The 143,357-nt window shown below is 45.2% G+C and overlaps 3 protein-coding genes, 1 non-coding gene and 1 pseudogene across 4 annotated transcripts in view; 2 read left to right on the top strand and 3 right to left on the bottom strand.

Moving 5' to 3' along the window:
* Positions 1-11,915: 11,915 nt before the first annotated feature.
* On the bottom strand, positions 11,916-27,871 carry CNIH4 (cornichon family AMPA receptor auxiliary protein 4). The gene is made up of 5 exons (XM_004578609.4): positions 27,730-27,871; positions 23,078-23,146; positions 19,362-19,474; positions 14,514-14,654; positions 11,916-12,556 (listed from the first exon to the last, which is right to left on the bottom strand). Exons 1-5 carry the CDS (start codon positions 27,796-27,798, stop codon positions 12,529-12,531), a joined length of 420 nt encoding a protein of 139 aa, XP_004578666.1. The 5' UTR covers positions 27,799-27,871; the 3' UTR covers positions 11,916-12,528.
* On the top strand, positions 24,235-24,975 carry LOC101531555 (proteasome subunit alpha type-2-like; annotated as a pseudogene).
* Positions 27,872-35,874: 8,003 nt separating the features above from the next.
* NVL (nuclear VCP like) lies at positions 35,875-106,303 on the top strand. The gene is made up of 23 exons (XM_058669225.1): positions 35,875-36,096; positions 39,539-39,612; positions 44,700-44,752; positions 44,840-44,939; positions 53,997-54,054; positions 56,215-56,487; positions 59,825-59,957; positions 60,167-60,243; positions 61,073-61,207; positions 63,258-63,359; positions 66,700-66,817; positions 68,368-68,512; positions 70,316-70,562; positions 71,470-71,688; positions 72,901-73,005; positions 74,428-74,490; positions 77,364-77,483; positions 80,348-80,447; positions 97,624-97,730; positions 100,467-100,543; positions 102,828-102,916; positions 104,670-104,740; positions 105,867-106,303. The coding sequence occupies exons 1-23, from the start codon at positions 36,040-36,042 to the stop codon at positions 105,909-105,911; spliced, it is 2,568 nt and encodes an 855-aa protein (XP_058525208.1). The 5' UTR covers positions 35,875-36,039; the 3' UTR covers positions 105,912-106,303.
* LOC118759183 (small nucleolar RNA U13) lies at positions 71,988-72,091 on the bottom strand. The gene has a single exon (XR_004996028.2). It is a non-coding gene; the product is annotated as a small nucleolar RNA U13 (small nucleolar RNA).
* A 27,102-nt stretch (positions 106,304-133,405) lies between the features above and the next one.
* Positions 133,406-143,357, bottom strand: part of DEGS1 (delta 4-desaturase, sphingolipid 1) — a 14,881-nt gene continuing 4,929 nt past the window's right edge. The window contains exon 3 of the mRNA XM_004578611.3: positions 133,406-133,641. Coding sequence (XP_004578668.1) covers positions 133,495-133,641 — 147 coding nt within the window. The 3' untranslated portion in view covers positions 133,406-133,494. The remainder of the gene's footprint in view (positions 133,642-143,357) is intronic.

Raw genomic sequence — 143,357 nt, 5'->3', positions numbered from 1 at the left:
TAGCACCAAACAAAACCAAAGGCAAATGGGAAGAACATCCCAGTAAAATGACAACAGAAGAATAAACCAATGAACAACCCATTACTAAAATGACAGGACCAAAGTAACACCCATGTATATTAAACTCTGAATGTAAATGGCTTAAGCTCAATCAAACATCATAGATTAGTACACTGGATTAAAAAACAAAACCCTACAGCCTCTATGGAAATCAGTATGGAGAATATTCAAACAACTGAAAATCAACATACCGTATGATCCAGCAATAGCACTCCTAGGAATATATCCAGAACACTTGTTTTACGAGAAACCAACATGCACTCCTATGTTCATAGCAGCACAATCAGTAATTGCAAAAACATGGAAGCAGCCAAAATGCCCATCAACAGAGGATTGGATAAGAAAGCTATGGTTCAACTACTCCATGGAATACTACTCAGCTATTAAAAAAAACAAAATGCAGTTCTTTGTGGCCAAATGGGCCAAACTGGAAACCATAATGCTAAGGGAAATGAGCCAATCCCAAAAGGTTAAATACCACATTTGCCTTAATTTAAGATGATATGATGTTATGTTTAACATGTTATGTTATGAATGTTATATGTTGTGTATAAACTAAAATTGAAATGTCAATGAGGTGGTCACAGAAGGTGGCTAGGAACTCGCATTTACTTTTAACATATTGGTTACTCATTACTATGTCAATTAATTCCATAATGATGTAAATTTTTGCTGATGGTATGTTGGAGCTTTTAATTGACTGGGATGATACTCTGCTGGCTCTGTCTTCAGACCAGAAAGGGTATACCTAAGAAGCCGTTGAACTTGACTGGACAATAAGATGCTGGACTCTATGTTTGGTATACGCTTGCAATGGGGGAATCTCAAGTGAACTTGAGCTGTGGTTATGCAACAAGGCGGAGGAATCCACCATGGTGGGAGGGTTTGGGGAGGGGTGGGGAGAACCCAAGTACCTATGAAACTGTGTCACATAATACAATGTAATTAATGAATTAAAAATAATAAATAATTAAAAAAAAACATCTGCTTAATGTCTGGAGGAGACACACTTCAACAAAGATCAGCGGAAACTATGTCACATGGGTTTTGTTGTTTTCTGTTGGTTTCATCTCTTCAAAACACTTCCTTCTGATTAAATCACTCAATGACTCGTAGATCATGCAGTGGCATCATTTTCTTCAAGAAGGTTCTTGATTTTCATTTCTTCAGCTACACATTAGTCATTTAGTAGCATGTTATTTAACTTCTTGATGTTCTTAATTGCTTTTTTTGTCCCAGATGTTGATTTTGTTTTGTGGCTCTTCATTTAAGGGGATGTATAGTAGCTGTGTAATGGAGACTGTCATATCTAGTAACATGTCATTTAACTTCAGGCATTGTAAATTTCTATTTTTCTTCCTAAGGTTGATTTTGTATCATGACTTTTCATTTGAGGGGATGTACAGTAGCTGTGAAATGGAGACTAACATCCAGATGTGAGGATGCAGTGTGGTATGCATTTCTACTTCCAGACAAAGATGGACTTACAATGAAACTGTTTACTATATCTTGACAATAGGATTCTGGACTCTCTGCTAGTGTCCATGCCCGCAATGATGGACATAAGACTGAGTATGAAGAACTATATGTTAGTAATGATATAGAGGAACTAGGTGGGGGGGAGGGAACTGGGGAGGGGATAAGGGAATATGAAACTATGATAAAATAACAACAATAATAAAATGTATTAAAAAAATAAAAAAAAAGAAAAAAGAAAATGTCTGTCTCAGAGCTGGTGTGGCAGCCCAGCTAGATCCTTGCCCTGCATGTGCTGGGCTCCCGGCTTCAGACTGACTCACTTGGAGAGTGAATCAGCAGACAGAAGATTTTTCTGTCTCTTCTTCCCTCTGTAAATCTACCTTTCCAATAAAATACATCTTAAAGTTTACATTCTTAGGACAACTAATTGCATTTAGTATATGATATGTTTCAACCACAATTACTTCTAAAATAATGCTTCCACTGACTTCACAGTGTAAAATCGACCAAACATAGTTACCTCTCCTAGCTGGTATGCTTTTAGAATCTCAAAGTGTCTGCCTCAGTAACAAGGATGCTGAATTTGATTATGTTGCTCCACTGCTTCTTACTCCTCTGACTTAAAGGATATCAGACTTCTGGCTGAAAGAGCAATAGAACAACACAATCAGATTTAGTTGATTAACAATCATTTATTATTTCTGTGTACAAGGCACTGTGTTAGATGCCAGGAGAAGGAAAACACAAATACAGACATGTGGTACTCTAACCCCCAGGGACGTACAATCTAGGAGATGAACTAGACAAATAACTACAATATCAGTTAGAAAGTGGTAAGTACCACAGAAAATAAAGTACTACAGGAAGCTTTTCTTAGCTCTCAACTTCAAGGTTAGACTAGACCCGATGAGGCAGACTGGGCACCCTGTGTATGCACCCTGGTAAGGCAAGTGAGGGGGACCTGTTAGGAACTGATAAGCAATTGACCAAGTGAGCGGCCTCTCCCTGCCTCGGCTCTCACCTGATGTTCCACTGATCAGCTAAGGGCAACTCCTAGCACTGAGCGGAAGGAACACAACAAGGGAAAAGGACTTGACTCAGATTTAAAACAATGCACCCAGTTGCCATCATGGTGGTCTGTACTGGCTGGGCCCTGGGTACTGCCTTCAGAGAAGGTCAGGAGAAAAGTGGCAAGGGACAGGACACTGAACTCAACATCAGGGTTCCAGAAAAGCTCACAGTTCTAAAACCTCAGGCAATCGCTCTAGACCTCAGCTATCTCTAAGATTTAGAGTGGGTGAGGGTTGTTAGGGCTTAGCCACAGCAACAGATGGCAGAAGCTGGCACTGGGGGCTAATTCTGTCAAGTCAAACCACAGAACCACCCGAAGAGTGCATCAACCAGGATTGAGAAAGACCTGGGAGAGAAATAGTGGTTTCCCCCCTCTTGGGTTACTACTCCCACGGGAGGGCATGAAAACTAGGATGGGGGCTCGGATGGCTAGACAGAGAGGCACTCAACAACATCCGTGAGGGCTGGATGGTTGAGTTGGTTAGATGGAACTAAGCTTTAACACCCATTGACAAGTACAAGAGCCAAATGGGATGGGGGACAGACTGGTCTATTGCTACACATACTGGCAAGCCAGGGTAGGGGGCGGGCCTGGTGGGGGTTATTGTTGGTCGCCCTGACTAGGCTGCAGCTCCCACTGGTTGAAGGGCCGAGTATGTGCTGGGCAGAACCAGACTGGACTGCAACACCCATTGGTTCCAGTGGAACTCAGGACTGACAACAGAAATAACCCAGCAATTGAAGCCACCAGCTGATCGGGGTGATAGACTGTGCCGGGCCCTGTGCAAGCTAGAACATACAAGAATCTAGTCTGGGAATACCTCAAAGTTTCTTTGGAGATCTCCCCAATCGAACTGCTGGACTCAGAACTCTAACCAAGAAAAGACAGAAGACAGAACAGGTCAATCATTCATATCAGCTATATGTTGGCAGCAAAATATGGGGGAAACAGAGATTTTATGCTGGACCATATCAATCAGTAGACGACCTCATCGAGCGAAACTGGCAGCGATTCGTAACTGGAGAACTATTAAAACCACTTGAGCAAATATCTCAGAGCATGCCCCACATCCGGGACTTGGGGTGGGTGGGAAACCGGGTGGGGCCTCTCCCTCAATATTCCCCTTTACCTCAGATACACGATGGAAACAATATGGACATAATAGTATTACCCACTTCCCTATACCCCCTGAACCTTTTTTTTGTTAACCATAATTAACTATGTAAAGATTGTCAACAACTATACAATAAAATAAAATTAATTAAAAATAAAATAAAATAAAATAAAATTAGCCTTGGGCGGGCCCAGCAGCGTGGCCTAGAAGCTAAAGTCCTCACCTTGAATGCCCCAGGATCCCATAAGAACGCCGGTTCTAATCCCAGCTGCTCCACTTCCCATCCAGCTCCCTGCTTGTGGCCTGGAAAAGCAGGAGAGGACGGCCCAATGCTTTGGGACCCTGCACCCATGTGGGAGACCCAGAGGAGGTTCCAGGTTCCCGGCTTCGGATTGGCACAGCACTGGCCGTCGCGGCTCACTTGGGGAGTGAATCATCGGATGGAAGATCTTCCTCTCTGTCTCTCCTCCTCTCTGTATATCTAACTTTGTAATAAAAATAAATAAACCTTTAAAAAAAATTAGCCTTGGGCACCACAGCTTTTTTAAACATCAGTGCTTTCTCCTCCTTCTATACAAGAGCCCCTAAAATTAAAACAACAACAATAACAACAAAACACCCAAGTGAACCCCCTGCCCTGTCCTGGCTTTGATAGACAGTAGGACAAGGGAGGCTTTTCATTTTTACCCACAGTTGGTGCTTCCGAAGTACAGAGGTCCTGTCCTTTTTGATAAACAAAGTACCATTCTGATTTGCTCAGCCTCAGCAACATAAGCCTGACACAATATAAAATGACACAGACTCTTGCAATTACATGGGCTTCTATTAAGAAAACTTGAACAAAAAGTCATAACATTTTGGTCAAGATGTCTTCCACTTCTTTCAAGGACCTGTCTTAATTTGAAGGTCTGAAGTTCTCCCAGAGCTCCACTGCCTTTCAGGCCTGAGCAGAACACTCAGAGAGACCTGGCACGCAGAGTGAGCAGGCTGCGTCTCCAACAGGACCTCAGAAAAGTTAAGAAGATACTCAAGTAAAACAGCGTCTGTGCTACAGCTTCTTAGCCCCTGGCATGCAAATACAAGACTGCCACAAGGGGCAGTTTTAATGACCCCCAAGAAAGCCAACAAAACCAAACTGACTCTGCCTGCGCCTTCACTCTTCCTTCCGTGTGTCACCCCTGTCCTTTGTCCCTTCTCGAAATGTAGTCTGTCTGTGAGTCCCCTTGCTTCTGCCAGGACCAGACCTAATCCATGGCCCAAAGGACATGCAAAACCTTCAAATCACACACCTTGCTTACCCAGCCAATTCTGTCACACTTAAAATGAATAATCCACATTGGTCTCTGCCATAAAACACAGTCATGTTGGGCCCAGCGGCGTGGCCTAGAGGCTAAAGTCCTCACCTTGAAAGCCCTGGGATCCCATATGGGCGCCGGTTCTAATCCCGGCAGCTCCACTTCCCATCCAGCTCCCTGCTTGTGGCCTGGGAAAGCAGTCTAGGACGGCCCAAAGCTTTGGGACCCTGCACCCGCGTGGGAGACCAGGAAGCGGTTCCTGGATCCCGGCTTCGGATCGGCGGGCACCGGCCCTTTGCGACTCACTTGGGGAGTGAAAACATCGGATGGAAGATCTTCCTCTCTGTCTCTTCTCCTCTCTGTATATCCGGCTTTCCAATAATAATAATAAAAAATCTTTAACAAAAAAAAAAAAGAAAAAGAATCTCAGAATTGGAAAATATTTCCTGTCATCAGGGGGAAGCCAACAAAAAGCTGCAAGCAGAGCTGGATCAGGTCAAAAAAAGATTCAAAAATTGAAAGACGCTAATAAGAGGCCCAATATAAGAGTTACGGGAGTCCCAGAAGGTGCAGAAAGAAAAGCTGAGTTTGCAAATATATTTAATGAAATAGTAAAGGAAAATTTCCCTAATCTGGAGAAAGAATTGGGAAACAAGTTCCAGGAGGGGCACAGAACTCCCAACAGGTCTGATCAAAAGCAATCTTCACCACGACATATGATCTTCAAGCTCTCTTCAATTGAACATAAGGAAAAGATCCTTAAATGTGCACGTGAAAAAAAATCAATTGACATATAAAGGAATGCCAATTAAACTCACAGGAGATCTCTCACAGGAAACTCTACAGGCAAGAAGAGAATGGAGTGACATATTCCAGATTCTAAAAGAAAAAAATTGTTGGTCTAGGATAACATACCCAGCAAAACTTTCTTTTGTCTTTGAAAATCAAATAAAATTCTTCCATAGTAAAGAAAAGCTAAAAGAATTTGCATCTTCCAAACCTGCCCTACAAATGATACTTCAAGATATTCTCTTGACAGAGAAGAGGAATAGCACCAAACAAAACCAAAGGCAAATGGGAAGAACATCCCAGTAAAATGACAACAGAAGAATAAACCAATGAACAACCCATTACTAAAATGACAGGACCAAAGTAACACCCATGTATATTAAACTCTGAATGTAAATGGCTTAAGCTCAATCAAACATCATAGATTAGTACACTGGATTAAAAAACAAAACCCTACAGCCTCTATGGAAATCAGTATGGAGAATATTCAAACAACTGAAAATCAACATACCGTATGATCCAGCAATAGCACTCCTAGGAATATATCCAGAACACTTGTTTTACGAGAAACCAACATGCACTCCTATGTTCATAGCAGCACAATCAGTAATTGCAAAAACATGGAAGCAGCCAAAATGCCCATCAACAGAGGATTGGATAAGAAAGCTATGGTTCAACTACTCCATGGAATACTACTCAGCTATTAAAAAAAACAAAATGCAGTTCTTTGTGGCCAAATGGGCCAAACTGGAAACCATAATGCTAAGGGAAGTGAGCCAATCCCAAAAGGTTAAATACCACATTTGCCTTAATTTAAGATGATATGATGTTATGTTTAACATGTTATGTTATGAATGTTATATGTTGTGTATAAACTAAAATTGAAATGTCAATGAGGTGGTCACAGAAGGTGGCTAGGAACTCGCATTTACTTTTAACATATTGGTTACTCATTACTATGTCAATTAATTCCATAATGATGTAAATTTTTGCTGATGGTATGTTGGAGCTTTTAATTGACTGGGATGATACTCTGCTGGCTCTGTCTTCAGACCAGAAAGGGTATACCTAAGAAGCCGTTGAACTTGACTGGACAATAAGATGCTGGACTCTATGTTTGGTATACGCTTGCAATGGGGGAATCTCAAGTGAACTTGAGCTGTGGTTATGCAACAAGGCGGAGGAATCCACCATGGTGGGAGGGTTTGGGGAGGGGTGGGGAGAACCCAAGTACCTATGAAACTGTGTCACATAATACAATGTAATTAATGAATTAAAAATAATAAATAATTAAAAAAAAACATCTGCTTAATGTCTGGAGGAGACACACTTCAACAAAGATCAGCGGAAACTATGTCACATGGGTTTTGTTGTTTTCTGTTGGTTTCATCTCTTCAAAACACTTCCTTCTGATTAAATCACTCAATGACTCGTAGATCATGCAGTGGCATCATTTTCTTCAAGAAGGTTCTTGATTTTCATTTCTTCAGCTACACATTAGTCATTTAGTAGCATGTTATTTAACTTCTTGATGTTCTTAATTGCTTTTTTTGTCCCAGATGTTGATTTTGTTTTGTGGCTCTTCATTTAAGGGGATGTATAGTAGCTGTGTAATGGAGACTGTCATATCTAGTAACATGTCATTTAACTTCAGGCATTGTAAATTTCTATTTTTCTTCCTAAGGTTGATTTTGTATCATGACTTTTCATTTGAGGGGATGTACAGTAGCTGTGAAATGGAGACTAACATCCAGATGTGAGGATGCAGTGTGGTATGCATTTCTACTTCCAGACAAAGATGGACTTACAATGAAACTGTTTACTATATCTTGACAATAGGATTCTGGACTCTCTGCTAGTGTCCATGCCCGCAATGATGGACATAAGACTGAGTATGAAGAACTATATGTTAGTAATGATATAGAGGAACTAGGTGGGGGGGAGGGAACTGGGGAGGGGATAAGGGAATATGAAACTATGATAAAATAACAACAATAATAAAATGTATTAAAAAAATAAAAAAAAAGAAAAAAGAAAATGTCTGTCTCAGAGCTGGTGTGGCAGCCCAGCTAGATCCTTGCCCTGCATGTGCTGGGCTCCCGGCTTCAGACTGACTCACTTGGAGAGTGAATCAGCAGACAGAAGATTTTTCTGTCTCTTCTTCCCTCTGTAAATCTACCTTTCCAATAAAATACATCTTAAAGTTTACATTCTTAGGACAACTAATTGCATTTAGTATATGATATGTTTCAACCACAATTACTTCTAAAATAATGCTTCCACTGACTTCACAGTGTAAAATCGACCAAACATAGTTACCTCTCCTAGCTGGTATGCTTTTAGAATCTCAAAGTGTCTGCCTCAGTAACAAGGATGCTGAATTTGATTATGTTGCTCCACTGCTTCTTACTCCTCTGACTTAAAGGATATCAGACTTCTGGCTGAAAGAGCAATAGAACAACACAATCAGATTTAGTTGATTAACAATCATTTATTATTTCTGTGTACAAGGCACTGTGTTAGATGCCAGGAGAAGGAAAACACAAATACAGACATGTGGTACTCTAACCCCCAGGGACGTACAATCTAGGAGATGAACTAGACAAATAACTACAATATCAGTTAGAAAGTGGTAAGTACCACAGAAAATAAAGTACTACAGGAAGCTTTTCTTAGCTCTCAACTTCAAGGTTAGACTAGACCCGATGAGGCAGACTGGGCACCCTGTGTATGCACCCTGGTAAGGCAAGTGAGGGGGACCTGTTAGGAACTGATAAGCAATTGACCAAGTGAGCGGCCTCTCCCTGCCTCGGCTCTCACCTGATGTTCCACTGATCAGCTAAGGGCAACTCCTAGCACTGAGCGGAAGGAACACAACAAGGGAAAAGGACTTGACTCAGATTTAAAACAATGCACCCAGTTGCCATCATGGTGGTCTGTACTGGCTGGGCCCTGGGTACTGCCTTCAGAGAAGGTCAGGAGAAAAGTGGCAAGGGACAGGACACTGAACTCAACATCAGGGTTCCAGAAAAGCTCACAGTTCTAAAACCTCAGGCAATCGCTCTAGACCTCAGCTATCTCTAAGATTTAGAGTGGGTGAGGGTTGTTAGGGCTTAGCCACAGCAACAGATGGCAGAAGCTGGCACTGGGGGCTAATTCTGTCAAGTCAAACCACAGAACCACCCGAAGAGTGCATCAACCAGGATTGAGAAAGACCTGGGAGAGAAATAGTGGTTTCCCCCCTCTTGGGTTACTACTCCCACGGGAGGGCATGAAAACTAGGATGGGGGCTCGGATGGCTAGACAGAGAGGCACTCAACAACATCCGTGAGGGCTGGATGGTTGAGTTGGTTAGATGGAACTAAGCTTTAACACCCATTGACAAGTACAAGAGCCAAATGGGATGGGGGACAGACTGGTCTATTGCTACACATACTGGCAAGCCAGGGTAGGGGGCGGGCCTGGTGGGGGTTATTGTTGGTCGCCCTGACTAGGCTGCAGCTCCCACTGGTTGAAGGGCCGAGTATGTGCTGGGCAGAACCAGACTGGACTGCAACACCCATTGGTTCCAGTGGAACTCAGGACTGACAACAGAAATAACCCAGCAATTGAAGCCACCAGCTGATCGGGGTGATAGACTGTGCCGGGCCCTGTGCAAGCTAGAACATACAAGAATCTAGTCTGGGAATACCTCAAAGTTTCTTTGGAGATCTCCCCAATCGAACTGCTGGACTCAGAACTCTAACCAAGAAAAGACAGAAGACAGAACAGGTCAATCATTCATATCAGCTATATGTTGGCAGCAAAATATGGGGGAAACAGAGATTTTATGCTGGACCATATCAATCAGTAGACGACCTCATCGAGCGAAACTGGCAGCGATTCGTAACTGGAGAACTATTAAAACCACTTGAGCAAATATCTCAGAGCATGCCCCACATCCGGGACTTGGGGTGGGTGGGAAACCGGGTGGGGCCTCTCCCTCAATATTCCCCTTTACCTCAGATACACGATGGAAACAATATGGACATAATAGTATTACCCACTTCCCTATACCCCCTGAACCTTTTTTTTGTTAACCATAATTAACTATGTAAAGATTGTCAACAACTATACAATAAAATAAAATTAATTAAAAATAAAATAAAATAAAATAAAATTAGCCTTGGGCGGGCCCAGCAGCGTGGCCTAGAAGCTAAAGTCCTCACCTTGAATGCCCCAGGATCCCATAAGAACGCCGGTTCTAATCCCAGCTGCTCCACTTCCCATCCAGCTCCCTGCTTGTGGCCTGGAAAAGCAGGAGAGGACGGCCCAATGCTTTGGGACCCTGCACCCATGTGGGAGACCCAGAGGAGGTTCCAGGTTCCCGGCTTCGGATTGGCACAGCACTGGCCGTCGCGGCTCACTTGGGGAGTGAATCATCGGATGGAAGATCTTCCTCTCTGTCTCTCCTCCTCTCTGTATATCTAACTTTGTAATAAAAATAAATAAACCTTTAAAAAAAATTAGCCTTGGGCACCACAGCTTTTTTAAACATCAGTGCTTTCTCCTCCTTCTATACAAGAGCCCCTAAAATTAAAACAACAACAATAACAACAAAACACCCAAGTGAACCCCCTGCCCTGTCCTGGCTTTGATAGACAGTAGGACAAGGGAGGCTTTTCATTTTTACCCACAGTTGGTGCTTCCGAAGTACAGAGGTCCTGTCCTTTTTGATAAACAAAGTACCATTCTGATTTGCTCAGCCTCAGCAACATAAGCCTGACACAATATAAAATGACACAGACTCTTGCAATTACATGGGCTTCTATTAAGAAAACTTGAACAAAAAGTCATAACATTTTGGTCAAGATGTCTTCCACTTCTTTCAAGGACCTGTCTTAATTTGAAGGTCTGAAGTTCTCCCAGAGCTCCACTGCCTTTCAGGCCTGAGCAGAACACTCAGAGAGACCTGGCACGCAGAGTGAGCAGGCTGCGTCTCCAACAGGACCTCAGAAAAGTTAAGAAGATACTCAAGTAAAACAGCGTCTGTGCTACAGCTTCTTAGCCCCTGGCATGCAAATACAAGACTGCCACAAGGGGCAGTTTTAATGACCCCCAAGAAAGCCAACAAAACCAAACTGACTCTGCCTGCGCCTTCACTCTTCCTTCCGTGTGTCACCCCTGTCCTTTGTCCCTTCTCGAAATGTAGTCTGTCTGTGAGTCCCCTTGCTTCTGCCAGGACCAGACCTAATCCATGGCCCAAAGGACATGCAAAACCTTCAAATCACACACCTTGCTTACCCAGCCAATTCTGTCACACTTAAAATGAATAATCCACATTGGTCTCTGCCATAAAACACAGTCATGTTGGGCCCAGCGGCGTGGCCTAGAGGCTAAAGTCCTCACCTTGAAAGCCCTGGGATCCCATATGGGCGCCGGTTCTAATCCCGGCAGCTCCACTTCCCATCCAGCTCCCTGCTTGTGGCCTGGGAAAGCAGTTGAGGACGGCCCAATGCATTGGGACACTGCACCCGCATGGGAGACCCGGAAGAGGTTCCAGGTTCCCGGCTTCAGATCGGCGCGCACCGGCCCATTGCGGCTCACTTGGGGAGTGAATCATCGGACGGAAGAGCTTCCTCTCTGCCTCTCCTCCTCTGTGTATATCTGACTTTGTAATAAAATGAATAAATCTTTAAAAAAATTAAAAAACACAGTCATGTTTTGCCTAAATGCCGGTGCTCAAGATAGTAACGTCAAAGTAGCCACTAGGACTGCGGATAAACTGCCAGGTTCACTTTATATTGCAAGGTTTGGCGAGCAGAACTCAAGTGCACCCAATTAGAAATACTCCAAGGAATTGAGTTCTGTTGCATATTGATATTTCCAATAAAGCGCTTATACCAAGACCCCAGATTCCACCCAGGATAAAGTAACATGCCCAATTTCACTGACAATAAGTGGCTGATATTACTGCTTCTAATCTCAGCATCTGTCAAATCAACTCTCCAAGCCTACTGCAATATACATCAGAGAGGTCCAACACAGTTGCAGCAATCAAATACAAAGCCGAATGGGTCTGGGTGATTATGGACACAGTGGTTCAAATAAAGCTCTTGACAAAATCTTGCTTTTTAAATTTATTTTTCCTGTCTATAGACAGGAATTACACTGTACCTGGGCAAATGGCTTATAAGGTTTCACAAATTCTGCAAAAATATATATTTTGAAACGTCACATTGTTTTAACATTCTTGTGACAACACTTAGCTAACAGTACCAAAGATCTTGAAGCAATATGAAGCTGCCACAATATAGGAAAAATGTGTAATTAACTTGATTCCATTGTCCAGATTAACTGTGCTGTTTTGCACCCCCACTTTTCAGTAGCCTTGAAAGGCAGCTTTGCTCACCAGTAGGTTTTCCCTGGAGGGTGTGTCCTTTATTTCTTTGGCATGCAAGGCTGGGATTGCAGTCCTGGTAACACACATTTGACCATCTTCAACAAACAAATAATGAAAGTCACCTTTCTGTTAGGGTTCAGGCTGAAGCTGAGAACCAGAAATTTACAAAAACTCAATTCATATTTTTTAAATACTTTATATGGTAAAAATACAGCAAAAATAGTTTTTGTTCAAAGACGAAAATATATACTGCTATGGTCACGGTCCTCGGGATGATGTGAGCAGTCTCTGGCTCCTTGACTGTGCATTGCTGACTTCAACCACAGCCTCTCCAGCTTCAGTCATTTATCAAAGCTAAAATCATACTGCGGATAGAAGAAATGAATGTTACTAATAGTTTCTTGGCAATGATCCTACAGAATATGTCTGTCCAAATGTGCATCCCCAAGGGTCATCAAAAAACAGTCATTGGCAAAAAAAGACAGTATTCTACATTTAAAAAATAAAAAAAGGAGTATCTCAAGGCCCAATTTCTTTTCTCTTTCCTGAAATAAAAAAAGGGAGAGGGAAATAACTAGGGTCAAAGTGAAGAATAACCTAAAGCTAATGCTGGACTATAGTTTAAAAATTAGCTATACCCAGAAAAGCAAACAGAAAGCAACCTTTAATTATCCGGTTAGAACTCGGCACTTGCTGCTGCTATGACGGAATTCCCTTTTCCTGGATCAAATTCCTTCAACCCCTCCCACTGAGGTGTCAGACTGGGCTCCTAGGGTAGCTTAGTTGGAAAGTGGGCCTCTCACCTCAGGACGGTTGCTCAGGCTCCACCCTGCCTGCTCTAGCTTATCTGTGGGTCTCTACCACTGGACTGGGAGCTCTGGTGAGACCCCCAGCAGGTCTAGGCTGCCCTGCTCTCAAGTTCAAGGTGAACACTGTTGTAGTGCAATACACAAGCTACACACTTACACCGTGAGGAATATGGGCTGCCCCCCTGTATCACTGCCAGTGCCTTATCCAGTACCTGACACACAACAGTCACCTGATAAAAACATAAAAACTGCCACAGACAACACACAACAGCAACAAAACTATCCTTTCAACTGCTGTGAGCAGACTCGCTCTGCTATCAAATGATTGATAGATATACAGAGAAATGCCATTATATTATCAATGCTACAAATGCTTAGTTGTCCAAATGTAGAGATGTTAAATGTGTTTGTGCACAACACAGATTAATGGCAGAAGCTAATATCTGGGGACTTTATATAAACCTAAATTCGTTACAAGCATTAAGATAGGCAATATTACAATTCTACAAGGGATGTTTTATTAATATCCAATTTTCCTTTTTCCTTTTCTTTTTTTTAATTTTATTTTTATTACGAATTCAGATATACAGAGAGGAGAGACAGAGAGGAAGATCTTCCATCCAATGATTCACTTCCAAAGTGGTCACAACGGCCTGAGCTGAGCCAATCCAAAACCAGGAGCCTCTTCTGGGTCTCCCACGCGGGTGCAGGGACCCAAGGCTTTGGGCCATCCTTGACTGCTTCCCCAGGCCCCAGGTAGGGAGCTGAATGGGAAGTGGAGCTGCCAGGATCAGAACCAGCACCCATATTGGATCCAGGTGAGTGCAAGGTAAGGACTTTAGCCACTAGGCCACTGTACTGCCCACTCCCTCCCCCTTTTAGGCTTTATTTATTTATTCATTTTGGCCATTTGGGGAGTGAACCAGCAGATGGAAGCTCTTTCTTTCTTTCTTTCTTTCTTTTTTTAAGATTTATTTTATTTTTATTACAAAGTCAGATATATACTGAGAGGAGGAGAGATAGAGAGGAAGTGGAGCTGCCGGGACTAGAACCAGCGGCCATATGGGATCAAGGCGAGGATCTTAGCCACCAGGCCACGCTGCCGAGCCCAGATGGAAGCTCTTTCTCTGTATCTTCCTCTTTCTGTAAATCTAATCTGCCTTCCTAATAAAAATAAATAAATTTAAAAAATAAATAAAACTTTGATACAAGTTAAGCTTGATTTCTACCCTCTTGAAGTCTTTGTCAAATAAGACACACATGAATTTTCTGCTTTAGTCTCTCCTTGCTCTAGTCTATGAGTCTGTGATAGACATGCTCACACTACAGCCAAAGGAATTTTCTAAAGCCACCAAAAATTCATGCAATCCCCCATAGTTCTAAAAGATCAATGTAAAATCCCATAATACAATAATGCCTCACTCATCAAAAGCAGACACGATATCCAGAAGTCCAGAAATTCATCCATTTTCATTCTTTCTCTCAAATTAAAAAAAAAAAAGTTGATACTCACCTGTAAAGATACATAAAGAAACAGAGCAAGTGGAAGCCAAGCTTGATCATGGCTTCTTTCATGTGTGACTTCAGCTGCCCTCGATTATGTATTTCTGTCGGATCAAACACTCCCATGTTACCACTTGGAACCATAATGAAACTGAGGAATTCAAGAAAACACGCATCAGAAGGAAGAAAAGCAACAGAAATGTTCAAAATCTACTAACCGATAAAAATCGACCGCTAACAATGACCCAATCATAGCAGCCTTAAATTCAGACCAACTATGGACAGAATAATACAATAATGCCATTGACTATCATTTTCCTAAAGAAATACCACTATCTTTAATTTTCAGTGTAATTTTCTGCCCTCTGAAACGAATATAGTAACATTCTAGAAAATAGTACTTTCTACATTGAGTTCGTCCGATGATTCACTCCCCAAGTGACCACAACGGCTGGAGCTGAGCCGATCCAAAGCCACGAGTCAGGAAATCTTCCTCCAGGTCTCCCATGCGGGTGCAGGATCCCAAGGCTTTGGGCCGTCCTCGACTGCTTTCCCAGGCCACAAGCAGGGAGCTGGATGGAAAGTGGAGCTGCCGGATTAGAACCGGCGCCCATATGGGATCCTGGCGCATTCAAGGCGAGGACTTTAGCCACTAGGCCACGCCGCCAGGCCCAAAATTTCTAAAAATTAAAAAAAAAAATCGTAAATTTTTATGGCATAACACTTTAAGCATCCACCCAAGATGCCTGCCTCGCATGTGGGACTGCTTTAAGACTCTGCTGCATCACTTCTGATCCACTGCTGATGTGCCTGGGAAAGCAGCAGAGGATGAACCGCTGCCTGAGGCCCTGAACCCACACCGGAGCCTCAGAAGAAGCTCCTGGCTTCAGTCTGGCCCAGTCTTAGCCGTTGTAGCCATTTAGAGAGTGAACAAGCAGATGGAAGATTGTGTGTGCGTGTGTCCTTGTGTGTGTCCTTCTCTCTGTAACTCTGCCATCCAAATAATAAATCCTAAAAAAAGAAAAAAGAAAAGAAACAACATAACTATGAGAGACAAAAGAATTTACATCTTTGGCCTTCAACAACCACACTGTGACATTTGTGTAACGCAAGATGCAACCGATCACTACTAATGACCTCTTCCTGTTCGCATGGCCAAGCCTGCAATATAATACTGGATTTATCATCCTTGCCACATACAGTTTCTGTTGAAGGCTTAAGCTCCACAAACCTTAAATTCTACCTCAAGGGGTAAAGCCTCACCGGCAAAGCATGTATCCCACATGCATACCAGCTCATGCCCGGCTGCCTCACTTCCTATCCAGCTCCCAAACAGTATGGGAAGAGCAGCGGAAGTTGGTGTTAAGTGCTGGGGTCCTTGCTACCTGGGTTCCTGGATTTAGCCTGGGCCAGCACTGGCTTTTGCAGCTATTTGAGGAGTGAACCAAGGGAAGGAAGATCTGTCTCTCAAAATAAACACATCTCAAGAACAGATTCTCCCCCAAGTCCCAGTATTTTCACTAAAACAGCTAGATATCATCTCCTAAGGAATCAAGGGTCTCATCTTTTTTTTCTTTTCCACATCATTCCTTGCCAATCCATAAAACTCACCCATTCTTCCTTCCCACCACTTACATAGCTGTGTCTTTTCCATCCCCACTGTCACAGAGATGTCCCAGGACTCTTTAATAGTCATTAAGGAATATAAATTGAAACCTCGGTCAGCTATCACTTCACTCCCAATAGCAAAGCTACAATTAAAATTAGAGATTTATTTGCTTTTATTGCAAAGTCAGATATACAGAGAGGAGGAGAGACAGAAAGATCTGCTGTCTGATGATTCACTCCTCAAGTAGCCCCAACGGGCAGAACTAAGTCATTCCGAAGCCAGGAACCAGGAGCTACTTGGGACCCTGCACCCACACGGGAGACCCAGAAGAAGCTCCTGGCTTCAGATCCAGCTCCACTCTGGCTGTTGTGGTAACTTGGGGAGTGAGTCAGTGGATGGATGTATATCTGACTTTGCAATAAAAATAAATAAATCTTTAAAAAAAATACACTATAGCAACCTCTGGCAAGGATACAGAGAAACTAGCCCTCACACAAGACTGGTGACAATGCAAAGAGTATGGTTGGTTTTTCGTTGTTTTTTTTAATTTTGTTTTTAATTTATTTTTATTGGAAAAAATAAATATCCAGAAGAAGAGACAAAGAAAGATCTTCCACCCACTGCTTCACTCCCCAAGTGTCCACAATGGCTAGAGCTGAGCCTATGCAAAATCAGGAGCCAGGAGCTTCTTCCGGGTCTCCCATGTGATGCAGGGTCCCAAGGACTTTGGCCACTCTCCACTGCTTTCCCAGGCTACAAGCAGGGAGCTGGATTGGGGGTGGAACAGCTGGAATTAGAAACAGTGCCCATATGGGATGCTGGCATTTAAAGGTGGACGATGAGCCTGATGAGCCATTGCTCCAGCCCCAGTGTGGCTGTTTTTAATTTACCTGAGTAACAAGAACAGATAGAAAGAAGTCTTCCATCTGCCAGTTAACCCCCAAAATGACTGCGATGGCCAGGTCTCAGCCAAGTTGAAGGCGGAGTATGGAAACTTGATTCAGGCCTTCCACATGAGTGGAACAACTTGAGCCATCTCCTGCTGCCCCGCAGGGTGCACATTAGCAGGAAAGCTGGAATAGGCAGCAGAGCCAGTACACAAAGCTAGGCACTCCAACCAGGACAGCAGGCATTGCACCCATCAGCTGCAACTGCCAGGCCAAATAACTGCCCTACAACAAGTCAGTTTACAGATGCAGCTTGCCAGGTGCCTGGTGCTACCCCAGGGAACAGAGAGAAAAAGAATGACTGTTAACAGTCATGGGGCTGCTTGGGAGTACTGAAATATACTGAAATAGGTCATGGTGCTCATTGTATAAATTATACAAATACACCAAAATACGCTGATTGTACTTACGTACACTTTAAATGGCTACATTTTAAATCACCAATATTCACATTTACATATAAAAATTCCTGAGCCAGCATTTAAGCTTTTCTGTGAGTCACCTCAATGTACATTCCAAGCTTCATCTATTATCAGTCCCTCAACTACATTATTTCATCTAACTAGCCTTTAAATATTCCAGGCTTTGTACAAATCTCCTCTTCTTTTCCCCTCCTTATCCTTGCGATACCAGAAATTCTCTATCCCTCTGTATCCAACCTTATTCATCTTATATAGGACTCTAATCAGACTCTTTGGAATTGTCCCAATAATCCCACTGGCTTCCCAACCCATAAACAGCTTAGAAACCTCATCTGGGAACTATGTTACTGTGCCTTAGACAACTGTGATTTAACTACCATATTCTGTTATTCAATGCTTTGCCTCCTGTTTTGTGGATGAGAGTCCATTTCACATATGTCTGTAGCCCCAACAACAGGAAGTACAACAGTCTGAAAAAAGCAAAGGATCAATAGATTGGGATTTTTGTTTTTTCCTTGTTTTCTTTCTATTTAATTTGAAAGGCAGAGAGACAGACAGAGATAAAGCTTCCATCCACTGGCTGTCTCTCTTCAAATGCCCACCACAGTCTGGGTTGGCCAGTGTGAGGTGAAACTTGAGCGAGGTCGCCCACACAGGTGGCAAGAGCACGTGTGTGTGAGCCATCCCCGGACTCCCAGGCTCTATGACTAGAAGCTCAGCCCAAAGTGAGGCTGACACCAGTCTCGACAATATGGGTTGGAGGGGTTCCTGATTAAGGACTTCACCACTGCACCAAACCACTGAACCTGCTGGGCTGTTTCTTTGCTTATGAACCTTTGAAATAGTAGATAAACTTGAGACCAATAGACAGATAATCTGTCACTGCAGTCTTCAGGGCAACAAATACACATGACAATTCAGGAAAAAGGATCTTTGGACTCAGGCCATACGGCCTTCTCCACAGCCTTTAAGTACAAAGAAGCTCCTGGCTCCCACCCAGGCCATGCAGCTACTTGAGGAGTGAACAAGCAGACAGAAAACCTCTCTCATTTCCTCTGTCTCTCCCTAACGATTCCAAGTAATTAGCCAATCCTTAAGAAAAAGAAATCTGGGGCCCAGCACGATAGTGTAATGGTTAAGGTCCTTGCCTTGAACATGCCAGGTTCCCATATGGACGCCGGTTCTAATCCTGGCAGCTCCACTTCCCATCTAGCTCCCTGCTTCTGGTCTGGGAAAAGCAGTTGAGGATGGCCCAAAGCCTTGGGACCCTGCACCCGCGTGGGGACCCGGAAAGAAGTTCCTGGCTCCTGGCTTCAGATCAGTGCAGCACCGGCTGTTGCGGCCACTTGGGGAGTGAATCATCAGATGGAAGATCTTTTTCTCTGTCTCTCCTCTTATCTGTACATCTGCCTACCCAATAAAATAAATAAATCCTAAAAAAAAAAAAAAGAAAACAGAAAGAACAGAAAACAATCTGGTTTCTAATATTTGTTAAGTACCCTGACCAATTGGGCCCGGCGCCGTGGCCTAGCAGCTAAAGTCCTCACCTTGAATGCCCCGGGATCCCATATGGGCGCCGGTTCTAATTCTGGCACCTCCACTTCCCATCCAGCTCCCTGCTTGTGGCCTGGGAAAGCAGTCGAGGACGGCCCAATGCATTGGGACCCTGCACCCGCGTGGGAGACCCGGAAGAGGTTCCTGGTTCCCAGCATCGGATTGGCGTGCACCGGCCCGTTGCGGCTCACTTGGGGAGTGAATCATCGGATGGAAGATCTTCCTCTCTGTCTCTCCTCTACTCTGTATATCCGGCTTTCCAATAATAATAAATCTCTAAAAAAAAAAAAAAAAGTACCCTGACCAAAACAAAAAAAAATACTCACCGATATATATTCCAAGTGGCAACAGGTAGATTGAGAAGAAAGATGAACCAGTGCAATGAAATCAACATTAATACAGCAACAATGGTGTGGCCAATCAATTCTGGAATTACCCACTGCAAGGGAAGAGTATGCCATTACATTTTGCTGCTATGTACTTCAGGTTTATATGTGTTATTTGAAGCTCAATCAAAGAATGTGAAGAGAACTTACAAGCTACTGCTTCTATATTATTTTTAGACTCAGATGTCCCAGGTTTGCACACTGCAGTCACTGCTTACTCCAAGAAATACATCAGGACAAAGCTTAAAAGTGAAGCCCTTAAGTTTCAATTACATTTGCTCTTAAGCAAAGCCTTAGATTCATTCCCTACACAGTCGTATGAGACAACACTAGGGGGGAAAATGAACTATCGTTTAATTTCTATTCCAATGTCTACGCTAAAGCCTCTTGCTCTAAATTGGGGTGACACATTGCCTTTCAAGTCAAAATGCCAATCTTTTGAAAACACTGAGCTGAACCGAAGCCTGGGTTTCCTCCATGTCTCCCACACAGGTGTGGGGTCCCAAGGCCTTGAATGCAGCCACTGAACCATTATACTGGGTCCAATTTTTTTTTTTTTTTAGAATTTTAGGGGCCCAGCACAATAGCCTAGTGGCTAAAGTCCTTGACTTGCATGTGTCAGAATCCCACAGGGGTGCTGGTTTGTATCCTGGATACTTTACTTCCCATCCAGCTCCCTGCTGTGACCTGGGAAAGCAGTAGAGAATGGCTGAAAGACTTGACCAGGGCCAGGAGCCGTGGCCTAATGGCTAAAGTCCTCGCCTTGAATGCGCCGGGATCCTATATTGGCGCCGGTCCTAATCCCGGCAGCCCCACTTCCCATCCAGCTCCCTGCTTGTGGCCTGGAAAAGCAGTCAAGGACGGCCCAATGCTTTGGGACCCTGCACCCTTGTGGGAGATCCGGAAGAGGTTCCAGGTTCCCGGCTTCGGATCAGTGCGCACCGGCTGTTGCGGCTCACTTGGGGAGTGAATCATCTGTTGGAAGATCTTCCTCTCTGTCTCTCCCCCTCTCTGTATATCTGACTCTGTAATAAAACAAATAAATCTTAATAACAAAAAAAAAAGACTTGGGACCCTGCACCTGCATGGGAGACCCGGAGGAAGTTCCTGACTCCTGGCTTCAGATCGGAGCTCAGCTCCAACCATGGCAGCCACTTGGGGATTGAACCAGCGATGGAAGATATGTCCGTCTCCCTTTCTCTCTGTAAATCTGACTTTCCACTAGAAATGAATACATCTTTTAAAAAAAAAAAAGAATTTTATTTATTCAAATGGCATTTACAGTGTGGGGTGGAGAGGGGTGAAGAGAGGGAGGGCAAAGAAAAATCTTCCATCTTTCCATCTGCTGCTTTACTTCACAAATGGCCTCAACAGCCAGAGCCATGGCAGGCCAAAGTTAGGAGCTCTCTCCTGGTCTCCCTCGTGGGTACACGATCCCAAGAACTTGAGCCATCCCCCATTTCTTTCACAGAGGTATTAGCAGGATGCATGATCAGAACTGGAGTACTTAGGACTTTAACCAGTGCCGAAATGGGATGCCAGCACTGCAGGCAATGGCTTAATTCACTGGGCCACAATGCCAGCATCAATGCCAAAATAGCGATCTTGAACATTTTCTACTCCCTAGAATCCTGAAAAAGTCATATTACATTCAGGGGAAAAATCGTAATGTTGAGACTGGCACCGCTGTACAGCATGGCAAGTCGCATCTTTTGACCACAGTGCAAGTTTGACTCCTAGTTTCTCTGCATCTGATCCAGCTGTCTGCGGATATGACTGGGAAAGCAACAGCAGACATCCCAGGTGTGGGCCCTGCCACCCACATGAGAATGCCAGGCGAAGGTCTAGGCTCTTGACTTTGGCCTGGGCCAGCCCCAGCTGTTGCAGCCACAGGTGCAGATTACCAACATTTTGGGCTGTCCTCTACTGTTTTTCCAGGCCACAAGTAGGGGGCTGAAAGGGAAGTGGAATAGCCAGGACATGAATCGGCACCTATATGAGACCCCAGTGCATGTAAGGTAAGGACTTAGCCACTGAGTCACTGCGCTGGGCCTGAAATAAATCTGTATTTAAAATAAGGTAAGCGGGGCTCGGCAGCGTGGCCTAGTGGCTAAGGTCCTCGCCTTGATCCCATATGGCCGCTGGTTCTAATCCCGGCAGCTCCACTTCCTCTCTATCTCTCCTCCTCTCAGTATATCTAACTTTGTAATAAAAATAAAATAAATCTTAAAAAAAGATTAAAAATAAAAAAAATAATAAGGTAAGCGGAAGTAACTGGATATTAACCAGCTACTTTAAATTAACCCATAAGAAAAAGGCAGCAGACAGGATCACTCTTGATTCATATCTCTGTATCTCTATGTCTCTGCCTCTCAAAAATAAAGTAAAATAAAATAAAAATAAATATAATCTATAAAGACTCAAGGAATTTCATAGTAAAACAGCCTATTCTCCACATGCAAATTTCCATTTACATGAAGAACACCCACAAACTACCAAAATATTAAGCAAGATACAGGAAAAGAAATAAAATCACAACTTGCATTGAGGTGTATCCTACTATGCCACCTCCTACAGCACCAGTATCCCAAATGAGCGCTGATTTGAATACCAGCTGCTCTATTTTTGATCCATGTTACTGCTAAAATCACCTGGGAAAGCAACTAAAGATGATTCAAGTGCCACATGGGCGACCCAGAAGGAAATCCTGCCTCGTTTCAGCCTGGCCCAGCCCACCACTGCAACCACTTCAAGAATGAACCGGCAGATGAAAGGTGTCACTTTCTGTAACACCAGATTTCACATAAACAAATATATTTTTAAAGAAATATAATCCATTTAAGAAGTTTGCTATTCTCCTAAAGAGGAGGAAGAATATAATACACTAGAAAATTTAATTTTCCAGTTATACTTTTCCAAGCAAAGTTTATTTTCCTCGTGGACCACAGGAACTTAATGATTAAGACACATGGACAGTGGGCCCGACGCAATGGCTCAGTGGCTAAAATCCATCCCTTGCGTGTGCCAGGATCCCATGTAGTGTCAGTTTGTATCCCAGCTGCTCCACTTCCCATCCAACTCCCTGCTTGTGGCCTAGGAACGCAGCAGAGGATGGCCAAAAGCCTTGGGGCACTGTACCCATGTGGGAAAACCCAGAAGCTCCCGGTTCCCAACTGTGGATCAGCTCAGCTCTGGCCTTTGCGGCCACTTGGGGCACGAACCAGTGGAAGATATTTCTGTGTCTTCTCTCTGTAAATCTGCCTTTCAATAAAAATAAATAAATCTTAAAAAAACAAAAAAAAGACACACACCCTTTCTAGGTCAAGCCAAGTGCACTAACATATTACACGTTTATATAGCCTTTGATCTAAAAAGCCACTGCTTATCTCAAAAAACAAATCAGTGCCAACTGCCGTGCCTGTAACTAGATAAGTTTTGCAATTCAGACCATTCTTGCAGTATTAGCTCTGACTAGGGGTCGGCACAGTGGTGTAGAAGGCTGCATACGTGTGGGAGACCTCAGAGAAACTCCTAGTCCAGGCTGTGGACCACACCAACTGTGACCATTGTGCACTCGCTCTTGCTCTCTTTCAAACAGATGAATAATCCTTTCAAATATAATTTTAAAAAGCCAGAAATAAGCAGACATGTCTTACCTTGTTTAATTTCGAGCAACATGATCTAGCATTAATGTAATCACATTCTAAGTCAGACAGTGTAATTATCTGATGATCAAGATAAGGAATTAATATATTTCTTTCATAACAAATAAGTATGTAAATTTCAGAATGCAATCTGTGGTAATGCAGACTTAAATTCGACTTTAAAATGCTAGTTACTAGGTTGATATGAGGTGGCGGTTTCTCATCGCTGGGTCCTGAGACGTTGAAAAGTCATGCGTGGCTGCCCGCTTTGCCTCTCCCCTTACCCCAGAAACAACAAGAAGAGCGAGCAAATTTGGAAACAAGGTCACTCAATTTTCCCCTAAACTTTGATCCTTCCTACCCTGATCAACCATGTCATTATAAACAATAACAAAACTGATATTTATTTATTTAAGGTTTACTCATTATACAAAACAATTTTCCCATTTATGTTCCTTTAATAAAATATTTTCCTGGGGAGGGTGGGAAATTGGGTGGGCCTCCTCCCTTAATACCCCCCTTTAAACATGAAAGAAACATATGGAAATAATAGTCTTACCTACTTCCCTATAGCCCTTGAACCTTTTTTAACTATGTAAAGATTATAATATATATATTTCTTTTCAAAAGATAATTTTTTATGTTCATTTTGTCTGAATTTCTGAAACAAGGAATAAGGTCTGTAATAAAATAGAAAATAAGACATATAAAAAAAATTAAGAGTTAGGGCCCAGCGCCGTGGCCTAATGGCTAAAGTCCTCGCCTTGAATGCTCCGGGATCCCATATGGCCGCTGGTTCTAATCCCAGCTGCTCCACTTCCCATCCAGCTCTCTGCTAGTGGCGTGGGAAAACAGTCGAGGATGGCCCAAAGCCTTGGGACCCTGCACCCACATGGGAGACTTGGAAGAGCTCCTGGCTCCTGGCTTCTGATCGGCTCCAGCCGTTGCGCTCACTTGGGGAGTGAATCATCAGACAGAAGATCTTCCTCTCTGTATATCTGACTTTGCAATAAAAATTAAAAAAAAAAAAAATTTAAGAGTTAAAAACTGAATTCCCTAGAACAGAGTTTATTCTGAAATATTCATAAAATATATTTAAAGACTTAAGATGTAAATAACGAAAATAGGGCACAGATGTGTCCAAATGTGCTTTGGCTCTCCAGGTAAAGATGGCAGAGTGCGGACACAGTTTTTCGCTGACTACATTCAGCCCCTCCGGTAAACTTGTCCAGATTGAATATGCTGTGGCTGGAGGAGCCCCTTCAGTGGGAATTAAAGGTACCAATGGTGTCGTGTTAGCAAAGAGAAGAAACAGAAATCCACTGTGTATGATGAGTGCAGTGTGCACAAGGTGGAGCCTATCGCCAAGCACATAGGCTTGGTGTACAGCGGCATGGGCACTGCTACAGAGTGCTGGTACACAGAGCTCGGAAGCTTGCCCAGCAGTATCTGGTTTACCAGGAATCCAGCCCCACAGCTCAGCTGGTGCAGGTAGTGGCATCGGTGATGCAGGAGTACACCCACTCAGGTGGTGTTCATCCTTTTGGACTTTCTTTACTTATTTGTGGTTGGAACAAGGGACGACCATACTTATTTCAGTCAGATCCATCTGGAGCTTATATTGCCCAGAAAGCCACAGCAATGGGAAAGAACTATGTGAATGGGAAAACTTTCCTTGAGAAAAGATATAACGAAGATCTGGAACTTGAAGATGCCATTCATACAGCCATCTTAACCCTGAAGGAAAGCTTTGAAGGACAAATGACAGAAGATAACATAGAAGTTGGCATTTGCAATGAAGCTTATTTAAGAGGCTTACCCCGACTGAGTTTAAGGACCACCTGGCTGCCATAGCATACCAATGCAGTGAGCGAACAGTCAACAGTTTCACCTAATGGATATATTTAAACATGTTTAAAGTATGTTTTGTTTTGCAGACTTTTTGCATATTATTTCTACATGGTTTAATGGACTGATGTTTTTAAAATGACTATAAATGATAAACTGTTAAATCAAAAAAAAAAAAAAAAGAAAATAGGGCACAAAACTATATATATACCATGATTACCTATTGGCAGTGTTTATGTCTCTCAAAATTGACTTGTAAGTGATTTTTGCTCTTAATGATTCCCTAAATTTCTCTTTAAGATTTATTTATTTTTTACTGGAAAGTCAGATACACAGAGAAGAGGAGAGACAGAGAGAAAGATCTTCCATCTGATGATTCACTTCCCGAATACTGCAATGGCCAAAGCTGAGCCAACCCGAAGCCAGGAGCCAGGTGCTTCTTCCAGGTCTCCCACGTGGGTGCAGGATCCCAAGGCTTTGGGCCGTCCTTGACTGCTTTCCCAGGCCACAAGCAGAGAGCCGAATGGAAAGCGGGACCACCAGCATTAGAACTGGCACCCATATAGAATCCCAGCGGATACAAGGCAAGGACATTAACTGCTAGGCTACCGCACTGAGCCTATGTATTTTCTAAATGTTCTATAGATAAAAGTTATCATAAAGTTCATGGGAAATGCATATTAAAAACCTATGCACACTGGAGCCGGTGCCATGGCGTAGTACACTAAACCTCCATATGTGGCATTGGCAACCTATATGGGTAATGATTGATGTCCCAGCTGCTAAACTTCCCACCCAGCTTCCTGCTTACAGTCTACAAAAGCAGTGAACACCCAGAGAAGGCTCCTGGCTCCCAAAAAGCTCAACTCTGGCCACTGTGGTCATTTAAGGCGTGAACCAGCAGATGGAAGATCTCTTTCTCTCTGTAACTCTGCCTTTCAACTAAAAACAAAAAGGGGACCCAAAGCAGTAGTCTAGTGGCTAAAGTCCTCACCTTGCATATGCTAGGACACAATCCCAGCTGCTCCACCTCCCATCCAGCTCACTGCTTGTGGCCTGGGAAAGCAGTAGATGGCCCAAAGCCTTGGGACCCTGCACCCACATGGGAGATCCAGAAGAGCTCCTGGCTCCTGGCTTCGGATCGGCGCAGCACCAGTCATTGCGGTCACTTGGGTAGTGAATCATGGGAAGCAAGATCTTCCTGTCTCTCCTCCTCTATATATATATCTGACTTTCTGACTTTGCAATAAAAATAAATTAAAAAAAAAAAAGAAAGAAAATTGAGGTTCTTTAGGAAAGTGAAGGAACATGCACACCAAATAACCAGCTAGCTACACAGAGTCTGAATACCAAATATTGCAACTTCCCACCACAACAGTCTTCCTGTCCACAATAAAGTATGAAGCCACAAGGTGACCATATTACCTAAAGCCAGTATGCTCTGCCAAACAAAGCAAAATATTGGGGCGGAGAGCATAGCATGTTAATCATCCACCTACAGTGCCAGCATCCCACATGTCAGGCCAGGCCTGGCTGCTCCCACCAAATGGCTTAGCAAAGCCCTGGAGGATGGCCCGATGCCTTGGGGCCCTGCACCCACAAAGGACATCCAAAAGAAGCTCCTGCCTCCTGGCTTCAGACCCGTCTAGCTCTGGCTGTTGCAGCCACTTGTGGAGTGAACCAATGGATGGAAAATTTCTCTCTGCTTTCCAAATAAACATTTTTAAAACCAAGAAGAATACATATTGAATCTTTTCACCACACAGAAATGCTCAAGGCAACCAATACATTACCCAGATTTGCACATTACTACCTAACAGACACAGGTATTAAAACATTCCCATACTGTACCCCATTTATGGATACAGCTTCTATCTCAATTTCAGAAAGGACAGACATGTGGTTTCTAAGGAGGGAAAATCAAATGAGTTCTTCGGATACTTTTCCTATCTTATAAGAACTAGTTGGAGCTGGATTGCGCAGTACAACACTGGCAGCAACGCGCCAGGTTCCCGGGCCATGGAAGGGCCTGGGAAAGAAGTCTACATCACAACACGAAAGGCTGCCTACAATGCAAAACTTTTCACAGAGACTGGAACAGCAAGTGGAGCACCACTAGCAACTAAATCACGTGCAGTTACTCAATTTACTAATATGCAAGCACCAGCGGCAACCCACTGTTTTTCGCATAATTTTTAAAAATACCTGTTTCCTAACACCTGTGACCAAGAGGGGAAGGAAGCCTTTCCCTTCCTTGCCCCCCCCCCCATGCCTCTAGGGATCAGGTTCCAGTCCCCTTCTACACAGGATGGCCGGGGAACAGGAGAACAAAGGGGCGGGCAGCAGGGGTGATGCCCGCCAATGACAAACGGTGGGAAAGCCTCAGTTTGTCCCAGTGCCAAGCTGTCCCCTTAGTGCCTGGAACCCGAGCTTCCGAGAGAGGGCTGGAGCCACAAAGGCAACCGGGAGTCGCCCCTCACTCGGAGCAGAACCGACTGGGGCGTTGGGGTTCCAGAGCGATGGGCGCGCTGGCCAGGCGTGGGACGCAGCAGTAAACAAGCCAGCTCGAACCTCCGGCGAGGAGCGGCCGGCAGCCACATAGGGCGGCTGACGGAGCTGGGGCCCGGGCAGGTGGGGCAACCGGGGCCTCACGCCCTGTCCCGGAGGCCCGCGCTGCCGCCCCAGCCAGGCCAGCGCCCAAGGAACCCCGAGTCCGTCGCCGGCAAGCCCGTCCTATGCCCACCCTGCACCACCCTCATCCTTGACCCGCGGACCACCGCCCCAGGAATGCCTCCGCCAGCCGCCAGAAAGGATACGAAGTAGACTGAGAGGAAGATGAGCGCGCAGCAATCAAGCAGGGAGAAGACGAACACCACCGCCTCCATGCTCTTCCTCCTCCGCAGGCGCCGCTCCTTCCGTCAGAAAGGCTCCCGGGCGCCGCCAGGCTCTCGCAGGCCTGGTAGCGGCTCGCTGGGCGGGCTTTGCCGGCTGCTCCAGCGCGGCGTGCTGGGAAATGTAGTCCATATATTTTTTTAAAGATTTATTTATTTTTATTACAAAGTCAGATATACACAGAGGAGGAGAGACAGAGAGGAAGATCTTCAGTCCGATGATTCACTCCCCAAGTGAGCCGCAACGGTCGGTGCTGTGCGGATCCGAAGCCAGGAACCTGGAGCCTCTTCTAGGTCTCCCACACAGATGCAGGGTCCCAAAGCATTGGGCAGGCCTCGACTGTTTTCCCAGGCCACAAGCAGGGAGCTGGATGGGAAGTAGGGCTGCCGGGATTAGAACCTGCGCACATATGGGATCCTGGGGCATTCAAGGCGAGGACTTTAGCCGCTAGGCCATGCTGCCGGGCCCAAAAATAAATAAATCTTAAAAAAAAGAAAAAAAAAAAAAAACTAGGTACATCGTCTTATTTATCCACTCATTCATCCATTTAACAAATATTTACTGCTAAGCCCCCTACTATGTGCCAAGAACTGCTCTGTGGAAACGAACAGGACACAACGTGGAAGTTCTGGCAGCATAACAAGAACTAAATAAAAGGGTGGGGGAACTTCAAAAGGCAACAAGCTCTATGAGCTAATGACTTCAAATTCATTCTGCAACCAAATGAATGGAGGTTGGAGCCCCAGTCGCTCCACTTCCAGTCCAGCTCCCTGCTGACATGCCCAGGAAAGCAGTGCTAGATGGGCCAAGCAGGAGAGCAGAATGAAGCTCCTGGCTCCTCCTTAGGTCTGCTCCAGCCCTGGCCCTTGAGGACAGGTGGACAGTGAACTAGCAAAATGACAGTGAACTGTGCTCTCCCTCTCCTTTTCCTCCCTCCTAACCTCTCTACCTTCCAAAAAATAATGGAAACACAGCCAGAGTGGCTAAAGCAGGTTAAAGTAAGTTTTGAGAGGAGGTTAGAAGCAGTGGGAGCCCAGCACATTAGCCTAGTGGCTAAGTCCTCACCTTGAATGTACCAGGATCCTATATGGGCACGGGTTCTAATCTCAGCAACCCCACTTTTCATCAAGCTCCCTGCTTGGAGCTCCTGGCTTCAGATCAACTCAGCTCTACCCGTTGCGATCACTTGGGGAGTGAATCATCAGACAGGGTCTTCCTGTCTGTCTCTCCTTCTCTCTATATATCTAACTTTGCAATAAATATAAATAAATCTTTAAAAAGAAGAAGAAGAAGAAGCAGTGGGAAAGGTCACTTCTCCTGGTAAATCTCTGAAAAAGAGTTTCTCTTTTATTCTGACTTAATGGGAAACCATGGAAATGGTTTAGGCAGAAAGTACTTTAGGGATATTTACATTTTAGAAATACCATTCGGAGCACCAGCCCGTTACTTAGTAAAACCATCACCTGTAATGCAGGCATCACATAGGGGTACTGGTTCAAGTCCCAACTTCTCCAGTTCAATCCAGTTCCCGGCTAATGCACCTGAGACAGCAGCAGAGGGTGGTCTGAGTATTTATTTAGTCCCTATACTCTCAGGGGAGATCCAGAAGAAACTTTTGGCGTGGCCCAGCCTGGCTGTTGCAGCCATTTTGGGGTGTAAACTAGTGGACAGAAGATTGATGTAGCCCCCTTCTCTCTTTCTACTTCTGTTTTTCAAATAAATAAATTCTTAAAAAGAAGTTCTGCAACAAGAGTTTGATTTTTTTTTTTTTTAAAGATTTATTTTATTTTTATTACAAAGTCAGATATACTGAGAGGAGGAGAGACAGAGAGGGAGTGGAGCTGCCAGAACTAGAACCAGCAGCCATATGGGATCAAGGCAAGGACCTTAGCCACTAGGCCATGCTGCCGAGCCCAAGAGTTTGATTTGATAGTCAAGATACCATTTGGGACACCCACATCCCTTGTCAGAGTGCCTGAGTTTTGGTCACAGCTCTGCTCGCAGTTCCAGCGTCCTCCTAATGTGCATTCAGGGAAGAATTAGATGTTCAGGCTTGGGTCCCTGTCACCCGGAGGGGACACCTGGATTTAGAGTTCCTGACTTCTGGCTTTACTCTAGCTTGGCTGTTACAGGAGAAGGAAATGAACCAGAGGTTAGGAGATTTCTCTCTCCCCTCTCCTCTCCCTAACTGCCTCTCAAATAAATAAATAAATATATTAAGATCTATTTTACTTTTATTATAAAGTCAGATATATAGAGAGAAGGAGAAACAGAGAGGAAGATCTTCCATCCGATGATTCACTCCCCAGGTGAGCCGCAGCAGCAGGTGCTATGCCGATCCAAAGCCAGGAGCCAGGAACTTCCTCTTCCGGGTCTCCCACACGGGTGCAGGGCCGTCCTCTACTGCTTTCCCAGGCCACAAGCAGGGAGCTGGATGGGAAGTGGAGCTGCTGGGATTAGAACCGGTGCTCATATGAGACCCCAGCACTTTCAAGGTGAGGACTGTAGCTGCTAGGCCACGCTGCCAGGCCCAAATAAATGTTTTTTTTTTTTTTTTTTTAAAGATTTATTTTATTTTTATTACAAAGTCAGATATACTGAGAGGAGGAGAGATAGAGAGGAAGTGGAGCTGCCAGGATTAGAACCAGCAGCCATATGGGAACAAGGCGAGGACCTTAGCCACTAGGCCATGCTGCCGAGCCCAGAAATAAATGTATTTTTAAAAAGCTAATAAGGGGGCCTAGCGGCTAAAGTCCTCGCCTTGAAAGCCCCAGGATCCCATATAGGCGCCGGTTCTAATCCCGGCAGCTCCACTTCCCATCCAGCTCCCTGCTTGTGGCCTGGGAAAGCTGTCGAGGCCTGCCCAATGCATTGGGACCCTGCACCCACGTGGGAGACCCGGAAGAGGTTCCAGGTTCCCGGCATAGGATCGGCGCATATCGGCCCGTTGCGGCTCACTTGGGGAGTGAATCATCGGACTCAAGATCTTCCTCTCTCTCTCCTCCTCTGTGTATATCTGGCTGTAATAAAATGAATAAAAAAGATACTGACAGGGCCCGGCGGCGTGGCCTAGCAGCTAAAGTCCTCACCTTGAAAGCCCCGGGATCCCATATGGGCGCCGGTTCTAATCCCGGCAGCTCCACTTCCCATCCAGCTCCCTGCTTGTGGCCTGGGGAAGCAGTCGAGGACGGCCCAATGCATTGGGACACTGCACCCGCGTGGGAGACCTGGAAGAGGTTCCTGGATCCTGGCTTCGGATCGGCGCGCATCGGCCCGTTGCGGCTCACTTGGGGAGTGAATCATCGGATGGAAGATCTTCCTCTCTGTCTCTCCTCCTCTGTGTATATCTGGCTGTAACAAAATGAATAAATCTTTAAAAAAAAAAAAAAAGATACTGACAGTTAAAAAAATAAATAAAAAGCTAATAAGTAAATAACGATATCATTCTGGCTGTTTGGTGCAGTCACTGTATGAAAGGGGATATGTGTTTTAGTAAGAAGACAACTGAGGAGAGAGGAAGATGGATAGAGGAATTCATATGAAGGCAAAATCAACTGGATTTGCCTGACACAGCATGGTTTCATAGTCTCATAAAGGGTTCATAGGTTAAAACTAGAGGTACCATTAACAGTAATTTATAAACCATCTATCGCTACCCTCCCATTGTACTTTGTTCATACCTCTGTCGGCATACTCATTACATTAACCTTCTTCTTCACATGCTTAGTCAGTCATGCCTCAGACTATGATATGTCCTTATACCTCCAGAACCTTCAATCATAAATGTCTGGTACATCATAACTGCATGTCAAATAAACAGCCTATACTATCAGAAGGGATGTTAATAAAATTCAGCAGCCTAGATTACATTAAAAGCAGAAAACTCCTCTCACATCCATCCAGAAAAGGAACAGACAACGAAAGTTATCTCATATTCTCTTTTTGTTAAGATTTATTCATTTTTATTGCAAAGTCAGATATACAGAGAGGAAGAGAGACAGAAAGATCTTCCATCCGATGATTCATTCACTCCCCAAGTGACCACAATGGCTGGAGCTGAGCCGATCCGAAGCCAGGAGCCAGGAACTTCCTCCAGGTCTCCCATGCGGATGCAAGGTCCCAAAGCATTGGGCAGGCCTCGACTGCTTTCCCAGGCCACAAGCAGGGAGCTGGATGGGAAGTGGAGCTGCCGGGATTAGAACCGGCGTCCACCAGTATGTGTGTGGGCTGGATAATAGGGCAGGTTGGGTTGCAATAGGCTTCAATGCTCATTGATATGTATGAGAGCTAAATGGGGTGTGGGACAGACTAAACAAGTCTGCTGTACAAACTGGCAAGCATGGGAACCAGGGTAGGGGCAGGCCTGGTGGGGGTTATGGGGAGTCATCCCAACTAGGCTGCAGCGCCCACTGGTTTGCGGGAGGGCCGAGTGTGAAGTGGGCAGGATCAGGCTGGACTGCAACACCCATCAGTTTGCGTGGAAGATAGGGCTGGAAACAGAACTGACCCAGCAATTGCAACCACCAGCATATGCATAAGCTGAGTGGTGCGACGGATTGTGCCGGACCCTGTACTGACAAACTCACACAAGAATCAGGTCTGGGATCTTCTCAGACTATGTTTCTTTGGGGATTCTTTCAATTGAACTGCTGGACTCAGAACCCCAACCATAAAGATCAGCTCAGTTCTGAATATAAATCTTTTAAAAGGATTTGTTTTTAGTGAAAAGTCAGATTTACAGACAAAAGGAGAGACAAAGAAAAGGATCTTCCATCTGTTGCTTCACTCTCAAGTGGCCACAACGGCCGGAGCTGAGCCTATCAGGAGCCAGGAGCCAGGAGCCAGATTTGGGTGTATGTATATATGTGGGTGTATATGCCAGTAGATGGAAGATCTCCCTTTCTCTCTCCTTCTTTCCTTCTCTCTGTAATCCTACCTTTCAAAAAAAAATAATAAAATCCTAAAAGAAAATAACAGGGGCCCGGCGCGATAGCACAGCAGTTGGGGTCCTTGCCTTGAACGTGCCCCAGGATCCCATATGGGTGTCGGTTCTGATCCCAGTGGGCCCACTTCCCATCCAGCTCCCTGCATGTGGCCTGAGAAGACAGTTGAGGATGGCCCAATGCTTTGGGACCCTGCACCCATGTGGGAGACCTGGAAGAGGCTCCTGGGTTCCTGGCTTCGGATCGGCACAGAACCGGTCATTGTGGCTCACTTGGGAAGTGAATCATTGGACGGAAGATCTTGCTCTCTGTCTCTCCTCCTCTGTGTATATCTGACTTTGCAATAAAAATAAATAAATCTTTAAAAAAAAAAGTGGCCAGGAGTCCCATAACAGGTGACAGTCTCGCTGATTTCTTTAATGTTCTAAACATTGGGACCAAAGCCAAAGCTGAAGGAGCAGTGCTAAGGAAGCAACCACATAAGATCCCCTGTGTGTAGTTAATCCACCTAAACCTTAGTTACAGCATGCCCTGAGGCCTTTCCTTTTTTTAGTACAAAGCTTTTCCACTTTTCTGCTTACCTTGGGGTCTCTTCTAAAACCCAGGTGATAGTGGCTGACGCCCCTTTTTTGAGCAAATTCTGAACACCTTTTGTTGGTCCCGATTTACCTCCACACAGGGCTACTAAAAATAACTACGATGAGTAAAGGGGTAAAAATCTGGACTGTCTTGAGCAAGTCAAGGCATGTATCACTCTAATCATAAAGCTCAATGAGACCAAGCGCTATCTGCTAATGAGATACAAACCTGGGAAAGCTTTGGCTGAAGGACAGAAGTGGACAAGTGCCACTACCAGCAGGTGGGGTTGTGCCATTACCACAGAAGTGTCTCAGGTGTCTATGTACGTGGTTAACAAGTGCATTTCATAAATTTTCTGGCTTAGGGATGTGGTGCTGTCAGGCAAGAGTCCTGTACCTGCAAAACTGTCCATCCAAGGTGAAGAAGGAAGAGAGGAACACGATGTCGGGTAAACAAAGGCTGCATGACTTCATCTCAGCAGCTCTCTGCCTGCCGCAGGGTGAAACGGAAGGACACTCTGGTTACTTTGCCACTCAAGATGATAGAAAGAAATCAAAATCTCAATACAGGTAAATACATGGAGGATTATAAAACCAGTGTTATTGTAGTGATGATTTGTGCTTCTACTACTGTTTTCTCTGAATTTTCCCCTGTAACTGAATAGAATCATCTAACTCCCCATAACATTTTTCCCACTCTACACTTTTTTTTCTCATAACTGAAGAGAACCATGCATTTAAAAGAATTATTATTTTATGTTGTGGGACACACAATGGGTGAATATTTAACTTTGTGACATCAAAAATCAAATGCAAGGCAGAAGAACTACAAATGAACAGTTTGCAATTTATGAAAACAAAGCTGTTTCATGAAAACTAAAAACTTCCTCTGTAAGTTTATTTATTTCCAATGCAAAATAAACAAGCAATGGAGTTATTCCATCTGCTGATTGACTCCCCAGCTGCGACAGCAGGAGCTCTTCTTTGCTGTTTCATTCTGCAACAGCCAGAGGGTGAGATCAGGAAACTGGCTCATTCCGAGGTTCATTTTGGTGGGCGGCATGATTAACAAGTGGAAGAATTTCCACCAGGACAGGGAGAGTGAACAAAGCAAGATTTCCTGAAATGAGTAACTTCCTGTTTAGCAGTCAGGAGTGAAGGCGCCAAAGGAGAGACTGCCAGGGGAGCTGTGGTCTCTGGGCTGCATCCATGACTAGAAGTGGCTGCCTAGATTCAATGAGTCAGGGAGCAGCAGAATAACAGCTGGAATAACAAGACACTTGGATAAAAGTCCGTCAGGGGACTGGAATTGATAATCCTGTTTAAACTATTTTCGTCCTAAAGCTATGTGCCCTGGACAATTTATCAGGCTTTGTGCTGCTGCACTTCCAACCGGGCTCCCTGTTAAGGGTCTGAGAAAATCAGTCAGATCCGGCTTAAATGTTTGAGCGTATATATTAAGATTTATTTTTATTGCAAAGTCAGATATATATAGAGAAGAGGAGAGTTAGAGAGGAAGACCTTCCATCCAATAATTCATCCACCAAGTGACCACAACGGTCAGTGCAGCGCCGATCTGAAGCCAGGCGTCAGGAGCTTCTTCTAGGGCGCCGCGCAGGTGCAGGAACCCAAGGCGTTGGGCCATCCTCGACTGCCTTCCCAGGCCACAAGCAGGGAGGTGGATGGAAAGTGGAGCTGCAGGGATTAGAACTGGTGCCCATATGGGATCCCGGCGCATTCCAGGCAGGACTTTAGCCATTAGGCCACGGTGCTGGGGCCCAATAAATGTTTTTTAAAAAGTATTTCATGAGCCAGGCAATGGGCACAGCAGTTAAGATGGGGCTTGGAGCACCAGCATTCCATTTCTGGGTTCCAGGGTTGGAAGCAACCAGAGAAGATGCACATAGTGTTGTTATCAAGCCAAAGGAGAGGCATGAAACAATTTTTGAAAAACTCGCAAGTAAACAGAAATCAAACATACAATGTTTGCCTTCCAAGTGAAGAAGTACCCCAGTTTCCCTTCGGGACACACACACATAGTAACATTTGTTCAGGAGTCTGCCACTGGTTGTGCGCAGCAAGGTACCCAGAGAAAGTAGAGTATAATCTGGTGAACTCTGCAAGTGACAAGTCACTAGTCAGATGGGTAAAGCAGGTCTTCCTTTTCCTCTGACCCCAGCCTCCATCAGCAAGCAGCATTGATCCTGTACAAGGTAGTTTAGCTGGAAAAACCAACCACCCCAGTGGTGCGTTTTTCTCATTTAAATCATGGGTACAATCCATCTTTGCTTCAGCAAACATTCTCTGCTAAGCCTAACTTTGCATCGGAATAGGCTGGCACGGCCGGAATGCAACAAAGAGAAACCCAAGTGATGTGAGGCTTAGTGGGTCTTTTGTCCGCCCAAGCTGAGAACTAATAAAGTTGTGCGTGTTCAAAAAGAGATGGTCCTCGCTCTCTAGAGGCTGTTGGACCAGCCGGTAAAAAAACAAAAACGTCCCATTAAAAACTCCCTGGTGTTTTTAGTTTTTCTCCTAAGTAGCTTTGTTTCTTCAGCTTTATTTTTTTCCCTGAGGCGCGCGACGCGGGCTCTGCGGGGCGGAGCACCTTCCGGATCCAGCTGCGTCAGGCGCTCGCGGCGGGCAGCCCTGAGAAGGCCCCCGTCTCCTTCACGTGGAGCTGCTAGTGCGGATCGCGGCCCGGGAGACCGACGCGATGAAACCCAGGACTGTCCGCTTCGTGGATAACAAGCTCAAGCACCGCGTCATGCAGGTGTGTACCGCGCGGGACTTGGCCTGGCGGCGGGCGTGCGGGCCGCTGCGGTGCCTGCCCGGCCAGGCCTCCGTGGGGGCCCCTCGGGTGGCTCGGGCCCGGCTCTCTCAGCCCCGTCTGGGCTGGCGTGCTCTCGGTGATCTCTGGGGCGCACCCTGGGACGCCGGCCCGGGTCCCGGCTCCGGAATGCCGTAGAAAGGCGTTGAGTGGGAGTCAGCTCGTGCGAGGCCTTTGCCTGGGGGCTTGAGGGAGTGGAGATAAACCCTTTATTTCCCACTCTTCAGGAGTTTGAGTCAGATTAGGAAGTCCGGATGTAGGGAAAGACGGCGAGAGATCGTCTGTCTGCTAGGACGGTGGCCACGTCCCCAGCAGTGTAGAGGAGAGGTTGAAGGAAGGAGTTAGGGATGCTCTGCTAGGATGCTTCTGCGTCCTGGGGGGAAGCTGCGGAGCCAGCCCCTGCTGCGCTTCAGGATGCTGAAGCGGGAAGCTGGACCTGGGACTTGAACTGCTGCTACTCCCGAGGTAGGCTGCTGGTGTCCTCCATGGGGTCCTCACCCTCTGGGCCACAAGGGTGCCCCCGGTTAGGGCCTTCACTCACTGACGAGCCATGTATGGCCTTGACCTTGGAGCCGTCAGTCAGCCTTACAAGGAGGGAGAGGTTTTTTTTAGTATTTTTCTCTTGTGCCTCACCTGCCACTTTTCCACTTTCTCATCTTGGGTCAGCCCTTTCCCACTAACCTCTAAATTGGAAGTGCCCGAGTCCTCCGTCCATTGGCCTCTCTCTCGCTCTCCGTCCCTGCTTCCTAGGTGATTTCATGCACGTACATGTGTGGACACATATAACACTCTTCAGTTTGTACCAACAGACCAGATGTTGTTGGGAATTCAGGGTTGATGTATGCAGCCGCCAAGATAAGAGTTAACGTTGTCTCTTGTTTGTCTGAGCTGTCTCCAATTTCACACTTCCTGAGCTAAGCTTTTTTGCTCCTTTGCCTCCAAGACTTGTCCTTTCTTAATGTCCTGTGTGTGGTCACTATTCAGCCAATTGGTAAGGCAATCATATTGTAATCATTTTGCTTCCTTATTCTCACTTGCTGTGTCCACCCCACTGACCACCTTGTTGGCTCTACTTTAGGAACACTCTTCTCGGGGCCAGTGTTGTGGCTTAGTGGGTAGTGGGAAAAGCCACTTGGGACCTGGCTTTATCTCCTGGCTCGTGGCCTGGGGAAAACAAGGAAAGGGGGCCCCTGTACTTGGGCCCATGCCACCAACCTGGGAGACCAGAGGACCCTCCTCGCTTGTGCTTTGGCCTGGCCCCGGGCTGGTTGTTGGTGGACATATTTGAGGAGTGAAACAGAGGACCTCTCCTCTCTCTGTCTCTCCCTCTCTGTAACTCTTTTTTTTTTCTTTTGTTAAATTCACTGATTTTTTTTTAAAGATTTATTTATTGGAACGTCAGATATACAGAGAGGAAGAGGCAGAAAGTAAGATCTTCATCTGCTGATTCATTCCCCAAGTGGCCCCAATGGCTGGAGCTTTGGGTCACCTTATCTGCTTTCCCAGGCAGATCTTTTTTTTAAAGATTTACTTATTTTTATTACAGTCAGATATACAGAGAAGAGGAGAGACAGAGAGGAAGATCTTCCGTCCGATGATTCACTCCCCAAGTGAGCTGCAACGGCCAGTGCTTTGCCGATCCGAAGCCAGAAACCTGGAACCTCTTCCGGGTCTCCCACGCGGGTACAGGGTCCCAAGGCTTTGGGCCATCCTCAACTGTGTTCCCAGTCCACAAGCAGGGAGCTGGATGAAAAGCAGGGCCGCTGGGATTAGAACTGGCGTCCACATGGGATCCCGGCGCGTTCAAGGTGAGGACTTTAGCCGCTAGGCAATGCCACTGGGCCCAAAATAAATAAATCTTAAAAAAAAAAGATTGATTAAAAAAAAGATCCTGTGTGAAGGGTTGGTAAGCAAGTGTGTTTCACAGAGGTTCCCAGAGTTTTTGTTCACTCAGCCCTAATTTTCTCCATGAATTGTTTTTTTTTCTTTTTTTAAAGATTTATTTATTTTATTTTATTACAGAGTCAGATATACAGAGAGGAGGAGAGACAGGGAGGAAGATCTTCCGTTTGATGATTCACTCCCCAAGTGAGCCCCAACGGGCCCAGGAACCTCCTCCAGGTCTCCCACGCGGGTGCAGGGTCCCAATGCATTGGGCCGTCCTCAACTGCTTTTCCAGGCCACAAGCAGGGAGCTGGATGGGAAGTGGAGCTGCCGGGATTAGAACCGGCGCCCGTATGGGATCCCAGTGCGTTGAAGGCGAGGACTTTAGCCGCTAGGCCACGCTGCTGGGCCCATGAATTGTTTTTTTTTCGTTGATAGTATCCCTAGGCCTAAAGAAGTATCGAATAGATTTCCTTGTTAAGTAGTTAGGAGTAAGCTCCTTTGTAAGTAGTTGGTCCAAATAATGTAGTAGTTGTTTCTAAAGTAATATACATAACTCTAATGAAAATGAATCTTTTTTCTATCTCATGTTAAGGAGTGATCACACATTGCTGGAGGGGTTTATATACCTGTTGGGCACTACATCAATCCTCAGCTGCTGGAATCAGATTGCCACTCTGGTTTTTTGCTCCACACTGATTTTTTGCATGGAATTTCCTTTATTACAGCAGTCTCTGAAAAGATATGACAATGAAAAGGTGATTTAATGTGGAGACTGAATCACTTTAAGCAGTGTCTGACGCATGTCAGATGTCAGTGTGTTCCCTTGGTCAGAATGTACCACGGTGCATTGGTGATTTTCTTCCTGTGTTATGGATGTTTCAAAACTACAATGAAGGAACCCTCACTATCTTAGAGATACTCTTGCTGATATTATTATTGTGTTTTAAGATAATTAATAGTGGGCCTAGCACAATAGCATAGTGGTTAAAGTCCTCGCCTTGAATGCGCCAGAATCTCATATGGGTGCCGGTTCTAATCCCGCTGGCTCCACTTCCCATCCAGTTCCCTCCCTGTGACCTGGGAGGGCAGTTGAGGACGGTCCAAAGCCTTGGGACCCTGCACCTGTGTGGGAGACCCAGAAGAGCTCCTGGTTCCTGGTTTCGGATCGGGTCAGCTCTGGCCATTGTGGCCACTTGGGGACTAAACCATCAGATGGGAGATCTTCCTCTCTGTCTCTCCTCTATATATCAGACTTTCCAATAAAAATAAATAAACCTTAAAAAAAAAGAGATAATTAATAGTGTTTACTACATTCTCTGATTACAGACCTGAGTTGTTTGGTGTTTTTATTTATGTTTCTGGTATGCTTTATTAATGAAGAGTTTACTTTGTTGTACTTTATTAGAGCAGAATATGCTTGAATGGTTTTGTCTCTTGTATTGTTGATTAAAGCCACTAAGCCTGAGATACTAAATATATGTCACATTTCCTGTTTTAGTACCTCACCAGTAACAGATGTGGCAAATATGTGGACACCGAAGTCTTAGCGTCTGACCTGCAAAGAATGTACAGGTAAAGAACGGTGGTTTCAAAATCTCCACTTTTGTTTTTCCTACAGTTTGTTTTTAGATGTTTCTTGTGGCCTGTGCTGTGGTGCAGCCAGTGAAGATGCTGCCTTGAGTGCATCCCATATGGTCTCCTTTTCCAAATGTAGCTGCACCACTTCTGATTTAGCTCCCTGCTAATGCTCCTGGGAAAGAAGTACAAGATGGCCCATCTGCTTATGTCCCTGCACCCACTTGGAAGAGCCGGGAGAAGCTCCTGGCCATTGTGACATTTGGGAATTGAGCCAGTAGATGGAAGATTCTCTCTCTCTAAATATGCCTGTCAAATAAAGTAAAATAAAATCTTCTCAAAATGATTTTTCTTATTTATTTGAAGACAGACGTTTATATATGATGCAGGGGTGGTACAGAGAGATCTTCCATCTTCTGGCCCACTCCCTAAATGGCTACGGTGGCCGGAGCTGGGACAGGCCAACACTAGGAGCCTGAGTTCAGTCTGGGTCTCCGTATGCTGCCCTCCCAGGCACTGGGATCTGGATCAGAAGCAGAGCAGCCAACACTCTCGCGCTCATTTGGGATGCCAGCCTTAGCTGTAGTATAGTCCATTGTCAAAATTCTGACAACTCCCCTACCATTTTTAAAATTTCCATGCTGCTTGAAAGTTCAGTTGTTATCAATAACTGCTGCCTTTAGTTCACCAGTTTGTAAGCTTGGGACTCAATTGAAATATATTTTACAAGCACCTTTTCTATATAATGAACTGTCCTTTTTACCAGGAAGAATGTGTACTTGATTTTTAAGTACCTCACTGTCTGGTCAGGAAATAAGCACGCTATTACATGATTTCCTTTCCTGCTTCCCTAAATAGTTCATGCATTGGGGCTGAAGTTATGGTACAGTAGATTAGGCACGACCTACAATGCAGGCACTCTGTATAGGAGCCCTGCTTCACTTCTGATCCCGATCCCTGTCAGTGCACCTTTGCAGGTAGCAGCAGATGACTGAGTACTTGGGCCCTTACACCCTCTATGGAAGACCCTGATGGAATTCTGGCTTCTTGGCTCCAAGTTGGCTCAGCTGTAGTCAGTGTGGCCATTTGGGGGGTGAACCAGCAGATAAAAGATTTAATTCTTTCTCCTCCTTTCTCAGTAACTCTACTTTTCAAACAAAGTTTTTAAAAGAAAGAGAAAAGGTAAAGATATACTCTTTTTTTTTTTTTTTTAAGGTTTATTTATTTTTATTGGAGAGTCAGACTTAGGGAAAGGAGACAGACAGAAATATCTTCGTTCTCTGGTTCACTCCCCAAGTAGCTGCAGTGGCTGGAGCTGAGCCAGCATGAAGCCAGGAGCTTTTTCCAGGTCTCCCACAAGGGTACAGGCTCCTAAGGCTTTGGGCCTCTTCTACTGCTTTCCCAGGCTACAAGCAGGGAGCTGGATGGGCAGTGGAGCAGCTGCGATACTAACTGGTGCCGATATGGAATCCCAGAGCATGTAAGACGAGTAGTTTAGCCACGAGGCTACCATGCTTGGCCCAAAGATCTAATTTTGATTAACATGAGTAGATTGCACCAGAAAACACTTTCCGTTCATTTGGGTGGCTAGGCAGCAGCAGCGTCAGTTTCTTAGAATATTTCTTTCCTTGGCCTGAAGATGGCTTTCTTTTTTGTCTTTGCGTGTTGTTTCTGTGTGCATATAGTAGTTTAATATCTTCCTGTAAGCACACCGGTCATACTGGCCTAGAGCCCTCCCTACAAGGTCATTCCAGCTCCTATGAAAATCAGATCCGGAGGAGTTGGAGGTGAGAAGCAATACCGGGTCTCCTAACTGCCCCAGTACCAAGGGGTGGAATGGCTACCCAGTATCAACCAGGGACCCTGAGATGGCGCACGTTCTGAGGATTCTGCCCAAGTCGTTTGGCTAGCTTTGAAATGCTGTGTATCTCACCAGTCCAAAGGTGAGGAACCCCTTTCAATGTCCATTGAGTGACACGGTCGAACTTGGAGTCTTCATTTGTCCAGATATTTGCTGTCATTGTTTGGCTGGGGTAGTTGACCAATTTGTTCTGTCCTCCTTCCGCTGTAATCGTACCAGATGTCCTCTGCAGGTACCAGTGAGCTGCCGTATCTTCTGGGTCAGCTTTCCACTGCTCTGTCTTTTCCTCTGAGGAGGCCCAGCTCTGACACATGAACTCCATGGTCAGACCACCAATTCTGTATGTGAGACTCCAGGCCCACGAGTGCCTCCACCCGTGCCATTGCCAAACCCCAGCAAGCCCAGATGTCAGATCTCTACAAGCGCGCCCATGGGTGCCCAGGGGGCTTCCCCCAGTGCCATTGTTGTGCTGGGTTGCCTGACCAAGGCCCCATAAGACCTCCGTCCCTAGGAATTATGGACCTGGCACCCACCGGGCAGACAGGTGCGTGGACCAGGTCCCTGTGCCCACCTGTGCAGCAGATAGATGCTTCACCTGAACTGAAGGAGGTATAGTTCAATCCATTGCATCTCTGTCCTTTGGCTAACCCATGTCCTCCAACATGCAGTTACATTCATTCTATTCCTGCCCCAAAGTGGTCACTCATTTGAGCAGCAACTGTGAGCCCCAGATCTCGTCTCATGTCACGTGTGGGTGAGACCCAAGATGTGAAGCTGTGGCAGGTTTCCTGTACTGTTGTGAACCTGTGGAACCAGATACCAGGCTGTGTACTTCCCAAATACGGTAGTGGAGGAGGTGTGGATATATGTTCCTGTTCCAAGAGGGAGGATTTGGGAAGAACATGGGATCCCAGGGACATGCACATTCATAACCTAGCAGAGAAAACGCCAGTAGAGATTGAGGACATGAGAATCATCATGTTTTTTTTTTTCCCCTGGAAGATTTATTTTATTTTTATTGCAAAGTCAAATATATATAGAGAGGAGGAGAGACAGAGAGGAAGATCTTCCATCCGATGATTCACTCCCCAAGTGACCACAGTGGCCAGAGCTAAACTGATCCAAAGCTAGGAGCCAGGAGCTCTTCGGGTCTCCTATGCAGGTGCAGGGTCCCAAGGTGTTGGACTGTCCTCAACTGCTTTCCCAGGCTACAAGCAGGGAGCTGGATGGGCAGTGGGGCAGCCAGGATACGAACCAGTGCGCTTATGAGATCCTGGCCCATGCATGGCGAGGACTTCAGCCACTAGGGTATTGTACCAGGGTTCTGTCTGACAGTTTGTTGTTACTCCCCGTTTGTTGCCTGCCTTCTGCTTAGATGATTAGATCTGTGTCATTGGTGATCTCTTTGGCAGGTTCTGGTCTAGCCCCACTTTTAATATTGTCTTCAGAACATGCTTTCTCAATTTTGCATTTTGGACAAGCTGAGAATTTTGCAGGTTTTCAAGTTCTGTTTCCTTTTTGTGTATCATTTCTTCCTTGAACTTAGTCCTGTCCTGTTTTACTTTAAATGTCAAGGAGAAACCAGGACCCACTCTGATATATTTTGCTGAGAAGTCTTCCTCAGCTAATGTCCAGATTCTTCACTTGCAAGGTCTGTTTTCCATGAGAGTGTAAGATTTTGACCAAGTCCTCTGCCACCTCCAGTCCAGTTGGCACTAATGTGTCTCTGGCTTCTCTCTGAGCCCTCACTAGGAGCCTTTTGTAGATGTGGATCTATAAGACAAGCAGCTGTTTCTCCAACTCATCTTGCCTTTCCTGAGCCCTCAGCAGTCACCTTCGAATGTTCGAATTACTTTTTTGTTCTTTAAAGATTTATTTATTTTTATTGGAAAGTCAGATAATATACAGAGAAGAGGAGAGTCAGGAAAATTTTCTGTCCATTGATCCACTCACGGGTGGCTGCAACAGCCAGAGCTGCGCCAATCTTAAGTCAGGAGCCTGGAGCCTCTTCTGGGTCTCCCACATGGGTGCAGAGTCCCAAGGCTTTGGGCCGTTCTCAACTGCTTTCCCAGGCCACAAGCAGGGAGGTGGATGGGACGTGGGGAGGTTGGGATTAGAACCGGCGCCCATATGGGATCTGGGTGAGTACAAGGTGAGGACTTCTGCCGCTAGGGCACGTAGCCAGACCCTCAGTGTTCGTATTTCTATCAACTGTTATTTGTAGCAGTTTTCTTATTTTATGTTTTTAAAGGGTAGAGAAACACTGAGAGCTTTTGCTTCTTGTTTCAGTCACCAAATGGCAGGTAGGGCTGAGTGAGCCAGGCTGGTGCTAGGAGACTAGTACTCAGTCTGCTCTCCCATGTTGCAACAGGGACTCCACTGCTGAAGGGGTCTGGTTTTCTTGCTCAGGATGTGCACTTAACCATCCCGTGTATATACAGTAGGAACCTGATTTGGACAGAACCAGGACCAGAGCTGGGCCAGACTGAAGCCAAGAGCCAGGAATTCCATCCTGGTCTTGCGCTCGAGGGCAGGGCAGGGCCCATCTTCTGCTTTCTCAGGCACATTAGCAGAAAGTTTGATGGAAGTGGATCAGCTGGATCTCAAAGCAGTATGGGATTCCAGCATATCATGCAGTGGCTGTACACTGTGCTACAATGTTGACTTCTAGGCACCTGTTTTCACAGAGAAACTCATGTTTATAATTTGTTTTCCGTTGATTCTGCCACCAAAAATTTCAATAGGCTTGAGAAAATGAGAAAAATTAGAGAAAACATGATAGTTTGAACTCAGATATTTTATTTGAGAATAGATTTTTGCCTTAGCACGAGTCAGGATCCCATATGGGCTCAGGTTCTAATCCCAGCAACGCTGTCCCACTTCCAATCCTGCTTCCTGCCTGTGGCCTGGGAAAGCAGTTGAGGACAGTCCAGTCCAAATCCTTGGGACCCTGCACCTGCATTGGAGACCTGGAAGAGGTTCCTGGCTCCTGGCTTCGGATCAGCGCAGCTCCAGCCGCTGTGGCCACTTGGGGAGAGAATCAGCGGATGGAAGTTGTTCCTCTCCTGTCTCTCCTCTTTGCACATATGACTTTGCAATAAAAATAAATAAATCTTTAAAAAAAAACAGGCTTTTTTCCCTACGTGAGTACAATAGCCATAATGCAGTGTTCATGATGTTCAAAGTGAACTTAATAGAAAACTATTTTTATTACTCTTTTCAGTATAGACTATGGGCGAAGAAAAAGAAATGCTTTTAGGATTCAGGTGGAAAAAGGTGAGTCTTCAATTTCCAAAGTTTATTTTTCAGTCAAGTTATAATGTGGATTGTTTTAGTTCATGGTATTTTTCTTTTTGCTTTCAGCTTTTAACGTGATTGGCAATGAAATGGAATTTAAACATCTGACAGAATCAGAAGATGAGCACAGAGCAAAAAGAGCAAGACGGGATGAGGAGGATAATGAGTAAGTGTTATAGGCTGGGATTTTCTCACTGCAACTCACTGCTAATCACATTCTATTTATTTTTTAATGATTTATTTTTTATTGGAAAGTCAGATTTACAGAGAAAAGGACCTTCTGTCTGCTGGTTCACTCCCCAAGTGGCTGCAACAGAGCTGAGCTAATCTGAAGCCAGAAGCCTCTTCTGGATCTCCTAGGCAGGTGCAGGATCCTGGGGTTTTGGCCCATCCTTGGCTACTTTCCCAGGCCACAACCAGGGAGCTGGAAGGGATTTGGAGTAGCCGAGACGCGAACCAGTACCCTGGTGGAATCCCAAGTGCATACAAAGCGAGGATTTAGCCACTAGGATACGCGTCAGTTCACTGCATTTTCTTTTCTTTAATTTTGATGATACATAGCTGAGAATGATGCACGCCTCCTCGTCCTCTGATTAGAGTGGGACCGGTTGAGGAGTAAGGGAAAGTGGACAAGGCCATTGTTTGCAGATTTTTATTGTTTTTGCATCTAGGGTCCTAAATCTTTTTTTTTTTCTTTTAAATTTTTATCGGAAAGTCAGATATACAGAGAGAGGAGAGAGACGAAGATCTTGCATCTGATGATTCACTCCCCAAGCAGCCGCAATGGCTGGAGCTGTGCCGATTCAAAGCCAGGATCCAGGAGCCTGTTCTGGTTTCCCATACAGGTGCAGGGTCCTAAGGCTTTGGGCCGTCCTCGACTACTTTCCCAGGTCACAAGCAGGGAGCTGGATGGGAAGCCAGGCAGTTGGGATTAGAACCGGCGCCCATATGGGATCTTGGTGTGTGCAAGGCGACGACTTTATCTCCTGGGCTACTGCGTGGGCCCTAATCGCTTTTACATTCCTGTCTGTAACACTGTTTCAGGCTCTCTTTGTCAGCAAGTCCCATCCTAATAGTTTTGATCTTGTTTCTTCACAGCTTTCATTTGCCATATTCAATGCTTCCTGTTTACCAGAGATCAGAATCTTCCTTTCTTGGGTGTTTGCAGCTAGTGTTGATTTCCTTTCAAAATCTCCCCTGTGCTTTCAACAGCCATATGAAATGCTAATTGCCTTTATTAGATCCTGTTAGACCCACAGTTTGGTGTTTCCTTAGATTCTAAACCATATATGCCTATTTTAATCCTTGCTGTATGCTGGATGGCATTGCAGTTATTTGTATGTTTCCATTACCATTAGAATTGTGTCATTTTTATTTTTCTGTTTTAATATAACTTCACTTCTGTGAAAAGATACAAATTAATATTGTTATTTTAAGAAATAATACTATACCCTCAATACGCTGTGTTAACCGGTAATGAGGAGGGAGTGCAGGGAAATCTTTCAAGACCATAAAAAGAGGGCCCGGCAGCGTGGCCTAGCGGCTAAAAGTCCTCGCCTTGAACGCCCTGGGATCCCATATGGGCGCCGGTTCTAATCCCGACAGCTCCACTTCCCATCCAGCTCCCTGCTTGTGGCCTGGGAAAGCAGTTGAGGACGGCCCAATGCATTGGGACCCTGCACCCACGTGGGAGACCTGGAAGAGGTTCCTGGTTCCCGGCTTAGGATCGGCGCGCACCGGCCGTTGCGGCTCACTTGGGGAGTGAAACATCGGATGGAAGATCTTCCTCTCTGTCTCTCCTCCTCTCTGTATATCCGGCTTTCCAATAATAATAAAATCTTTAAAAAAAAAAAAAAAGACCATAAAAAGAGTGAGAGGAAAAAAAAAGGACAATATGGCTTATCAAGGTCAAATCTGGTAATTCATAGACAACAGACTCAAAGCTGCACTAAACAACAATAAAACTACTATACCAATGCATGAGGGGGGAATCGGGTGCGATCCTGACAACCTCTTAACAGGAGGTCATGTGCGTGGAGCAGGGGGGCACTCCAGAGTGGAGCAGGTGGTAAGGAGGAAGCTTGGATCCCAACCACGAAGACTCCCAGATCTTCAACACAAACTACTAATACGAGCAACAAGGACTATACCCCAACTGCCAAGGAGGCCACAGGGAATTGGATGCCCTCGGAGGCTGAGTACTCTGAGGTCACCCACCCCCAACCGAAGCTTCCGCAGGGGATGGAAGAAGTCCAAACACCACCGCACAGAAACCAACGTCATCGGAAAGACAACCAGAAGCGGTCAGCAGACACAGAAGAACAATTAATGTCCTTCGGGACCAGGGAGGAGAGCTTTCTCTGGTCTGAGCCTGGCTCCACCTCTGGACCCCCGCCCTCCCTCGCAGTGACCATCGGGATCGCTTCGAAAACCCCTCACAGCAAACAAACAATCATACAAACAACAGAAAGTAGAGCTTGAAATCTGACAGGAAAGAGCTGGCGTGGATTGGCTCATGCCTCGCTGGGTGAGACACAAAGATTAGTCACTCCTCACCATGGTGTTGAGGATTTTCCTGCACACCCCCCCACAAGAAAAAAAAAAATGTTCTGCACATTAAATGTCGACAAATATCTTGTTAGAGTTACAAGCCAGTCTAGATTATCCCAAAATCTGCCAAGATCAACAAAATTATACTTCAACAGAACAAATGGCTAAATACTAAAATGAAATAGATATGAGACAGCTGAATGGTACCCTATAGCCTTTTCAAGGTATATAGCAGCCGGTCCGGTCCTGTATATAAACTAAAATTGAGATGTCAATGAGCTAATCATAGGTTGTGGTTAGGACTTGTTTTTTGTTAAAAAAAAAAAAAAAAAAAAAAAGAAATAATAGTGAAATGGGGATAACAGTGCAGAGAGTTGAACTGTTGCTTGGGATTCCCACGTTGCATATCTAAGTGTTTTTTTTAAAGTTCTGGCTGTTGTTTGCTCTCCAGGTTCCTTGTAATGCCCTTGGGAGGCAGCAGGTGGTGCTCCTAGCCATCCTGTGGGAGAACTGATAGAGTTCCTATTCCTAACTCTTGGCTCAGGCCTGGTGTTGTGGTCTTTTGGGGAGTGAACCAGTGTGTGGAAGAGCTCTCTGCCGCTTTTTTTTTTTTTTTTAAGATTTTTATTGTTATCGGAAAGCCGAATATACAGAGAGGAGGAGAGACAGAGAGGAAGATCTTCCGTCCGATGTTTCACTCCCCAAGTGAGCCGCAACGGGCCGGTGTGCGCTGATCCGGTGCCGGGAACCTGGAACCTCTTCCAGGTCTCCCACATGGGTGCAGGGTCCCAAAGCCTTGGGCTGTCCTTGACTGCTTTCCCAGGCCACAAGCAGGGAGCTGGATGGGAAGTGGAGCTGCCGGGATTAGAACCGGCGCCCATATGGAATCCCGGGGCTTTCAAGGCGAGGACTTTAGCCGCTAGGCCACGGCGCCAGGCCCTCTGCCGCTTTTTCAACTAGGTTAAGATAACTGAATAAACATAATTATAAGGAAGAAGCAGTACTGAAGTTTTTGTTAATGTGGTTATTGAGGTATAATTGATATGACAAACCATATATTTGTAAAATGTGTGCCAACTGTCACCATGGGCAAGATGCTCAGCATTTCCACTAACCCAGTGGTTTCCTGTGCCTGGGCCCTCATTTCTTTTGTTTGTTTGTTTGTTTGTTTTTAATTTTATTTTTGATGGTGTTAACATAGTTGAGCAGGGTGAGAGGGGTCAAGGATCAGGGGAAGTGGGAATTGTTTGCAAGTTTTCTTTTTCTTCTGCATTTGGGAAGGGGAGGATGCAGTGGGAGAGAGCACGCCCAACCTCCCCAGTATCCAATGTCATCCAGGGTCTCCACCTCCCCAGTATCCAATGTCATCCAGGGTCTCCACCTCCCCAGTATCCAATGTCATCCAGGGTCTCCACCTCCCCAGTATCCAATGTCATCCAGGGCCCCCACCTTCCCAGTATCCAATGTCATCCAGGGTCCCCACCTCCCCAGTATCCAATGTCATCCAGGGTCTCCACCTCCCCAGTATCCAATGTCATCCAGGGTCTCCACCTCCCCAGTATCCAATGTCATCCAGGGCCCCCACCTCCCCAGTATCCAATGTCATCCAGGGTCCCCACCTCCCCAGTATCCAATGTCATCCAGGGGCCCCACCTCCCCAGTATCCAGTGTCAAACAGGGTCCCCACCTCCCCAGTATCCAATGTCATCCAGGGTCCCCACCTCCCCAGTATCCAATGTCATCCAAGGTCCCCACCTCTCCAGTATCCAATGTCATCCAGGGTCCCCACCTCCCCAGTATCCAATGTCATCCAAGGTCCCCACCTCCCCAGTATCCAATGTCATCCAGGGTCCCTACCTCCCCAGTATCCAATGTCATCCAGGGCCCTACTGACAAGCGTGTTCTAAGGGTTCTACTCAAGTGCTTTCCATAGTTTGGAGATGCTGTTGATATCACCACTGAAAGGATGAGGAAATCCTTCCAACATCAATTGGCCGACGTAGTCCATCCAGCTCAGAGTCTCCATTTTCCCTGTCAAGTTTCCCTGGGGTAGTTGATCAATTTGTCCTGCCTGCCTTTCTCTGCGAACCAGTCAGTATGTTGTCCAGCCCAATCCTGCCCACCAGACACTCAGCCTTCATGTACACCAGGAGGAGCTGAAGTCAGTCAGAATGACCCCCAGTAATCTCCAGTGGATTGGCCTCCTAGCTCTGTTTCCTGTGCCTGCCATCATGTGCAGTGGACTGGTCTGGTCCATCCAAAATCCCATGCGCATCATTGGGCATTGTAGCCTAACTCAACCCAACCAACTCCACCCTTTAGCCCACACTTGGGCCAGTTGGTTCCACCGCTTATTCAGCCATGTCAGCTCCAGTTCTGGTACTGTTGCTCACAAATGGAAGTTGCAGCCCATCAGAGAGGTGCCCATAGCCCCCACAGTTGACCCACTCCCTGCTCCGGATCCTGCATGCTCCAGGTAGTTTTGCAGTCTGGCTCGACAGGATTTACCCACCAATCCCAGTGGTATATACCAGTGTATACCAGTGGTTCTTTTTTTTTTTTTTTTTTTTTTTTTCAAATTACAAAGTCAGATATACAGAGAGGAGGAGGAGAGATAGAGAGGAAGATCTTCTGTTTGATGATTCATTTCTCAAGTGAGCACAACGGCCTGTGCTGTGCTGCTCCGAAGCCAGGAGCCAGGAGCTTCCTCCAGGTATCTCACGCGGGTGCAGGGTCCCAAGGCTTTGGGCTGTCCTCAGCTGTCTGCTTTCCCAGGCTACAAGCAGGGAGCTCGATGGGAAGTGGAGCTTCCGGGATTAGAACCGGCGCCCATATGGGATCCCGCTAGGCCATCGTGCCGGGCCCTACCAGTGGTTCTTCTTACTGATGAGTTTTGTAGCCATGCCACATTGTTGCAGATAGACATAAATTTTTTGTTCTATAATTAATAAAGCTTCTGTTAATGTTTATAGAGTGCTCTTGGCACATAAATGAGAAATGAAAAATACTTTGGACAAAGATGGATACATGATTAATTAACTTTAGAAGAAATTGCCAAATAAATTTCCCCAAATTGACTAAGTGCTTGTTACCTTTTTACATTTGTTTATTTTTGTTTTTTTCCAGATTTATTTGTTTTTATCAGAAACATTTTTTTTTTAAAGATTTGTTTTATTTTTATGGGAAACTCAGATGTAGAGAGCAGGAGAGACAGAGAAAAAGATCTTCCGTCCACTGATTCACTCCCAAAGTGGCCACATCAGCTGAAACTGTGCTGATCTGAAGTCAGGAGCCTGAAGCCTCTTCCAGATCTTCCACATGGGTGCAGGGTCCCAAGGCTTTGGGCTGTCCTTGACTGATTTCCCAGGCCACAAGCAGGGAGCTAGATGGGAAGTGGAGCTGCTGGGATTAGAACCAGCACCCATATGGGGTCCCGGTGCGTGCAAGGCAAGGACTCTAGCCATTAGGCTGTCGTGCAGGGTCCATAATTTTATTTGTATAAGGTAAAAAAATGGTCTTACCCACTTTCCTGTAGCCCTTGACCCTTTGTGCCCTAATCAACTATGTAAAGATTATCAAAATAAAGTAACAATTTAAAAAGAGAACCAGTGCCCATATAAGGTCTGGTGCATACAAGGTGAAAACTTTAGCCTCTAGGCTCTCATGCCATGCCCAACATTCTTTTTCATTTGTTCTGATATGCTTAGAAAGTCCTTTTTTCTTATTTATTTTAACATTTGTAGCGTTTAGAGGGATGCATAGCAATGTGGGTCTCCCATTAGGGTGGAGAGGGTTCAGGTATGGAGGAACGTGGGACAAATGTTTCAGGTTTGGTTTTTTTGCAGTGTCTTCAGTAATGAAAGGGGAAGAGCCCACCCGTTGCTGTCAAACTACATCAGCACCCAGGCATGGTGGCTGGTCATGCAACAGATCATGGCTCAACCGTCCTTTGATGATGGCTTATAAACCTTGGTGTGGGGAAGAGTTTTCTGAGACTGTTGCTTGGGAGGTTTTGATAGTTCTGAGACGATGTTGGTTCTCTTGCACCATGGTTGAGACAATCTGTCTGAGACCTGTTGTCTGACTGCACCCACGCTATTGGATTCACAGACTCAGTAACATGTTGCAAGGTGTACAGCTTGTTTTGTTTACCTCCTCTGATGATGCAGTTGGCATTCTCTACTGGCCTGGAGGACATGGCTGTCATGTCTCCCGTGTGCATCTGGGCATGCTGTCCACCACACAGGCATCAGCAACTGAGGAGGCCCAGTTTTTACTTGGAACTGCTTGCAGTTGGACACTACTTTTCAGTCACAATAGGCTCACATTACATTCTCTTTTTTGTTGTTGTTGTTGTTGTTGTAAGATTTATTTATTTTTATTACAAAGTCAGATATACACAGAGGAGGAGAGACAAAGAGGAAGATCCTCCATCCGATGATTCACTCCCCAAGTGAGTGCAACGGCCGGTGCTGCACCGATATGAAGCCAGGAGCCAGAAACTTCCTTCCGGGTCTCCCACATGGGTGCAGGATCCCAAGTCCCTGGGCTGTACTTGACTGCCTTCCCAGGCCACAAGCAGGGAGCTGGATGGGAAGTGGAGCTGCTGGGATTAGAACCGGCATCCATATGGGATCCCAGGTGTGTTCAAGGCAAGAACTTTAGCCGCTAGGCCACGCTGCCCCGCCCTCACATTACATTCTCAAACTATAGTTATCAAAATTTATGCTTCCTGGGCCCGGCGGCGTGGCCTAGCAGCTAAAGTCCTCACCTTGAAAGCCCCGGGATCCTGTGTGGGCGCCGGTTCTAATCCTGGCAGCTCCACTTCTCATCCAGCTCCCTGCTTGTGGCCTGGGAAAGCAGTCGAGGACAGCCCAATGCATTGGGACCCTGCACCCATGTCGGAGACCCGGAAGAGGTTCCAGGTTCCCGGCTTTGGATCGGCGCGCACCGGCCCGTTGCGGCTCACTTGGCGAGTGAATCATTGGACGGAAGATCTTCCTCTCTGTCTCTCCTCTCTGTATATCTGGCTGTAATAAAAATGAATAAATCTTTAAAAAAAAATTTATGCTTCCTTTGGACATAGATTCTTTGCTCCTTAATTCCTCTTTCGTAGATTTTGGGAAGTTGCACTTGATAGCATGACTTGGTCATTTTAAGTTTTCTACATTTGTTCCGTTAAGTGCCTAATCATAGGTGCTCCTGCAGTGGGCCAGAAGGGCTGATCCTCCACTTACTAGCACTGGCACTCGATATTAGCACTGGTTCTACTACCAGATGCTCTACTCTTAATCCAGCTTCCTGCTTATGGCCTGAGAACGCAGCAGATCATGGCTCAAATGCTTGGACCCCTTTACCTATGTGGGAGACTCAGATCAGGCTCCTGGCTCCTGGCTTTGAGTCACCTCATTTTTGGCCATTGCAGCCATTTAGAGAGTAAACCAGGAGATGGTTAGCTCAGAACTTCCTCTCAGTCTCTCCTTCTCTTTTTAAATCTAACTTTCTAATAAAAATAAACAGATCTTTAAAAAGTGCCTGTACTTGTATATAAAAATATTTCAAAATGAAATTATTAAGTCTGATGGAAACTTATATTTCACTTTCATTTATTGCTAGTACAATAGAAAGTAGTCATGACTTAATAAGCATCACCATGTTCTCAGAATTTGGTAGATGTTTTTCACTTAATCTTCAAGTAATTGTAAGATATACATTGTTTATTTTTTTTATTATATATATATTTTTTATTAATTATTTTGCATTATGTGACAGTTTCATAGGCTCTGGGAATCCCCCCACCCTTCCACCTTGATGCAGTATTACAGTTCAAATTCAATCAAAATTCTTTCCTTGCAAACATATACCAAGCATAGAGTCCAGCTACTTATTGTCCAGATGGGTTGAATAGTTTCTTGGGGAGACCATTTCTGGTCTGAAGTTAGAGCTGGTAGAATGTCATCCCAGTCAATTAAGAGTCCCAATATAACATCAACAGTAATTTGCAATATTATGGAATTGACATGGTTTTGAGTAACCAGTATGTTAAAAAAAAAAAAAAAAAAAAGCAAGTCCTAACCACAACCTATGATTAGCTCATTGACATTTCAATTTTAGTTTATATACAGGACCGGCTGCTATATACCTTAAAATGGCTATAAGGTACCATTCAGCTGTCTCGTGTGTATTTCATTTTAGTATTTAGCCATTTGTTGTGTTGATGTATAAATTTGCTGATCTTGGCAGATTTTAGGATAATCTGGACTGGCTTGTAACTCTAACAAGATATTTGTCGACATTTAAGGTGCAGAACATTTTTATTTTTTTTTCTTGTGGGGGGGTGTGCAGGAAAATCCTCAACACCATGGTGAGGAGTAACTAATCTTTGTGTCCCACCCAGCGAGGCATGAGCCAATCCACGCCAGCTCTTTCCTGTCAGGTTCCAAGCTCTACTTTCTGTTGTTTATTTATTTTAGGTTTTTTTTAGTTTGGATATACGTTGTTTATTGTGTTCACTGTATAGAAAATAAAGCTGATCCCTAGCAATATAAAATACGAAATCTTTAAAACATTGACTGGGTATGACTATGCACAGATGTTTAGAAATATATTTGGGATGAAAATGCACTCTGTTGTATTTACATTTTTTCCAATGTTTTCCCCTCTCTTCGCTGAGGTATACTGAAAGCTATTCTGATGATGATTCAGATACGGAGGATTATGCAGACCCGCAGGTAAGAGATCAGATTATGCTAACTCATTTTTAAATGTTACGATTCACGTTTAGGAAAATGTCAGTAAGAAATAGAATAAGAGACATTGGGCATGTTAATAAGTATTTCCTGCATACAGTATTGATGATGGATTTATTGTCCTTTTAGTGTTTGTGTTGGTGTTGATTATACAGGAATAACAGGAAATAGAGAAAGCCAGAATCAGAGCAGACCGGAGTGCTAAGGGGCCTTCATGTAGAAAAGGATATAGCAGGCATCTTGCAAAGGTTAATTGGAAATATGTATTATGAAACAACTGAGCAGAATTTCAAAAAATTTATTATAAAGACAGAGATATCTTCCTTCTACTGCCTTGGAGGGCCTCAGAAGCAGAGGCTACGGTCCGGTGCAACAGCGTAGCAGTTAAAGTCCACGCCTTGAATACACAAGGATCCCATATGGGCACCGGTTCTAATCCAGGCAACCCTGCTTCCCATCCAGCTCCCTGTCTGTGGTCTGGGAAAGCAGTGGAGGACGGCCCAAAGCCTTGGGACCCTGCACCTACGTGGGAGACCCAGAACAAGCTCCTGGCTTTGGATTGGCTCAGCTCCAGCCATTGCAGTCACTTGGGGAGTGAACCATCATATGGAAGGTCTTCTTCTCTGTCTTTCCTCCTCTCTGGTTATCTGCCTTTCCAATAAAAATAAATAAACCTTAAAAAAAAAAAAAACAAAAACAGGGGGCTCAGCGGCGTGGCCTAGCGGCTAAAGTCCTCGCCTTGAAAGCCCCGGGATCCCATATGGGCGCCGGTTCTAATCCCGGCAGCTCCACTTCCCATCCAGCTCCCTGCTTGTGGCCTGGGAAAGCAGTCGAGGACGGCCCAATGCATTGGGACCCTGCACCCGTGTGGGAGACCCGGAAGAGGTTCCAGGTTCCTGGCTTCGGATCAGTGCGCAGCACCGGCCCGTTGCGGCTCACTTGGGGAGTAAATCATTGGACGGAAGATCTTCCTCTCTGTTTCTCCTCCTCTCTGTATATCTGGCTGTAATAAAAATGAATAAATCTTTAAAAAAAAAAAAAAAAACAACAGGCAAACACACAACGAAGTACCTGGATCCCTGCCATTCATATGGGAGACTCCAACAGAGTTCTGAGTTTCTCACTTCCGTGTGTTTGAGGACCATCCATTGCAGCCACTGGCAAGTACGTCAGTGGATGGAAGATACCCCACACAGACATTCTTTTAAATAAAATGAATATATTAAAAAAAAAAAAAAGCAGAGAATAAGTCAAGCTAAAACTGGGATCCAAAAATTTGATCAGTTGTGCCAGGCAGGAGCCAGGTGCTTCATCTGGGTCTCACATACGGGTGGTAGGAGTCAAACACTGGTTTTCAGGCGATTAGCAAGGAGCTGGCTTAGCCATAAGGGATGCAGGCCGTGGCTCTACTCCCTGTACCACCATGCCAGCCCCTTGGTTTGGATTTAAATTGATGCAGTGATAGTGCTTTTATGAACAGATAATTTTCATGCTATTTTTTTTTAAAGACATGCTTATTCAGTTTTATTTAGTCATGAATTGTAAGTTGCCTCAACGTAGTTATGACAGGTGCTATCTTTTTGAATAGTACATATGGATGTGAACAACTGTTTCTATAACAGTCCTCATTGTAGTTCTCTTTCTGTTAAAACCAAAAGTTCTTAAAAGAATAAATATGAAAGTTGAGGATAATATTATTCATGGTGCTAAATTATTTAAGATTACCATTGTCATACTCTTAGGTTTTGTATTAAAATACCCTCATTTTTATTTTCAAAATTCATTTATTTGTATTAGAAAGTTGGATTTACAGAGAGAGGAGAGAGACAGAGAGCTGAGCAGATCTGAAACCAGGAGCCAGAGCTGCTTCCAGGTCTCCCACGCAAGTGTAGGGTCCCAAGGATTTGGGCCATCCTCTACTGCTGTCCCAGCTCACAGCAGGGAGCTGGATGGGAAGTAGAACAGCCAGGATTCAAACCAGCACCCCTGTGGGATAGTACATGTGCTCAATGCGAGCATCTGGTGATTGTGAGCGATTGCGTACAAAAGTTGTGGGCAGCAGGACATATACAGTATACAGTTGTAAGTGATGGAACTGTTGTAACTTCCTACTGAATCGTGTTCCAATCATGTTTCCCCCAGTCAGCAAATCACATGAACAGTTCCCTGCTCTCTTTGTATCGGAAAGGAAATCCTGGTTCTGGTTCAAGCGTTCGTGAAGTGGAGCAGCGAGAAAGAACTGCCTCAACACCACGCATCACTTCCAAAGGAGACTCCATTCCTTTGAAGATTCCAGCCCAAGAGTCTGCGGGAAGATGGTTTAATGGCAAAATCCAAGGTGGAAAGAAAGAGCGTTTTTTCTTGGATGTTTCAAATAAGAAAACTATTCGTAAGAAGCCCTTATCTGAGATACAGGTATTTCTTCTGCAGGGCAGCATTAATAGCCCTGTGTAGTTTAGTGCGTTACCACCTTTTCGTTGAGTAGGCTGTGAAGCAGATGGCTGCTCTTTGTGAGACACGCAGTCTGCCACCATCATTTTCACCCTTGACCAGGGCTATCTGCTTTCATCCTGGTGTGGTACAGTCGGTGTTCACTCTTGTTCTACTTCACTCCGCACAGACATGTCCTCTACAAGTTCGGTCACGTGGCTGGCAGTCTTCTCCAAGTACCTTTCAGTGGCTTCATTTGGTTTCATGTCTGAAGTTCTTGCAGTGGCCCTTTGTGACTGGCCTCTTACGTCCGTCTCCCACACCACTCCTTTCCCACTTTCTGTCCTCCTTGGGCCTCTTCTGTTTCTGATGCTCACCCAACATTCTTTGCTTGGGGCGTGAGGACTCGGACTTTTAAGTCTGGAATGCTTCTTCAGTTTCCTGTGGCTCACTGCAAAACTTTCTTACATCCCTTTCCTCAAAGATCAGATAATTGGATATTCTATGTTTTAACTCGGTATTTTTTGAAGAGCTTAGTGTGTAGTTGTTTACTTGGACTATTTTTTTTAAGGTTATTCTCTATTTCCTCCTGCTATCATGTACATTCTAGGTGAACCAGGACTTCAGGTTTTATGAAAATGTGATCCTGACTAAAATTTGTATAATGCTTAGATAGTCTGTTACTTGAATGAGTGATGTCTATGGAACTTCCTAAGATAAACTTACTAGACAGAAGAAGCGCTCTGGCAGTTTACATGTGTGTATGTATGTATGTGTTTGCTGCTTTCCAGAGCTAGTAGCAGCAGAAAGCTGAAACTAGCAGCTAGAGTCAAGAGTCTAACCCAGGTGTCCTGATGAGGCACATGCGCATCCAGCAGAATCCTAGCCATTAGAGCAAAGGCTTGATAGGGGGAAAGCAAGTTTGCCATTCCTCCTGGGTCACAGTGGGTTGAGAATTCAGTGTCCAGTGTGATGCATGCTGGAACATATGGCTATCAAGCATTTGAAACGTTACTAGGGCAACCAAGGGGCGAAGTTTTTCATAAATAGAAATTTCAAATCTAGTATTTCAGGTTTTTGAAAATTCCTAAGTATGTGTAGAAACATACTTTGTCAGCCATAAATTCTAAAAAATTCAGTACGTTGTAAAGAAAATGTGACTTACAAATTGACACGTGCCTTAAAACAATGTTTGCATTAGGCTTTGAAGACTCGTGAAAAAGCAGAATATAAACATCTCAGTAATTTTTGTTTACTTGCTGTATGTTGATAATCTTTTAGATATACTGAGATAAATAGTATAAACTACGGAATGAATTCACATTTTTTTGTTTAAACTTTGATTATTAAAATATATGAAAAAGGGCCCGGCGCGATAGTGTAGTGGCTAAAGTCCTCGCTTTGAATGCACCATGATTCCATATGGGCGCCAGCTCTAATCCTGGCGGCCCTGCTTCCCATCCAGCTCCCTGCTTGTGGCCTGGGAAAGCAGTTGAGGATGGCCCAAAGCCTTGGAACCCTGCACCTGCGTGGGAGACCTGGAGGAAGATTTCCTGACTCCTGGCTTTGGATCAGCTCAGCTCCAGCCGTTGTGGTCACTTGGGGAGTGAATCATCGGACGGAAGATCTTCCTCTCTCTCTCTCCTCCTCTCTGTATATGCGCCTTTCAATTTATATATATGTGTGTGTTTGTAAAAAATACATTAGTTGAAATTATTTCTATTTCTCTGAGACACCACTGGCCTAATTCATCTCTGAGTAGCAAACCCTTTGTTATGGCAGAACCTTTAGCCTTTGTGTATCAATGGCTCTTTCTGCTAGAGCCATCATCTGCTGAGAACATTGATTACCATTGGCTAGAACTTTGCTGATATGGTAAATTAATTTTTATGGCTGTGGTCACATTTACTTAATGAATGATGAAGTTTCAGATAAACAGTAGCGCAACATGATGTCAGCTGTTATGACTTACTGAGAAATTAAAAGATGAGCATTAGTGGTCTAAATTTAAAGCCTCGGGCCTGGAGCGGTTGCCTAGTGGCTAAAGTCATTGCCTTACATGCTCAGGATCCAATATGGGCACCAGTTCGTGTCTCGGCTGTTCCATTTGTCTTCTTGCTTCCCGCGTGTGGAAGCCTTGGGAACTTGCATCCGCATGGGAGACCTGGGAGAAGTTTCTGGCTTTGGATTAACTCAGCTCTGGCCGTTGTGCTATTTGGGGAGTGAACCAGCGGATGAAAGCTGTTTCTCTTCTCTCCCTCACTCTGTAACTCTGCCTGTTCAATAAAAATAGACACATCTTAAAAAAAATGACAGCCTCAAAACAAAAATCACATGCGAGGTAGCCTATGGTGGCCTATATTACAGGAACAAGGACAGTGTTCTAGGAATTTGAGGCAGAGACTAAATGTAACTGGAAGAATTTGAAAGTTCAAAATGTTAGGAATTTTTTTTGTAAAGATTTATTTATTTTATTACAAAGTCAGATATACAGAGAGGAGGAGAGACAGAGGAGAAGAACTTCCGTCTGATGATTCACTCCCCAAGTGAGCCACAATGGCTGGTACGTGCCGACTCGAAGCCGGGAAGCAGGAACCTCTTCCAGGTCTCCCACACGGGTGCAGTGTCTCAATGCATTGGGCCGTCCTCGACTGCTTTCCCAGGCCACAAGCAGGGAGCTGGATGGGAAGTGGAGCTGCCGGGATTAGAACCGGCGCCCATATTGGATCCCGGGGCATTCAAGGTGAGGACCTTAGCCGCTAGGCCACGGCGCCGGGCCCAAAATGTTAGGAATTTTTAAAAAATGATTTGTTAGCTTTTATTGGAAAGTTAGCTTTATGGAGAGCGGAGGCAGTGAGTAAGATCTTCCATTCGCTGGTTCACTCCCAAGTGGTCACAACTACAGGATTTGAGCTGATCCCAAGCAAGGAGCTTCTTCTAGGTCTCCCACGTGCATGTAGAGTCGGAAGACTTTTGGCTGTCCTCTACTGCTTTCCCAGGCTACAAGCAGGAAGCTGGATGGGAAGTGGAGCAGCTGGGACACAAACCAGTGTCCATTTGGAATCCCAGCGCATATAAGGCGAGAATTTAGCCAGTGAGCCATCATATCATGCCTGGTCCAAATGTTAGGAGTGATACTGAGCTTTAAGTTTGGAGAAAAGGGCACTACCAGCAGACAGTGTATTTGAGCAACGACATTAAGAATGGTGAACAGAAGTGAAAGTGTTAGGGTTGGAATGGATTTGTGTTTATCATGCTTCTGTAAAAAATTGTTAGCATTATGATTTTAAGAAGAGCATATCTAGATTTATTTTCTTTTCAGGATACCAAGGATTCTTCTCTTTTGGAGAGACAGAAGAAAAGGAAGGACAGGATAAAAAACAAAGGAAACAAAAAGAAGAAAAAGTATCTTCAGGAAGTAGACAGAAAAATAGAAGATGTTCTGCAAAAAAAAGGTGCGGTGGGTTGAGATTGGGTTTGTTTTGAGAGGATGAGTCTGTTTCAAGCTGTATTGTTTGAATGACCTGTGTGCAGAAGTTTGTACTGGAAAATTTTGGTGTCTAATGAACTTTACTTAAGGCTCATAAAATATATTAGGAGTTTCTGCTGAATCAATGTTAGTATTATTTTTAACAATCTTTCATATTTACCTCTTATTCACCAGCCAATTCGTGGACACCAGAATTGCAAAACTCTACAGTGAAGTTTGAAGATGTCGGAGGCAATGATGCAACATTGAAAGTTTGTTCAAATTCAAAATTTTACTTCAAATATGGTTATTACTCAATCAGCTATTCATAACGCGTACCTCTGTGTAATATGAACTGAGTGTGAAAAGGAGGCTAGGCAGGTGAGGAGGGCCAGGCTGAGCTGTAGCTGCACGTTTATATTTTCCCCTTCTCTAAAGATTTATTCGTGTTTGCCAAAAAGTCGGAATTACAGAGAGAAGGAGAGGCAGAGAAAAAGATCTTCTGTCTGCTGGTTCATTCCCCAAGTGACTGCAACAGCCATAGCTGAGCTAATCAGTAGCTAGGAGCCCGGAGCTTCTTCTGGGTCTGCCCTGCGGGTGCACGGTCCCAAGGCCATTGGCCCTTCTTGACTGCTTTCCCAGGCCACAAGCAGGGAGCTGGATGGGAAGTGGCTCAGCCAGGATATGAACTGGTGCCCATGTGGGATCCTGGTGCATTCCAGGAAAGGACTTTAGCCACTAGGCTGCCAGACTAGGCCTGAGAGATTAAGTTAACAGCTACCCACTTTACTTACAATATCGATAAAAGCCCTGCTTTATTAGTAATATTTCTTATATACTATTGTTAAGAATGACTACCATTTTTAGTGCCTATGATATTCTAGTTACTGTGCTAATGCCTTTTTCATTGTGTCTATAAGGTAGATATAATGAAAATGGAATTTTATTGAAGTTATTGTTGAAGTCTGGGTATCAAAGTCCACATTAAGATCCAAGTCTACAAAAATATTCTGCTGTGTTTGGTGTTCAGAAGAACAGTACTTTCTGTTGTAGTTCTGCTGTAAGCTGTGAGTGACATCTTACATCTGTCTTTCCTACTAGGAAGTCTGCAAGCTAGTGATCCACATGCGTCACCCGGAGGTGTACCAACATCTGGGCGTCGTGCCCCCTCGTGGAGTTCTCCTTCATGGGCCGCCCGGCTGTGGGAAGACGTTACTCGCACATGCTATTGCAGGGGTGAGGCTTGCTGACAGGTGTTAGCCTGAGCTGTAGTTGTTATTACTATTTGTTTTTGCTTTTTCTTTTGGTCAGCTTAGGCCAGACTTGACATCATCTCAGGAACAGAGTATGGTCATTGAGAAATCTTTATTTTTCTCATTCATGCTGCTATTTGTGCGGTTTCTTTTTTAATATATATGGTTGTTGCTGATGTTACTGCCTAGATAAGACAGAAGTGAATAATACTGCTGTAAACAACTTTTTTTTTTGAGATTTATTTATTTTTATTACAAAGTCAGATATACAGAGAGGAGGAGAGACAGAGAGGAAGATCTTCTGTCCAATGATTCACTCCCCAAGTGAGCGCAATGGCCGGTGCGCCGCCGATCCGAAGCCGGGAACCAGGAACCTCTTCTGGGTCTCCCATGTAGGTGCAGGGTCCCAAGGCTTTGGGCTATCCTCAACTGCTTTCCCAGGCCACAAGCAGGGAGCTGGATGGGAAGTGGGGCTGCCGGGATTAGAACCGGCGCCCATATGGGATCCCGGGGCTTTCAAGGTGAGGACTTGAGCCGCTAGTCCTAAAGATTATCATTGTCATACTCTTAGGTTTTGTATTAAAATACCCTTATTTTTATTTTCAAAATTCATGTATTTATATTAGAAAGATTTACAAAGAGAGGAGAGGAGAGACACAGCTGAGCAGATCTGAAACCAGGAGCAGGTGCTGCTTCCAGGTCTCCCATGCACGTGCAGGGTGCCAAGGCTTTCAGCCATCTTTTACTGCTTTCCCAGGCCACAAGCAGGGAGCTGGATGGGAAGTGGAGCAGCTGGGATTAGAACTGGCGCCCATATGTGATCCCGGCACATTCAAGGCAACGATTTTGTTAGCCGCTAGGCCACACTGTCGGGCCCGGCCTGTGATGCATTTCAAAAATTGTGTTGTAAAATGAAGGTCATCAGAGTAGTTTCAGTTAGAGGAGACTAATATTCCAGTCAGTAACAGATTAATGTTGCAGGAAAGAAATTTGTAAAGGGACACTTCACTTGGTAGCCTCATTTTTTTTTTTTTAAGATTTATTTACTTTCATTGTAAATTCAGATATACAGAAAGGAAGAGAGACAGAGGAATATCTTCCGTCCAATGATTCACTCCCCAAGCGGCCTCAGCGCCTGGAGCTGAGCCGATCTGAAGACAGGAGTCAGGAACCTCCTCCAGGTCTCCCACGCAGGTGCAGGTTCCAAAGGCTTTGAGCTGTCCTCAACTGCTTTCCCAGGCCGTAAGCAGGGAGCTGGATGGGAAGCAGGGCTGCTGGGATTAGAACCGGAGGCATATGGGATCCTGGTGGATTCACGATGAGGACTTTAGCCGCTAGGCCACAGCGCCACGGCCACTTCGTGTCGTTCTTGTTGAATAAAAGTATTCTTTGTGATGGCTGCATGCCAGACTCTTGAATATACTGGTAAGTAGCATAGTGCTACTTTTAATATGAGAGAAAGAGCGACATTAAACAACCAAGTAAATAAATAAATACACAGTGCCAATTGTAATAAATCAAAGAGATGCATTATATTGAATAGCATGTTAAGGTCAAGGACTGTATTGTTGGTGAAGGAAGATTTGAAGACGGGTCCACGTACAGAGGTTAGCCAGGCTTAGGGCTGCTCGTATCGATGCAACAGCAATAGGTCCTGTTCTTTTTTTTTTTTTTAAGGAGTTTAAATCATTTCCTAGTCTTGGTTAAAGAGCAGAGAAATACTAGCAGGGTGTGGGAAAACTTCCTGAGCACCACATAAGTAACAACATTGTTTGGCCCAGCCCTGAGGAAGGGGAACCTATCTCATGAGACTGAAGACTGCTTAGTAGAGGTAACACTCTGTTGGTCCCATCTTTTTAAAAAGACAGACAGAGGATGCTCATTTGTTTTAACGTTTTTGTTGGACCAACAAAAATATTAAATTTGTCAGGAAATTACTAATTCTATAAATTTAATTTTGAGAAGACTAGATAAGTACAAAGTATGCAGGTTAAACTTTGGGTGTGTGCACATTCTTTTCTGTTTGTGCTTAGGAACTGAACCTGCCCATTCTCAAAGTGGCAGCCCCAGAGGTTGTGTCTGGTGTGTCCGGAGAGTCGGAGGAGAAGCTGCGGGAGCTGTTCTCCCACGCGGTGGTGAGTCAACTTGGGACTGGTATATGTCGTGTGGTCCGAGTCTCCGTTACAGGTGTCACCCCAGTCACTGACCACTCTTTATAAACACAGCAATTTGCTCCCCTTGATGCCCAGGAATGGCAGTAGGTTTAATGATACAGGCAGGTTGGACCAGTCATCTCTTTCATCAAAATCAAACATGATAACAAGTTCTGGATTGTTAACTCCCGGACATAGTTGTTCAGTGAGAACACATTATCCTTGTGATATTTTTACTTTTACTTTTCTTAACTTAGCTTTGACCAAAACACTTGTAAGGAATATAAAAATTGTTGATATTTAGGCTTATTACATTATAAAGGCAAAATAAACAATAATTAGATGAAATGTTTTAATAATAGCTGTGGAAAGAAAATTTGGCTACCGAAATGTACAGATTGGATTTTATTCTACTTATTTTTTCTATTGTTTTTATTATTTTCTAAGTATCATTTAAAAAGACTTACTTGTTTTTTATTGTAAAGGCAGATTTACGGAGAGATCTTCCATCTGCTGGTTCATTATCCAAGTGGCCACAGTGGCTGGAGCTGGGCTGACCCAAAGCAGGAGCCAGGAGTAGGAACATCCTTCAGCTCTCCTACCTGTCTTCAGGCTCCCACGGCTTTGGGCCATCCTCCTGTGCTTTCCTAGGCTGTAAGCAGGGAGCTGGATCAGAAGTGGAACAGCCGGAACTAGAACCAGTTCCTGTATGGAATGGCAGTAGTAACAGGCAGAGGATTAACTAATCGAACCTATCTGGCTAATTGCTGTCGTAATTACAATTTGTAAAAGTTTTTTGTACGTTTGAGCAAGAAAGAGTTGCTTAGTACTGATTAACTCCTCACATGGCCACAACTGCCATATTGAATCTCCATGTATTTCCCACACAAGTTTGTCAAGAAGTCTATTACGTGAGCTAGCACTTTTTCCCCTCGGGGTTTGCATAAGCACGGTGCTGGGATTGGCAGTTGGAGCTGCGATTCAAACCCAGACACTCAAATAGGTTTTAGAGTTTTAGCTGTTGGCAAATTACCTGCCCTTAATTTATAATTTATGCTGTGAAGAGTTGAATGTTTGGTACCAGTGCTGTGACATAGAGGGTAAGGCTCCACTTTCAGTGCTGGCATCACGTATGCGGAGCAGTTTGTGTCCTGCCTGCTCCACTTCTGGTCTACCTCTCTGGTTATGGCCTGGGAACGCAGCAGTGGATGTACTAAATTCTGAGGACCCTGCGCCCACAGGAGAGACCCAGAGGAGAGTCCTAGCTTCCAGCTCTGGCTCAGCTCTCGCTCTGCACATGAGGCCATGTGTGGAGTAAAATAGTGAGTGGAAGATTTCTCCTAATTTCTGTCACTCTGCCTTTCAAATAAATAAATAAAACAAATCTTTTTTAAAAATCTGAATGTGTAACACAGAAGATCTTATCTTTCCTGACAGAGGTGGTGCAGCATGCCTGGGCACAGTTAGGGACACCTACATCCCCTGTCAGAGTGCTGGTCTAAGTCCTGGCTACTTTGTTTCCCATCCAGCTTCCTTCCAGTACATCCTGGGAGGCAGGATTACGTAAGAAACCAAGTCTCTCTGCTGCTGTATTTCAAGTAGATGAAAATATAAAACATTTTATAAATAAAATCTTATGTTTAGCATAGAATAGTGCTTAAGTGTATGCACTTTTCGATGGAAATATAGGTTCAAGTGCGCAAAGCATGTGGCTTTGGACATTACTTATGTATGCTAATCCTCACTTCCGTTGCTAGTAAATTGTAACAGTAATACTCAAATCCATGGGATGATAGGAGTATTTAATCCAGTGATTCTTAGAATACCTTTAATACAGGTGAGATATTGTAGAAAAATCACAAAAAATTCATGAAAAATGTACATTATGAAATATTCATGCATGAGGTACTAAACTTATTTAGTGCTAGGTGTTTAGTTTAGCAGTTAAATTGGCACTGCAGATGGACACAGTTTGTATTGGAATACATGCTTTAATATGTGGCTGCTGTTTCTGCAAAAGCAGGTTTGATTGGTGAGGCCAGAGACACAGACACAGAGATCTTAGCAGCCACCGGTTCACCCAGTGATTAAATAACAGATGGGACTGACCAGATGAAGGTAGGGCGAGACCTAAGTCTGAATCCTCCAGACAAGTGACAGTAACCCAGGTACTTGACATAATGCCTCCTAGAGTATCCATCAACAGGTAGCTGGAATTGGGAGTGGAGTCAGGCCCGAGGCCAGGATAGTCGGATCTAAAATGTGGGCTTGCCTTTTAACATCGTGATTATTAAATAGCAAGGGGTTAAGGGGCAAATTCTTATTGGTAAAAAGAAGTGGGCAGTGCAAGAAAAATGTTGAGAAATGTTTAAATTTTATTTTTATTCTAAAGTCAGTGATGCAGAGAGGAGGAGAGACAGAGAGGAAGATCTTCCATCTGCTGATTCACTCCTCATCTGGCTGCAGCTGAGCTAATCAGGAACCAGGAGCTTCTTCCAAGTCTCCCACACAGGTGCAGGGTCCCAAGGCCATGGGCCATTCTTGACTGCTTTCCCAGGCCAAAAGCAGAGAGCTGGATGGGAAGTGGAGCAGTTGGGATATGAACCTGTGCCCGCATAGGATCTCGGAGCATGCAGGGCAAGGATTTTAACCACTAGGCCATCATGCTAGACCCCCAAGTGTTTTCTTAAAATAAGCATCAGTAGTGTCGGGGGGTTGATGAAAGCATTCTGGAGATTAGTCGTGGTGATCATTGCACAGCAGTATGAATATATTAAATGGTACTAAGACATAAAAAAGCTCATCTGGTGTAATAAGATAATCTGGTGCTTTATAAATTCTAGAGAAAATTCGGGACATTTTTAGGTGGTACAAGCACTTAAATATTTTGGTAAGCTTGGTTTTTATTTATTTAAAAAAGATTTATTTTTTTTTTATAAGAAAGCCAGATATACACAGAGGAGGAGAGACAGAGAGGAAGATCATCCGTCCACAACGGCTGGTGCTGTCGCGATCCAAAGCCAGGAGCCTGATGCTCTTCCAGGTCTCCCATGAGGGTACAGGGTCCCAAGGCTTTGAGCCGTCCTCCACTGCTTTCCCAGGTCACAAGCAGGGAGCTGGATGGGAAGTGGAGCTGCCGGGATTAGAACTGGCGCCCACATGGGATCCTGGGGCGTACAAGGCGAGGACTTTAGCCGCTAGGCCACGCCGCCGGGCCCTTGAATGATCTTTTAATTTAGAGATTAAAATATAATGTATATATTTTACTACACTTCATTAAAAGGCATGTCTTATGATCTTTTTGTAAATTTTTTTTTCCTAGTCAAATGCACCGTGTATTCTTTTCATCGATGAAATTGATGCTATTACTCCCAAAAGAGAAGTTGCCTCGAAAGATATGGAACGAAGAATTGTGGCCCAGCTCCTAACCTGCATGGATGGTCAGTTTAAAATAATAAGTTGATTTGGAGATGATAGGCAGACTTTAAAAATGAAACAATACATTTCGATAGAAAAATTTCAACACTGAATCTCAAATAATGGAAATCATCTTTTCCACGAAAGTATATCATTTAAATTTTAGAGGATGTATTAAGATAGTTATTTTAAATGCATTTAAATACATATACACGTTAATGTCTGACTTTTGACACTGCTGGAATTACTTAATATTCATTGTTTTTTAACTTGCTATTTGTACTTGAATTGTATGTTTGGGAAATACTGCAATTTAAATGTATTTCATCTTTTTTGGCATTGTTTTTCTGAATAATTTTTTTTATTTTAATTTATCTGAAAGTTATAGTGAATGAGTAAAACAGAAATCTTCATGTGTTAATCTACTCCCTAAATGCCTGCAACAGCCAGGGCTAGGCCAGGGCAAAGCCGGGAACCCGAAACTTATTTATTTTATGTTGAGGCAGGAAGCAGAACTCGGCCCAAGTCCTTCCGCTCTGCCTGCTGCCGGCAGGGTCTTCGCTGCTGGGGTGTGGAATTGGAAGCTGGTGCTAAGAGTCACACTCCCAGGCACATATGTGGAATATGAGTGTCTTTTGTTTTTCTTTTTTTCTGAAATATTTGTTTATTTTTATCAGAAAAGTAGATTTACAGAGAGAAGGAGAGACAGCAAGGTCTTCCAACCACTGGTTCACTTCCCAAACACTCACATTGCCTAGAGTTGTCAAGATATAATAATTTTTCTTTTTTTAAAGATTGATTTTAGTGGAAAGACAGATTTACAGAGAGACAGATTTTCCTTCTGCTAAATCATTCCCCAAATGACTGTAATGGCCAGAGATGAGCTGATGTGAAGCCAGGAGTGGAGTTTCCCTTGGGTGTCTCATTCGGGTGCAGCAGCCCAAGCAAGGCTTTTGGAAATCCACTACTGCTTTCCCAGGCATGTTAGCATGGAGCTGAATGGGAACTAGAGCAGCCTGGCAGCGTACTGCTGTTCACTTACGGTGCTGGCACTTGCAAGCGTGAGGATTAGCCAATCAAGCCATCCTGTTGGGCCTGACATGAGTGTCTTGTCCATTTTCTTCTTTGCCTATGCCAGGAATACCTTTAAAAATACACAGACACACAGACAGTAGAGCGGGGTAGGGAAAGTGATCTTCCACAAAGTTGTCCACTCCCAACTTGGTGTTGATAGCCTCCCCTGGCCAGGCTCATCAGAAGGCAAGAGCACCATTTCTGGTCTCACATTTGTGTGGTAGGGTTCCAAACACTTGGACTGTCTTACTTCCTTCCCAGTTACATCAGCAAGGATCTGAATTACAGCAAGTAAAGTAACCAGGCTCAGGCCAGTATTCCCATGTGGTCTCCTGGGGTCCCGAACAGCAGCTTATCCTGTGTACCACAACACATACCCCTAAATGTTAGACTTGTAAATACTGTGTGTCAAAACAAGAAACCACCAACTACTGAGTGATTCCAGCAAACATCGCATCTTTGCTGTCAGCTGACTTACCACAATATTTCGCTCTTTTAGATCTGAATAACATGCCTGCCACAGCTCAGGTGCTGGTCATCGGAGCGACGAATCGCCCTGACTCATTAGACCCTGCTTTGAGACGTGCAGGAAGGTTTGACCGAGAAATATGCCTGGGCATACCAGATGAAGCATCCAGAGTGAGGTATATTGTTACAAAGTGGAGTTTGCATCCAATTCTGTCAACTGTCCTGAGTGCCCTGAAAACAAGGTGTAAGAAAAGCCATTCTGTCCTTTTCTTTTTTTTTTTTTTTTCGGTGTTACTAAAAGTATTTAAAATTTTCTCCTCAGAGTACCATTTTTTATGTTTTTTTTGTTTTGTTTTGTTTTCAATTTTTAAAGATTTATTTAATTTTATTGCAAAATCATATATACCGATATGAGAGACAGAGAGGAAGATCCTCTGTCCATTGATTCACTCCCCAAGTGGCTACAATGGCCAGTGCTGTGCCGATCCGAAGCCAGGAGCCCAAATCTTCCAGGTCTCACTTGTGTGCAGGGTCCCAAGGCTTTGGGCCGTCCTCGACTGATTTGCTAGGCCACAAGCAGGGAGCTAGATGGGAGGTGGGGCCGCCGGGATTAGAACTGGTGCTCATATGGTATCCTGGCTATGTGCAAGGCAATGACTTTAGCCGCTAGGCTGCTTCACCAGGCTCTGTTTTCAGTTTTGGTGATGGGCTTATGTCTCAACACTCATTTGTCTGGTCTCATGAACTTTATTTGTGGTTGATAGTTGGTGGAGTAACTTTTGGACAGTGCCTAGAGGTGTGGAAGAGCTTTGCCGTGTGTTCCCTAGAGGATGTAAATCTATGTACTGCACCTGAATGTGGCCAAGACTGCACAAGCCATGACAGTTAACGAAATGACAGCCGTGTGTGCTGCAAGATCAGCCTTCTCTGGAACTGGGTTACATGCCCATGAAGGCAGAAAATGCCCATCAGTAACCAAAACTAAAAATCAGTAACTGACTCCATCTCAGCAAGCACTGGCAGGCAGTCGTGTAGAATTCTAGTTTAAAATACATTTCTAGTGTGTTTAAGATTTATTTATTTGAAAGGAGAACTTCATGACATAAAGAGAGGTAACGGGCCTGGCATGGTAGCAAAGTGATTAAAGTCCTCTCCTTACACACTTTGGGATCCCATATGGTCACCAGTTCTAATCCTGGTGGCCCTGCTTCCCATCCAGCTCCCTGCCTGTGGCCTGGGAAAGCAGTCAAGAGCAGCCCACGACTTTGGGACTCTGCACCCATGTGGGAGACCGGGAGGAGTCTCCTCACTTCAGATTGGCTCAGCTCCAGCTGTTGGGGCTCACTTGGGGAGTGAACCATCAGATGGAAGATCTTCCTCTCTGTCTCTCCTCCTATCTGTATATCCGCCTTTAAATAAAAAATAAATCTTAAAGATAGGTACCCATCTTCCAGTCACTTGGGGACTCTCCAGATGGCTGCTGCAGTCACCTCCTGACCCACTCTGCAGCACCTGCATCCCATGTGGATGCTGGTTCATGTCCCAGCTGCTCAACTTCTGATTAAGCTCCCTGCTAATGGCCTAGGAAAGCCGTGGAGGATAGCACAAGCCTTGGGCCCCTGTACTCATGTGTGAGAGCTGCAAATAGCTCCTTTCTCCCTGCCTCCATTATGCCCATTTGAAGATTAAGCCAGGGTAAACTCAGACTTTCATGTACAATAAACAGAGCTTTAGAAAAAAAGTCTGTCTTTGACTCTCACAGTAATTAATGTAGCTCCTAACAGAGTAAAGAGCTTGATCATAATCTTTGAGTAATTTGGCATATGTAATAGTGATTTAGCATTTGAGGTGTGAATGAAAGGTCTGGTTTCCATTGTGATGCCAATAATAAAAGTGAAAGGCTTCAAATTAGTGTATTTGCTTTCTTGTTTGTACTTTTACATTTGGAATCTGAGGATTTGCCCGTGTTATTTCCATAGGATACTTCAAACTTTGTGTAGGAAACTCAGACTTCCTGAATCGTTCAACTTTTGTCACTTAGCACACCTGACACCAGGCTTTGTTGGTGCCGATCTGATGGCACTCTGCCGGGAAGCCGCCATGTGCGCAGTCAACAGGATCCTCATGAAGCTGCAACAGGAACAGCAGAAGCATCTGTCAGCCCAAGGGTTGCTGTCTGGAGCAGGCCAGGAACCTCGGGAAGCTGAGGCCTCTTCTGCATTACAGGTAGTTCTGCCACGGCCCTTGAGCCTGCACTTTCCACGTGCTCCGTGTTTATCTCACGTTCCAGCTAGTGTCAACACAGGTGGCATTTAGTCCTCAGCAAAGTTTACCAGTGCCTTTACAGTGCTGCCATTTAAGGTTACTTCCTGGGTAGCTTTGGGTGAGCACACAGGAAGACTTGCTGATGGAACTAGCTCCTTGTCCCTAAATACCAACAGCCCTGGAGATCTCATTTGTAGTTTTTTTTATGAGCGAAGTATTTATGTTCTGTAATTTGGTCCACATAACCCTTGAGGTAGATATCCTTGTTTTCCCACTGTCATCAATCAGTCACTAAGCAGAAGGGACCATGAGCTGCCCAGGGCTACACATCATCTCCTTTAGAGCACAGGGACTTGGCCCCTGAAAGCTGTTTTCAAGTTATTTCTATTAAAAAATAATCTAGAATTTTATAGATTAAATACTCCAATTTATTTTTAGTACATCTGTTTTCATGCTCTTCATTAAACAAAAAAACCCACCTTTGAGCATTGATGTAACAATGAATTGCCTGGTTTGAGCTGAGTTGTTAAGCCATATAATTGAGACATATAATAAAAAGTCAGCAACAGAGTCACTTTTTTGTAATTTCATCAAAATACATTTGCTTCATGGATATATACGAAATAAAGGACATTTTCTTAAAAGTATTTGCCAATTGCTCTATCTTATTATAGTTTAATATAAGTAACATCCTACCTGTTTGCAGTGTAGTTGTTGTAACTTTACTTGTCCAGTTTATTGATTCTTTCAGAGTAAAATTAGCTGGTCTTACTTCGAATTCCCAACCCATAATGATTCTTACAAAGAAATACCACTTTAACAAACTGTATATTTTTTTAATCTTTTTCCCTGAATCGTTCTCTTTAAGGATGAATTGCAAAGGCTGTTGGAGTTGCTAAGAGACCACAGTCCTCTCTCCGAGGAACAGATGCACGGACTGTGTATTGAACTGAATGATTTCATTGTTGCTCTATCATCAGTCCAACCTTCTGCCAAAAGAGAAGGCTTTGTCACTGTTCCCAGTGTGACATGGGAAGATGTTGGTGCCCTGGAAGATATCAGAGAAGAGCTTACCATGGCAATAGTGGTACGTTCTTCAGCTCCTAAGTGTCATTGGCACAAGATGTGTTAAGCGGAAGGAATTACAGGAGCATGCTTGTATGCAAGATTGTGTGTTTAGATTTATTTTCTAGAGAATATGTTCTTTCTTGGTAGTGCAGGGTCCCAAATCTTTGAGTCATCCTCCATTGCTTTCCCAGGCCACAAGCAGGGAGCTGGATGGGAAGTGGAGCTGCCGGGATTAGAACCGGCACCCACATGGGATCCCGGGGCGTTCAAGGCGAGGACTTTAGCTGCTAGGCCACGCCGCCGGGCCCTTTTTTCCCAGTTCTTAGGGTAATGTACCAACACCATAACAAGGTTTGAAGGGAGGCTCTTGTCCCACAACTGTGTTTCAAGCCAGTCATCATGCTTATGAAACAGAAAAGGATCCAGGAGTGGTTTCCAATCCTTCTAGATCTGTTTAGTGCCAAATCTTATTGCTTTACTTTTTTTTTTTTTTTTTTTAAGATTTGTTTCTTATTTTTATTAGAAAGATATACAGAGAGGAGGAGAGATAGAGAGGAAGATCTTCCGTCCAATGATTCACTCCCCAGTGAGCCACAATGGCTGGTGCTGTGCTGATCTGAAGCCTTGAGCCAGGAGCCAGGAACTTCCTCCGGGTCTCCCACATTGGTGCAGGGTCCCAAAACATTGGGCCGTCCTCAACTGCTTTCCCAGGCCACAAGCAGGGAGCTGGATGGGAAGTGGAGCTGCGGGGATTAGAACCAGCGCCCATATGGGATCCCAGGGCATTCAAGGCGAGGACTTTAGCCACTAGGCCACACCGCCGGGCCCTGCTTGACTTTTTATTTTTGAAGATTTTTTTCACTTTAACTTTTTTTTGGCTTTTATTTTATAATGGAAAAGCATTTATACAGAGAGGAGGAGATGCGAAGAGAAAGAGCCTGCATCCGTTGGTTTACTCCTCAGTTGGCCACAACTGCCGGAGCTGAGGCAGTCAGGAGCTTCTTCCTGGTCTCCTTTGTGTTTTGCAGGGTCCCAAGGCTTTGGGCCATCCTCCACTGGTTTCCCAGCCCATAAGCGGGGGCAGGGTGGGAAGTTGAGCAATTGGACATAGGTGCCATTCATATCCTTGGGCCTCACATGTGGTTGAGAACAAGTGTCTTGAGATCATTTGGACATCCAGTGTAGAATGGACACAACCAGCCTATCACATTGTTCCCATTGTGTTTTGCAGACACCAGTTCGGAAACCAGACCTGTTCAAAGCTCTTGGATTGGTGACCCCAGCTGGAGTCCTTCTTGTTGGCCCTCCTGGCTGTGGGAAAACTCTGCTGGCGAAGGTGTGTTTACGTTCAACTGTGTGTATTTTGTGTTTGACTGAGGTAGGATGAGAAAAATTAGTTTGGGTGTTATAGTGAGATAAATATTTCATTTAATTTCTATTATGAAATCAATGTAAGAGCCTGGAACTTGGTTCAGCTAGGGACATTTCCCAAAGTGTTTATTTTTGGTGTTGTTTTGTATGTGTGTATTTTATTACAAAGAAACATTGAAAAATGTTCAAATCAATGATAACTCAATTAATTTTAAAAAAGCAATAATCATAGCTTCCTGTGTACAACTTTTTTTAAATAGTTTGTTCTAATGTATTGGAAAGCAGATTTTACAGAGAGAGGAGACAGAGAATATGTCTTCCATCCGCTAGTTCACACCCCAAAGGAGTTCAGTGCCAGAGCTAAGTTTATCCGAAGCTGGGAGGCAGGAACCATTTCTGACTCTTTCACATGGGCGCAAAGTCCCACTGCTTTGGGCTGTCCACTACTACTTTCCCAGTCCATTAGCAAGAAGCTCTTTGGGAAGTGGAGTAGCCAGAACACAGCTTGGTGTTCATACAGGATGCTTGTACTGTGGGGGTAGAGGATTACCCTCTTGAACCACCATGCCAGCCCCCATATTTATGTATTTGAAAGGAAGACAGGCAGAGCTTCAGTCTTGTGAGAGAGAAATGTTCAGTCTGCTGCTTTATTCCATAAAACTTGTGCCAGGAGACTCCCACAGCCTGTGTCTCAGCCGAGTCTCCATGTGGCTGTTAGGGGTTCAGGTGCTGCAGCATCACCTGCTTCCCGGGTGCACGTCGGCAGCTGCAAACTCATGATCGTCAGAGCTGAGACCTGAACCCCGTGCTCTGAAATGGTCTGTGCCATTCCAGAATGGTATCTGTGTTTTATTGTTTTGTTTTTTCCTACAGAGAGCAAGTGAGAGAGATACCTAGTAGCTTGTGGGGCAAATGTTGTGAAATGCTGGGTTAAGCTTCCCTTTTTTTGATTTTCTTTTGATGTCTTTCGCCATTTGTCTCTTTTCTATAAAGGGTCAGGCTGGCATGGTGACACCAAATTAACATCAATGTTAATTCTTGTTCATATTAAATCCTCCACTGGTTTAGCTTCCTGATAATGCATCCCACGAGGCAGCGGAGGATGGCTCCATGCTTGGACTCCTGCCTCCCATTGGGGGAGCTAGAGGAGGTGCCAGGTTCCTTGCTTTCCCTGGGACCACACCTGCTCGTTGGAGCCATTCGGGGAGAAAACCAGCAGGTCTCTTTCTCCCCTTCAAGTAGATTAAAATAAATAAACATCTAAAAAGTGGTGGGGACTATAAAACGGACAAGGTGGGGTAAAAGCCACGTCTGTGTGTCTTCATGGACTATTACTATTTCATTGTATGATTTGCCTTATTTATTAATTTTTGTTTCCTTTTGTTAGGCTGTGGCAAATGAATCTGGACTAAACTTTATATCTGTCAAGGGCCCTGAGTTACTTAATATGGTAAGGCATGGGGTTGGTCCTTATCCTAGATTGATAAAAAGTAATAGTCATTCAGATTACACCTGCAACCGTTTCAGGTCTTTCAACACTTGCTGAATGCTGGTGGTATTTTGCTGAAACCAGTGTCTGCTAACGAACTTAAGATTTGCTCTGCTGTGTCATTTAGGGAATATATATATATATATTTGCATGTGCTTTGTTGATTAACTTTTATTTTTTTTTTAGCATCTGCGAAATGGAAAGAATTTCTGTAGTTACGGACATTTTCAGAATTTTAAATTATTTTGAAAGGCATAAATATATGTTATTTATTAGTTCACACCCTGAATTGCCTGGCTTGTAGACAGGATAGAGCCAGGTGTGAGCTCAGTCCAAGTGTCCCAAGTGGTGTCAGGGCTCCCGGGACTGGAGCCATCACCCGCTGCTCCCCAAGGTCTGCAGCAACAGGAAGCTGGATCAGAGGCAGAGTAACCACAGGTGAGACCAGGCACTCTGGTATGAAATCAAGCATCCCACGGGACTTCATAAGCAGAAAGCCTAACACCTGCCCTTTTACTAGCATGGAATTCGTTTAATATCTGCCATGCATCTATTAGGGATTGGTTTTTAAGATTTATTTATTTTTTATTGGAAAGTCAAATTTACAGAGAGGAGGAAAAACAGTAAAATCTTCCATCCGATGATTCATTCCCCAAGCAGCCAAATCGGCCGAAGCTGAGCCAGTCTGAAGGCAGGAGTCAGGAGCCTCTTGCAGGTCTCCCACAGGGGTGCAGGGTCCCAAGGCTTTGGGATGCCCCTGACTGCTTTCCCAGGCACAAGCAGAGAACTGGATTGGAAGCTGGGCTGCAGGGATTAGAACCAGTGTCCCTATGGGATTCCAGTGTTTGTGTGGTAAGGACTTTTGCCACTAGGCTACCACACTGGACCCTCTGTTGTTAGGCATTTTACATACATTGTCCTGCTATAATCCTGTTGACTTGAATTACTGATTCCTCTGACTCCCAGATGAGACATTGCTTGGCAGCCAGCAAGTACCTTAGTAGAATTGAGCTCAGACGCTGAGGTGACTGGCTGTTGCTGCTCTCCTGTCCTCTCCTGTTGTGTGTATCAAATTGATTAAGTAGTAATAACAATGCATATTACAAAACAAGTCACCACAGTGTTTTTGAACAGTTTGTATTTCTTTTTTTAAAAAGCAGTTTCTATTTCAAGCTTCAATTTTTAATTTTTTTAATTGGAACGTCAGATTTACAGAGAAAGATCTCCATCTTCTGGTTCACTTCCCCATGTGAGCTGAGCTGATCTGAAGCCAGGAACCAGGAGCTTCTGCTGGGTCTCCATCATGGGTAGAGTCTCAAAGCTTTTGGCAGTACTCCACTGCTTTCCCAGGCCACAAGTAGGAAGCTGGATGGGAAGAGGAGCAGCTGGGATTAGAAAGGGCCGCGAACTTGAGTTGAATTTGCATTCTGTTCCATCTGAAAAGTAAAAATGCTATCTACAAGGCCTGGCTCAGTAGCCTAATGGCTAAGGTCCTCGCCTTTCACCTACTGGGATCCCATATGAGGAAGAGTACCTGCAGCCCTGACTCCATCCAGCTCCCTGCCTGTGCCCAGTTTAAGCAGTCAAGGACAGCCCAAAGCCTTGGGACCCTGCGCCCGCGTGGGAAACCTAGAGGAACTTCCTGGCTCCTGGCTTTGGATTTGCTCAGCTCTGGTCGTTGAGGTCCTTTGGGGAGTGAATCATCGGATGGAAGATCTTCCTCTCTGCCTCTCCTCCTCTCTGCATATCTGACTTTGTAATAAAAATAAATAAAAAAAAAACCAGAATCTGAAATTGTTTATGCCCCATTAAAAAAAAAAAATAGTGGTGGTTGCAGCAGACTTCCAAAGCTTCCTTAGTTCTGTTCATGTTAGACTTTTGTAATTTTTACCATTTCCAGGCAGGTGAATATTTTATCTTGTGGTCTATTTTTTGTTTGTAGTAGGTAGAAGATACTGGACGAAATCTGTGGACAGGTCTAGACTGATTGGAAATCAGATCATCCAGTGAGGAAATGGACATCTTGGGGTTAGAAAAATAGTTTGTTCTAGGACCTTTTTTGAAATATAAATTTAAAAATTCGTATTAATTTCTTTAAGAAGTGAAGAAGTAAGGAGAGAGGAAATAACTCTTGAATCTGCTGGTTCACTCTCCAAATGGCCTCAGCAGTCTTAACTGAGCTGAAATAAAGTAGAGCTAGGATCTAAGTGCAAGTTTTTCTCATGGATGGCGAGAACCCAGCTGCCGGAGCCACATCCTCTGTCTCCCATGTCTGCGTTAGTGGGAAGTGAGGAGCCAGAGATGAGGAACAGAGCTGAGTATTCCAGTATTGCTAGGTGAAATAAATACCTGCCCCTCCAGGATGTGTTGGTTAATAAGGCCTTTGGAGATGTCCAGTAGACGGCAGACACCGGAACCTGCAGCTCAGGAGACATTGCAAAACTGTTATCATCTGGGTGATGCCTTCAAGTCTTGCAACTGGATATGGTCTACTAAGATCAAATTATTAAGTGTAAGAATAAATATTGTGAGAGCCTCTGAGATGAAACGATAGATTCCAACAGTTAGAGGTTAGGAGACAAGAACTGTTGGATAGAATGGTCTGTATTTTTTCAGTGAGACTGTTTCTTGTAAGTTTAAATAAAATACCTGATTTTTAAAATGCGGTCTATTATTTTGTTGGTCAAATATGGTTTAATATCAGTAGTTGCATTTAGTTTAATTTTTTTTTTTGGACTCTGATATTTAAATGTCATTTATACTTTGTTATACTGTCATTTCGTCCAAACCCAAAGATGAACTCTGTATTTGATTGCCTTTCTGTGTACGTTTAGTACGTAGGTGAGAGTGAGCATGCTGTGCGAGGGGTTTTCCAGCGAGCCAAGAGCTCATGTCCCTGTGTGATATTCTTTGATGAAGTGGATGCTCTGTGTGCTCGGAGATCTGGCCGAGAGGTATGTATGTATGTCAAACACTTGGTGTTTTACCGATTCTTTAAGCACTATCTTTTATATGACGTTATGCAATGGGAGTATTGGCACTGTTTGAGTTAACAAACATTGTCATTTGAAATTAGAGCATAGGGCCCAGCACAGTGGCTCAGTTGACTGATCTTCCCCTTCATGTGCTGGGATGCCATATGCATGCCAGTTTGTATTGCATTTCCCACCTAGCCCCTAGCTTGTGACCTGGGAAAGCTGTAGAGGATAGTCAAAGTCCTTCGGAGCCGCCTCCTAAGACCCAGAAGAGGTTCCTGGCTTTGGATTGTCTGAACTTCGGGTGTTGCAGCCATTGAGGAAGTGAACAAGTTAATGTAAGATCTTTTTCTCTGCCTTTCCTTCTCTCTATAAATTTGATCTGGCTTTCCAATAAGAAAATAAGATTTATTTTTTTAGTTTTTATTGAAAAGTCAGATTTACAAAGAGAAAGATCTTCTGTCCACTGATTCACTCCCCATGTTGCCTCAAAGGCTGGAACTGAGGCATTCTGAAGCTAGGAGCCAGTAGCCTCTTCCAGGTCTTCCATGCAGGTGCACGGTCCCAAGGCCTTGGGCTCTGTTTTACTGCTTTCCCAGGCCAGAAGCTGGGAATTGAAAGGGAAGTGGAGCAGTTTGGATATGAACCTGTGCCCCTAGGGTATTCCAGTGCATGCAAAGCAAAGACATTAGCCGCTAGCCTGCCAGGTCAGGAAAATAAATCTTTAAAACAAAAAGAAATTACAGAGATAGCAGTTGTGTTTTATATCAGAGTGTTTTGTTATTTCTTCCCTGGTCTGTGTATTATTTTGGTTGCCAAACATATAGGTAAGTCTTCATTCACACAGATGAGTAGTTGTAAATGGACGTGATAATAATTTTAATAGCTTTGCCTTATAATCTCAAAGTTCATTTTATACTTTGAGTTAAATGGTTTTCTCATTTAAGACAAGATATAATCAGACATCATCCACTCAAAATAGGGCTTAGGTTATTTGTTTTAAGACCCATTTCTTTCTTTAGGAGATATAAAATTGAGTTTCATTGAATACCACATGCATGAGCCACCTGTAGTCACAGTTCTCAGGTTCCTGGAATAAAGGGTGCCAGAAGCAGTTGTCAATTGGAGAGCATTATGTAAGATTGTGAAGCCTAGTGAAGTGTAACCTGCAGAACATGTAATTACATTTTGATGTAGATAGCACTGACTAATTAGTGCATTCTTCTGAGATCACTGAGGGCGTGTGTACATTTTTGAAACCTGGGAACTTTTCAGGATTTTTTTTTTTTTTAATCTTTTTTTGAGTAGTTATTCTCTGTAAGTGTGAAACTTGCACAAATTATATGATTTCACTAAAAATATCCAAAATGTTGAAAAACTAAGGCTGACTTAAAAACACATTGGACTCTTATAGCAGTTCTGTTTTTTTATATGGTAGTCATGGATGCCATCAGATAATCTCTAATAGAGACTGTTGCCTCTATATATATTGCTACTCAATAAGCACACTGCCAATAAAGATAGTGTTATCAGTGATTGAGATTTAATTTGAATGAAGAAAAAAAGACATGAATTCTGCTCTCCAAGACGTTTTTAATATAGTGAAAGTAGAATAGCTCACATGCTGTTATGGTACAAAGTGTGTAATTACAGAGTCATGGAACCTCTTGAGTTCTGTGGTTCAACAGGCTAATCTTCCACCTACAAGCGAGAGCATCCCATGTCAGCGTCAGTTCCTGTCTCAGTTGTTCCCCTTCTGATCTAGCTTTCCGCTTTTAGCCTGGAAAGTACCCACATGGGTTTTGAAATATACTTCCTTTGAAATATACATTCTTCCCCAAATTTGCCAGTTCCATATCTGCACGAACAGCTGATTCACTCCCCTGGCTGTCACAACCTGGGCTGGCCAGAGTACAGGCAGGAACCAGGAACTCCCACATGAAGAGCAGGTGTCTGAGCCCTTGAACAGAATCTGCTGCCTTGCCAGATGCAATAGGATGGAGCTGCTTCAGAAACAGAGAAGCCATGCCTTGAACCAGCACTCTGATACAGGATGCTGGCAGGCTATGCATTACACCTTTTTATGGGTAGTGGAAATTTATTCTTTTTGCAGTTACGGTATGACAGTATTTTTCCCAACTTTCAGTACCTCTTTCAGTTTATTTTCTATAATTATAATTTAAATATTATTTTTTTTAGAAAGGCAGTTTACAGAGAAAGATTCAAAGAAAGATCTCTGTCCACTGGTCACTCCCCAAATAGCTGTATTTGCCAGAAATAAACCAATCTAAAACCAGGCACAAGAGCTTTTTCTGGATCTCCCACATGAGTGCAGGGTCTTATGGCTTCGGGCCATCCTCTATTAACTTTCCCAGGCCACAAGCACGGAGCTGGATGGAAAGTGGAGCAGCCAGGACATGATTCGGTACACTCAGCTTAGAAATGAAAAATTAGCCAGTTGAACCAACAGGCTTGCCCCTCTTATGTATTTTTTAGTTCGAAAGATTTTTTTGATATAATTATTAATTTCATTTTTTGGTGATGTTTACATTGTTAAGAAGGATGCATGCCCATGTGGACCACTGATTAGTGTAGGAAGGGTAGAGGACTAGGGGCTAATGGATGACACCATTGTTTCCAATTTTCTTTTTCTTCTTCCTGCATCTGGGGGAAGATGGAAGAAAGAGAAGGGGAGAAGCTTCACCCAGCATCCTCACTGCATCCATACCCAGGGATGTGGAATAGCCACCCGATGTCATCCCATGGTCCCTTATGTGGAGCATACTGTGAGGGTACTGCTCAACTGGTTCCAATAGTCTGAGATGATGCTGGTTTTCCTGTAGACAGGCGCGAGTGATCGGGTGGTGAATCAGCTGCTTACGGAGATGGATGGTGTGGAGGCACGCCAGCAAGTGTTTATCATGGCAGCCACCAACCGGCCGGGTAAGGAAGGACAGGGTAACAACATGGATCTCAAAACCTGTAACCTTGGGCGCATTATAAGGTTGTATTGCCTGATTTGCATAACATTGTTTTTCTGTATTGGTGCTTAGAATCTTGTTTTATGTTTAGAGAATAATCTCAAACTTATTTTTCCCCCCTTGGAACGTCAGATCATATTTACACAGAGAAGGAGAAGCAAAGATCTTCCATCTTCTGGTTCACTCCCCAAGTGGTCACAATGGCCAGAGACGAGCCATTCCAAAACCAGGAACCAGGAGCATTTGTCTAGGTCTCCCATGTGGCTTCTGGGTCCCAAGGGTTTGTGTCATCCCCACTGCTTTCCCATCCCATGAGCAAGCAACTGTAGGGAAGTAGAGTAGCTGGGATAGAGCTGGCGCCTTTTCGGGATCTCACTGTATGCAGGCCGAGGATTTAGCCATTTGGCCTGTCTTCTGCTGGCTTTCCAGCATGACTCCAGGAGGCTGTGTCCAACTGGTGCTGTGCTATGGGATCGCAGTGTTGCAGGCGGTGGTTATGCAGTGCCACAACACCAGCCCTCCTATTTATTTAATGTAAGCAGTGTTGTATTTTAGTTTAATTCAGGAGATTAGAAACTATGTCCCTTAGCGTCACCAGATTTTCCTTAAGTCTTTCCTTCAGGATACTCCTGTACATTTCCTTTCTCTGTGGGATTTTTTATCCTGATCTCTTTTTTCCCCCTTCTATTCTTTCTAGATTGTTTTTAGTTGTGTTCCCTAAAAGTTCAATTCCAAATGAAGATGACAAGGACAAGGTTTAACGGTAAAGAGGATAGCACTCTTGAGTGTCAAGAATTTCGGCCCTCCTGAATATGAGTGTTTTTGGTGTTGAAGGAGGCCTCTTGGATAGGGGAGACAAGAATCAAAGGAATAAAGGCTAGGAATTACTGCACGTTGGCCTCTGGCCAGATGATAAGGAGCTGATTGGAGTCATAGCAGTGTCTAAGTTCTGGTTGGTTAGCAGTGCCAGACTGCTTCGAGACATGTTTATGATGGTCATGTGAGCTGCAGAGCTTTCTTCACTGGGCCTGGAACCTCCTTCCATGACCTAGGATTTTCCTAAATGAAACCTTCAAACCCTCAAGGCAGTCCTACCCTCAGCAGTTTACAGATTGAAGAAGCAATAACTTCATGAGTTTTGATGATCAGAGTGTTGTAGGGTAAGCTGTACCACTCTCAGAGTTAAGCTAAGGATGTGTGGCCAAGACACTGGGGCCTGGTGGTATCTTGCACCTTTGTTTGAAGCATTAAGTTCTCAATTTCAGATGTAAAACTAGGACCTGAATGTAAAGCCTTTGGCAGTTTGGCTTCGTTGTGAATGGCAGGTAAATAAAGAACATGGTACCTGTGTTTTGTCCTTCCTATGTGCAATATGTCTTTCCTTCAACACTGGTGCCACCAAATTTTTCCTATTACTATTCCCATTGCATTGATGGTTATATAAATTTGAAAACAGATTTTCTAGATTTTTTCTAGTTGTATTTATTTTTATGTGACAGTTCCATTATATATCTTCCTCTCTGTCTCTTCTCCTCTCTGTATATCTGCCTTTCCAATAAAATAAATAGAGCATTTGTCCTTTTTTGTTTCATTTTGCTTAGCTGTGGTACCATAGCAGAAATAAGAAAAAGACGTTTCTAAAATTGTCCGTTTCTTGGTAATTTTCGCACCTGTAATCAAGATGCAGAACTGTCACTACACAGATCTCTTTGTTCTACTTTTGTGGTAGCTCTTATCTCTCCCTTCTATATTCCTAACTGAACAGAACTCTTCATCTGTTCTCGTACAGAGTATGGGCATTTAATCTAGCAGGTAGGATGTGTACATTTCCCCAAGTGCATGGATCTAACTCCCAGTGTGGACCCTGAAAGGCATCAGTGTTGGCTCTAAGTTGTATTCCCATGCATATGGGTAGCCCAGCTTGCGTGCTTGCTTGGCTCCTCACTTCTGTACACACACCCAGCCCTGACTTTTTCAGGCCTGTGGAGAGTGAACCGGCAAATGGGAGATCAGTTTCTGCCCTTCCGCCTTTCAAATAAAGAAAAAAGAATGTTTTAAAAGATGGCAAGTGAAAACAAGGAATTATATATACATATATGTTTCATTAGGGAATTGCAACAACAACAACAAAAGAAAACAGCACTCACATATCAGAATAGTTTAAGGTCCAAAATTCACCACAAAAAGCAGGAGACTCATTTATTGCTGATGGGTTTGTATGATGTCGTAGCTGTTTAGCAAGACTTTTTAGCAGGGTGGGCTTTTTTTTTTTTTTTAACATGTACTTTTACTGGAAAGGCAGATTTACAGAGAGAAAGGAGAGACAAGGATTTCTCATCCACTGGTATGCTCCCCAAACCTCTGCAGCAGCAAGAGCGGAGCCAAGAAGAACCAGGAGCGTCCCTTACCTCACCTATGCGGGAGGTACACTTTGGGACCCTGCACCAAAGTATTGGATCATCTGCTATCCCAGGCCACCAGCTGGATAGGAAATGGGGCTGCGTCAGAAGTAGAGCCACCAAGGCAAGGACCAGCATCTTTATGGGCTGCAGTGCTTAGAGGTGGGGGGGTCAGCCACTTGAACGACTGCAGGTTCCAGTCAGTCATATTTTCTAATTCACTGATAAATTCATTCAGTTGGTATATTTAGACCATATACATTTAATGTATTTTTTGTGTAGATTAGGGGTTCAGAATGTCATCTGTTTTTATTTGAAAGGCAAAGTTACAGAAGAAAGGATAGACAAAGATCCTCTGGTTCACTCCCCAAAATTGCCAAAACAGTTTAAAGCAAGAGTCTGGTGCTTCTTCAGGGTCTCCTGTGTGGGTTTAGGTGCTCTGTGCCAGGCCACAAGGAGGAAATTGGATTTGAAGCAGCCAGGGCTTGAGTTGGCAGCCACATGGGATTCTTACAGCAGAGGCTTCTTGTGGTACTAGTCGCACTGTCATTTTGTTTTGCATTAATTTTCCCATTTTCTTTTGTTTTTATTTGTTTCATATACATTAACTCTTATTCTCTCTTTTTTTTTTTTTTTTAAGATTTTATTATTGTTGGAAAGCCGGATATACAGAGAGGAGGAGAGACAGAGAGGAAGATCTTCCATCCGATGTTTCACTCCCCAAGTGAGCCGTAACGGGCCAGTACGCACCAATCCAATGCCGGGACCAGGAACCTCTTCCGGGTCTCCCATGCTATGCAGGGTCCCAAAGCTTTGGGCCATCCTTGACTGCTTTCCCAGGCCACAAACAGGGAGCTGGATGGGAAGTAGAGCTGCTGGGACCAGAACCGGCGCCCATATGGGATCCCAGGGCTTCCAAGGCGAGGACTTTAGCCACCAGGCCACTGCGCCGGGCCCAACTCTTATTCTCTTAAGCACTTTTATCATGGTGTATTAAAATCCTTGCTGAATAGTTCGAGTAACTCAGTGTTAATATCTTAATTTTTTTTTTATTATAGTTTTAAATTTTTAACTTGTCAGTGTCCTAATTTCTTTGGCTTTATTTTCTTTTTATGATTTATTTTTATTGGATAGGCAGATTTACAGAGAGAAAGAGAGACGGAGGAAAAGATTCTCCCATCTGCTGATTCGCTTCAGAAGTTTTTACAACAGTCAGAACTGAGCCAGTCAGAAGCCAGGAGTCAGGAGCTTCTTAAAGGTCTCACATACAGGTGCAGAGTCCCAAGACTTTGAGCAGACATCTAATGCTTTCTCAGGCCACAAGCGGGACAAACTGTCATCCATATGGGACTGTGGCACTTTTTAGGCAAGAATTTAGCCAGTGAGCCATAGCACCATGCCCCCTAACAACGTTGAGGTACTTCAGATCTGACACTGTGCCAACAGAGGAAAGGGTAACCTCCTTGTTGCTGCTGGGTGCAGGTACAAGTCTAGGTGCAACCAAGTTCATGACCAAGTCTGTTGACTCCCTAAGGGGGAGAAACAAGGTGCCCCATTATCACTGGATATGATGGAAACTCAACCTTACCTCTATCTGTTGTTACCTTACTATTTTAGTCACATGTTCTCCAGCGACGACACTATGTGCTGAACAGGCTTTTTCCCAGGTGTGCAGTTTTACGTCCTGATTCTCCACTCAGTCTTCGGTTAAACAAGTGCAGGGACGATGGGTTGTATTGCTGCAGTCGGGCCCTGGTAGAGGTCTGGACTTCCACATGGGTAGAGCTAGGACCACTGGTTTTTCCTTTGTGTTTGGCTAGAGTCCTGAACTTACAGTCCAAACTTGTCATGTCTTGGGGCCAACATTGTGCTGCAATAGGTTAAGCCATTGTCTTTGACACAGACATCCCATATGAAAGTGCGTTATTTCCTAGCTGTTCCATTCTCAGTCTGCTCCTTGTTATTGCATCTGGGAAAGGAACCAAAGATGGCTCAAATGCTTGGGTCCCTGTCACCCTGCTAGGAGACCCAGACAGAATTCCAGGATTCTGGCCTCAGCCTGGTCCCAGCCCTAGCTATTGTGGCTATCTGAGGAGTGAATAGTGGATAAAAGATCTCATCTCTTCTCCCACCCCCTGAAATATGTCTCTTAAAAAAGATTTGGATTGTGTGTGTGTGTGTATTATATATCTTTCGGCTGCCCCATTTTTTTTTGTTGTTGTTGTTCTTAAACCAGCACAAGCAGATTGCAGTGTTTCTTTTTTTTTTTTTTTTAGCTTTTTAAAATGATTATTATTATTTTGTGATGCAGTTCCATAGGCCCTGGGATTTCCCTTACTACCCACTCCAGATTCCCTCCCCCCCCACTGAGTTCCCCTATATTATTATTATTATTATTTTTTAAAGATTTATTTTATTTTTATTACAAAGTCAGATATACTGATAGGAGGAGAGATAGGAAGTGGAGCTGCCGGGATTAGAACCAGCAGCCATATGGGATCAAGGCGAGGACCTTAGCCACTAGGCCACGCCGCCAAGCCCCTCCCCTATATTATTACTGTAGTATAATTCTTCATACACAGTCATATGTCCATCATTGTGGGCATGGGCAATGGCAGAGTCCAGTATCCTGTTGTCAAGATCTAGTAAACAGTTTTATTGGGAGTCCATCTTTGTCTGGAAGTACAGATGCATGCTGCATTATATCCACATCTGGATATGATAGTCTCCATTATACAGTTACTGTGCATTCCCCTTAAATGAAAAGCCACAACACAAAATCAACAATAGAAATTAAAAAAAAAAATCTACAATGCCATGATGTTAAATAACATGCTACTAAATGACTAATGTGTTGCTGAAGAAATAATTAAGAACCTTCTTGAAGAAAATGATGTTTCTGTGTGATCTATGGATCATTGAAGAATTTAATCAGAGTCTTGAAGAGTTGAAGTTTAAAAAAAAAACCCACAAAATCCATGAGATATAGCTTCCACTGATCTTTGTTGGCGAGTTATGCCCCCTGGAGGCAACAAATTGATGGGTTTTATTTTTTAAATTTTTGATGGGTTTTATTTTTAGTCTACTCTACTAATCCATGATGCTTGATTGATAAGTTTAAGCTATTTACATTTGGGGTTAATATGAATGAGTGGTAATTTGGTCCTGTCATTTTAGGAATGGGTGTTCATTGGTTTAGTGCTCTGTTGTTATTTTACTGGGATGTTCTTTACATTTGCCTTTGGTTTTATTGGGTGTTATTCCTTTTCTCTTTCAAAAGAACACCTTTAAGTATCCTTTGTATGGCAGGTTTGGAAGAGGCATATTCTTTCAACTTTTCTTTACTGTGAAAAAATTTTAGTTCATTTTCAAAGACAAAGGAAAGCTTTGCTGGGTACATTATCTTCAGCCAATAATTTTTTGCTCTTAGAGTCTAGAATGTGTCACTCCATTCTCTTCTGGCCTGTGGAGTTTCTTGTGAGAAGTCTCCTGTGAATTTAATTACCATTCCTATATATGTCGATTGATTTTTTTTTTCATGTGCACATTTAAGGATCTTTTTCTTATGTTTGATTGAAAATGAGCTTGATTATCATGTGTCGTGGTGAAGATCGCTTTTGGTCAAGCCTGTTTGGAGTTCTGTGCCCCTCCTGGATGTTGTTTCCAATTCTCTTTCCAGATTAGGGAAGCTTTCTGTTATTATTTCATTCTATACACATTTAATCCTAGTTTCTCTCTCTGCACCTTTTGGGACTCCCATAATTCTTATATTTGTCCTTTTAATAGTGTCTTTCAGTTCTTAAATACTTTTTTTAATTTGACTCAGCTCTGTTTCCGGCTTATTGTTTGTTTCCTCCTGGTGACAGGAAATATCTTCTAATTCTGAGATTTTTTTTCTTCAGCTTCTTTCATTCTATTTTGGAGACTCTCCACTGTACTTTTAATTTGTTCCACTGTGTTCTTAATTTCTCATACATCAGCTTTCATTTGATTCACTTCCTGTGTAACATGTTCCTTAGATTTCTTGAACCCCTGTATTACATGCTTGAGTCTTAGGTCTGCTAACAAGCTTGTTACCTTCTCTTCACCTTCAAGGATTTTGGTTTATTTTATATGTAAATTTCAGAAGCTTTAACTGTTCTTAGTAAATAAAAGGAAGAAGTGCCTATATTCTGGTCATGGAAGCCGAAATCCCACTTAGCTTTCTAGAATTATTTTGGCTGCTCTTCAATTGAACAGGTATATAAGCAGCTGTGTTAACTTTAAGGATCTATAGAAAGAGCTTACGGAAATATCTGAGCCTATATATATATGAAACATTTGTAAATTTAATGTTGGCCAACCAGAGTGGACATTTAACCTAGTGGTCAAGGTATCTTTATTTCTCTTTGGGCTGCCTGGGTTCAGTTCCCCACTCCAGCTGCCAGGCAGTGCAGTCTGTAAAGCAGTGATGGCTTTAGGATTGCTGCATGCCAACAGATGGAGACCTGGATTGTCTTCAATGCTCAGCCCAGCCCTGATGGTTTTGGGTATTACAGAGTGAATTTCTCTGCCCCTTAAAGATGATTACTTTATTGTTTTTAGCTTTTTGCCAGCCCCTGACAAATCACCCTTTTCTTTTTTTTTTTTTTTTTTTTTTAAATATTCATTTATTCATTAATTACATTGCATTACATGACACAATTTCATTGTTGTTGACAATCTTTACATAGTTAACTATAGTTGAAGGAAAATCAAGAAAGAGAAGGAAAAAAAAAAAAAAAAAAAAAAGGTTCAGGGGGATAGGGAGGTGGGCAATGCTATTATGTCCATATTGTTTCCATCATGTATCTGAGGTAAAAGGGGATATTGAGGGAGAAGCCCCATCCGGTTTCCCGCCCACCCCAAGTCCCGTATGTGGGGCATGCTCTGAGATATGTGCTCAAGTGGAGTTAATAGTTCTCCAGTTATGAGTCACTGCCAGTTTCGCTCGATGAGGTGGTCCACTGATTGATATGGTCCATCATGAAGTCTCCATTTGTCCCATATTTCGCTGCCAACATGTAGCTGAGATGAATGATTGTCCTATTCTGTCTTCTGTCTTTTCTTGGTTAGAATTCTGAGTCCAGCAGTTCAAGTGGGGAGATCTCCAAAGATACTTTGAGGTATTCCCAGACCAGATTCTTGTATGTTCTAGCAAGCACAGGGCCCGGCACAGTCCATCACCCTGATCAGCTGGTGGTTGCAATTGCTGTGTTGGTTCTGTTTTCAGTCCCGAGTTGCACTGGAACCAATGGGTGTTGCAGTCCAGTCTGGTTCGGCCCTTACATCAACCAGTGGGAGCTGCAGCCTAGTCGGGGCGACCCACAATAACCCCCACTAAGCCTGCCCCCTACCCTGGTTTGCCAATTTGTGTAGCAGAAGACCAGTCTGTCCCCCATCCCATTTGGCTCTGGTACTTGTCAATGGGTATTAAAGCTTAGTTCTATCTAATCGACTCAACCATCCAGCCCTCACAGATATTGTTGAGTGCCTCTGTCTAGCCACCCCAGCCCCCGTCCTAGTTTTCATGCCCTCCCACGGGAATAGTGACCCAAGAAGGGGGAACCCACTTTTTCCCTCCCAGGTCTCTCTGTCCCGGTTTATGCACTCTTTGGGTGGTCCTGTGATTTGACTCGACAGAATTAGTCCCCAGTGCCAGCTTCTGCCAGCTGATGCTGTGGCCCTGATCTTGTCCACATGCAGCGCACAGGTGTTGTAGCCTTGCTTAGTCGTGTCTGTCTCTATCCCAGCCAACACTCTCCAGTGGGATTGGTTGTCCAGCGAGGGGACCAGCCCCTTAACCCCCCCGCCAGCTCTGCCCCTCCCTTCCTGGATCTCACGTGTGCTGGATGGGTGCTGCATTCATATCCAGTACAGGCAACCACGCCCTGGCGTTCCAGAATGTGTACTGGTTTTGTCGCAACCAAACCCGGCCCATTCCACACTCTGTTCTGGTGATCGGATTTGCCAGAGGATGACATGAACTGATTCAGCCTGGCCTGCTCCTGACCCATGCCGAATGCATGCCAGTGGGAAACTTTCCATGGCCTATTCTGGGCTGTTTCCAATCATGCTTCTCGCGCTTACCTGCAGGGACTGTGTCCTGCCAGAGGAGTTGCCCAGGCTCCTCCATCAGAACCCCTCCCAATGCCAGATTTTGCGCTTGCCAGGGGGTTCTTGAGCCAACCCTACTCAGTTCACCTCCTGTCCTAGCAGGAACAGTGGCTTTTCCTGGCTGGCTTTCACCCCATTCTGACTCTTGTTGTTGGGTGTTTCAGCCCAGCCATGGCTCGTCCATACCCACATACAGCTCACACATGGCTCAGAAGGGGATTGAGACCCAGCCTAGTCAGTCCCACATCTACCCTGTTTCTCCATAACACCAGATGGTGCTGGGATCTGAACCGGCCTGGTGCATCCAATCCCAGCCCACACTAGTGCCTCGGGTGACTGCAACTGTTTCCTAGATAGAACGCAGCCCCCAGTCCAGCACATACACCCCTTGGTGGGAACCTCATCCCAGCTGTGGCATCCCAGATTGGGACCGTTCCTAGCTGTAAATCACGCACCTGCACGTGGTTGCTCCGAGGACCATTAGGTGCCAGCCTGCTACACAAGCCGGAGCTTATCTTTTACTTGATAGGTGTTCAAAGCTCAGCATTATTAAGGGATTGGAAGTTCTTCAAAGGAAGAGTTACTGGCATTGGGAATCTTTAGGATTGACTCAGATCCCAGAAACAGTGGGGTCACTCTAGAGCTATCTCAGCAGCGATTCAGATGTCCAATACCCCAGAGCTCCCCGGCCGGGCGGCCAGCAGGCTCAGCCTGGCACCAAATGGCGCACTGGCATGTCCGGGCCCAGCCCGCCATGAGCCATGGGCACATGGCGGACTGGGTTCGGGATCCGAGCTAGACGTCCTCTCCCGCAGCCCTCGGCTCGCCTCTGGCAGCCGGAGGTTAAATCCTGCAGGCCCGAGGTTGCGCCCCTCCCCAATCCCGTTCACCCACCACCCAATGAGGGTGTTGGGTGGGTCCCGGACATGCCCAGTCACGGAGGCCTCCCCCCTCGGCGTACTCACCCCAGAAGGAAGCAGGCCGCACCCAGGCATGTCCGGGCCCAGCCCGCCATGAGCCATGGGCACATGGCGGACTGGGTTCGGGATCCGAGCTAGACGTCCTCTCCCGCAGCCCTCGGCTCGCCTCTCCAAATCACCCTTTTCTTAAATTATGGATGTGGTCAGGAAACCAGAGTAGTGTTAGGAATAATTGTCCCCACTCCTAGATTCTGTAACGCATGGATTGGCCAGTGTACAACCCTAACAGGGTTCACTGGGGACTTAATGTTTGAGTCCATGGAAAAGCACGAGTAAAGAAATTTTGCTGACTGGCTCATGGAGAGGAGCTGAACAGGTGACTTTATTGGATTAGGTAGCAGGACAGTTCTCCCCAGCACATCATACTTTAGTCTGCACCTTGTCCAGGCCTGGCTTCTCTGTCGCAGCATGCAGTGTAACACTGCTTGGTGTTTTGCATATGAGTTACTCAAAGTGGTGGTGTTGCTCTCTCTTGCCACCCCAGGAAGGTCACATATCAGTGAGCCTGTGCTATTTTGTGCCTGTGTACCGTTTGGGGATGTCCCTAACACACGGTCGGATTTTTTTTGCAGTTGGAGATGGGTCTGTGTTGGGCTAGGAGTGACTGGATGTAGTGAGTCTTTCTTCCCTCTTGTCCCCATTCATATAGCTGTCACCAGGAGAGATCATTCTTTTCTGTTGTTTATTGCCTATTGTTTTGTTTATTTCAAATTCAGAATTATATTGGATGCAATACTTTCTTAATGTATTAAGTACATCTGACTTCGTAATAAACTAAATAAATCTTTTTAAGATTTATTTATTTTTACTACAAAGATATACAGAGAGGAGGGGAGACAGAGAGGAAGATCTTCCATCCGTTGATTCACTCCCCAAGTGACTGCAACGGCTGGTACTGCACCGATCTGAAGCCTGGAACCAGGAACCTCTTCCGGGTCTCCCACACGGGTGCAGGGTCCCAAGGCTTTGGGCCGTCCTTCACTGCTTTCCCAGGCCACAAGCAGAGAGCTGGATGGGAAGTGGAGCTGCTGGGATTAGAGGCAGTGCCCATATTGGATCCCAGCAAGTTCAAGGCAGCGACTTTAGCCGCTAGGACATCGTGCCAGGCCCTGAAACCTGTTTCTTTCTTTCTTTTTTTTTTTTTAAGGTTTATTTGCTTTTATTACAAAGTCAGATACACAGCGAGGAGGAGAGACAGAGAGGAAGATCTTCCGTCCGATGTTTTCACTCCCCAAGTGAGCCGCAATGGCCGGTGCTGTGTCGATCCGAAGCCAGGAACCTGGAACTTCATCTGGGTCTCCCACATGGGTGCAGGGTCCCAGTGCTCTGGGTCGTCCTTGACTACTTTCCAGGCCACGAGCAGGGAGCTGGATGGGAAGTGGAGCTGCCAGAATTAGAACCGGCGCCCATATGGATCCTGGTGCGTTCAAGGCGAGGACTTTAGCTACTAGGCCACGCCGCCGGGCCTGACAACCTGTTTCTTTAGAGCACCTACTAGAAGCTAGGCAGTCTCTTAAAGGCTTACACAGTGAAGCCTCACCTGAGAAAAATCTATATAAACATGCATTTTGCAAAAGCCTAGGGTAAGTATAGTTATATCCTTTGCCCTCAAGATACACAGATGGTACATGGTGACACCAAGATTTGAATCTCAGTTTGTCAGATTGCAAATAATCATAATTATCCTAGGAATACTTGGATTCCAGCCCATACAGTAAGCGCTTCCCAGGTTAAGTCATCTAATCTTGCAATAAAACTGATGTATGTTTCTAATTACTTTGCACCAGATACATGAAGTTGTCATTAGCAAGTAGCAGAATGTCCTTTTTATGCCAGGTACCTGTTGGGTCATATTTGGTGAAGGCACTGACTGGTTGGACTGCTGGAGTTCCCCACCATCCCATATGAGAGAGCTTCGGGCAGAGTTCCCAGCTCTGTTTCCAGCCTACCTCCTGGCTGTAGTACCTCATACACTTGGGAGAGCTGGATTGACTCCCAAAAAACTGTTTCAAACCTGGCCAGCACCTGACTGTTGGACATTTTAGCAGTGAACTTGCAAGTGAAAGATCTCTATATCCACTCAACTCTCTGCCATTCAAATAGAATGATAAACAGATAAATGGGAAAAAAAATCACCTTATTAGAAATAACAACACGAATGCTTGTAATAAAAGGGAGACTCACTCCTACTTCCTCCTGTGCCGAGAGGGAACAGCTTTAAACTTCCTGAGCTGTTTTTTCTGTGTAGTTTTCTCTGAATCTCCACAGAATGGGTTTATTGTGGTGTTTCACTGATTTTAGGGACTGTCTGTTAACTTCTTTGGTGATAAATGTGGCCGACTTGGTGATCTCACACTCCGCATTTTCCCCGCCTCACTATCACATGACATGCTATAGAACTTTTGGTTAAATCATTGGTACGTGTTTACATTACTCTGGCAGTAGCTGTTTTGTTCAGCAGAGCCAAGCATGGTACTGGTTGAGTTTCATTTCTTGTATTTTCTTTTCATTCCTATGTTCCATAAGTATCATCTTTCTTAATTTGTTTGCTTTGTTCTTCCTCACATGTGTTTAGTAACTGCCAATGTTTATTGCCATGACGTGTCTGCCATTTGGCCATGTGCTTGGGGGAACTTTCCATCCAACTTCAGTTGAGACTGGTGGTTTCCTATTTTTATTTGTTTTCCTTCTATTTTTCTAACTAACCTCCATTGACTCACTCCCTCATTTTACTAGAATTCATTTTTTGTATTTTTTTAAAAATATTTATTTATTTATATTGTGAAGTCAGATATACAGAGAGGAGGAGAGACAGAGAGGAAGATCTTCTGTCTGATGATTCACTCCCCAAGCGGCCAGTGCTGTGCCGATCTGAAGCCAGGAGCCAGGAACTTCTTTCTGTGTCCCCCACACGGATGCAGGGTCCCAAGCCTTTGTGCCATCCTCGACTCCTTTCTGGGCCACATGCAGGGAGCTGGATGGGAAATGGAGCTGCCAGGATTAGAACTGGTGTCCATATGGGACCTCAGCGCGTTCAAGGCGAGTACTTTAGCCACTAGGCCACGGTGCTGGGCCCATTTTTGTGTAATTTTTTTATTCTATGTTATTTATGCTTATATTTTTGATAATTTTATTTTTAATGTTGCTTTCATGCTTTAGAGTGATGTATGCACATGTGGCCTCTGATTAGGGTGGGGAAAGTCCAGGAAGGTGAGTTGGATACATTTCACTCTTTGTGGTGTTGTTCCACATGTGTGAAGCAGAGGAGGGGAGAGGGCTGCTTCTTGCTGTCAAACTACATTAGTGCCCACTGATGGGGTATGGCCCTTTGATGATGCGTTCGACACCCCAGTGTGGGGAAGAGTATTTTGAGAGTTTTACTTGAATGGTTTTGTTGATGACTCTTGAGACATCAGTTTCTTTGTTAGATGCTTGAGAAAATCTTTCCAAGGTCTACTGGTTGACAGAGTTTCCCTTAGGGCATCCACAGACCAGGAACATGCTGCAACCCTTTGCCAGCAAAACTGGGGATTTCTAGCAGGGAAGTTCTCTACCAGGCTGACTGCCAGCCTGGTTTCTCGCATTTGCCATCGAGTGCTGCTGCCCTGTTTTCCTTGGTGGGCCCCCAGTCCTGGCACTCAGCTATAGGAACTATGGCCTATGCTGACTGACCTGTGGCCTTGTGGCTCTCATGTGACCTGGAGGGTACCACATCCTAACCTTGCCTTTCCCATACTCATTCTGGCTCTCACAAACACCAGTGAGTACTGGAGCCCAGCTCTAGTCCAGCCCACTCCCAGACCCAGCCCATAGCCATGCTAATGGCTATTGCAGCCTTGGCCAGCCTGGTCCACCCACATCCCCAGCTCTTGTACTCAGCAGTGTGACCTCCAGCCCAGCAGGGAAGTCCCCAGTGTTCCCCTCCCAGCCCCTGGTTTTGGCTGCTGCTGGTGGATGCTTTGCCCCAGCCTGGCATGGCCCACCCACAGTCTACCCTCCTTGGCTGATGTTGATTTCAGCCAAGCTGGGCGGAGACCACCTCCTGGCCTGGGCCACCACAACCCCAGCTCTTGTGCTCCCCAGCAAGAGCTGTGGACTAGTAAGGAAGTTCCCCAAGTTCCCCTATCAGCTAGAGTTCTTTGTTTGGCTTTTCTCAGGAAGGTCATGTAGGAGGTGGATTTTTTTAAGTGTTTTTTTTTCCCCGTTGTGTGTTTTGCATGTGAGTAGTTCTTAAATCTGTTAGTCTTTTAAAAAAATTTTATTTAATAGGTTTATTTGTTTTTATTGGAAAGGTAGATTTACAGAGAAAGGTCCTCCCATCTGTTTTTCCATTCCTCGATTGGCTGTAACAGCTAGAGCTGAGCTTGTCAGGGTTCCAAGGCTTTGGACACTCCTCAGCTGCTTTCTCAGGCCACAAGCAAGGCTCTGGACAGGAAGTGAAGCAACTGGGACACAAACTGGTGCCCATATGCTATTCTGGTATATGCAAGGCAAGGATTTGGACACTGAGTCATCATCCTGGGCCCTACGTTAGTCATTTCTCTCCTGATTTTTGAGCTGTTTGCTTTTAGAAAGAAAAAGATTCTCTGCTGTTGCTACTATACCTTGTTCTGCAGAGCTGTACCAGCACTCTAACATGCGGTGTGCCCTAGTCCACACCCTGTTCTACGGATAACCCTTCCTTGTGGTCAGCCGGAAGAAGTGCAGGTCTTTGTGCAGACTGCATCTGTCTCATTTCCTTCTTAAATATCAACTCCTGTGAAGCCTGTTCTCAGGCAGGGAACTGACTGTTTCTGCTTAATTCATTGTTTCATTGTTCAAAAAAAAAATGGGAGAGCGGATTTCTCCTAGTCAGCCTACGGAGATCGCAGAGCCACAATAGCCACTCCGAGGTGTACTCCAAGGTGTCTGTTTCATACCAGTGCAGTGCAGTATCCAGTATAACTTAAAGCAGTCTATCCCCTACTCGGCTGAAAAAACAAAGCAAGTCAACAATGCTATGCTGATTTGTGGCTAAAAATTAGGTTGAAATTTCTGAGAGATCACTTCTAATTCAGTCTTAGTCCATTCTAAGCCCTTAATAACTATTTTTCAGATGAGAGAGTGTCTGCCTGACAGACAATATTTATTTCAATAAAGTTAAATATTTATCTGCTTTCACTTTCAAGTTAGATAGAGTGTTCTCTCACAGGTCTGATCGTAGTGCTCTTACATCCTTGGGGGCAGTTGAACAATGACTTGGTTCCATGTTCAAACCTGTATATCTTGCCCTTTGGCACAGTACCACCCTTTTAAAAATAACTTAGGCCCCGCCATAATGTCTGCTGGTTTAAACATACCATGGTACATAGTAGAACTCATTAATTATTTGTTTAATGAATCATAAAAATCTGCTTCTGGGGCCCAACGTGGTAGCCTACTGCGTAATTCCTCGCCTTGCATCCACCAGGATCCTGTATGGGCACCAATTCTAATTCCGGCTGCTCCACTTCCTATCCAGCTCCCTGTTTGTGGTCTGGGAAAACAGTAGAGGATGGCCCAGAGCCTTGGGACCCTGCCCCTGTGTAGGAGACCTGGAAGAGGAAATTCCTGGCTCCTGGCTTCAGATCAGCTTAGCTCTGGTCAATGTGGAAGATCTTTCCCTCTGTCTCTCCTTCTCTCTGTGTATCTGCCTTTCCAATAAAGAAAAGTTAAAATGAATCTTCAAAATAAATATGCTTCTGTTTCATAAACACTTTTTGGTCTTAATATAATTTTTGCTTGTTAACTTGTTAGTCTTAAGATTACATTTTTCAAAATTCATTTTTTTTTTTTTAAGATTTTATTATTATTGGAAAGCTGGATATACAGAGAGGAGGAGAGACAGAGAGGAAGATCTTCCATCCAATGTTTCACTCCCCAAGTGAGCCGCAACGGGCCGGTACGCGCCAATCCGATGCCGGGAACCAGGAACCTCTTCCGGGTCTCCCACACGGGTGCAGGGTCCCAAAGCTTTGGGCCATCCTTGACTGCTTTCCCAGGCCACAAGCAGGGAGCTGGATGGGAAGTGGAGCTGCCGGGATTAGAATCGGCACCCATATGGGATCCCGGTGCTTTCAAGGCAGCGACTTTAGCTGCTAGGCCACGCCGCCGGGCCCTCAAAATTCATTTTTTAAAAGTACCAGAAAAAAACAATTAAGATTTGTTTTATTTATTTGCATGGCAAAGTGACAGAGAAAGAACTTTCACTAGTTTGCTTTTCAGATGGCAGGCCAGGACAGGGCCAGGGTAAAGGCAGGGCCCGGGTATGCAGATCAGCTGCTGGTGCTTCCACCGGCACAGTAACAGTGAAATGGATTAGCAGTTAAACAGCCATCTGGCATTCTGATACGGGATACTGGCATATCAAGACAATCTGTTGGCTTTCTATGCCACAACACTGGAACCCTTAAAATCTGTTTTTACAATTCTAAGGAAGAATTTCATATTTGGAAAAATTGTAAAGAATGAACCCATTGTAATCCAGTAATTTCGCATATTCTGTACAGAGTTGTGTTGCCATCCCAAGTATAAGTTTAGAATTTTTCAAACGTGTGAGAGAAACTGTCTGTTCCCTTTGCTTTCCTTCTTTCCCTCAGCTCAGGCCCTCATCTGATTTCTGTCTTTGTGAATTTGTCAATTCTGGATAGTGTATAGAAGTTACATGATGCGTTATTATATCTGACTACTTTTGCTGAGTGTCATGCTTGTAAGGCTTTTTCGTGTTGGGGATTAAGTGCTGCATTCATTGTTATTGCTGAGTACTGTTCCTTTGTATGAATGTGCAACCTTACATATGTTTTTTCTGCCAGTTGATTGGCATCTGGACTGTTACTGCTTTTTAGGTATTGGTGAGCATTCCTTTGCAATTTTTGTGTATACTTATGCTTTCTCTTGGGTGTATACCTAGAAATAAAGTTTATAGGTCATGTGGTAATTCACATGTTCAGATATATAATACTCAGCCTATACAAAGACCTACAACAGAGTGTTCATTTTAGTTATTTTTACAGTAGTGTAAAATGGTAACAAGCCAAATGATTATCAACGGGTGAATGAGAAGACAGATTGTATATCTATACAATGGGATAACTACTACATGACTTGTTTTTTCATTTTGTAGTATCATTCCTTTTTATACCAAGAGAATTTCCAACAGAAGTTAAATATTGTTAAAATCATGGAGTAAGTTCGTCTGACTTTCATAAGATACAAAAGAACACAGAAGATCTAGAATTTCTGGCCAGTGCAATGAGGTCGCAAGCTAGGCATGCACCTGCAGAACTAGGATCCTCATTGGGCGGCACTTCAAGTCTGGGGTGTTTCACTTCTGATCCAGGTCCCTTTCAATGGTCTGGGACAGCGTCAGAGAGGATGGCCCAAATGCTTGGGACCCTGTACCAACATGTGAGATGAGAAGGAGCTCCTGGGTTTGGATCAGCTCAGCCATGGCTGTAGCATTCTTTTGGGGAGTGAACCAGCGGATGGAAAATTATTCTCTCCCTATTTCTATTATAAATTTGTCTTTGCAATTTGAAACAAAAAAGCTCTTTTTAAAGAGATTTATTTATGTAAGTTGTGTATTTCCCCGCCCCTACTTCTCCAGATATCATCGACCCCGCATTTCTGCGTCCAGGCCGGCTAGACAAAACACTCTTTGTGGGTTTGCCACCCCCGGCAGATCGCCTTGCCATCTTAAAAACCATCACCAAAGTAAGTAAAGGAAATGAGTTACTGTTGTGAATGCTGCTCTTAAATAAAGACAGTTAAATAGGCTTTTTTTAAAAAAGATTTATTAATTTTTATTGTAAAGGCAGATATACAGAGAGAAGGAGATAAATATGCTGGACTCTCTGCCATTGTCCATTCCCACAATGATGGACATAATGATTGTGTTGAAGAACTATACTATAGTCATGATATAGTAATGATAGGGGATCTAAGTGAGGGGCATGGAATTGGGGAGGGCATAAGGGAAATCTCACAATCTATGGAACTGTATCATAAAATGATAATAGAAAGAAGTAAAATTAAAAAAAAGTATACAGAGAAAAGGAAATGCAGAAAGATCTCCCCACTGCTGGTTCACTGCCCAAGTGGCCACACTTCCAGAGCTAAGCAGATCCGAAGTCAGGAGCCAGGAAGTTCCTCTAGTTCTCCCATGTGGGGGCAGGGTCCCAAGGATTTTGGTCATCCTTTACTGCCTTCCTAGGCCGCAGAAGGGAGCTGGATCGGAACGGATCAGTCAGGACACAAACTGGTGCCTGTATCGGACCCGGGGCATGTATGAGGCAAGGAATTAGCCAGTAGGCTATCACTCTGGGCCCCATTTTTTTGTTTTTCATGTCCAAGATTATTTTTTTGTTGTTGTTGAAATGCAAAGCACGCAGAACAGGTAGCCTTACTCTGAAATGTTTGATCAGAGAGATGTTGGGAGCAAAGCTTAAAGTTCAGGAACAAAGATATTGTGAGTCATATTTGGGAGGTACAGGGTGTTAGCCGCCAGGGTCCCTATGGGAGCAGGGGCCCGGGGAGTTCGAATGGGGAACATGGACTTCATGGTGACCCTGGCTGCACCACAGCATTCACATTCACCTCCCTAAACTATGTCCTTTAACATGACGAAGTATATGTTGTGTGTGTTTACTCATTGTCAGACCCACAGGTACTGCTCCCCAATTCCCACTCAGTACTCATAGCTATCTTCCCACAGGGCTAACCGCCTTCCTAACCAAGTTGGAAATCATTTACAGTAAAAGATGCTTAGCTATCTTGCAGTTTCATCTTCTAGTTGCATAGCTGGAGGACAGAAGTACAAAGATTGTTTGTCGAAAGTGTATTGAATGGGACATGTAAGGTTTTTGAATGTATTAAATGAACATCTGCATCTCAATCCCATAATGTGGGCTCGCAAATGGACACTCAGTGCAATACTTGAGCATGCCCTGCTGCAAGGCAGTAAATGATAATGTGGGCGTGTGGGCAGAGAAACAGAGACAGAGTGTTCTCATTTCCTGGCATCATCCCCAAATGCCCATGGGCCACATCACCAGGAGCTGTTTAGGTCAAGGAACACTGTGATTTGATTTTCGGAATCTGCCTTAACAAGATTCAAGAATCAGGAGCTAGAACTCTGAATCACTTCAAGATTGCTTTTGTCTTATGGCATATGGTTGCTTACTTGCCTGTGTATGTTTCTTCCTAAAATAGTTCTTTTAGAATATAATTTAATATAATACAATATAAATAAAAAAGAATGTATGCAACATTTATGTGAATTTTGAGTCAGCAACTTTTTGTGTGTGGTAAACTTTTTATTTATTTGTTTTTTTCCCTTGAAAGATAGAAAGAAGGAGAGAGAGATCTTCCATTCACTAGTTCACTCTCCAAATGGCTGTGATGGCTGGAGCTGAGCTGCTCTGAAGGTGGGAGCCAAGATCTTCTTCCAGGTCTCCCATGTGGGTTCAGGGTCCCAAGGACTTGAGTCAACCTCTGCTGCTTTCCCAGGCCACAGCAGATCTAAAGTGGTGCAGCTAGAACTCAAACTGACACCCATGTGTGATGCCAGTACCGCAGGTGGAGCTTTACTTTCCTAAGCAAACACTCCTGCCACTAAGTGTTAAACGTTTCAAATTGTTCTGATCGTTTCTTCCATCTTTCCTCATGAGTCAGTGGGAATTTGGTTTGAACACCAGGGATGGCTTAAAATCAAAAGAACATGTATTTCGCTTAGAAGACTTGCAGTTTTATTTGTGGACAGGTGACTACTTGTTCTGCTTGGCAGGTTTGATATTGTCTCCCTTCCTAGGCAACTGAGCCATACCTGTGTCTGTGTCACATGTAATGTGGTCCAGGGGAAAAAAATGTGTTCCCTTCCCCTTTGGAAACACTGATTTGGTGTTTTTTTGTTTTTGTTTTTAAGTGGTGTTTATTTTTGCTACAACTTCTCAGAAACCCTTCAAATTCCATGGCATAAGATAGCTTTCCTTTAGCTTTTCCAAATTTGGAATCAGCTTCTGGCAGTTAGTTACATAATTGAGTCACGCATCATAATTCTTTACTAGGAGCCAATACGATCAACTATGGATCCTCAGTCAAGGGGCCAAAGTTGGTCATGAGTTAAGGTACTGTCTGCAAGCTTGGCATCCCACATGGATGCCAGTTAAAATTCTGGCTCCCCTTCCTGTTCATCTTCCTGCTGACAGCTTGGAAAAGCAGTGGAAGATGACCCATGTGCTTAATCCCCTGCACCCACGCGGGAAACCCTGATGACGCTGTTGGCTCCTTGAGTCAGCCCGACCTAGCTATTAACTGCCATTTGGGAAGTTTGCCAGCAGATGGAATCTCTATTTCTCTGTAACTCTGACTTTCAAATAAATAAAATAAATCTTCTACCCCCCGCCCCCAAAAGAATACTACAGTGAAAAATCATTCTTCTTTTTTATTTAGAATGGTACCAGACCACCATTGGATGCAGATGTAAATTTAGAAGCAATTGCCAGTGACCTGCGTTGTGATGGCTACACGTAAGTGCTTCCCTCTAGAACTGGCAACTCTCTGGAGCTGAGTTTCTTCATCTGTAAAATGAGAAGAATAATGTTTCCCGACCAGATGTCTAGATGGGTGAAATGAAGTGACCTGGAAAGCACCTAATGTCTGGCTTGTCCTCGTCCTGCCCTGCTGAGACAAGGGACTGTCGAGTTGGTGGCTCTGAAGGATTTTCATGTCATTTCCTCAGGGTTCCCAGGCCACCTGAACTATTGTGGCTGTTCTTCGATGGTTTGTTCTTTCGAACACTCGCTGTTTCATGACTGGCTCCCAAATTGCCCGGGTGTGCCAGCACTGAAAAGAAACTCATCTACAGGTGCTTTGTTTCCCAACTCTCAGAATTCATTTTCACAGCCTAGCTATTCACATCCACATGTCAGGAAATCCAGTCATTCTGCCTTCAGCTTGCAAATGTCTGTTGTTCTAATATGGCATGCTTTCTTCACATACCTTCAGGATAAATTTGTTAACTGTCCCAATTTGGGGACCAAGTAAGAAAATCTGACTTGGGCCTGGCGTGATAGAATAGTGGTTAATGTCCTCACCTTGAACGCACCAGGAACCCATATGGGCGCCGGTTCTAATCCTGGCAGCTCCACTTCCCATTCAACTCCCTGCCTGTGGCTTGGGAAAGCAGTCGAGTACGGCCCAAAGCCTTGAGACCCTGCACCCACGTGGGAGACCCGGAAGAGTTCCTGGCTCTTGGCTTTGGATTGGTTCAGTTCCATCTGTTGTGGTTGCTTGGGGAGTGAACCTTCGGATAGAAGATCTTCCTCTCTGTCCCTGCTCCTCTCTGTATATCTGCCTTTCAATAAAAATAAATCTTTAAAAAAAAAAAAAAGAAAATCTGACTTGAATTTAACTAACAGACACCATCCTGTCCAGTTTGTTCAAAGCCCTTTGTCCACAGGATATTTGGTACTCTAACTACGCCTTTGTGAAAAATACAAATAATGTGGTGTTTTCCAAAGCCTTCTAAGGCATAAAGACATTGCATTCATCTGAGGTCCCTGGAAGCCTGTACTCAGCAACATAAATCTATTCCTAAATTTGGATTTACATGAAAAAGAATCAAGGAGAAAGATCTCGCATCTAATGGTTCACTCCCCGAACTTCCGCAACATTCAGAGCTGAGCGAATCCGAACCCAGGAACCAGGAGCTTCTTCCAGGTCTACCATGTGCATCCAGGTCCCCAAGGATTTGGACTATCCTGTGCTGCTTTCCTAGGCAATGCATTAAGTAGGGAGCTTAGTGGGAAGTGCAACAGCTGGGAGATGAACTGGCTCCTGTGTGGATTGCTGGTGTTTGCAGGCAGAGGATTAGCCAGTTGAGCCATCGCACTGGCCCCAAGGAGAATGTCTTCTTAGTATTTTAATTCAAAATCAACCCAGTCTTTATTAGTTAAATGATTTTACTACTTAGAGATGGAGGGAAAATTGAAGCAGATATATACAATAGCTTGAATTTGGAAAGATTTTAAGTTACAGAGGTGGTTTTTATAGCAAAACTAATCCTGCGCCGAGTATATTGAGTGTAGATTATTAAGGGGATTCGGTTAAATGCGGCTGAAATCCAGAGGTAAATGTGGGTTTCAGTTCTGCCATTGCAGTTTGGGAGACTTCAGTCTGCAGTTGCTTGTTTGCCTTGGCTGATGGTGTCTGCACCAGTGTCAGATGTAGCACTGAGGGCGGAATGCTGTTATCATCACCCTTACACTGAGTCTAAGTTCTTTAGTCCTAAAATTGAGACCTTTTGCCAAATCTCTGAAGAATCCTGGGAAGGCTGTGAGGTATTGAAGCCCCAGTCAACCCTAGTGTCTTTACAGTTCAACTCAGAACTGTGCTGACTGGTCACATTGTTGCCTAGACCAGTTAAATAAGTGGCCGCTTGTTAGGCCATGTCTGCTCAGCTTGAGCTGCAGTCACACACATCAAAGACTTTCTCTGTATTTTTCTCTTTTGAACTTGGAGACATAAATGGCGTTTTATATAAGCTCATTTTATATACTGTTTAATACATAAATGTGCTAGTCAGCACTTTAGTGTAGCCCTTATGACTGAATGTTTATTTTTCATTTCATTGCTTCCTCTGTGATTCTTTTTCTTGTAAAGATCTGGAGTATTTCTGATGAAAGCTAAAAATTTTTTTGTCAGTTCTCTTCTTTCCATATGCTTCAATATGTGACTTAGGAAAAATTGCTGGCAGCCTTCTTCCAGGGCTTATACTGTTTCTGAACTTAAATAAGAACTTCTTCATTAAAGGGGTGCAGATCTCTCTGCGTTGGTTCGGGAAGCTTCTATGTGCGCCCTGAGGCAGGAAATGGCAAGGCAGAAGAGTGGCGAAGAGAAAGGTACGATTGTCTCTGAAGCGTCTCAGTTGTGATTCGATATCACTGTGCACACTTGAAATGACTGTTCACCTGACAATGGCTGTCTTCCAGCAGTAATTGTGATAATTAAAGTTGATTTTCTGTTAACTTTAGAAAGTTTTCTGAAGAATCATGCAACCTCGGGTGCTGAGAATTATAATATCAGTGTTGTCACTGCTCCTCCAGTAAAGTGTATTATAGCCTATTATCATATACAGAGATCAGATAAAAACAAATGGGCAGAGTCATTATTTTATTATTATTATTATGATTATGAGCTTGGTCTGTTTATCAGTCCTTGAAAGCTCATGCTTTTCCTGAGTTTACAAAACACCCACAAGAGTGAAAAGCAGAGTAACGTCATATTTTTAAGGTTCCCATTCAAAAATCTAAACTCGATTTTTTAAGATGTATTTATTATTGGAAAGTCAGATTTACAAGTGAAGGACACACAGAGAGAAAGATCTCTCATCTACAGGTTTACTCCCCAGGTATCCACAACGGCCAGAGCTGCACCGATCTGAAGCCAGGAGCCTCTTCTGGGTCTCCCACGTGGGTGCAGGGTCCCAGGGTTTGGGTCGTCCTCGACTGCTTCCCCAGGCCACAAGCAGGGAGCTGGATGGGAAGCAGGGCCGCTAGCATTAGAGCTGGTGCCCATATGGGATGCCAGCGTATGCGTGGCAAGGACCTTAGCCACTAGGCTATTGTGTCGGGCCCAAAATCCATGTGTTTTATGATGTGTCAGTTTGAGACCAGCTAAATAAATTTGTACTATTTATATTTGAATGTCTGATTTCAATATTTGGGTGCTTGTGACTAAACCTGTTTTACTCTTTTATTCATTACAATTCCAAAAGATTTCTTTTTTGATTTATATTGATTTCCTTTTTTCTTTTTCCTGATTTCTTTGGCTGTCAAGAATCTTTATTGTAAAGTCAGATATATAGAGAGGTGGAGAGATAGAGAGGAAGACCTTCCATCCGATGATTCACTCCCTGAGTAGCTGCAACAGCCAGAGCTGCACCGATCCAAAGCCAGAAGCCTTTAGCCTCTGTTGGGTCTCCCATGCAGGTGCAGGGTCCCAAGGCTTTGGGCCATACTTGCGTACTTCCCCAGGTCACAAGCAGGAAGCTGGATGGGAAGCGGGGCTGCTGGCATTAGAGCCGGCGTCCATATAAGATCCCGGCACAATCGGAGTGTGGACTTTAGCTGCTAGGTTACTGCACGGGGCCCTTTTTTGATGGTCTTTACATAGTTGATTAAGGCTCATAGGGTTGGGCCCAGTGGCATGGCCTAGTGGCTACAGTCCTTGCCTTGAACGTGCCGGGATCCCATATGGGCGCCGGTTCTAATCCTGGCATCTCTACTTCCCATCCAGCTCCCTGCTTCTGGCATGGGAAGGCAGTGGCAGACGGCCCAGAACATTGGGACCGTACACGTTCGTGCAAGACCTGTAGGAGGCTCTTGGCTGCTAGGTTTGGATTAGCTTGGGGAGTGAATCAGCATACAGAGGATCTTTCTTTCTCTGTCTCTCCTTCTTTCTGTAAATATGCCTTTTAGTGAAAATTAATAAGTCTTAAAAAGAAATTGGTGATAGTTATGTTTGTCAAGACTTTTCGCAAGAGCACATCGCGTTGTTAATTCTGTCACCGGTGCCCTAAAGGCTTAGAAATCTCTTAACTGAAGTTGAATCTTAAATACTGAGATTGTGTGTGGTTTTGTGTTTGCTTCACAGGTAAACTCAAGGTGGGGCAGAAGCACTTTGAAGACGCTTTCAAGAAAGTAAAGTCGTCTATATCAGTAAAGGTAAGAAGGCTCCTGAAGGTCGAACACAGTGAGAGTAGGCTTGGATAAGTACTCCTATTCATAGTGTTTGTGTGTATGTGGCTTTTGTTTTAATTTTGATTTTATTTAGAAGGGAGAGACACATGTAGAGATTTCCAGCTGCCCACAACAGCCAGGGTTGAGTCATGCTGCAGCCGGGAGCTGGAAACTTGGTCTGGGTTCCCCACATGTTTGGCAGTGGTGAGTCCTTGAGCCATCAGTGGCCTCCCAGGCTGCTCATTAGCAAAATCACTACATTGAAAACTTTCTGCACAGAGCCAGGACTGCAAGCTAAGCACTGTGATTGGCAGTGCAGACTTTGCAAGCAGTGACTCGATCAGTGTGCTGAGTGCCTATGTTCAGACTTGTTTATTTATATATCACTTCTACTTCGGGAAAGAAAGTTTGTTGTTACCTTTTCACTTAAAGTAATTGCCTTATGAGGCTGTTTTGGAGAGATTTTATTTGTGCATGTTTTATAGCGATTGTTCTGCTAATTATAGATTCTCCCAAAGCTACTTTTCAGAGAGTGGCCTACCTGAGTCTTTCCATACCCTCAGGATTTTTAATCATTCTAGTTCAAGTGTTATTTGACCTGCCCTACCCTGTTTGACAAATAGTTTTTTATCTAACTGGAATTCGACTATACCCAAACTAAGCCTTGGAAACTTATCCATTAAGCATATCTGTTGAGTGTTGAGACTGAGATGGTTGACTTTGTCAGCTGCTACAGCAGAAATAGTATAAACCAGGTGGCTCATAAATGATGAACACTCGATTTTTCAGTCCTGGGTGTTGGCAAGTCCACAGTAATGTCCCCAGCAGCATTGGTAGTGGGTGAGATCCAGTTTGCAAGATCGTGGGTAGCACAGATTCTCATCTGTGGGAGCACCAGTCTTTTTCTTGAATATCCTACCTTCATGACCTAATTCATTCCCACGACCACCACCTCCTAATAGCATCACATTGGGGGTTGGGGTTTCTGTATGTGAATTTGGAGGATGTTAGCATTTAGAACACAACATTGTTCTCATGTATTTGACCATTTTACTTAGCCAAAGGAGAAATTGAAATCAATTTAAAGGATGCATTCTACTCTCTCGCTCAGGATCGGATGATGTATGATGCTCTGCAGCGGTCCCTCACCCGGTGACGTCTCTGGCCCACGTGTCCGCCAAGCCAGCCTGCCAACTGACGCACACTTGATCTCGGGTCAGGATTTCATTTTCAAATGAATGAGGTCCCACTGAAACTGAAGAGTTTTTCCTTGAGGCCAAGTTAGGTATCTTTATCAGGGTTGTCCTTTGTTCTTTGCCTTTTATCAGGTGGCATACAGTTTAATTTGCACATGTGATGTTTACCTGAAAATTTGATTAAGGTGGTTTCTGCCCATTGTCTCACTTGCCCTTTCTTTTTTAATTTAAGGAAATGTATTTCCATTTGTTTGAAAGAATGTGACAAACTGATAAGTCTGCCCTAAATCTCCCAAGAGGGAGGCCTGGGCCAGGCAGAAGCTGGAAACTTGATTCAGTTCTCCCTTGGTAGTTACCGAGGTTACCGGCACCTAAATTGGTGAGCCATCACTCACCATTGCCTCCCAGGGTATACATTAGGAGGAAGCTGGAATCAGAAACAGGGATGCAGGTGTCCAAGTCACGAGTCAGTGGCCACTGTTCCAAATGCCTGTGCCTTTTCCCTTTGTAATATATATGCATATATATATTTGGGGAATGTACTTTGAAGTTCAGTAAATGTTTTGTTCATGGTCAAATTAAAGTGTGAGAATTATTTTTTCAAAATGTTACTCTTGCTTGATATTTACATTGTCGTAGTTTTGGCCCTTTGGCCTGTATCTTGACAATTTCTAACACTTTGTGAAGGGGTCAATTTGCGTCATATTTAATAAATCATGTTGTTGTTACGGTAAATTCTGAGACTGTATAGGTGGGTCTCATTATCAAGCTTTTCTTAAACTTTTATTCTGTGACATTCAATTAAAATGTTAAAAGACTGCAAAAGTAAGTAAGATTTGGGTTCCCCTCCTCCTTTTTAGATTTATTTATTATTTCAAAGTCAGATTTACAGAGAGAATGAGAGACAGAAAGATCTTTACTTGTGCTGGTTCACTTCCCAAGTGGAAGTAACAGCCGGAGCTGAGCTGATCCTAAGCCAGGAGCCAAAAGCATCCTTTGGATTTCCACGTGGGTGCAGGGTCCCAAGGCTTTGGCCCATCATCTACTGCTTCCCAGACCACAAGTAGGGAGCTGGAAGGGAAGTGGAGCAGGGTACAAACTGGCACCCACATGGGATCTTAGCACTTTCAGAAGGAAGATGAGCTGATTGAGCCATCGTACCTGCTCCAGTTCGAGTAATTTTTGAAATGTATTTGTTTTATTTTTTATTTTCTGATTTTTCTGAGTTTTTTTTTTTTAAGATTTATTTATTGGTGCTTACTGTTTGAACCTAGGAAGTGAATGGATTTAAATATCTTTTCCTGGATGCATTGTTAATTCCTAATGGCATTTCTCACTTTCCAGTTCTCACTGACTCCATCATCAAACTCGATCTGCTTTTCCCTGGCTTGAGATTCCTACGCTGAAGCTTACCACCAGGGGCAGGGATTTTCCTTTTCAACCTGCTTCTGCAAAAGGAGCACAGGCATAGGAGTTCATTACCGCAGCTAGTTGATTGGATCTCCTGCTAAGGAGCTTAGGATCCTATCCATCTTTTCACCTTCGCACTGAGCCCTGGGCCTGGCACAGAGGAAGAGCTTAATGAGTATGAAATGGATTAACTGTTCTTCAACAATGGGTCTGTTGAGCCTAGAATGTGGGCTGGCACACTGCCCTAGCCCTTCCCATTCCTACCTTTCTGGCTTCCAAAACTAGGGGAAGTCTCAAGATGGAGGAACTCCAGAGGAGTTTGAGAGCTTGCTTCCATCTCTTGTCTGCCACCTGTTCTTCCTTAGTCCCCGTGTCACCTGGAAATCGATGTCATCTTCAGTTCTCAACTGATTAGTCATCAATCATTTGATTTAGAAATGTTTCTGAAATCTGTTTCCTTTGTTCCCATACACTGACCTAGTTAGGACTTTCATCACCTTTCATAACTATGACTGTAACCTCTTAGTTAATCTCCTGTTCCAATCTCTCGTACACTGAAACCAATTTGCCTTTCCAAAATCCCATCACTTCTGCATTCGTCGATGGCCTGAGTGCCGGTGTCTGGTGATGTGCAGCTTGTGTGGTCACAGCCGTCCACCTGTCGCACCGTTCCCTCCTCTTTCCCTGCCTGTCTCTAGGCGGCAGATACCTAGAGTTACCAGGAGTGGGCCCAAATCAGGAGCTGGTTCCAGGGCTGCTGCCTCAGAGTTCTGGGGCTCAGGCTGAGTGCCTCCCCCATGTCTGCCAAAGCGCATTTCATTTCAAGAACAGGCTACATCCAGTGGGTGGCTGGGTTCCTCCTGGCTCAGTTCTTTATCTTCCCCATCTGGTGGGACAACATCCACTTTGGTTTCTGCTGCATCCAAAACACCCTCCCATCTACTAATTGTAGCTCTGATTTTTTCTTCCCTTTTTTTTTCTTTCCCCTTCTGATTTTTTCTTTCTCTGTCACTGAGACAAGTCATGTATTTGTAATTTTCCTTTTTGTTTTTTTGTAGATTATTGTAATCCTTCCTCTTCAGTTTTTGCCGTATCACGTAAGGTTTAGTATGTTATATCACTTTTTTTTTCCATTTGCTTTTTAAATTTTGTTTTAATTTTCATCTTATTTGATACTCGGGGACTGAAAGAGATCTTCTACACATTTGTTCTTTTTCCATGTGCCTGCAATAGCCAAAGGCTGGGCCAGGCACAACTTGGGATGTAGCAATCATTCTGATCTTACACAGATGGTAGAAACCCTCATTCCTGAGCTTCAGGCATCAGGTGCTCCCTCCCTCAGTGTGTCAGCAGGAAGCTGGGTCAGAACAGAGAACCTGAACCAGAAATATTAAAAGTGCGCCTCCTTTGTTCTCTCTCCTCCCTATTCCCTCTCCAGTCACTCTATCTAATAGGTTTCCAAAACAGTGTCTTAGCCACTAAGTCCGATGCCTGCCCCTGTTCCGAGAAAAATCTTTTAAAGGATTTACTGACTTAATTGAAACTTAGAGTTACAGGGAGAGAGAGATCTTCCATCTGCTGATTCATCACCAAAATGACTACAACAACCAGGGCTGAGCCAGGCTTAAGCCAGGGACCCAGAACTTCATCCTGTTCTCCCACCTAGGTGGCAGTATCCCAAAACACTGGAGTCATCTTCCACTGCTCTTCTCAGGTTCATTGGTAGGAAGCAGGATTGGAAGTGGAGCAGCTGGGATTTGCACCAGCAACCATGTGGAATGCTGATGCCCTGAGCCATCGCTTTAGGGACTTTACCAGAAGGCCAGATTGTGGTTGGTGTTGGTGTTGTGTGTTAGATTAGGCTGGCCTTATCTCAGGAATGTCCGGAATGCCCTTCTGGAATCACTCAGGCCTGTCTCAGCCCACCTCCTTGAATGCCCAGCCCATGCAGGTCGATGGGGCATGCTCAAACAGAGGAACTGCTGCCTTCTCCCATCCCCTGTGCCTAAGCTGGGTAAAGCCTAGTGTTGTGTACTCTGGGCAGCCATTTCTCTCTCGTGGTCACCCATTCTCTACCACATGGGAGTGGTTCTGGATCGTCTGTCAGACAATCTCCCCTAATAAAACTCTGCCTGAACCAAAAATCTCTAATTCTCAGTCACCCTTGAACCTAACACCCATGAGCCTTGTTATTGCCAGAGACGCCTAAGTAGATGCTGCCAGTGTGTATACATACAATATTTTTAATTTTATATAATGGTCCATTTTACTTAAAATCCAGAGAAACAGAGAATGAGAGAAAGAGAACTTCCATCTGCTGGGTCACTTCCAAAATTGCACAGCTGGACTGGCAGGCTAAAGCCAGGAGCCCAGAACTCTGACTTGGCTGTCAGGGACCCAAGCACTTCAGCCATCATGCTGCCTTTCAGGGTGTGCATTATCAGGAATTTGGAATCAGAGGTGGAGCTGGTAGAGGACCTTCACCTATGGAATGCGGGCATCTCTATTCACATCTTAACCTCTGGCTATGAGGAGTGACTCAAACATCAGCCCTGAAGGCCTCAGCCATTCTTGACTCTACTATTTTAGATATCCCCCTCAGGCTGTCCACCAGTGAGATGTGACCCCCGACACACCCCCAATCTCTCACAGTCCCTCCCCTAATCCCTGCCCATTTACCAATCACCAGTGGCTCTGATAATCTCAGTCCTCAGCCCCTTGGGGCCCACCTAAAGCCCCTTCCAACCGGCTCTCCACTTCCCCCGCATCTTCCAAGCTCACCTGGCTCTCCCTGTTCTCCATCTCTTCCCCCTTCCCTTGCGCTGGCAACCCCCAATCCTGCCCCCATGGTGTTGTAGGGTTTTTGACCCTGAATACGGCAGCAACCTCAATTCTTGTCTCACAGGAAAAAATTTCGTGTGGCACGAAATGTTTGTGCTTTGGTTTTAAAGCAATATTTATTAGAAAAGCTGAGAAAAGAGGCTCTAGTCCTAGTGATGTGAGGGGGCTTTGAGATAGAAAGGAAAAAAAGATCCGTATTAATGGTGGGTAAAGCGCCTTTTAAAGGTTTCCCTCAAAGATGTTTCTGCATATATAAGAGAAAATTCCTGGTTCCCATGGTACCTGGCCTTGGGACAAAAGGCCAGAAAGGTGTCACTAGTCAACTTCCTTGGTCCCTTTCCAATGATAAAGAGGCCAGTCTTAGGTCCTCCCCCTTAGTGATTGCTGGAGACAGAATCAGGCTGAGCTTCGGGTGGGGAATGGGTATGTTAATCTCACCCTTGTCTCTTGGGGAAGCATGTTCCTGATATGTTAAAATATACACTTGTCTTGGGAGAGACATGCTCTGGTAAATCCAAAACTTGGCAGAAGAAATACCCCCTTTATATTTGAGGAAAAAATGACGACTTGTGGACCCAGAATACCCTAACTGCCTACTACCCAGTCCAATTGCTCTCTCAATAGCAGGAGACATTTCCCTTTTTCTTCACTCTCCCACTCTCCACCCCCCTCCCGTCCTACTTTGTTCGAATAAAGAACCTCCGAGGTACCTCATAATCTCTGGCATTTTGGTGAAAGAGAAGTTGGCTGCAGGATATTAGCAGCATGTAAGAACTTATTGCGATAAAAATTAACCGTGACAAACACCAGTCCCTCAAACTTCTTTTGTTGATTTCTCATTTTTCTCCGTTGTGATTAGAGAAGAGGTGGGATACTGTTTCCATGATTAAAATTTGTTAAAACTTGTTTTGAGGGCTGGTATAGGAACACGTCATGTTAGGTAAAGTAACGTGAAGCTAAAATCAGAGGAAGCTGAAAATGTCCACGTGCAGGCAGATAGTGATTCCTGGGGCAGAGAAGGGTTGGGGACCGCGAGGGTGGAGCAGGCTGGGCAGCTGACCCAGGGCACAGTTAGGATGAGCAAGTTCTGTTCCCTGCACTGTGGAGTGACTCGTTCACGGCAGCCTTGTGTGTAGTTTATGAGGGACTGGAAGGGGGTGCTGGAAGCCATCACGTGCAGAAGTGGTGAAGCTGTGGAAAAGTGAAGTAGTTTCCTGCTTTGGTTGTTGTAGAACCTTGTGTACACGAGTCTTGAGAAGTCCTGTGCTCATGCCTGAGCTCAGCTATTACAGGTCAGGAGTCCATCCCAGCCAGTAGCATCTTCCCAGGGGGCATCAGCAGCCACTTCCTGTCGCAGGAAATGGTCAAGGATGTGCTCCGCAACCTGAGGAAGTCACATCAAGTGAAGGGAAGGCATCGCAGAGTGAGGAGAAGGTCAGCTACGACCCAGGGGACGGATGCACTTCAGGCCAGTGAGCCCAGCTCAGCCTTGTGCCCTGGCACAGAATGCCCAGTATGCCTGGCCCACCAACCCTGCTTCCCAGAGCACCTAGGCATGCTGTTGTTCCTTCACGCACCTCTGTTTCAACCCACTGTAGCTGTGATAAATCCTAGAGCAAAAAACCCACAGCAGGGCAGGAAATGTTTGGCACCGGGATACCTTGATCCCACACTGGTGTGCCCGAGTACAACTCCTGTCTCTGCTCTATGGTCCAGCTTCCTACCATCATGCACCATGGGTGGCATCAGATGTGATGGCTCAAGTAGTTGGGTCCCTGTCCCCCCAACCTGGGCCCTGGATTGAGTTTCTGGCTGGTCCATTTGGGGAGTAGGGGGAAGCTGAAGGCAAGCTCTGTCCCAACCCTCTGCTCAGGTTACCTCTGGTGAGTTTACATGCCATAGGCATGGTACTGCCTTCTGACAAAGCTAGGTCAGTCTCTTCCTCAGTACTCACAGAGAGGAGTCATTAACACAGGGTCAGAGTGATGGTTGCCCTGGGGAGGGAGATGGGATGGGTGTCCTTAGGCCTTCTGAAGGTCTGCTATTTTTTTTACCTCATAGTAGGCACTTAGGGTTCATGTATTCATACTGGTTTTATATAAATATAAAGTAAATATGTATGTCTTTTCTAAAAGATTTATTTGCATGACAGAGTCACAGAGAGAGGGAGGGAGAGAGAGAGAGCGAGCTTCCAACCACTGGTTCACTCCCCAAATGGCCTCAGTAGCTAAGACTGGGTTAGGCCCAAGCCAGGAGCATCATCCATGTCTCCCACGTGAGTGCAGGTACCCAAACACTTGAGTCATCCTACGCTAATTTCTCAAGAGTGTTAGCAGGGAGCTGGATTGAAAACGGAGCAGCCAGTTCTTGAACCAGTGCCGTGTGGGATTCCACTGTTGTAGGTGGCAGCTTAACTCATTGAACCACAACAAGGCCCTTCATGTTGTATTTTATTTTTTAAAGACTTATTTATTTTTATTGGAAAGACAGATATACAAAGAGGAGGAGAGGCAGGAAGATCTTCCCTTTGATGATTCACTCCCCAAGTGATCACAATAGCTGGAGCTTTGCCAGTCCGAAGCCAGGAGCCAGAAAGTTCCTCCAGGTCTCCCACACGGGTGCAGGTTCCCAAGGCTTTGGGCTGTCCTCGACTACTTTCCCAGGCCATAAGCAGGGAACTGGATGGGAAGTGGAGTTGCCGGGATTAGAACCGGCACCTCATGGGATCCCAGCGCATTCAAGGCGAGGACTTCAGCCACTAGGCTATTGTGCCGGGTCCTCATGTTGCATTTTAATTAAAAGAGGGAGAGAGAGCTTCAGTCTTTGGGTCACTCTCCAAATGCCCCTGGTTGCAGAGATTGGGCCATCTGGGAGCTATTAACTCTGTCCAGGTCTCCCTGGCACCCTAGTTGTGCTGGTGTTTGCCTAGTGGCAAAACCTCACTTTGCATGTGCTGGAATCTCATTTTGGTTCCAGTTCCTGTTCTGGATGCTCCATTTCCCATCCAGCTTCCTGCTTATGGCCGGGGAAAGCAGCAGAGGATGGCCCAAAGCCTTGGGATACTGTACCTGCATGGAAAACTCAGATGCTCCTGACTTTGGATCGGATCAGCTCCAGCCAGCTGTTATAGCCACTTGGGGAGTGAACTAGCGGATGGAAGATCTTTGTCTCTCTCTCTCTTTAAATCTGACTTTCCAATAAATCTTAAAATAAAAACTTACCTAGACATTTTATACTCTCCTGTATTAATGATGTGTTTCATAATAAAAATATTTTTAAGACTTGAGAATGCCTCTTTGGGTGGGGTGGAGATTTTATGCAGATATAATTGACTGAGTAGAAGTGACTATGTCCTAAATTATCCAGACAATTTTCTGTGACAGAAGCCCAGGGTGTGTAAATTCCAGCCTCCTGCCAGTCTGACTCCCTGGCAGATGCATATGCAGAGTCCAGACTTGCCGCCACTCCTGCTTTGTTCTCAATGCAAAGTGTGCTTTGTGAGACAATAATAAATAGGTAGATAAACTAAACAGAGCTTGTAGCCACCACATTCGCTGCCTTTCCCTCCTCTGCAGGCAAGTCCAGCCAGCCAGCTGTGTGGTGAGCTGGCACCTGCATTAAGAGCTGGACAGAGGCTACTAAAGTCAGGAGGCAAGGCAGACTGGCCCAGGCTGGCAATACTGTGTGATGAAGCACCATCCAGGTAAGGCATGGATTTTCTGGAACCATACCCACTTCCCTCTGCTTAGCATATGGCAGTGGTTTGGGTCGGAGGGGAGGTCAAGAGGAGGGCAGGTGACTGTTTGCACCTGGAACCTGGAACGCTTTTGCGTGGTAGTTCAAAGTCAAGCCAAGTTCATTTCGGATGACTGCAGTGACTTTTTCATTGGCATCAGGACACTGTATGGAAATTAGCAGGGCACAGTCTATAACAGGTGAGAAACTGGAAGGGTGGTGCTGTGGGTGAGAGGAGAGATTTCGTTAATTTGTTTAACAAGTATTGTTGGCTAACAACCACAGCCAGGTGAGCCAAAGTCCCTCCCCTGTGAGCAAGAAGCATGGGCCATTGAATGCATGCACGTGTGTCTGTTTGTGTCTATGTGCATATACACGTTTGTCATTTCATTCTTTGTCTGAAAGACAGTAAAACAGAGCTCCCATTTGCTCATTCCCTCTGCAGATGGCTGCAGCTGGGTTCAGGAGTTGGGAGTACAATCCAAGTCTCCTACCCGTATGGCGAGAACCCGGTTATTTGAGCCAGCGCCTTTGCCTCCCAGGATACACACACACACACACACACACACACACGCACGCGCACCCCTTGGTGGGAAGCTGGAATCAAGAATGAGGGCTGGGAATCAAATTCAAGCAGGGAAATGTGGGCCTGTGTGCATCCTAAACACTAGGCCAAACACCTGCTCCCCAGAGGCTTCCCTTGAGAGGTGAAGTGATGGCCAGGTGGTACACTCTTGCCAGCATTTTTTTTTTTTTTAAGATTTTTATTTATTTTTATTACAAAGTCAGATATACATAGAGGAAGATCTTCCATCCAATGATTCACTCCCCAAGCGGCCGCAACGGTTGGTGCTGTGCTGATCTGAAGACGGGAATCAAGAACCTCTTCCGGGTCTGCCATACGGGTGCAGGGTCCCAAAGTTTTGGGTCGTCCTCGACTGCTTTCCCAGGCCACAAGCAGGGAGCTGGATGGGAAGTGGAGCTGCCAGGATTAGAACCGCTTGCCAGCTTTTTGTGAGTTGCTGCAAATTACTTTAGCAACAGAATAAAGTAAATAATTACCCCCAAGTGCATTGACAAACTGCTGTACCAGTTCCTAAGACTATCATTCTATCCCCCCTGCTTTTTGAACCACCTCTTTTCTTGCACTTACCCAAACCAGTACTTAAGAGGGCTTAAATCCTCTCTCCTTTCAGGAATCACCCGGTTTTGCCTGACTAAACCTGGGGCATTATTTAAGTCCTGAACCTTTACTCTGTTCATAATTGTTCTTTGTTTCCTTAAAGAAAGGAACTTTGGATAAGACTTGCCCTGTTCTGCCACTCTCCAGCCTTGGGAAAATGTATGGGTTTTTGTTTGTTTGTTTGTTTTGTTTTTTAAGATTTATTTATGTTTTTGAAAGGGCAAGAGAGCGTGAGAGAGAGTGAGATCTTTCACACTGCTGATTCACTCCCCCAAATGACTGCAACTTGTGGAGGCTGGGCCAGACTGAAGTCAGGAGCTAGGAATTCCATCCAGGTCTCCTACATGAGTGGCAGGGGCCAAGTACTTTGGGCCATCCTCTGCTGCCTTCCCGGGCTCATTGGTAGGGAGCTGGATGGGTAGCAGAGCAGCTAAGACTGGGATCACAAGCAGGTGCCACAGACACAAGTGCTAAGGGAAATTCCGTGTGTGTATGTGTGTGTCTGTCTGTCTGTCTGACTGACTTTCTTCAAGGGCAATCAAAGGATAGTTCCCTTCCCCCAGGACAGGAATCAGAGCCAGCCTAGTGAGGCATCATGAAGCTTAGGACCCGGGATTCAGCAGAAGGTGGCAGAACAGATCCAGCAGCACCCATTCTGGTCTCTGTGCTCATCCCAGATCATGCTCCTTGTGCACAGGCTTGCTTTCTTTCTTTCTTTTTTTTTAAAGATTTATTTATTTTATTACAAAGTCAGATATACAGAGAGGAGGAGAGACAGAGAGGAAGATCTTTCGTCCAATGATTCACTCCCCAAGTGAGCCGAAACGGGCCGGTGCTGTGCCGATCTGAAGCCGGGAACGAGGAACCTCTTCCGGGTCTCCCACAAGGGTGCAGGGTCCCAATGCATTGGGCCGTCCTCAACTGCTTTCCCAGGCCACAAGCAGGGAGCTGGATGGGAAGTGGAGCTGCTGGGATTAGAACTGGCGCCCATATGCGATCCTGGGGCGCGTACAAGGCGAGAACTTTAGCCACTAGGCCACGCCACCGGGCCCAGCACAGGCTTTCCTAGGCAGTCCCTTCCCCAGGAGCAGCCTCCAACAGAAAGGGACATGGGGGTTAGCACCTCAGCTTCCCAACTCTTCAGGGTGCCTTTCAAAGAGACCTTGAACTGCCCAGTGCAGGCCCAGGAAACACAGTTTGAATTTGCATTTTTATGAACTGCCCTAAGGTAGACCTCTGTGTGGCCAAAGCCCAGCATCCTGCAGTCCCAGCAGGGTGGTTTGCTACTTTATAACTATCTTTTCTGGCCACTTTCCTTCTCCTCCCCTCACTCCTAGGACCTCCTTTATTTTTTCTTTTTAATTTTTTAAATTATTATTTGTTTATTGTTGATTACATTGCATTATGTGACACAGTTTTATAGGCACTGGGATTCCCCCCCTTCTCCAACCCCCCTCGGTGGATTTCTCCACCTTGTTGCAATGCCACAGTTCAAATTCAGTTGAGATTCTTTCGTTGCAAGCATCTACCAAGCATAAAGTCCAGCATCTTATTGTCCAGATAAGTTCAACAGTTTCTTGGGGAGACCATCTCTGGTCTGAAGGTAGAGCCGCAGAGTATCATCCCGATCAATTAAAAGCCCCGACGTTACATCAGTAACCAGTGTTAAAAGAGAAAAAAAAAAAAAAAAGGAATGCAAGTTCTGAACCACATCCTGTGACTTCTATGTTGACATTTCAATTATTAGTTTATATACAGCCAGGTTCTATACACCTTAAAATGGCTATAGATTATTATTCAGCTGTCTCATATCTATTTTAATTTTAGTATTTAGCAGTTTGTAGTGTTGAAGCATGATTTTGCTGAACCTGGCTGTTTTTCGGGTAGTCTAACTCTATCACAAGACATGTCAACAGTTTAGGTGAACAGTTTTAGGAGGGGTGTGCAGAGAAATCTTCAATACCCCAGTGAGGAGTGACTAATCTTTGTGTCCCACCCAGTGAGTTATAAGTGCATCCCGCTGACCATTTCCTGTCTGTTTCTAAGCTTTCCTTGTTGTTCTCTATCTATTCTAGTTTTTTTGTTTGTTTGTTTTGAGGGGTTTCTGGAGCGCTCCTGATGGTCATTACAAGAGAGGGTGGGAACCCAAAATCGGAAGCAGACAAGGACCAGAGAAAGCTCCTCTCCCTAGTCCCGAAGGAAGTTTACTGTTCTTCTGTTTCTGCGGACCGCTCAGGGATCCTGGTTGTCGTTCGGATGACCTTGGATCCTGTATGGCAGGACTTGGGCTTCTTCCATCCCATGTGGTAGATCCAAATGGGGGTTGGTGACCTCAGAGTTCTTGGCCTCTGAAGGCACTCCATTTCCCCGTGGTCTCCTTGGCAGTTGGGATGTAGTCCTCGGTGCTCGTATTGATAGTCCTTGGTGAGGAACTGGGAGTCTTCAGGGTTGGGATACAAGCCTCCTCCTGTCCTGCTCCACTCTGGGGTAGAACCTCTGCTTTACTCTGGGGTAGCCACTTGTAACCTCAATCCCAGTTCTTAGTGAAACCCCAAGGCAGGCAGCAGTTGTGAAAGGCAAACAGGACGTTGAAGAGAGTTGAGTGGCAACTGTGCTGGAACTAGTGTGGCGCCCACAAAGCACACCCCTCCCATCCCAGCTTGTAGCAGCCTTTGGGCCTGGGGTGGGAGCACAGAGGAGACAGTGAGGGGGGGGTGGCCCCAGGGGAGGTGAGCAGGGCTGGACCCTGGGCGCTAGCAGGCACTGTGTGGGGCAGATGCTGACAGCCTTGCCATCCTCACATGGGCTGCCAGGCTTCTTTCTTTTCTCTCAGTTGTGAAAACTCAAATTGAATCTTGGCCATTCCAGGCCTAGTTCGGACATTCAGGAGAGGTCATTCAAGAACCAAGTCATCTCAGAGTGTGTACCCCTGAACGACATTGGCAAAGGTACAAACCGGGGGCTTCCGGGGATAGCTTCTGTTGGCTCCTCTGCAAGGCGTGGTCTGCAGAGCTCCACAGTCCCCACCTCTGTCCAGCCCAGCTGCTGCAGACCATATATGACAGGTGCAGGCACTGCCCCCAAAGCCAGTTCTGGGACCGGAACTTGTTCAGGGGCAGGAGCAGCTACCTCACCGGTCTCTCCAGCTGGCCGGGGAGAGTGAATCAGGCTGTCAAAAATTACCCAGGCCCAAGCCCCGGAGGGTGTGACTCCTCCTCCACCCCTGTGACTGATACTTGTCCTTGCTGCTGTCATGTACCACAGGGCCGACTCTAGAATCGCTTGCATGTAGATTAAAGTGTGTGTGCAGGGAAGAGGTCTGCTGATTGGGAACCTCAACAAGCAAGGCAGATTTGCAGAAACTGACGGGTGTTGGCCAGAGGCCTCTGGGAGTGGGGGGCGGGGCTGGCTGCTGGATGGGGATGGAGTTTCAGTTGGTTCTGGAGATGAGTTGCACAACAGGGCGTCAGAACTCCACTGAACAATGGAAACAGTGATGTGATGGGTGTTACGTGCATTTTGACACAGGTTTTGAAATAACATTTGCTTGTGAATGTGAGAGGCAGAGATCTTCCATTCATCAATCCAGATGACTGCAACAGCCAGGAACAACCAGCAGGTCAAAGTCAGGAGTCAGGAATTCCATCTGGGTCTCTCCTGTGGGCAGCATGGAGCCCAGACACTTGAGCCATCTTCTGTGGCCTTCCCAGTTACATGAATGGGAATCTGGGTCTGAAGCAGAGCAGCCAGAGGCAGAACCAGTGCTCCAAGATGGGATGCAAATGATGACTTAACCTTCAGGAGGCCAGTGTCCTGTCTGGCTTCTGCTGCTCCCTGTGAGGGCCAGCATGCCATATGAGCACTGGTTCGAGTCCTGGTTGCCCTACTTCCCATCCAGTTCCTTACTAATGTGCCTGAGAAAGCGACAGAGAATGACCCAAATGTTTGAGTCCCTCTGCTCTCATGGGAAACCTGGATGGAGTTCTGGGTTCCTGGCTGCTGTCTCTCCTAGCTGCATCAGACAAGGAGGGTATGTCTGATGACATTTGGGGAGTGAACCAATGGGTGAAAGATCTCTCTGTTTCCCTGTTTCTATCTGTACCCTTCCCCCATAATTTTGACTTTCAAATAAATAAATCTTTTAAAATATATATATTTATTTTTACTGAAAAGGCAGATCTACAGAGAGAAAGGAGAAAGATCTGTCTGCTGCTTCACTCCCCAAGTAGCCACAATGGCTGGAACTGAGTGATCTGAAGTCTGGAGCCAAGAGCCAGGAGCTGCTTCTGGGTCTCCCATGTGGTTGCAGGGTCCCAAGGACTTGGGCCGTCCTTCACTGCTTTTCCAGGCCAAAAGCAGGGAGGGGAGCTGGATGGGAAGTTGAGCAGCTGGGACATGAACCAGTGCCCATATGGGATCCTGGTGGTTGCAAGGTGAGGATTTAGCCATTCAGCCATCACACAGGCCCATAAATAAATCTTTAAAAAAATAAAATACAAAAGGAAGTCACTGTAGCAGGTGTGTGGTCAGAGAGGCATGCAGGGCTGGGTCAGGATGAGTTCTGAGCCATCCTCTTGCACTCTCCAAGGAGCAGCTCCAACACCCGCTCCCAGGGGCACAGGAACCCGCAGTGAGAACCCTTGCAGTGACCAAGGCGAGGCTTTCCTATTGGACCACCCAGCCCTGCCCACTGCCCTGGAGGCAGACTGGTGGAGAAGAGCCGCTCTGGAACTAATTGGCCAGTGCAGACACCCAGGCTGTGCTGGCCAGGGCCTATTTGTCTTCCCCACAGCTGCTCTGAAATGCCAGAGGCTGCACATGTGCAGGTGGCTAGACCACCCATTAAACAGGTGCCAGTTATCTTTGGCCAAGAGGTGCAAGAGTGAGTGACTGGGTGATGTCCGCCTCCTTTTCTTTTTTCCCAGCTGAGTCCCAGACCTGTTTTGTCTTAGGATGACAATGGCATGACCCAAACTAAGTCTGGTGGAGTGGTGGTGTTCCAAAGCCAGCTCTGGGAAAGTTGGATTAATCATAGCACTTTGCTGACAAGGTGAGTGTGGAGATGGTGTGGGGGGGTGGCAGGGTAGCACAGCCCCCAGCTCACAATCCCACCCTGTCTGGGATCTCCTGTTTAGAAACATAGTGTCTTTCTGTTTTATCACTAAACTGGTTAGAAAGAGTGTTGTCAGTTGGAGGAAAATGTGCACCATCAAATCCCTCATTAAAGAAGTACACTCATCCAGCCCGAGTCAGAGCCCAGGACGTTGAGCTGCTGCTCAGGATGCAAGTAAGACTACAAGTCCCAGCTCATCCACTCTGAGCCAGTGTCGTGTGGTTAGGAGGTGACAGCTGAAGGACTTGGGCTTCTGCTATCCACATTGGAGACCCAGGTGGAGGTCTGGACTCTGGTTTAGCCCAGCCCCGCTGTTGTGGGCACTGGGGAGTGAACCAGTGGATGGCTGGAAGATCTCTTTCTTCCAGTCTCTCTCTCTTTCCCTCTCTTGCTGTGCCTTTCAAGTAAATGGATTTTTAAAAATAAGTGAACATTTTTTTAAAAGATTTATTTATTTTTATTGGAAAGCCAGATTTACAGAGAGAAGGAAAGACAGAGAAAGATCTTCGGACCACTGGTTAACTTCCCAAGCGGCCACAATGACTAGAGCTCAGCCAATTCAAAGTCAGGAGCTTCTTCTGGATTTCCCAAGTGGATGCAGGGTCCCAAGGCTTTGTGCCATCCTCTACTCTTTTCCTAGGCTACAGGAAGCTGGAGGGGAAGTGGAGTAGCTGCGGATACTAACTGGTGGATGCAAGGCAAGGACTTTAGCCACTAGGCTTTTGTGCCAGCACCCACCCCAATAAATAAGCATTTTAAAAAATATCTAGACTTAAAAAATTAAAGTTTGTGGCAGGCACTGTGGCACAATAGGAAGTCTCCACCTTCAAGCACCAGCATTCCATGTAGATAACGGTTCATTTCCCAGCAGTTCCACTTCCTATCCAGCTCTATGCTTATGGGCTAGGAAAATAGTGTAGGATGGCTCAAGTTGTTTGCACCCCTGCACCCATATGGAAGACAAGAAAGAAGCTCCTAGCTCCTGGCTTCATATCAGCCCATTTCTGGCCATTGGGCTATTTGAGGAGTGAACCAGCAGATGGAAGACATTGCTCTCTCTGTCTCTCCTTTTCTCTGTAAATCTGCCTTTCAAATAAAAATGAATACATTGGGCCCAGCGGCGTGGCCTAGTAGCTGAAGCCCTCGCCTTGAACGTGCCTAGGATCTCATAGGGGCGCCAGTTCTAATCCCAGCAGCTCCACTTCCCATCCCAGCTCCCTGCTTGTGGCCTGGGAAAGCAATCGAGGACGGCCCAAAGCCTTGGGACCCTGCACCCATGTGGGAGACCTGGAGGAAGTTTCTGGCTCCTGGTTTCGGGTTGGCGCAGCACTGGCCGATGAGCTCACTTGGGGATTAAATCATCGGATGGAAGATCTGCTCTGTATATCTGACTTTGTAATAAAAATAAATAAATCTTTTTTAAAAATGAATATTTTTTTTTTTATTGTCAAGTATAAAAACATCAATGAGCCCTAAAGTTTAAATGCTTGAGAAGTCTGGAGTCGACAGTATCACTGGTTCAGTAGATTTTATTTTAGCCACAAGAGACTCATCTTTCAGAAAACTCCGCCCAGCAACTGAAAATTAATTGTGAGGAAGTGTGCTGTCCCATCAAGCAATCATGAAGAAAAAGACAAAACGTTTTGTCCAAGCCAACCAGTCTTAATAATCAGAGGAACAGCTGCTGGTGGACATGTTTTCCTGACAGTTGACACACAGGGCACAATAACCGATGCTAGTGTCTTTGAGCATCGAGAAGTGGACGTAGACACACTGAAGGTGGCATTTTGCCTTTCTGTTTGGCTGTGACTTCAAACAGCAGCACAGACCCGGGAGCCCGAGATCCAGCAGCATTCCTGAGTCCTGGAAGAAGCAAGCCGGAGACCAGCTGGCTCTGAGGGGGCAGCCTGGGGACTAGTGACTCTTTTATGTCTAGTCCTGACATGATGGTTCAATTGGCTGATCTTCCTAATACAAGTGCCGGATCCCATATTGACTCCAGTTCATGTTGCAGCTGCTCTACTTTCCATGTAGCTCTCTGCTTGTGGCTTGAGAAAGCAGCAGAGGATGGCCCAAAGCCTGTATTAGAAACACAGAAGAGGTCCTTGGCTTTTGGCTCCCGATTCCAGATAGGCTCAGCTCTGGCCATTGTGGCCTTTTGGTGAGTGAACCAGCGATTTTACAAGATCTTTCCCTTGCTGACTCTATTTTTCTCTGTACATATGCTTTTTTTTTTTTTTTTTTTTTTCTGGAAAGGCAGATATACAGAGAGGAGGAAAAACAGAGAGGAAGATCTTCCGTCCAATGATTCACTCCCCCGGTGGCCGCAACGCCCAGTGCTGCGCCAATCCAAAGCCAGGAGCCTCTTCCAGGTCTCCCACTCGGGTGCAGGGTCCCAAGGCTTTGGGCCGTCCTCAACTGCTTTCCCAGGCCACAAGCAGGGAGCTGGATGGGAAGTGGAGCTTCCGGGATTAGAACCGGCGCCCCTATGGGATCCAGTGTGTTCAAGGCGAGGACTTTAACTGCTATGCTATCACGCTGGGCCCTGTACATATGCTTTTCAAATAAAAATGAGTAACTTTTAAAAAAAAAGAAGCTGAACTAAAATTGGTCATTGTGGCTATTTGAGAAGTGAGCCAGTGAATGAGAAACAAGTCTGTTTCTCTCTCTTTGAAATCAAAACAAAGACAAATTGTAGAGGAGAGCCTCTGGGTGTTTGGTGGAGTGCCCTAAAGTAAAGGGGTGAAGAACACCCACCCCCAGAGATACAAATCAACTACCTGGGAAAACCTCTCAGACCCAAGGCCAGTTCTTGGAATGTAATGCATTTTGCAACAGGCAGCCTCTGGCTTTCCAGCCCGCTGCCCTCTGCATGAAGCAATGGTCACCCTGAGAAGGGCCTGCCGCCAACAGGCCTACCTCTCAGATGACCATGGGGGCTGGGAGAAGGTAGCAGCTTGTAAGAGTGACCTGTAGCAGAGAGTACTCCTGGTGGTGGGCTGAGACAAGGCTCGAGTGGTACCTGAGAGGATTCTAGACATTCCTAAGATGAGGCCAGGATAATCCTTCGTGGGCTCACTCGTCCTCCTGCTCTGTTCAACCTAACAGTAAGTGTCCACTGGCTCTGCGAGGGGCAAAATGAACACTTCAGTTCTCAGAAGCAGTTTGACTTTTTGCTGCTGTTTGCGGGGTCTCCTCCACAGATTCCTCTAGTACCCCGTTGCCAGAGGGTGTGAGCCTGCAACCCGCCATCCAGCCTCCCCGGCACGCAGGAGACAGGGGTTCTGTCTAAGCAGGTACAAGTTCTTACATAGAGTAGCAAACAACCTCAGGCCAGGAATTCCAGGAGGGGAGATACTAGGAACCAGTTGTCCTCAGCTGGACTGTGGAAGCCACCTCTCATAGGCCAGGGGCAGGTGAGCGAAATGGCCCTGGCCAATCAGTCTTTGAAACAACTTGACCCCTGCCCTGGTTCACGTCCAGGTCTCTACCTTTGGCCGCCATCTTGTTCACCAGTGACCTTGACTGGTAGTCTCCATCTTGTCGAATTAGTGATCCATTTGCCACTGAACCCCACAGCTGTTGTTTTTTTTTTTTTAAAGATTTATTTATTTTATTACAAAGTCAGATAGACAGAGAGGAAGATCTTCCATCCGATCATTCACTCCCCAAGTGAGCGCAACGCCCAGTGCTGCGCCAATCTGAAGCTTGGAACCAGGAACCTCTTCCGGGTCTCCCACACGGGTGCAGGGTCCCAAGGCTTTGGGCCATCCTGGACTGCTTTCCCAGGCCACAAGCAGGGAGCTGGATGGGAAGTGGAGCAGCTGGGATTAGAACTGGCGCCCATATGGGATTCCAGGTGCGTTCAAGGTGAGGATTTTAGCTGCTAGGCCATGCTGCCGGGCCCCTGTTTTGTTTTGTTTTGTTTTGTTTTAAGGGTACTCTTTTTAGAGATAAGAAATTTCCCTTTTATTCCTCATTTTCTTTTTTTAATTTATCTTTAATTTTTTTTTTTATTTTTGATGATTTTTACATATTTGATTAGGGTGTAAAGAGTCAAGGGCTAAAGGAAAGTGGGTGAGACCATTGTTTTTGCATTCTCTTTTTTCCTTACTGTATTTGAGGGGAGGAGAGAGATAAGGGTAGAAGCCACACCCATCCTCCCAACCATCCCTGGATCCCTGCTATGGGGCCTGCTCAGAGGGTCCTGCATGAATGGTTTTGATAATTTAACAGTTTTGAATAGCTGCCAATCTTACCTTGCATTCTCCAGGTGGTTCTGCAGTTTAGCTTGACAAAATTTGTCTCCCAAGGCACCATCTGCTCGCTGATGCTGTGGCAGAGCCCAACCAACTGACACCCACTCTGGCTTATGCATGTAACAGTAGGTACAATCCCCCCAGCCTGGCTTTCCCCCAATCTAGCTTACATGCAGGCCAACAGGTGTTGTAGCCCTGCCCGGTGTGGTCTGCTCCCAATCCCAGCTCTCATGCTCACCGGTGGAAATAGTTACCCAGTAGGAGAGCCCCCTCATAGCTCCCCTACCGGGTTTGCCTACTCTCCCTTGGGTCTCCATTGTGTTGGTTGGCAGCTATGGCTCAGTCTGGCATGGTTTGTCTCATCTCAGTATTTGCCAGTGGGTGCTGTAGCGGGGCCTGCCCTGGTCCGCCCCCAATTCTAGCTCATGCTGGTGAGTATTATAGCCTAACCAGCCCAGCCAGCCCCCAGTCCCAGCCCTCATGTGAACTGGCTGCATTACGGCCTGACCTGGCATCACCCACACACCATTCTGGCTCTCAGATTTACCAGCAGGTGATATGAACTGGTCCAGCCTGGCTCGCCCGAAACCTGAGTCAAAGGTAAGTCCATGGGTGTCGTAACCTGCCCTGGTCTGGGCTGCTCCCTTTCTAGGATTTTGTGTTCACCTACAGGGTCTGTGTCCTGACAGAGGAATTTTTAGGCTCCTCCATCAGAACCTCTCCCAATGCCAGATCTCGCACACACGGGTGGGTCCATGGGCCAGCCCTACTCAGTCCCCCTCCTGTCCTAGCAGGATCAGTGGCCTTTCCTGACTGGCCCTCACCCATTCCAGTTCTTACTGTTGGGTGCTACAGCCCAGACAAGTCTAGTCAACACCCAGACACAGCTCAAGCATTGCTCCGCAGGGGTAGAGATCTGGCCCGGCCCATCCTACACCCACCCTGTTTCTCACGAGCACCAGTGGGTGCTGGAGTCTAACTCAGTCCGGCATGCCCCAGACCCAGTCCACACCTGTGCCAAGGGACACTGTGGCAATGTTCAGACCAGACCGCAGCCCTCATTCCAGCCCCTGTGCTCACTAGTGGGAACCACAACCCAGTTGGGGTATCCCCCTAGTTCCCCCACCAGGCCTGTTTCCAGGCACAGATCTTGCATGTGTTAGTGGTTGCTCTGATACAGCTTAGCATGGCCTCTCACTTGTCTTGGCCTTTGCTGTGGAATGCTACAGCCTAGCCTGGCCTGGCTCGCCCCAAGTCCCGACTCTCACTGGCGGGTGCTGCAGCCTGGCCCTGCTCAGCCTGCTCCCATCCCTGGCTCATGCAAACCGGTAGGCATGGTAGCCCAGCCTGGTATGACCTGCACTCCATTCTGGTTTCTGCACTAGCCAGTGGGGTATGGCTTGCTTGGCCCATGCCCAGTCCTGATTCTCCAGCATGTTGGTTGGTGTCATGCCCAGCCTAATGTGACCTATCTGCTGTTCCAGCACTCACTGTCAGGTGAATATTTTTCTGGTACATAATCAAGCTTGGCTCTGATCCTTAAAGATAACACAAGCATTAAACAGATGCACAGATGCGGTGCCCATGTGGTCAGCTCAGGATGCTGGTCTGCATGTGGTATGTCACATGCTGTCAGAAGATTGGGGACTCTAAATCCCGGAGTTTGAAGCAAAAAAATAACAATAAAAAAAAAAGATAAATCCCGGAGTTTGAAGAACCCCAACCATTTTTGCAAAATCCCAACCATTTTATATGAAAATCCCAACCATTTGTTCGTGGCTCATTACTACTAAGAAACTATGAGCTTGTAGGCTAAATGACCTATGTGACCTTTAGCAGCCTGTGTGACCTTTAGCACTCACGGGTCCCAATTCTATGAATCAAGACCCACCTAAGTCTGGTTATCTAACAGGTGGCTCCAAGTAATTAAGTGGGTGCTTCCCTTAGTTGCTGGAGGCATGGGCTGTCCAGCAGAGATAGGAAGGGAATGTGTGCCATTTCCCCTCACCTTGCAGACTACTGTGAATTTCCCCATTTCAAGCTATTGTGGACTGCCCCTACAAAAATCCTATGAATGTTCTGTTCGGGGCCACACTCCTTGTAAGGGGTGTTGGTGCTGGTCGGCCGGTTGGCCGGTTGGTCAGCCAGCTGCTTGCTCACAACCAAGAACCCAGGCTCGGATGTGCTGAGCTTCAATAAACCATCCTTGTGCACTTGGATCAACTTCAAACTCCTGATAATTTCTGGGATCACAAAATCTGGGCACAATAAGTTCAAAGCAAAATCACTTAAATGTTCTGAAATTTTCCTTCTGCTTCCCCCCCCCCCCCCGCCCCCGCACTCCTCTCCCCCTCCTCCCAGGTGGAATTGGTGGAAACAAGTGCTCCAGACTGCTTCAGGCCAGTTGAAAGGCTTGTCTAATGGCCTGGGGGTGGTGCTGAGTAATGCCTATGGAATCTGGAGAGAAATGAGATGCTCTGAAGAAAACACACTCTGTTTACATAGAAAATGCCAAAGGCTGGGGTCAGTGCCATGTCATAGTAGGTTAGCCTCCACATGTAGTGCCAGCATCCCATTTGGGTGCCGCTTCAAGTCTTGGCTGCTCCACTTAAAATCCAGCTCCCTGCTATTGGACTGGGAAAGCAGTGGAATATGGCCCAAAGTCGTGGGCCCCTGTACCCATGTGGGAGACCTGGAAGAAATTCCCAGCTCCTGGCTTCAGACCTGCTCAGCTCCAGCTGTTTACAGCTATTTTGAGAATGAAGCATAGATGATCTCTATGTGTAACTGTTTCAATATGATTATTGAATTATTTTAAAGAATTTTTTAAATCACAGAGGCTGGTGTGTATAGGAAAACAAATACTTGTCAAGATCTTGTTGAAATTATTATTTATCCTCGATTTTTGGTGAATTTTTTGTTTTGTTTTTACTTAGCATCTTATTAAAAAAAAAAAAGTATCTGGGCCTAGCGCAGTGGCCTAGTGGCTAAAGTCCTCGTCTTGAATGTGCTGGAATCCCATATGGGCGCCGGTTCTAATCCCAGCAGCTCTACTTCCCATCCAGCTCCCTGCTTGTGGCCTAGGAAAGCAGTTGAGGACGGCCCAAAGCTTTGGGACCCTGCACCCATGTGGGAGACCTGGAGGAACTTCCTGGCTCCTGGTTTCGGGTTGGCGCAGCACTGGGCGTTGCGCTCACTTGGGGAGTGAATGATCGGATGGAAGATCTTCCTCTCTGTCTCTCCTCCTCTCTGTATATCTGACTTTGCGATAAAAAAATGAATAAAGTATTTGTTTATTGCAAAAGAAGAAATCTTCCATCCACTGCTTCACTCCCCCAAATGCCTACAACAGTCAAGGCAGGGCCAGGCCCACGCCGGGAACCAGGAATTCCATCTGACTTACCTTAAAAGGATGGCCTGCTCTGCTTCTTCCCCGGGCATTAGCAGATAGGAACTGGATCAGAAGCAGAACAGGCTAGACTTTGCCCTTCAAGATAAAAACAAATTTTAAAAAAACCTTTTTTTTTTTTTTAATTGAAGTAGGACAAGAATTTCAAGTTGTTCTGTAACCTTGAAAGTGTCCTCAGCATAGGACAAGGTGAGTCAGGCTCTGCAGGCTCCCGGGTGTACTAGCTGTCTCCATGGAGAGGACGTGTGGAGGTCAGGGAGTCCTTTCTAGAGGTTCCGTCCCAAAGGAGCAGGTGGGAGTGAGGCAGCCTTCTCGGGCGATACCCTACGGGATCTCACCCTGAGAAGCAGAAAAGTAGAGCTCCACTTGGGCGGCCAGAATGAAGCCAGGCAGCACAGACCAGCACTTTGTGCACCTGTGCCTGGGGTCGGTCGGGCTGTAGCAGGCGTCCTCTTAGAATGCCAAGAACCCCCTTTCTGCCTGACACCCAGCCTGCTCCACATGAGGGTATGGCTAAGAGCAGTTGATTGCTCAGGGTAGGAGGACACATTGTGCAAAACAAAAACAAACAACCCCACCCCCAGATTCAGCTAATAAAGATTTATCATGTAATAAAGATTTATTTTTCTTGGAAAGGCATATTTACAGAAAGAAGGAGAGACAAAGATGTACTGATTCACTCCCCAAATGGCCACAACAATTAGAACTGTGCCAATTCAAAGCCAAGAGCCAGGAGATTCTTCTGGGTCTCCCACATCGGTGTAGGGTCACAAGGCTTTGGGACATCTCTACTGCTTTCCCAGGCCACAAGCAGAGAGGTGGAGCAGCTGGGACAAAAAACGGCACTCAAATGGGATCCCGGTGCTTGGAGGTGGAGGATTAGCAAGTTGGGCCAACATGCTGGCTCCACACTCAGCCACTGAATGAGTCATGTGAGCCTACAATCATTAACTGGATAAGTGACAGAGGACTGGGAGTCTTTGCAGGCCCTTCCTGGTGACCTATTAGAGCAGACTTGATTAATAACCTAACAGGGGAAGAGGTTTAAAGAGGCGGTCCTGTGATCCGCCACTTGGCTAATGTCTGAGGATTTAGAACTCGACAGTCACGCCTTCAACACAATGCATCCATTTATTCCTTTCCCAAGGATTATAAATACAGAGATCTGTACCTGGTAAGTGAGGATCCACTTTAAAAAAGAAAGATCATTTGAAAGACAGTTGCAGAGAGGACACACACACAAGCACATACAATTTTTCATCTATTGGTTCAATCCCCCCTCCACCCACACATTTTTTTCATCTACTGGTTCACTCTCCAAATGTACACAACAGCTGGGGCTAGGCCAGAGTACAGCCAGGAGTCCAGAGCCTCTCATCTTTCCCATGTGACTGCAGGGGACCAAGCACTTGGGTCGTCATCTACTGCTTTCCCAGATGCCTTAGCAAGTAGCTGGATCGTAAGTGGAGTGGCTGGAACTCTGACCAGCACAGGCAGCTGCCTTTAACTGCTACAGCAGCACGCCAGACCCTGATAATCCACTGTTCATTCTGTAAAGACTGCTTGTTTCTCTGGCTTCTGGTTCCCTCAGGGTCCTGTCCCAGCACACCTGAGCAGCCACAGTTAGACTCTTTGCTCGCTTTTGGTCTTGGGTGCTCACAGGTGGCTGTTTTATAGCATTCCACCTCTGACCGGCATCGTCAGCACCTGAAACCCTCAGGGGCTGTCTGCTGATTCAGCTGCAACCTGGTGAGAGCCCTCCTGCCCTTCGCCAGGGGAGGCTCCACATTCCTTTTCTCCCTGCCGTGGCATTGGCTTTGTACCTGCATGCTCTGACCTGGCTGTCCTGCCTGTGTGCTTCGCAGCCCTGGAGGGTGTTTCGCCTCTTCAGGCCTCCACCACTCTCTCCTCCCCCCCATCCCCAAGAGCCTCTGTGCCAGGTGCCTCTGGTCCCATCCCAGTGACAGCGCGCACGAGAGGCCTGTTGGTGCTCTTGGCTTTCTGAAAACGCAGTTCTGTTTTGTTTTCTTCTCTCCTCCTTCCCAGACCTGCGTCATCAGATTGCTTGAGCTTTATTCCAAATGACTAAAGCTCCTGGAAGATTTTCCTAGCAGGAAACAGCACATTTCCTCATACAAACAAAGAGCTTCTAAGTCAGATAGAGAAAGAAACATGGTCTTTGAGCCATCCGATTCTGCCCCAGCCCCCAGTGTGAGGTCCAGGCTGGCTACCTGTGGCCTTTGCTGGCTTCCCGGGCTGAGCGTGGCACTGGAGTTCCTTCCTGCCTCCTCACATTGTCAGCGATGAAAGCAGAATCTGCACGTCTGGCATGCCTAGGCACTGGTAGCACCACATACCCTCCGCCTCTCCTGGCCACAGCCTGCTCCTGTGTGGAGGGCGAAGTCCTGGGTCACTGAATTCTGATTTAATGTGTACCTCCTGACATTTCCAGGCCCTCCTTCAGTCTTTTAAATAAGTCTTTTTTTTTTTTTTTCCTGTTTGGAAAGTCAGATTTACAGAAAGAAGGAGGCAAAAATCTTCCATCTACTGGTTCACTCCCCAAATGGCCACAGCAGTCAGAGCTGAGCTGATCCAAAGTCAGGAGCCAAGAGCTTCTTCTAGGTCTTCCACATGGGTGCATGGTCTCAAGGCTTTGGGCTGTTCTCGACTGCTCTCCCAGGCCACAAGCAGGGAGTTGGATGGGAAGTGCACCAGCTGGGGCACAAACTGGCACCCATATGGATACTAGCGTATGCAAGGCAAGGACTTTAGGCACTAGGCTACCACACCAGGCCCTGAAATAAGTCTTAAAATCAAAATTCCACCTTGGTACCAAGCTAAGTACAAGGCAGCCAGTAAGACCTCTCTTTAATTCTAGTTTCAAGATAGCATACTTGACAAGATGTTATACACCTTTTGTTGTTTGATTCTTAGATGAAGGCTTCTCGCATTCCAGTATTCTCTCCACTTCTTAAACACATACTCAAGTACTGCTGACCTTGCTAGTTCTGAAGAATGGAGAAACAGATATGTTATGACTCTAGAAGTTACAACCTCAGGGGAAAACAAACACTACCTGTTTATAAAACAGTATGGTTAGGGCCAGGGACAAGTACTCTGCAGGTGCACACTGGTGTCTGATGCCAGGGAGTTGGAATGGGCCACACAAGGCTGCTGTGAGTGCTGAGGGACAAACTAGATCAGGTTGGAAGGAAGGGGTCTATATGCAACGGAGAGTTGATGCTAAGCTACTGTGTGACAACTTTTTTTTTTTTTTTTTAATTGGAAAGGCAGATGTACAGAGAGGAGCAGAGAGAGGAAGATCTTCCGTCCAATCATTCACTCATGCAAGTGGCTGCAGTGGCCGGTGCTGTGCCGATTCAAAGCCAGGAGCCAGGAACTTCTTTCTGGGTCTCCTACGCGGGTGCAGGGTCCCAAAGCTTTGGGCCATCCTTGACTGCTTTTCCAGGCCACAAGCAGGGAGCTGGATGGGAAGTGGAGCTGCCAGGATTAGAACCGGCGCCCACATGGGATCCTGGCACGTTCAACGCAAGGACCTTAACCATTACACTATTGCGCCGGGCTCTACTGTATGATTTCTTAGGACTGTTCTCAGCCTTCTTAACACCCATTTGCTGGATTTCCTTTTTTTTTTTTTTCCCTAAGTTTTATTTATTTCAAAGGCAGTTTAAAGACAGAAAGAGATCTTAATTTACTGGTTCACTCTCCAAATGGCTACAGTGGCCAGGACTGGGTCAGGCGGGAGCCAGGAGCTCTACCTGGGTCTACCACATAGGCGGCAGGGGCCCAAGTATTTGGCTCATCCTCCGCTGTCTTCTAGGGAGCTGGGTCGGAAGTGCAGCAGCCACGACTGAACCAGGCACTTACATGCGATGCCACAACTATCTACCACCAGCTTCCACTGCAAAGAAAAGCTGTAAGGCCGCTGTTGGAAATACTTAAAATGTATGTTTTTTTTTTTTATTGGAAAGGTGGAGAGACACATACCTTCTATCCACTGGTTGATTTCCTACGTGTCTGTAATGGCTGAAGCTGGGCCAGGCTAGAGCCAGCAGCCAAGAATTCCACCCAGGTCTCCCACACTGGTGGCCAGGACTCAAGTACCTGAGCCATCACCTACTGCCTCCCAGGCATGTTGGCTGAAACCTGGATCAGGAGCACAGGCGGGACTCTATCCCGGCACTCCCATATGGGATGTAGGGATCTCACGGAGTGGCTTAACCTGCCGCAAGCCTGTTCCTAGTTGAACTGCTTTATGTGTCAACCTCTCCAGAAAAAGGAAGCTGAATGCTGGACATGTTAAGAGTTTATTTTCATTTTATTTCAAAGACAAAGAGATAGACAAAAGGGGGAGGGATGGAGGAAGAGAAAGAGAAAGAATAAAAGATAAAAAGGAATCTGTAAATCTGTTGATTTACTGCCCTATGAGCCGGCAATAACTAGGACGGGGCCAGGCCAAAGCCAGGAGCCTGGAACTCAACGTAGGTCTCGCATGGGAGCGCAGGGACGCCACCTCCCAGGGCAGATAGGAAGCAAAGCACTGGGGACTTAACCAGGCAGCGACTTAACGGCTGCACCAAATCCCTATTTCCTTACTCAGGTCTTTTTTTTATTTTTAAAGATTTATTCGGGCTCGGCAGCGTGGCCTAGTGGCTAAGGTCCTCGCCTTGATCCCATATGGCCGCTGGTTCTAATCCCGGCAGCTCCACTTCCTCTCTATCTCTCCTCCTTGTAATAAAAATAAAATAAATCTTTAAAACAAAAACAAAAAAACAAAACAAAAAAAAAGATTTATTCATTTTATTACAGCCAGATATACACAGAGGAGGAGAGACAGAGAAGAAGATCTTCCGTCCGATGTTTCACTCCCAAGTGAGCCGCAACGGGCCGGTGCACGCCGATCCGAAGCTGGGAACCTGGAACCTCTTGCGGGTCTCCCACACGGGCGCAGGGTCCCAAGGCTTCGGGCCGTCCTCAACTGCCTTCCCAGGCCACAAGCAGGGAGCTGGATGGGAAGTGGAGCTGCCGAGTTTAGAACCGGCGCCCATATGGGATCCCAGGGCATTCAAGGCGAGGACTTTAGCCGCTAGGCCACGCCGCCGGGCCCCTTACTCAGGTCTTTCAGAAATCTTTATTTTGGAAGAAATTTTAAATTAAAATTTAAAATTTTAAATTATACTGGTAACCAGTATCCAGGTTACCATATAATACAGTTACCCTGTAGACGGCAAAATGCAAAAATGCAACAAATACTAATATACAGTGATTAATAGCTCAATTTATTAGCTGTTTTAATAAAGTAAAATAATGTACTAGAAATAAGCTGTCTTATGCTTACAAAATGACAGACATGAGTGGAAACATTCTCAGTGACAACACACAACGGCCAGCTTTCCTGGAAGCGAAGCTGAGGGCATGAGGAAAAGGCTGACTGGAAGGCCAGGTTAGCTTCTGCACACCGCGGGACGCTACTCAGGACTGCACTCCGCCCGCGCTCGGGCGCAGCAGTGTGCAATGGCATTCCTCGGGCCTCCCCGAGGTTCCGGGAGGAAGCGCTCTGGCTGCGCAGCTCTCATTCCAACTTCTCCTGCCCATCTGGATGTCTCTTCACTCTTGAGTAGGGACTTATTGTATCATCCGTTACAAAGTCATACAGTACTTTTATCCAAGAATTGTAGTGGGGCAGGTTGTCATAGTACTCAGCTGCTATTTTCCTCACCTAGAAGGGAAAAGCAGAGTGTGACTGGGATCAATGTTTGCCCAGAAGGGAAACCTAGACAACGGTCCCACCATCCCTACCTACCTACACACACCACCCCCTACCACCCCCACAGACACACACCCACTCACCCATCACCCCCATTGCTAAGAAGGGAAACCTAGACTCGTCACCCATACACCCACACCCCATGACCACCACCAGCACCTCCCCCAGCAGCAATTAAGGAAGCCCACAGAAACCAGCTATATTTCAAAAGTTGAATACACTTGACCCTTAGGGTTATTAATGCTTATCAAGTGCTGACGGACTGAGTTCAATTACCTTGACCTTACTAAAGCACGTACTACACACATGCCATTGTAGGATGTAAAGGTATCACCTGATCTCTTCCACCAAAAAACTTACAAATACTAGTAAATCATTATGGCATGGCGATTAGAGAGAAATTCAACATTTGTCGAGCATGCAGTTCTGTTATCTCAATTTGAAAGCATTTTTAAAAAATGACTACTGTTGGTTTTACTAAAACGCAAAAGTAGTTAGTGCCGAGTAACAGTAACAACTCTGGCCTAATCAGAAATGTGCTTTTAAAAAAATTCTAGTGAGTGCCCCCAAAAACCAAAAATGTTAAAAAATAAACAGCAAGAAAAACAAAAGTTCAGATCCTGAATAAGTAACCAAGTTAAGTGGGACCTTCAAGACTAAAAATACATTATAATGAGAATCAAGATGGCGGAATAGGGTAAGGACACGTTTACATGGATGGAGAAACATTTAATCAGGATGAAGGAGAGAGGACATATTCCAGGAAACAGGAAAGGACAGAACAACAGCAGAGCGGTACCTGGAGACTGACAGACACAGGAAAGCAGCAGGCACAGCAGTGTGGTGTGTTGCAGAGACTGATACTCCAAAGGCATTCAGCTAATGGCAATCTGAACTCCACCAGCAACCAGGTGGGAAGGGACTTTCACTGGGAGCTTGGGAGGTGAACCCAGACAAAGAACTGTCCATCCTGCTGGTCCGTTTGATTTGACCAGGAGCAGAGACAGAGCAGCAGATCCCAGACGGACAGTGCGAGAACAGGGAGGATTTCACAGCCCAGTCAGCCCCCTAGTGCCGAACTGGGCGCCATTTTGCCTAAGAAGGCAAAGGCAAGGGAAAGGACTGAGCATACACTGAGCTGGGAGTGAACTCATTTCTGACTCAGTGAACTGCATCAACGTGGCATTCTACAGGTTCCACCCAAGACAGGTCTGGGTAGCCCTCAGACCTGATGGACAGCAGATCAAGAACTCTAGTAGTGGTACATCAGGCGCCATTTTGTACACTGTGGCAATAGCTTCAGGACTGCAGGGAACTTCACATGTGCTGAGCTGCCAAGAACTCACTGAGTTCCATAGATTGCACTGGTCCCACAGGAAAATTATACCGACTGTGGCATCCTACGGGTCAAAATAGGTCCGTGTGGCACCCAGACCTAACGTCCAACAGGTTCCAGCAAGATCAGTATCACCAACAACCTAGCTATATAGGACACCTGGTGTCTCCCTAATCCTGGGACCTGCTCCAACTGGAAGTGGGAGAAAGTTTGCAGAGACAACGGTGCAGCCTCAGCACAGTATCACAGGAGGTGGAGATTGGTGAACCAGGAGTTGGGGCTAGAGTTCTTTGTGGAAATCTAAAATAAGAACTGTAGGGAGTGGCAAAATTGGCTGCAAGAAAAGAGTTGTGTACCAACTGCAGGAAGTAAAATCGAACTATAGACCTGTGGGTGACACAGCTTAGAAACCTGCCCCAAAAAGACTCTGCTAACCAGAAGAAAAATGACCAAGAGCAAAAGAAGAGACAAAGGCACAATGAATATTACTGAAAACTCCCCTGCAAAGCAGCAAAACCCATTGCCAACCTCAGAGTTAACTGAGGAAGACATTGAGAATATGGGGGACACAGAATTCAGAAAACTCATTTTGAAGTTTCTGATCAACAATGAGAAGCACATACAAGAGTTCAAAGAATTTAAGGAATGTTTTACACAATAGCAGCAATAAAGCAAATCAAGGCTGATATATCAGAAATTAAGAACACAGCATAGCAAATTAGAAGTACAGTGGAGAGGGCCCAGCTGCATGGCCTAGCAGCTAAAGTCCTCGCCTTTAAAGCCCCGGGATCCCATATGGGCGCCGGTTCTAGTCCTGGCAGCTCCACTTCCCATCCAGCTCCCTGCTTGTGGCCTGGGAAGGCAGTCGAGGACGGCCCAATGTATTGGGACCCTGCACCCGCGAGGGAGACCTGGAAGAGGTTCCTGGTCCCGGCATCGGACTGGTGCATACCGGCCCGTTGCGACTCACTTGGGGAGTGAAACATTGGATGGAAGATCTTCCTCTCTGTCTCTCCTCCTCTCTGTATATCCGGCTTTCCAATAACAATAAAATCTTAAAAAAAAAAAAAAAAAAAGTGCAGTGGAGAGTCTCCAAAATAGAATGAAGCAAGCAGAAGAAAGAATCTCAGAATTGGAAGACATTTCCTGTCATCAGGGGGAAGCAAACAAAAAGCTGCAAGCAGAGCTGTATCAGGCCAAAAAAAGTACTCAAGAATTGAAAGACACTATTAAGAGGCCTAATATAAGAGTTATGGGAGTCCCAGAAGGTACAGAAAGAGAAACTGGTTTTACAAATATATTTAATGAAATAATAAAGGAAAATTTCTCTAATTTAGAGAAAGAATTGGGAAACAACATCCAGGAGGGGCACAGAACTCCCAACAGGCCTGCTCAAAAGCGATCTTCACCAAGACACATGATATTCAAGCTCTCTTCAATTGCACATAAGGAAAAGATGCTGAAATGTGCATGTGAAAAAAAAATCAATTGACATATAAAACAGAAGATTAAACCAACGAACAACCCATTCCTAAAATGACAGAACCAAAATACCACCCATATATATTAACCCTGAATGTAAATGGCTTAACTCAAACGTCATAGTAGACTGATTAAAAAATAAAACCCATCTATTTGCTGTCTAGAAGACACACATTTCACCAACAAAAATCAGCAGAAACTATATCACATGGGTTTTGATGTTTTCTGTTAATTTCATCTCTTCAAAACACTTTCTTCTGATTAAACTCACTGAGTCATAGATCATACAGTAACATCATTTTCTGCAAGAAGGTTCTTCCGCTACACGTTAGTCATTTAGTAGCATGTTATTTAACTTCATGGTGTTGTTAATTTCTTTTTTCTTCCTGATGTTGATTTTGTTTTGTGGCTTTTCATTTAAGGGGATGTATAGTAGCTGTGTAATGGAGACTGTCATATCTAGTAACATGTCATTTAACTTCATGGCGTTGTAAATTTGTTTTTCTTTGTATTTTTTTTTTAAAGATTTATTATTATTGGAAAGCTGGATATACAGAGAGGAGAGACAGAGAGGAAGATCTTCCATCTGATGTTTCACTGCCCAAGTGAGCTGCAATGGCTGGTGCGCCAATCCGAAGCCGGAAACCAGGAACCTCTTCCAGGTCTCCCACGCAGGTGCAGGGTCCCAAAGCTTTGGGCCGTGCTCAACTGCTTTCCCAGTCCACAAGCAGGGAGCTGGATGGGAAGTGGAGCTGTCGGGACTAGAACCGGCGCCCATATGGGATCCTGGTGCGTTCAGGGTGAGGACTTTAGCTGCTAGGCCACGCCGCCGGGCCCTTTTCTTTGTATTGTTGATTTTGTATTATGACTTTCCATCTGGGGGGATGTACAGTAGCTGTGAACTGGAGACTAACATATCCAGATATGAGGATACAATGGCATTTCTACTTCCAGACAAAGATGGACTTACAATGGAACTGTTTAGTATATCTTGACAATAGGATGCTGGACTCTGCCATTGTCCATGCCCGCAATGATGGACATATGACTGTGTATGAAGAACTATACTTTAGTAATGATAAAGAGGAACTAGGTCGGGGGGGAGGAATTGGGGAGGGGATAAGGGAAATTCCAGGGCCTATGGAACTGTATCATAAAATAATAATAATAGTAACAATAACATATAAAATGTAAGAAAAATACATTATCACAATAAAAACAAACAAGGTTCATAATTTCTGTGTGTGTGCATCTTGCAAAGCCAGAAAGTCAAAAGACAAGAAGAGTCAACATTTGTCCGGGGGCCAGACAGTACCTTAACAGGCTAATCCACTACCACAGCACCAGCATCCCATAGGGGTGCTGGTTTGTGTCCCGGCTGCTGCACTTCCCATCCAGCTCCTTGCTTATGCTGTGGGAAAGCAACAGAGGATGGCCCAAGTCCTGTGACACCATACCTTTGGACTGGCTCAGCTGCAGCCTTTGGGGCCATCTGGGGAGTGAGCCAGCAGAAAGAAGATCTCTAATTCTGACTTTCAAGTAAGAAAAAAAATTTGAATGTATTTATTTGCCTTACATCCCATCTAGTCCAAACATGAATATAATAAATCTCTGGGCCCGGCACAATAGTGTAATGGTTAAGGACCTCGCCTTGAACGCACCAGGATCCCATATGGGCGCCAGTTCTAATCCTGGCAGCTTCACTTCCCATCCAGCTCCCTGCTTGTGGACTGGGAAAGCAGTTGAGGACGGCCCAAAGCCTTGGGACCCTGCACCCACGTGGGAGACCCAGAAGAAGTTCCTGGCTCCTGGCTTCAGATTGGCACAGCACCAGCCATTGCGGCCACTTGGGGAATGAATGACCGGATGGAAGATCTTCCTCTCTGTCTCTCCTCCTCTCTGTACATTTGCGTTTTGCAATAAAATAAATAAATCTTTAAACATAAACAAATAAATAAATCTGAGTGTCTATGTGTTTTATCTAAATTATAAGCAAATGGAAAAATTACATACTAAGAAGTGTTTCGGGCCCAGCGCCGTGGCCTAGCAGCTAAAGTCCTCGCCTTGAATGCCCCGGGATCCCATATGGGCGCCGGTTCTAATCCCGGCAGCTCCACTTCCCATCCAGCTCCCTGCTTGTGGCCTGGGAATGTGGTTGAGGATGGCCCAAAGCCTTGGGACCCTGCACCCGCGTGGGAGACCTGGAAGAGGTTCCTGGTCCCAGCTTCGGATTGGCGCAGCACTGGCCCACTGCAGCTCACTTGGGGAGTAAATCATCGGATGGAAGATCTTCCTCTCTGTCTCTCCTCTTTGTATATCTGACTTTGCAATAAAAATAAATAAATCTTTAAAAAAAAAGAAGTGTTTCATGAATTGCAAAAATCAGCGGAACAATGTAAAAAGGTTTTTTTTTTTATGATTTTATCTTTATTGGAAAGACCGATAGATATAACAGTGAGAAGAGAAACAGAGAAAAAGATTTTTCCATCCACTGGTTCACTCCCCAAGTGGTCACAATGGCTGGAGCTGAAGTGAGCTGAGCTGAGCTTAACTGAAGCCAGGAGCCAGGAGCCTGTTCTGAGTCTCCCACATGGCTGCAGGGTCTCAAAGGTTTGGACCATCCTTGACTGCTTTCCTAGGCCACAAGCAGGGAGCTGGATAGGAAGTAGAGCAGTTAGAATACGAACTGACACCCTATGGGATCCCAGTGTGTGCAATGCAAGGACTTTTAGCCACTTGGCTACAGCACCAGGCCCATAAGTTTTAACTTTTCATTTAAAAGATATTAAAACCATTACTGTGATTAAGAAAAAAAAGTTCCAAAATTGAGTAGTAATGGCTGGACAACTCTGGTTACACAAAAACCATTGGTACTATATTATTTTTGAAGATTTATTTATTTGAAATGCAGAGACACAGAATCACACAAAAATGGTCTTCCAACTACAGTTGACTCCCCAGATGGCCCCAAGACCCATGCCTGGGCCTGGCCAAACCAGGTGCCCAGGACTCACCTCTGAGTCTCTTACAGGGGTGGTAGGGCCCACTTGGGTCCCCAAGTGCTTTACAAGGAAGTTGGATTGAAAGTGGAGAGCAGGGGCCCGGCATGGTGGTCCAGCGGCTCAAATCCTCACCTTGAACTTGCCGGGATCCCATATGGGCACTGTTTCTAATCTTGGCAGCTCCACTTCCATCCAGCTCCCTGCTCTTGCCTGGGAAAGCAGTAAAGACGGCCCAAAGCCTTGGGATCCTGCACCCACAGGAGAGACCCGGAAGGCACTCCTGGCTTCGGTTTGGCTCAGCACTGGTCATTGCAGCTACTTGGGGAGTGAACCAGCGGATGTAAGACCTTTGTCTCTCCTTCTCTTTGTAGATCTGCCTTTCCAATAAAAAGTAAATCTTTAAAAAATATATTATTTTCTTTTTATTTAAGAATGCAGACAGACACAGAATTCGTATCCACTAGTTTATTTCCCAAATGCATGTTGTTAGCTTTAACTAGGGTAGGCCAGAGGCAAGAGCTCAGAAGTCAACCAAGGTTTCCCACTTTGGTGACTGGAACCTCAGGACGTGACCCATCACCTGCTCTCTCCCAGGATGTGCATTAGCAGGAAGTTGGAATCAGGAATTGAGCTGGGATTTGAACCCCAGCACTCTGATAACTGGATGTGGGCATCTCACTGTATCAAATATCTGGGACATTAGTTTAACTGCAGTACAAGAAAATAGGGACTAGAGTGGGACATGAATTGTCACCAACAAACTGTGGGCCTCTTAAGTCTAAACTGAATGAGGGTTTTAGTTCTAGAATTGTTGAAGCAAATTACAAATACAACTATATGATTTATGTTGGGAATTTTTTCTTTTAAAATATCCATCCGTTTTTATTGGAAAGGCAGATTTACAGAGGAGACAGAGAGAGGGAAAGATCTTCCACCCGCTGGTTCACTTTCCAAGCAACTGCAATGGCCGCAACTGAGCAAATCCAAAGCCTGAAGCCAGGAGTCTCTTCCGGGTCTCCCACGTGGGTGCAGGGTCCCAAGGCTTTGGGCCGTCCTGGACTGCTTTCCCAGGCCACAAGCAGGGAGCTGGAAGGCATGTGGAGCAGCTAGAATACAAACTGGTGCCATATAGGATCCTGGGGGATACAAGGCAAGCCACTACACTACTGTGCCAGGCCCAGGAAGATTTCTTAAGTGGAGATTGGCTTTCACCTTAAACCATAAACCCTTGAGCAAATAAAAATGCATGTCCCTTGTCACAGAAAAAGCAAAGTCTGCAGACTCTATTCAGGCCAGTAACTGGCAGAAAGACAAGAGGTGCCAAGCAGCTATGCGCTTGCACTGCATTACACAATGCTTTCCAAGTGTCTCTGGACAGCTGTGTGTCTTTTCCTCCAAATATTTTATTCTGAAAAATGTCAAATATGCCAAAGTCAAAAATATAATAGAATGAACTCATATGCCCTTTTCCTATTTCACAAATTTGCAAGAATCCAATACACTTTCTAATATACACACGTACCTCCCACAGAATTCCTCCATAAGTTGCGGCTAAAACCCTGGTTGAGATGCCCACACCCTGTGTGTGCATTTGCTATCCACCCGTGGCTCTCAGTTCCAATTTCCAGCTAATGTTAACTCTGGGAGGAGCAATGTTGACTCAAGTTACTGGGTTCCTGCCATCCGCCTGGGACACCCAGCCCGAGTTTCAGTTCCCAGCTTTGACCTGGTCCAGCTCTGGCTGTCATGAACATCTGTCCCTCAAGTAAATACTTTCTTAAAAATTAATCTCTTATTTTGGTGCACATTTATTTGAAATCTATGCATAGTTTTTTTTTTGTAATATACACTTTCCACAAGCTTTTTTGCTCATTAGAAAAAAATTTATTTATTTTTTACTGCAAAGTCAGATATACAAGAGGAAGATCCTCCATTCGATGATTCACTCCCCAAGTGGCCACAATGGCTGGAGCTGAGCCAATCCGAAGCCAGGAGCCAGGAGCCTCCTCTGGGTCTGCCACACAGGTGCAGCGTCCCAAGGCCTTGGGGCATCCTCAACTACATTCCCAGGCCACAAGCAGGGAGCTGGATGGGAAGCTGGGCTGCCGGGATTAGAACCAGCGCCCATATGGGATCCTGGTGCATTCAAGATGTGGACTTCAGCTGCTAGCCTACCGTGCCAGGCCCTGCTCATTTTTTAAGAAAAGATTGATTTACTTGAGGAGTCAGCACAGTGGTGTAGCGTGCTCATCTTCCACATGAGGTTCTGGCATACAATATGGGTGCTGGTTCTAGAAGCAGTTGCTCCACTTCTGATTCAGCCCCCTGCTGATGGCCTGGGAAAGCAATGAAAGATGGCTCAAGGGATTCGGTTCCTGCACCCACATGGGAAACCCAGAAAAAGCTCCTGGCTCCCTGCTTTGGATCAATCCACCTCTGGCCGTTATGGCCATTTGGGGAGTGATCAATGGATGGAAGATCTCTGTCTTTCCCTCTATCTGTTTCACTTCTGATCCAGCTCCCTGCTTACGGCCTGGGAAAGCAACAGAGTATGGCCCAAGTCCTTGGGGACCCTGTATCCATGTAGGAGACCCTTTGGATCAGCTTAGCTCTGGCCAATGCGGCCATTTGGGGAGTGAACCAGTGGAGGGAAAATCTCTCTCCATCTCTCTCATTGTAGATCTGCCTTTCTAATAGAAACAAAGAAATTCTTTAAAAAATTCATGGAAAATGTAATTTAAAAGTTAACTTGGATGCAAAATTTAGGAAATTTTCATAATGGACATTTACATCGAGTTTTTCAAAATTTATTTTTTTTACTGCAAAGTCAAATATACAGAGAGGAGCATAGACAGAGAGGAAGATCCTCCATCCAATTATCCACTCGCCAAGTGAGTGCAACGGCTGGAGCTGAGCAAACCTGAAGCCAGGAGTCAGGAGCTTCTTCTGGGTCTCCCATGTGGGTACAAGGTCCCAAGGCTTTGGGCTGTCCTCAACTGCTTTCCCAGGCCATAAGCAGGGAGCTGGATGGGAACTGTGGCCGCCAGTATTAGAACCAGCGCCCATATGGGATCCTGGTGCTTTCAAGGTGAGGACTTTAGCCATTAGGCCACCGCACCGAGCCCTACATCCAATTTTTGTAGATCCCTTTTAAAAAGGGATTTTTTTTTTTTACTTCATTTGAAAGGTAGAGAGAGAGATCAGTCTTCCACCTACAGGTTCACGCCCCAAATGGCCAGGAGCCAGGAACCCCACCATGTCTCCCACACAGGTAACAGGCATTGGAAGAGACACAACCAGAACTTGAACTAGGCTCGTAAGATGCTAGAGTTGTAGACGGTAGCTTAATATGTGGTACCACAACACCACCTCTTGAGAACTTTTGTGTTTACTAGAAACTGACGTTTACTTACTCTGCAGATCAGTTACATAGGGCATCTATAATTGCTAATAAACCAATGCTACAAATCTTGGCCAAGCCCATTCAGTTTAACAGAGATGAAGGTTACAGGAGCTGTTGCTTACTTCAAAGAGAAATTTAGTTTTCCACTCCTGAATTACTTTATGACTTAGCCACTGTTAAACCTTAAGTGTAACAACTAAGCTTAAGAATCCAAGAGCATGAACTCTGTGTAAAATTAGGCTGGTCAAAACAATATTTAAATTCTTGCTGGTTTTTTTTTTTAAGTTTTAATTTACTTGAAAGGCAAAACAACAAGGAAAGGAAAGTGAGAGAGAGGGACAGGAAAGACACACACCTTTAATCTACTGGCTTACTCTTCAAACATCCACAACATCCGGGGCTGAAGCCAGGTCTAAACCAGGAGCAGCGACTTCATCCTGGTCTC

This window comes from Ochotona princeps, chromosome 10 (assembly GCF_030435755.1).
Source record: "Ochotona princeps isolate mOchPri1 chromosome 10, mOchPri1.hap1, whole genome shotgun sequence".
Classification (NCBI taxonomy): Eukaryota; Metazoa; Chordata; class Mammalia; order Lagomorpha; family Ochotonidae; genus Ochotona; species Ochotona princeps.
The sequence above is the reverse complement of the archived record's forward strand: the minus strand, read 5'-3'. Positions and strand labels throughout refer to the sequence as shown.

Excerpts from the sequence above, each read along its gene's own strand:
- CNIH4 (XM_004578609.4), bottom strand. The coding sequence starts at position 27,798 with ATGGAGGCGGTGGTGTTCGTCTTCTCCCTGCTTGATTGCTGCGCGCTC. Across the intron at positions 19,475-23,077 it reads GTTGCTCGAAATTAAACAAG|TGGGTAATTCCAGAATTGAT; the intron begins GTAAGACATGTC and ends CTTCCCTTGCAG. Across the intron at positions 12,557-14,513 it reads TTCTTTATGTATCTTTACAG|TATGATTTTAGCTTTGATAA; the intron begins GTGAGTATCAAC and ends TTCTATCCGCAG.
- NVL (XM_058669225.1), top strand. The coding sequence starts at position 36,040 with ATGAAACCCAGGACTGTCCGCTTCGTGGATAACAAGCTCAAGCACCGC. Across the intron at positions 66,818-68,367 it reads GCTCCTAACCTGCATGGATG|ATCTGAATAACATGCCTGCC; the intron begins GTCAGTTTAAAA and ends TCGCTCTTTTAG. Across the intron at positions 97,731-100,466 it reads TCTTAAAAACCATCACCAAA|AATGGTACCAGACCACCATT; the intron begins GTAAGTAAAGGA and ends TTTTTTATTTAG.